Source organism: Cupressus sempervirens, chromosome 4, assembly GCF_028749045.1.
Source record: "Cupressus sempervirens isolate cs-2001-9-10 chromosome 4, ASM2874904v1, whole genome shotgun sequence".
NCBI classification, from domain to species: Eukaryota; Viridiplantae; Streptophyta; class Pinopsida; order Cupressales; family Cupressaceae; genus Cupressus; species Cupressus sempervirens.
Genome location: NC_143121.1, coordinates 674,392,450 through 674,513,042, shown reverse-complemented (window position 1 = coordinate 674,513,042; position 120,593 = coordinate 674,392,450). Strand labels below are relative to the sequence as shown.

The 120,593-nt window shown below is 34.4% G+C and overlaps 1 protein-coding gene across 3 annotated transcripts; it reads left to right on the top strand.

The window, feature by feature from the left end:
* Positions 1-33,044: 33,044 nt before the first annotated feature.
* LOC149563058 (cinnamoyl-CoA reductase 1-like) lies at positions 33,045-109,522 on the top strand. 3 transcript variants are annotated; one of them, XM_089826472.1, is made up of 6 exons: positions 33,053-33,319; positions 67,306-67,475; positions 70,293-70,475; positions 70,755-70,917; positions 108,901-109,090; positions 109,187-109,522. In XM_089826472.1, the coding sequence occupies exons 1-6, from the start codon at positions 33,199-33,201 to the stop codon at positions 109,332-109,334; spliced, it is 975 nt and encodes a 324-aa protein (XP_089682598.1). In that variant the 5' UTR covers positions 33,053-33,198; the 3' UTR covers positions 109,335-109,522. The 3 variants fall into 3 exon arrangements, with proteins under 3 accessions (XP_089682600.1, XP_089682599.1, XP_089682598.1); XM_089826474.1 differs by lacking the exons at positions 108,901-109,090; positions 109,187-109,522 and adding an exon at positions 94,736-94,806 and having other exon boundaries at positions 33,045-33,319; XM_089826473.1 differs by lacking the exon at positions 109,187-109,522 and having other exon boundaries at positions 33,046-33,319; positions 108,901-109,094.
* Positions 109,523-120,593: the final 11,071 nt, after the last annotated feature.

Sequence of the window (120,593 nt, the reverse complement as noted above, 5' to 3'; positions counted from 1 at the left end):
ATTTTTTGAAAGAGATCTCTAGTGTATTTTTGTAATTATTTTTAAAAAATAGAAATATTTCAATGAAATAAATTATAGAACAACCACAAAGAACATAGAATTATGAAAAAATAATTGTTAAACATTATTTATTTGAATAGTCCAAAAAATAATGTTTAAAGAGTATTTATTTGAATGGTCTAATAACTAATTTTTAAATAGTGTATTTATTTGAATAGACTATTTTATGATGGAGGATTTACATTGAGCTAAGGATAAAAATATACATAATTGTAAAAAAATTAATAAATCAATGATAATGATATGAAGAAACTTATGAGATTAAAAAATATATATTTAAAAAATAATAATAAAATAATTTCAATATAGTGTATTGCATTATGGAAAAAAATATTAAAATATTAAGGTTGACATTCAGTTTCTTGATTATCTCAATTTAGAATTGCAATATAATATAATATAATATTATAATTTTCTAAAAAATAAGTAATATCTCTATTAAAAAATAAATTAAATTACCCTTTATCACAATTATGATATTAGTTTTTTTCTATTAAAATTTTATGTGCAAACACAACTATAAACATTATTTTTTAATAAAAGAACATTTAATGTGTTATCTCTATAATGTCTTTAATTTAATTCATTTGAAATAATTATTTGAAGTTTTCTAATGTTCATAAAGATTTTGAATTAGAAAAATGTAATGATAAGTTCAAAAAAAAAGTAGGTTGAGTTTTGTTCTTTAAGAATTTATTTAAACACAATTATTTATATATATATATAGTATATTTTAGTTTTAAAAATTAATTAGTTGATAAAAACATTAATTTTTTTATTTTTTGTTTACATCTAACTTTTAAAAGAGGAATTGAACATTTGTATTTTTTAATAAAAATTACAACAAAACATAAACAAAAGTTTGGTATCAACCAAACATGCCAAGTTTTCTAGCACAACTACATCCAATTCTTAGTGCCAAGCTTGTGTCAATAATTAAATGACCTAGGTGACTACATCCAACTCTGGGTGCCTAGGAGAAATGCATCAAAATATGAGCCCTGACAGAGGGAACACCCAAATACATTGAGCATAACTATTGAAAATACAACCATTTATTTTTTACAAACTCATTAAATTGTTCATCCATTGACCCATAAATTGATTTCTATATTCAATACAAATTCCTACAGATAAATAACCCTCACTTACTATATAGTAAGAATTCTAAGAATGGAATTTGGAATATAGGAATTATCAATTAATCTACATATTATTTTCCCTACTTAGTATAAATGCAACTATCAGTTTTTCAAGCAACACAAGTTTTCTGAATGGTATGAAATCTACACTCAATTTACTACAAATATAACCCCTCATGTGTTGATATGAGATTGTTTTGAAGCGAAGAATCTATAATGGAACAATCATTGTTTTTCACTGATGTCAAACCTGCTACTTGTTGGTAAGACAACTACTTAGTTGATGTGAGTACTATCATTTGTTTCATTGATGAAAAGGATTTGATCAAATAAGATAGCAAGAGCACCTAGAGGAAAGGTTGAGTTATGGTATGAAAAAGGAGTACAAAGATCAATCAAGATAGTGATGAAATAGTGTATTGTTTATCTACTTAAGGCTGCAAAGGTTGGATACACTAATTAAGTCTACTGTAACGCCCCGCCAAGAGATTCAAAAGAATTAACCTAAATTTTTACTAAGTTTGCCAAACAATTTTTTTTTTTTAAATCATGAAAGATAAGCCATTCATATAAAAAACATAGTAGTGGAAGCAATAACATACATACAACTAAAATTATACATAACAGGTTACATTCCTTAAGGATCCCAAGATGTTGAGTCACATTTAATCTAACTGATACTAAGTCTAACAACTACCACATCCACATGAAAGAATAATTAAAGGTCCAATGTCCATAATATGCTTTTTTTTTTGAATGCCTCTTGGCAATTAAATTCAGAATGCTCAATCATCCACTGTACATGTCACAGGGTATGAAAAGCTTAAAAGATTAAACATATGTAAAAATAAAGATACATCATCCTCATTGAATCCATGATACAAGTATAATAAAGTAAATGAAACTATTAACATACATGATACATCCATCCATTAATAAAGATATAACAACCATCGTAAAAGATATCCATCCATCACAAAACACAACTAACTAAATGTGTGGTTCCTCCCAACTGTCAATAGCATCATTAGACCATCGTGGGCCCTACCCATCCCTCTGCGCGTAACATCCCAAGTCACCGAAGAGATCATCGATATTATCATAGCAAGAATGTCACTCCAAAAACATGCTACTACATATGCATAAAGAAATCTAACATGCATGAATAAAACATAAGATGATCCTACAAAGTAGATAACATCCTCTATCACATGCTAATCATCAATATAAGGATATGTGTCAGTAAATAAAATCCATCATAATGATCCAAGAATAGAATGAAGATAAATTCCAATAAGAATGCTCTAGCCACGGTGTCTCAGATGGATCTCAAATGGTAAGAGTGAAAAAACACTACCACCTGACCACGTGGAACCTAAATAGTCCACTCCCACTACGCTAAGGAGATAGTCTCAAGTCCCAAATAGGATATCAAATCACATAACACGAGTACTCTTTTAAATCTAGGAATCTTAAAAGTACACTAACTCAAAGGTTCCAACATAGGCTGACATCTAATTCCCAGAGGCACACGATGACATGTAGGAAACTTACTATGTAAGAAGGAAAGTGTCATCGCATGAATCATGCTAGAGTTACCCTGGTAGTCTCTCAATAGACCTCGGCCCCCTAGTGATCCCTATGCAGCCACTAGTATCCTCTCGTACTGATGAGGCATACTAAGGAATGCAAGGTCGCAACCAAGTGTTATCTCTACTCCCATCCTAGTCTGTACTAGCACTCGAGGCATGGGCGAGAACATACAATTATCTTATTAGGTTCATTTTAATCCCCATTTAGTGCAAATGTTTTCACTTATGAAATAACTTATAATGAGTCACCCTAGCAGCCACTTAGGGCCCCGGCCCCCATTGCAAGCTACTTCCTGACACTATAAGTAGATAACCTACCCTAGGCTCATGGAATCATAAATCACAAAATCACCTCAGTCCTATACAAGCAACTGGAAAAATACCAAAAGATAATCCACAATAAGAGCATCAAATCTCCATGATCAACTAAAAAGCATCCATTGATAATCATGACCACAACAGTTCTCTATTGGCAACTGAAGGTATCAATGATAATCACAATATCCATTGGTCCTCATTGAGCAACCATACAGTATTCCAAAATAAATCTCAATATCCATATCAATGATAAATCACAACATCCATCGGTTCTCATCAAGCAATCATAAGGAATCTCAAAATAAATCACAATATCCATTGGTTCTCAACAAGAAACCAAAAAGACATCTCAAAGAAAATAATACTGATCGAAGACTCCAAAATGCTCAAATCAAAACATGTCACAACATGACATCATCAAGATCAAAACAAACACTTCAATCCCATCAAGGCAACTGGAAATTATTCCAAGTGTAACTGATCGATGACTCAAAAATGGTTAAGTCAAGTATCTCAAATACATACACCTCAACTTCACACAAGAAGACTAGAAAGCAATAACAATTAGTAAATACAAACATCTCATAGAACATACCATCACATTACCATGGTTAGGTTTAGAAAGATCGAGATCAAATATCATCAACATGCCATCACATTCCCATAACTTCCAAGCCTTTGGTAGACGTCCTAACTGATCAACACTCTAGGACCACCCAAACCCAAAACATGGATAGCATAAAGAACAAGATACAAACACATAGTTTAGTTTGCTTTCGCAATCACATGGTTAAGCCAAATATGTGGTTTCAATTTTTGTTTCAAGTATACTTCAAGTGTATAAAATTCTCCATTTAATCTCCAAGTCAACCCATTTATCTTTTCAAATAAAATATAGAATTATCACTCCATTATTTTAAAACAATTTTCTAGAATAATTTGAAGATAATTACTTATCTAAATCATTTGCATTCTTTCTTAAAATCAATGTCATCAACAATCCCCAGAAGCATCTCCCAATATTTAAATTTTAAAATTAAGACTTATCACCTTTCAATTAAGTGACCTACAATTTCCCTGAAATTGTTATTATCGATTTAAAAATTAAAACTTCATTATCAATTAAATTTAATTAATTCTACAATTAATTAAATTAACTAATAATTACATAGCTATGTTAATAACTCCATGATTATTAGCTGATTAATAATTGACAATAATTTTGTAAATTAAGAATCAACTATATTTCAATCCATTAATGTTCAAATTAATAATTTAATAATAAATTGTTAATAACTAATAACAAGTTATATTAAAAATCTCATTAATAAATCTCCAATACCAAATTCATCATTACTTAAAATATTAATATCTCAAATAAATTCCACCTATGTATGTTGATTAATAAATCAATTAATTATTCTTCTTCAATTATTAACCAATTCAAATTGATTAATAACTTATTACAAAACTTCAATCATTAATTAACCTCAATTAAATTAACTTTAATCGGAGTAATTAATAACTATTTAAACCATTTAGACTATTATTTATTAATAATTTGTTAGATCCAACAAACATTAATAAATAATAAACTCATTAAAATTATTATTAATCGATCTAGAGAAACCTTTCATAAACTTTATTAGTTAGTATTTAACTAACTCTAACACAATTAAGGTATATCAATAATTTATTTAATAATACATAATGTATTAATAATAACATAATAATTCAAATTCCAATTACCAATAATCAACTTTTAAATACATAAACATAGCAATGTTATAATATAATAATGACTTTTATAATACATTAACTTTAATATATTTAACAATATATTTTCATTGGCATTGAATAATATTAACTCTCACTATATATTACCAAATATAATTTAAACTTATATAACTACCCATGAATTTTTCCTCCATTACACATCAATATAATCCCTTCAATGGATTTCATTCAATCGCCATCACCATATTACAAATCAATTTTAATATAAATGTAACCCAATTCAACAAGGTCTTTAAAACATTACATATATAATATAAGTTGTGCAGCCCAAATGGCTATCGTAGGCTTTAGTAGTAGGTCGTGCGGCCTTTTTGAACGCAGGTTCTGTGTACGCGGGCGGAACTCCATGCAGGCCACCGGTGGTTAAAAAAGAAAGTGGGTACGAAGGTTGGGGGGTGGTGGCCCTGCCTCCCCCCAACCATATTTTATTTAATTTATTTTTTGTTTAATTCAAAACTTCTAAATCGACCCCCACTTAATTTATTACACCACATCACAGGTACTCTGCAATCACAGGCTCGTGTGGGAGTAGTCGCCCATGACATAGTAAGAGGGATAGGGGTAAGTTTATTTTTATTTTTTATTTAATTTGTTTTATTAATAAATATATATGATATAAAACTAGTTTTATATCAAATTTTATATAACAAATTTCTTTAAAACACTTGAAAGACAATTATTTATTTAAAATAATCTTCATTGATTTTAAGTATAATCAATCTCATTAATAATTCAATTATTTAATCCCACTAAACACTTATTATTATCTCTTTTCTTTTAATTTGCCCTCATTTAAAAATTCATTTACTTAAATTGACTAATAATTAATTATACTTCATCTTCTATTAACTAATCTTAATTAAATTAAATTAAATTAGATTAGTTAATAAATCATATAAAACTAATGCATAATAATAAGATTCTATTTTAATTCGAACCCAAACCCGAATCAATTTCCAAATCTTGATTCTACTAAGGGAAGATTGCAATAATATTTTAATTCCCATAACTGGATGAAACAATATGCATGCTCGAATTCCAAATTACAAAATTGAAGATTCATTCATAGAGAATTATTCAAACACACATAACAAACACGATGAAGATAGGAAGAGAAAGAGCATAATAAAATATGTGAAATAATCATGAGTGCCCACCTAGACACTGATGCTAATTCGCTACGCCTCAAAAAATTGTAGAGAAGCTCCTCCTCTCAGAACCTTCTCCTTTCTGAAAAGTCCTTCCTTCTCCAACATTCGCAATTCCTCCAAGAACCGAAACCCCCAAATGACTAGATGTGCTTGTAGAAGCATATAAGGATGTCAAAGCATACCAGCTTGTAGAAGCCTATGAGTATGTCCATACAAACTAGGAGAGCTTGTATATAAAGGCCTCTAAGATGCATCTAGAATGTGTTTAGAAAGAACTAGGAGATAAGCATGACAACTAAGCACATAACTTCCATGATAAGAAGATAAAGATGATGAGGTGTCTAGAATGTTGTAGACACCATGTGCTCAAATAATATGCTAACTCCTAAGTATAGACAACACATGCATAATTAGAGTGCAAACTCCTGTGCTGTTAACATGACAACTTACAAGAGTTTGCATACTCCTATGTGAATAAATATTAAAATAATGCACATTAATTTATTTAATATTCACTTGACTATTTTTAAATTAATTTATTAATTCTAAATCTCATGCACTTATCATGTGATCATGAATTTTTTTATAAATTAATTTCTTTGCCACTTTTAAATTTATTTTCGAAACTTAATTGATAAAATATATAATATTATTATTTAGCATTTATTTAAAAATGAACTCTAAATATACTATTATTAAATTAAATAAATATTATCATGTTCCAAATTTAAACTTATAAATTTAATCTCCAAATTTAATTCTTTTATTTAATTAATTTCCCAATTAATTAATTAAATAAAATAAATATTAAAATATCATATTAATTTTCCATTAAATTAAACCATTAATTAAATCTTTTAATTAGACTTAATTAATAGAAAAATACACCAAAGACTCATAAAATAAAATACGAAAACCTATCATAGCAAAACACATACAAAATCAAACCAAAAGGGTTAATAATCACAAATTATGCCATCTAATGCATTCGAAAGGTACTCAACTTAGATACTTGTCCTAATTTTCAATTAGCACAAATGGCTTAAAGGGTTGGGATTTGGACTTGAGAATTTATCTCCCCTCTCTTACCATTGAGATAATGTGATAGGGTACACTCATCCTGAAAATTCAGGGAAGTTGATACCCAATACATGCAACCTGCATAAAATCTATGCACGTACAAGCACAATATATACTAAGCTAAATAGGCAATGGCAGGAATTGGTGCATCATGTAGATCCTAACTAGCAGGTGACTATGACTCCCTTCCTTAACCACATCAGAAATGCCATACATAAAGAAAACAAACACACACACCATACACATGAAAGTATGGGGTAAGTATCCATAAGAAAACACATATGATAATAAATCATTTAACTAATCATCATCAATAACTGAAATCACTGAATAATCATCATGCATACATGAAATATAAAGTACCAAGTAATTTCATCATGTAACAAACTGAATGTAAAAATAATATATGATAATCTCCAAACAATGCCACTAATCATTAAACATAAAATTGACCTAAAAGAGTTCAAAAATGATAACAAAATGCAAACTAGGGTAGGCACTACATCTAGAAGAACGAGTAAGAAGAGTTTTGTCTACCATGCTTGACCAAGTGCATAGTAGGTGCCAAGAAAAGTTAGTGCAAGCCAAGTAGAAAATTAGTTGGAGATGAGAAAAGTGAAGATTTAGTGTATGTCAAGTGAATATAGTGTATGTTGAGTAAATTTTAGTTGATGTCAAGCATCAATAAACTTTAGTGTTCACCAAGTACACTAGTGGAAGACGAGTGGAAGAACAATATGGAAGTTGAGTGACAACATATTGATGTCTAGTGCCAGTATTCATGTTAAATCATAGTTTTGACAAATTTGAGTTGATTATTTTATTTTCTTGACTTGTCTGAAGCGTGTGGAAGATAACTATGATGAGTTGGTGGCATAGAATTCAAGGTAAACCATTTTGTGGTGAATTCAAAGATGATTGAGGTAGAAGTTTCTAGAGGAACCAAATGAAAAAGTGGGTAGATTCATTGTATCTTACCTAATCCTAAAATGGATGATTGTGGTTAAACAAAAAAAAGTTTTTAAATCTCTATTTATAGAGAGAGTTGGTCAAAATAAAAGGTAGTCATGTGTGAGAACCTAATGAAGATAAGGAGTCTACGGTATTGCTTCATTCAATGGCCGAATAGAAGAGATTTCAATTGGCATGCAAAGAAAGAAGGCTTAAGAGTATGAATTCTTGAAGGGTGAATAAGCTATTAGAGTTGAAGTGTGTGAAAGCCAAGCAGAATGGAGGACTGAAATAGAGATCTGTAATTTGCAAGTGAGTTGTAATTTGTTATTAGATCAAGCCTTACTATTACTCTCTAATCATTTTATCAATCTAGGGTAAATATTTTGGATTAAGGTTGACCTAATAGTCATTTGTAAATCCTTTAACTGGGTGACATTCCAAGTGAATGATCTAAAGTCCTCTAACAAGGCTCACTCTTAACAGGGTGATTGAAATCCTCTAACTAGGTCACATTTAATAGTGTATATTGTAAACTTTAACAGGGTTGGCCTTTCACAGGGCATCGCTTTAGAAGAGTGAGAATTAGTAGCATGTTATTGGTGGTTTTTCTCAAATTATGTTTCCATGTAAGATCCTTGTGTCAAATGTGTTATTGAATCTATTATGTTTCATGTTTACATTTTTGCAAAGTTGTTTTGAGCTAGGACAGTAACCTACAAAGTTTAAGTATTGTATGATCTAATGAATGCATGCATAATATGGTTCTATAGATATGGGTCTACTAAACATTGAAAAGTTCTATTTGTACATCTGGACCTTAGATAATTGATTCACCCTCCTCTCAATTATTCTAAAGAATTTCAACATCACATTCTATAAGGCAATAATTCTGAGATTGGATTACAAAAAATTACTTTTTAAAGACCCATATACTATTTTCTCTGCTCAATACAAATGTGTCTATCGATTTTCTAGACAACACCATTATTATGAATGGTATTAAATTTTTTTAACTCAACTTCCTATAGTCGATACCCCTCACCTTCCATAATAGCAAGAATTCTAAGATTGGGATCCATAAATTACTCGTCAAATGACTCATAGATAATTTTCTCCAATTTGCCAAGCAACACCATTATTCTAAACATATAAAATTTACACTCAATTTCATGGAGATAAAACCCCTCACCTTCTATAATGGCAGGATTTTTTTAGATTGGAATACAATCTAACAAGAGCACACCAATATTCTTATATATTTATAAGATATAGTCATTTAGGTCATTTAGTTCATCAAATCTTGTTCCAAAATGACCTACTGCTCATAAATCAAATCTATAAAAAGGGTTGATTTTATTTTTCAATATATTTAGAAATAATTCATTTATGACACTCTTTACCAAGAGTTTATAATACTCGATATGCTTTCTTTATGAACTGAGTACACGCAGAGTTTATAATAGGTGTATGAATAGGAATAGGATCATCTACTTGACCCAAAAAAAAAACACCTTTTAACAGTGAATAACATAATTATATCATGAGTTCTTCAATATCATGGCCACTGTCTATTTCAATTTTACATAGGCTAAATAACATTTTTATTAAATCCATAACACATTTCTAAGTGTGGTTGAGGTAGTCCTCAAATGCATGACAAATGCTTGGAGCATTGCCTTGATGATAATGTTCATCAGTATGCATTTCCCTCATGTACGTATAAAATCCAACACAGTTAACATAATTGACATGAAAATTCTCAAGCATATCATGTATAGCAAAAACTTTGAATTCATTGACATCACATGTATACCCACTTATTACTTTCAGTTGTTCAACATTTAGTTCACAAGCAAGATTAAGTGAACTTTTGTAATGTTGAATCTCTATTTTTGGAAACCCTTGGCAGTTGATGGATGAGTTTGGGGCAGTTGATGAAAGAGGAAAACTTATTTCAGAAATGCTACTCGATATATCTATAATTTGGTCTTGATGCGGATGATGTGCCATGACCTAAAAAATAGGTGAAATGTGAATTATATGATGGAATACAAATTGCTTCACAAAATTCCTCCCATTACTGGTAAAAATTCTACCTAATTTCAACATTCAATACGGAGCTAGAGATTCAGAGGAGGGTGATAAATATCCTCATTTGTAATACTACCTCCCTTCTTGATACGTACCTTGGGCTACCTTTGACTATCAAAGAGGTAAGCAATCACTTTTGGAATACCATTCTAGAAAAGATGCAAAAAAAAATTGATTGGGTGAAAAGGTAAAGCCTTGAGTAGTGGGGGTAAGCTTCAATTCTTGACTTCTTCCCTTCAAGGGATCCTAGTCTACTTCCTCTCCACTTTCAAAATTACTCAGAACATGGTAGAGAAGTTGGAGAAAATCCAAAGAAACTTCCTTTGGTCAGGGGGGAGAGAGGAATAGATTAAGCTTGGTTAGTTGGGAAACTATGTGTAGACCAAAAAATAGAGGAGGTTTAGGTATCAAAAGGATTTTTTACTTGAACAATGCTCTTCTTACTAAGTTTGGTTGGAAACTATTGAAGGGGGAGGTTAACTAGTGTAAGATCTTAAAAGCTAAGTATCTAGGAAATTTGAATTTTATTCACTGCATCTAGAAAAATGACCTTCCTATGGGATCTAGGATTTGGGGTAACATATTAAAGAATAGAAATTCGCTTAGGGAAGGAGTGAGGTGGCTAGTGGGAGATGGAAATTAGGTTAATTTTTGGGAGGCAAGTTGGGAAACCCCTAGTCTAAACAAAGTATGGCAGTCTCAGAGACTAGCTCTAGTTGCAGGTGGGGAGCCAGGTGAGGAATTTCTTTGGACCAGGCAGGAGGTGGAAAAAGATACAATTACAATAGGGTTATTTAGATGGTGGAACCCTGGTGGAGGAACTAGAAGTGCTCCTTAAAGGCTACAAAGTACTAGGAGTGGCTTAGAATTACACCTTTATTTGGAAGGTGATTAGCCATATGATCCTAAAGGTCAATATTTTCTAGCGGGTTTCCATGCATGGGAAGATCCTTACCATTGATAACTTAACAAAAAGGGGATTCCAATTACCTAACAAATGCTACCTTTGTAAAGGTGGGGAAGAGAATATCCCCCATCTTTTCTTAGATTGTGGCTATGCTAATAACATATGGGGAAGGTTGTTACAAAAATTGGAAATGGTTTGGGTGTTTGATAAGGGGATTGACCAATTTCTCAAGAATTAGAAATGCCCATTCCTCCACCCCCTCCTCATCCAAATGTGGAAAGTGATCCCCCCATGTATGTTGGGGCATTTAGAAGTAGAGAAACAATAGGGCTTTCAGAAATGAAGAAAGAAGTGAGGATATTGTTACTAGTGTTATTTTTAAGTTAATTGTGGAGAATATGAGGAATTGAAAGTGGAGGACATTGATAGTTCCACCCAATATGACAAAACAAAGGATTGTCGAGAATTGGAACCTTGAAGAAGGTTTCATGGAGGTTGATAATTGCAAGCAACTTGCTTGAAAAAGGATGAGATGGAGACCCCCTAAGGAGAACTAGGTTAAAATTAATTTCAATGTGTTGTGAAAAAGGAGGGTTCAGCAAGAGGGGGTATGGTTAGAGATAGTGAGGGCATAATGCTTCTAGCCTATGTCAGTAATCTAGGGAAAGTCTCAAATAATGTTGTGAAAGCCATGTTGCACTTGTAGGGCTTAAAAATGGTTATCAATGGGGGATGGGGGAATGTAGAGATAGAAGGTGATTCAAAAATTATTATAGAAATAGTGAAAGGAAACATGAAAGAGGGATGAGAGATTAAAAGGGTGATAGAAGATATAAGGTATTTATTAATCAACTCGAAAAGATTTCAACTATAGCATATTTTTTGGGAGGGTAATAGGGTGGCAAGTGAGATGGCGACATTAGGTCTGAAAGTTCTTGACTTACATTGCTAGAGAGAATTTAGAGGGTTACCAAATTTGGTAAGACTTTTAGTGCATAAAGATATTATCCCATGATTAAGGATAACTGGAAAGATTTTTTGGATCTTAATGACAACTCGAAGATGAGTGGACTAAAAGGCCTTGGTCACTATGGACAAATGGAAAGGAATGATGATACATGTACTGACAATAATAAATTTTCATGGTTTGAAAGGAAAAGTATATCAAAATGTGATATGGGTGTATTTTTTATGATTTTCATGTTCATGTCTTCATACTTGGCACTGAGTAAAAAATCAAATTTTAAAAGGTTTTAGATTATTGGGAATGGTGAAAAAGGATGTATCTAGGGGAAAGGTAGTTGGCATATGATAACAGAGCCAATTTGTGACATGGGCATTCATGATGGTAAAGGCCTCTATGAGTACTTAGTGCAACCCTTTTTTTGCATAAGTATCACTGTATTTTTTGTATTTGCCTCTAGTTTGGAGTCTTGAAAGAAGAGAGAATTTTGGTGAAGGTTGTTGATATGGGGGGAGATTTTCTACGTATTGAACCTTCAATGATTGAAGAGAGTGCTTGTAAACCCCTAATTTGGTACATGCTTAAAGAAGGGGGTTTGGTCTTGTTCATGGAGGCATTGAACGACTTTGATGAGAGTTGTTCTCAGCAATTAGTTAACTCATGGGAGGATAGAAAGGTTACTATTATTGGCATCATGTCTAAAATTTCTAAGGAAATTATCTCCTTAGCGACGGGCTCGATGATGAAAGGAAAAAAGTGGCAGAAGGTGATTAGGGTGGCTAATGAAGCTAGCTTACGTCACTTCTTCTAGGAGGGCAAAAAACCCATTCACCATCATGGAGGGTTCTTGCAAGAGAAACTTCTTAAGCCCTGGAGTGAGGTTTTCTTGGTGCTAATGAAGTATTTGACTCTTAAAGGGAGTTATGGTGTTTGTTACTATTATCATTTTCCTCTCCTAAATCACTTCTATCATCGTGATTATATTTTTATTCCATTCTTCCTATTACATGAATTAGTTGATACGATTTTTGATGTTAAAGAGAAGATGAAAAAGGGCATTGATAATATTATTCTCCATTAGGGGTTGATGTTCTAACTTTACCAATTCCACTTGGCCTTGTTACCCCCAAGGATTGTGGAGGTTGATATCCCAGCTCTCCATAACCCCCGTCCCCACCAAATCCCACTTAGAATTATCAGCACTAGAGCCTCTACCCGCCAACCTTCACCAAGTGGGTCCCCAAAGGAGAGGAAGATTTCCCCCCTGGTAAAAAATTGAAATTGGAGAAAGGGAGAGAGAAGGAGCTTGAGGACTTAGAAGATGAGGAGAGAGGGGGTAGGCATAGATCTAGAAGAATTGCAAAGTCCAATGCTAAAAGGAAGTTAAGGTCCATTGCTTCACAAGAGGAGGATTTGAATTAAGAGGAGAGGTCCCACCCCATTCAAATAATTAAGTAGAAGAATTTGAACTATGGCTTGGGGAATGAGGAGGGGAAGGAGGTGGAAGTCTCAAACTCTTCAAGGTCTGGGTCAGGTGGTGCGAATAAGGGGAGTAAAGAAATGACCCATGTCTCAACTTCAATTACTATGGGGTGTGTGGACCTCACACAAGACCAATTCCCTGATATAATGGAAAGAGCCCCATCCCTTACGACATTGTCTTTGTCTGCTAGGGTTATTCCTAAAGTTACGATTATCTCTAGCCCCTCAATTTTGCAAGTAATTGATAAGGACATTATGGATGGTAATCTAAGTGGTAAGAAGGAGGTCCCCGAGGAGTTTCTTAAAGAGTAAGACTCTTGGAAAGTTCACCATCAAGGTGACACATGCAATGGCCACTACTCTGCACCTGCTAAAGGATAATCAGGAGGGAGACTTGACCCGTTAAGACTCTAGAATACTATTTGACTTCCTAGCTAAGAATTGGGCCAACATTCTCTTGAAGGGGAAGGATAATAAGAAGCTTAATTAGGGCTTACTCCCCTTGATTTTTGATGTTTAATGGTTTGTTGGTTCTAGAACTTTGTTTGGTTTAAGATGGTTATGCTTTTGTTTATACAAATTTTCACTTTAATGCTTTTGTTTAAGGTATTAGTTATAAGATTCCTTGTAATAATTTTTATAATGATCCATCGAGTGTTGTTTTTGTTTAGATTGACAGCAGTAGGGAGTAATTTTGTTTGGTGGTGATTGGCTAGTTGTTTGCCAGTTAATCTGTTGTAAGTGTTGGCCCCCTTGTTTTGGTTGCTTTTTAATTCAAAAACATTCAATAGTTCATGCCAACTTTGAAACTCAAGAACTGTACATTATTTTAGGTTTATGGAGTGTAATGGACATTAAAAAATCATCATTCTCAAGCCACAAAGCTCACATTGCGACAAATTCTAGTGGGAAAAATTTATAAGAATGTAGGTCATTTTTACATAGTCTTGGCCCGAAAGTCTGGCAAGCGGGCATGAGTATAGAGACATCAAAAGGGGTATCAATAAAAATACAACTTCATAGCAATAAAGTTTCTTTTTCACATAGCAATATAAAAATTTCATTTAAGAAAGTCAGAACATATACATCTGGTAAAAAGAAATTTGTGTTGATATGATTTACTTATAGCTTTCAAAAGAAATAAGAGCATGAAGCATACCATAAAAATATATTGGAAGCCATTTGGTTTGCATAAATGGGAATCAATTAATATGAATCACAATGAGTGGAAAAAATTGAACAGACTGTCCCAAATTTATTTTAAAAATTTGGGCAACTTTATGTTTTGAAAAACCAACTTGAAAATACATATGGCATGTTTTGAAAAAGAAAATTGCATCATAGTGTGGAAAATATAACTTGAAGAAACCTCTTAATTATTATTTTTTTGAAAGGTTAATGCTTTTGATCTCTACTGCAATTTGAAAACTAATTGGGACACTGTGAAACTTGTTATAATTGAAAAATGGAAGCATTTTTATACAGTTGAATGAGCAACCTACAAACCTAAAAGATTGAAAATAAGATTGACAACAAACTCATAAGAGTTTGAAAATATAGTAAGATGATTTGACACCACAACAAGAGTGATGGACAAGTGGACTAACATAGACAGCTAACTAGATCAAAGATAAAGATCTAAAGATAGTCATTTGTTCAAAATCGAACACTATAACAGAACTACAATGAAATTAAAGTCTTGCTTCCAAAAATAAAGCACTATTGTGTCCACATTAAAATCTTTTAGTGTCCTTGTTGGAGATTGATAGGCAAGATAGATCTGTTTATTTATGGAGGAGTAAACTAGATACTAGTGGGGGTGAATCAGGATCTATAACAATTTATACATTTTCTCCAATTCATCCACATCCAATAATAACTTATGCATGTAATACCATAATATAATTTTTTTGTAACATTTAAATCAATTCAATCACATGCATGAAAGTAATAACACATAACACAATATTTGTTACCTAAAAACCCTCCAATCTGAAGGTAAAAATGGGGTGGAGATGATAGCCACAAATCTTCACTACTACAGTAATAAAGTTAACCAATTAAGGTTACAATGTTTGACCATAATATATGATCTACTATGTGAGGATTCTATCATGTTAAAGACATAAGAACCTATTAGGTTTCACCTGGTTAGAGAATTTGACACTTACAACTAAGTAAGGACTATGTTAGGAGTTTTGCAAAGATATGTTAAGACCACTCTGTTAAGAGATTTACCCTAGTTCAAATATATTAAAATTGAATTAATACCCGACTCTTGGTTTTCTCTGCAAGTTGATTTCAAGTCTTCTCCTTACTAACTAATCCTCTCCTCTGATCTGATACTCTTTTATTTTCCTTCCACTTTCACTACTAATGAATAAGTCACTTGTTCTGTTAAATGATAACATAACCCTTGAATGAATTCTAATCTCCTTCTCTATTCTTCAAATTCACACATACAACCACTTTCTCAACTCTGACATTCTCTTGATACAGGTTAAGATCGTCACTTTATAAAGATTCCAAGAAGAGTCTTCTAGATGTTTCCATGTTTTGTCTCTTCATCTTGATCATTGAACATATAGACGGGGATACATGATCCGCACCATGTAAATATTTTGTAACAATCTCAACAAGTATTAATTATTCTTTAACAACCTCTTGAAAACTTAAATATACCTTCCAAGTTGGCCTAATAATCATTTTTCCTAAAACTCTATTCCATCCTGAATTTTATATAAATTCTACATTGCTCGACCTCTACTATTATTAGTGCTCAACATTTGTTGTTGCTTAACCTTTATTAACTTCTTGATGCTTGACATATACTGTGTTTGACACATATTATATCACTTGGTACTTATATACTTGGAACTATACTCGATCACTAATAACTTTCTTGCTCCCTGAATGAGCTTGGTCCATATACCATATTTTACTTGGCTTCTGTATGATTGCTTGATACATACTAGCTTATGTACATGACTCAACCTATGAAAAGTAGTTTGATTGTAGTGATGACCATCTAACTCTACCTTATAAATGACTAAGTCATTTTTTAGGATTAACCCACAAACAGAAATAACAACTACATGCAAATATAAACAATATCAAAAAATAATAGATCACATAGAAGAGAACACAAGACACCAAGATTTAACATGGTTCAACCAAACCCTAGGCAATGTCCACCAAATAGAAAGTCTAATATTATAATGATCTAGTGATTACAACTTGATTACAATTTGTAATCCCTTAAAGCTCAATACCATCGCAAGAAGCAATTTTTGTATCACACGTTACCAAAGATACCTAACCCTAAGCCCTTTTATACATGTAATTTTATGCCTCTTTAGGGTTACAACATGTCGACCACAATGTCAGCCATGACCCAAAATGTTTTTTTTTTTTTTTTTGCACATGTCGGCCATATGTCAACCATAATGTCAGCCATGACCCAATTTTTTTTTTGAATTTATGATGTATAGTACTTCCCTTATTAGTTACCACAAACTAACAATCTCCCACTTGAGGATTGATCAGACTCCACACTAGACAACAATCTCCCACTTGGAGACTAATCCTTTAGCTATGTTGCTACTCAATGAGGCTCCTACTGGATCAAACCACCCTGGACCATGTTATTCTTTTATTCTTTTTAGTCGAGAAGACCAATTGAAGTTAAAGAGGAATTCAGCTTCTCCCTTGTCACTACCTTTGTAAACATATCCACTAGATTGTCATTTGTATGTATCTTGTCCAACTTTAACTGTTCATCATCCAAAACTGACCGAATGAAATGGTATTGCAACTGGATGTGTTTTGTCTTTGAATGCAGAGTAGAATTCTTTGCAAGATGAATGGCACTCTAACTATCTATAAACAAATATTTATCCTTCTAATGGTGTCCCAATTATCTAGGAAGAACTAAAGCCATATCATCTACTTGGCTACCTTTGTAGCAAAAACATACTCTACCTCCATAGTGGATAAAGTGTTCACTTTTTGTAACCTAGAAACCTAGCTCACAGCTGCCCCACCAATAGTAAATACATAACCTATAGTACTTCACCTAGTATCAATATCCCCTACCAAATTTGAGTCAACATATCCCTATAAATCAATAGTAGAGCCTCCAAAGTGTAAACACTTACTGGATGTTCCTCTCAAGTATCTAAGAATCCATTTGACTCACATACCTACTAATGACTCCCACTGAATGTGTAATATCTGGCCTTGTACATACCATAGCATATATCAAGCTTCCTATAGCTAAATCATAAGGTACCTTGGACATCTTATCCTCCTCTTCTTTTGTCTTTGGACACATCTCCTTAGTCAACTTCAAATGACCAGGTAAAGGTATGCTGACAGCTTTAGCATTTTCCATAGAGAAACGTTGCAACACCTTTAAAATTTAATCAACTTGAGATAAAGTCAAATTGTTGTTCTTCTTATCTCTATAAATCTTCATACCAAGGATTTGTTTTGCTGGCCCCAAATCCTTTATAGAAAATGCATGTGCTAATTGGCATTTCAACCCCTTAATATGATCCATGTTAAACCAAGCTACAAGCATATCATCAACATATAAACATAAAATAATGTAGCTATCATTATCCAACCTATTAAAATCAACACAAATATTTGAATGACACCTACTATATCCACGCTCATGCATAAAACTATCAAATTTTAGATACCATTGCCGAGGTACTTGCTTCAAGCCATATAGACTTTTCTTCAATCTACACACTAATTTTTCCTTACCTTTGACCTCAAATCCCTATGGATGTGCCATATATATCTCTTCATCCAAATCACCGTGAAGAAAGGTTGTTTTAACATCATGCTGCTCCAAATGCAAATCTTTAGTAGCCACAATACTTATAACAGCACAGATAGAAGTCATTTTAACAACAGGAGAGAATATCTCATCAAAATCAATGCATTTTCTGTCCAAATCCTTTTATAACTAACCTGGTCTTAAATTGTTTCTTACCTCCATCCTCTTCTTTCAACCTGTAAACCCATTTATTCTATAAAGCTTGTTTACCTGTAGGCAACTTGTATAAATCCCAAGTCTTATTTTCCAGCAAGGAGTCCATTTCATCTACCATTGTAGACTCCCACTAAATCTTAGTATCCACCTATACAACTTCATCATAACATTCTAGTTCACCAACATCAGTAAGTAAAATAGTATACAAAGAGGGGGAAAATCTTTCTGGAGGTCTACCTAGCCTTTTTTACCGTCTAACATTCATTGGTATGTGTGGTATTTTTTGTTTCGGTTGTTGCACATCATGAGGAAGTGCTGAAACATCATCTTTTGGAGTATCATCCAACACTACATAATCATCTTCTTTCTTCTCATGTTGCTGCAATAAATCTTTAGACAACACTTTCTCACTGAATATGACATCCCTGCTTCTTACAATTTTATGATTTTAAAAATCCCAAAGCCTATAACCAAATTCATCAATGCCATATCCAACAAATATGCATTTCTTTGACTTAGCTTCTAGCTTGGTTCTATTTTCAAAATCTATATGAGCAAATGCTTCACAATCAAGGTCATGAGAAACAAATAACTCACCTTCTTACTAGTCCATGCTTCCTTTGGAATACCACAACCCAAAGGAGTAGAGGGACCTCAATTAATCAAATATACAACAGTATTGATAGCCTCCACCCACATGTTTAAGGGAAACCCAACATGTAACCTCATGCTCCTTGTACTCTCCATTATAGTCATGTTCATAAGTTCAACCACTCCATTTCTTGTGGAGTCCTTAGAATAGTTTTCTATCTATAAATACCATTAGTGGAGAAATAATTTTCAAATTCATGACTGCAATACTCACCACTATTATCAAATCTGAGACATTTTAATTTCTTACCAGTCTCATTTTCAACCAAACATTTCCATTTCTTAAAAGTTTGAAATACATCAGATTTTTGTCTAAGGAAATAAATCCATACTTTTATAGTTGCATCATCAATAAATGTAACATAATAATAAGAGTTACCAAGGGAAGATACCTGAGCTGGTCCCCATACATCTGAATGCACAAGCTCTAATTTTTCACTTTTATTTTTCTTCCTAGTCTTCACAAAACTCACTCTCTTTTATTTTCCATACACACAACTTTCACAAAAATCCATATTAACACATTTCACACTTGGTAAAACTTTCTTTGAATGAAGTAATTTCATACCTTTCTCACTCATGTGTCCAAGTCTATTGTGCCATATCACTATATTAGAATCTACAACAACTAATTATTCTCCCTGCTCAACTACAACAACTGTTTCTGAACATTTTTTTTTCCTAAAACAATCAAAGTAGAAGGAACAATATGACTAGTACAAAGATATAAGGTGCTTGTTTTCACACATTTTGCTACTACAAGGGAACCTTTTAAAAACCTTCCAATTTTTATCATTAAAAGTAACTACACAACCCTCATTACCGAGTTGCCCTACTAAAATTAATTTCCTACTCAGCCTTGGAACGTGTCTTACCTCATGTAGTAGCCAATGATTCCTATTCTACAACTTAATCTTAACTTTTCTCTTTCCAACAATTTGACAAGGTTCATTATCCCCCAAATAAACAAACCCAAAATCCCCTTAGACATAATCAATGAAATAACCTCTATGAGGTGTAGCATGAAATGAAGCACTAGAATCTAAAACCCATGAATCATCAATAATTTCTAAAGATAGAAGCAAAGAACCCTCTTCAATTTTGTTACTTACTATTAGGATTAAACCACAGATGAACTAACAATTACATGCAAATATAATGAATATCAAAAAATAATAGATCACATAGAAAATAACACAAGACACCAAGATTTAACATAGTTCACCCAATCCCTAGGCTACGTCCACCAAACAACAAGTCCAATATTATTATGATCCAGTGATTACAACCTTATTACAATTTGTAATCCCTTACAGCTCAATACCGCCGCAAGAACCAATTTTGCATCACTACAATGAAATAATCCCTAACCCTAAGCCCTTTTATACATGTATTTTTATGCCTCTTTAGGGTTACAACATGTCAACCATATGTCGGCCACAATGTCGACCATAGCCCAAAATTTTTTTTGGAGCACTGCCCCAAACCCCAAAGAATTTATGAAGTATATACAGTACTTCCCTGATCAGTCACCACAAACTAACACTTACCACATTTGCCTCCTTGTTCCCTTCTAGTTTATCTCCTTCATTTTTATTTTTATTCCAACAATCTTTCTACTTATGCTCTACTTTCCTACAATACCAACAGTCTTTCCTCTTGATTTATGATGGTTTCCAGAATTATTTCCTCTCTGTCATTCTGCCTCTTCTTTGTATGTTCAAAGCACTTCCTAATGTAGATCTACTTGAGGTTTTCCTATGAGTTTTCTCACTCAAAATGACACCAATCATATCATCATATTGTAGGGTATTAGATCTAGAGATATAGTTACTCACAAGCATTACCAAGTCATTCTAGCTCTCAGGAAAATAACACAAAATTAAGAGAGCCCTAATTTCTTCATCAAAATTAATACCCATACAAGATAACTGACTAGTAATAGTATTAAACTCATTTAATGATCCACAATAGATTCACCTTTTTCCATTTTCATATTAAATAAATGCTTCGTGAGAAATACCTTATTTGAAGCGGACGGCTTTTCATACAGTGTCACTAGGGTTTTCATCAACTCTTCCATCATCTTCGCTTTTGTAATGTTAAATGTCACTAATGGTGCCAAGCATAATCAAATACTTCCAAGTGCCTTTTTGTCTAAAAGATCCTAGTCCTCATTTGTCATAGATCCCTGATTCTTGGTTTTTACTTCCAACAACTTCCATAAATCCTTCTGATAAAGATATTCTTCCATTTGCATCTTCCATAACTAAAAGTTCTACCATTAAACTTCTCAACCTTCATCTTACCCTCGTCTTCCATTGCTCCCACTCAACTATGAGACTCCCACTCAATTGTGAGACTTTCCTACAGAGGATAATTACAAAACAACCTCGCTTTAATACCACTTTTTAGGATTAACCCAGAGATAGAAATAATAGTTACATGCAAATTTAAACAATATTAGAAAATAATAGATCACATAGAAGAGATCAGAAGACACCAAGATTTAATGTGGTTCACTCGAACCCTCGGCTACATCCACCAAATAGCAAGTCCAATATTATTATGATCCAATGATTACAAACTAATTACAATTCGTAATCCCTTAAAGCTCAATACTACTACAAGAAGCAATTTTTGCATCACACCTTATCAAAGATACCTAGCCCTAAGCCCTTTTATACAAGTAATTTTATGCTGCTTTAGGGTTACAACATGTCAGCCATATGTCGGCCATGCATTGGCCATGACCCAATTTTTTTTTTCACGTGTTGGCCATATGTCGGCCATGACCCAAATTTTTTTTAACCCCAAGGAATTTATGAAGTATGTACAGTACTTCTTTGATCAGTCACCACAAACTAACATGATTGACACTAATAGACAATAGAGATTAAAGATACCAACAATTTCCCCCTTTGACATTAATGGAAAAAACACTTTGTCATATCAATACAAAAATGATTAAGTTTTCCCAAAATGAGCTCCCTCACTAAGTCTTATGACTTGTGAAAAATGAATATAAAAATTCATTATAGCCTTTATTCATTACCTATACATGATGCTCCTTCTACATACTCTTCTCCCTTGTATACATTTCCCCCTTCTTTTTGAACACATGATGCCACTGCTACTGGAGTTGAAAGAGTCGAAGTAATCCATATGCTTCAATGAATTCCTTGTGAACTTTGGTAATCATGGCCATTGCATGATTCCATGTGGTCCTTGTTGACTCCAAAATTTGATTCTGTAGTTGTAATCTTGTAGTTAAATCAATCAAACTCTTTGCCACTGATAAGTTATGATATTCTGTAATAATATATTAGGCTATTTTCAGTTCTCTCTGCATTACCTCCAAATGAGGTATCAATATTTCCTAAATTGAGATCAACTTGGATCTCATGGTGTTGCCGGCTGCCTAAAGCTCAACCATTGTATCTTGAGCATTTAGTAGAACATTGTAGTGATCTATGCTAGATCCCACTAACTCTAAGATAACATTGTTGGATGCCTTCATCTCAACCTAAGTCTTATCTACTTGTGCCTAAATATCATATGTAAATCTTGGCACATTTGACAAAATTGTGTACACCTATTGTACCCTTTGTACAATATCCATCATTAACTATGCTTTTTCCTGTAATAGCACCTTATACTCTGCTATAGTTATGAAAACTTTATCCACAACCTTGGTCTCAAATCTTCTTGCTAACCAATCCATCAACTTATCATTGGTTTCAAAATTTTTTGCACTAACTTGATCAATGATATGTACAAGTTCATCAATAATATATGTCTCTTCATCTACATTCAGTATGTCAAGAGCTTCAAAAAAAATATGTTTTACATCTTGCAATTTTTGTTGTTGCTTTAGCTCTCTCCTGAGCTCTTCCTGTCTCTTTTTCTTTTTCAAAATTTTTTGTTGCAAGGTGAGATTTTCTAGATCAAATTGTGGCATCTCAAAATGTTCATCTAGACAAACTTCAATATCTAGTGACATGTCCTTTATTTCTCTTCTCTTCCTTTTCAATGAAGGAGTGTTGTTGTTCGAAAATGCCTCAGGAGTTGGTGAAGGAGTATTACCACTCGGTCTTATGTGTGCATCTATGCTCAAGAAAACAATAGTAGTACTTGATTCAACCTTATTTGATTCTATGTTTACCTCAATTTGAGGTGTTGAAACAATATTATCATTTTTATCATCTTCTTTATCTTCACCATCTTCTTCTTCATTTGTGAGCCTTGACTACTCAGCTTTTAGAGTGTTAGGGGTGTCGACATGTATAGGAGACATGCTATCTTGTGGACTCGGCACACCTGAGGTTTCTCCACTACTATGTTCATCATCAATATTCACAGTTTCTAGATTCTTTGTTGTAAGCCCAAAAATGATTTTCCACAATAATTCACTCTGTTTTGTACAAATTCCTCTTTATTTTGTAAAATCAATAACATTTTGTATTTAGGAACAAATCTTCTCCTAAGTTGTTTCATAAATTTATCCTTTTGTTCTTGAGACAGATTAGGCATAACTTTGACTAGTGTGTCAGTTCTTATCTATTTTTTTGTTACTTCAGCCTACTGTCATTTCCTCTCTAATCTATCAAATAGATCCTTGGGTATACTATTCTCTATTGCACTAGGAGTTAGCCTTTGATTTTCAATCATTTCTACCATAGCTTCCTCCACTTTATTGTTATCATTATTATCTAGTGTATCATATTTCACGTGTTAGAAACTAGTTAAACCTACAGATCTTCTTATGTTGCCACATACCTCTTCAATAATTTTGATATGTCTGATAGGTGGTCCTATGACCAATTTCCTTCTCCTAGTTTGAGGTTCACTTGACTCAATAGCCTCTTCTATTTTCATCTTTATAGACTGCTCAACAATAGCAGTTGCCCTAGTCCTTGGCTTAGTTGGTGGTGGATGTATTGTTGCCTTCTTCTTCTTTGATCTTTAAGCCTTATTGCTCGGTGGCATCAAAACAACTAGGGATTTACCCTTGTCAACTACTTCCTCTTCTCCTTCTCCTTCCTCTTCACCACTGTCATGTTTTTCATCTTCACCAAGACCTTGAGTTAATTGCAATGGTTCTTTACCCTTGCTTAGGGTGTCTAATTTAGCTTCTAGGTCTTTAATCATCTTTTTCCTTTTCTTTTCTTTGGAAGTTGTCTTGAAGCTTACTATATCCTTGCCTTTTCTTCTTCATATCTTCTAAATGGTTTTGCCTTGACCTCTATTTCTTCCTTCAATAATGCATCAATGTCTACACTCACATCATCACTCTTTATTTCATATCCAAAACTTTGTAGCCATGGCTTTATTTCTTGCACAAATGTGTTATCCGCATCAACAAGAAAACAAATTTCATTGTAATACTTTGTGACCAATTCCTCCATAATTTTCATTCTCCTTTTCATTCTCAACTTTAATTCATCAAAATATGTATTCATTTCATTATCAAAATTTGTTAGGAATAAGGGGTCTCAACCTTGGATAAATCCTATTCTTATTATTTGTTTTGTAAATGTATTTTTTGTAAATAATGTAATTAAGTGTGAGTGTACATGTCTGGTTGGCATGTTGATGTGTCACTCCACTTGTATGTGTCGACATCTTGAATTGTGTGTAAGGAGATCATGGTTGAAATGATTTTGATAGATTCCTATGATGCATAAGAGCTATCTCTAGAAGATTTGATGACGGGTGAAGACATGTGACAATTGATCATTGAGTATTGTACACTTGAGTCTCCAACTTACACAAAGTAAGAAAGCATTTTTCATGGCATTGCCCCAAAAAAATTTTGGGGTTCCTATTTTTTTGGGAAAATGATAAAACCCTAATATGGTTGTTCTTTAGAAGTTTCCCTAAAATGGGAAAGCACATGATATAAGCATTTTTAGGGTTACAAATTGGATAGTGAGAAAGTGTGTTGTTGGTATGGTATGTTGCTACTGGATTGGTCTCCTGTGTTGTTGTTCTCTTGAAAGAACTTGCATTGCAAGTGTGTTGTAACCTTCTATGTTGAAGATAATACATTGTGTAGGTTTTGGAGGGGTGGGGTTGTTTTACCGAAAGGTTTTTCCCCACCGACATATCTTTGTGTTTATGTGTTTTCTTTCTCTATCTATTTTTTGTATCCATGGTTGGCTGCAATATTATTGTTTACATAATATCGAATCTAAAATTTTAAATATTTAATAGGAATTTCTACAATACTTTCCTTAAAGGATTATTGTAGGAAGTTGTTTCTGCACCTGAGTTTCCTTACAAAATTGTCTCCCAATTGAGTAATAAACTCATTAATTTGCCTTGCTATTGGTTTTTCTTGATCCCATACATCATTTCTTGTTCTAGGAAAATACTTTTGAGTATAAAAGAATGTATAAACAATTAGGGAACCAAACTTACACATTGAATTCTTTGCCTTTCTTATTGATGGTAGGTTTTCTGCTAGTTGTATTATTTACAACTTGGCAAGATCATACTCATGATCTTTCATCACAACCTTCCATGCTTGGTCCACAACCATACTTGACACACTATTTAATTTGCTAGATTGATAGAATTTGTTAGCAATGACTCTCATTGAAAATTCTATAATTGGATCAGAAATTCTTGTAATGGACAAACCACGCCCATTCCACTCAGCTCCTATATTACCCTCAACTTCTCCTCGGCTCAAGCATCATATGGTTTTCTTCCTATCTAGGGTATGATAGCCAATAACCCTATGCATCATCATCTTTATGATTTCTATTGGTCCATCCTATAGCCAATACTTCATATCATGAATTTTTCTTAAGATGACTTTGATCCATTCTATTCAAAAATTTCTTGGAAATTCTAGGGCTCAAGTTAACCCTTTCCTTGAACAACAATTTTAAACTCATCCTTTAATGTTCCTTCATCAAACAACTTCTCATAAGCTTCTCTAATTTCATAGTCTCCAACTTCTCTGACTTTATACATGTAGGAACTTCTAACATCATGAATCATGATGACTTTAGGTGGTATCAAGGATAACACACTCATTGAGTCTCCTTTAACAACAATTTTTAGAATAGTGTGAAATTTAGGTGGAGGATAGGCATCACTCATCACCAATTGAATTTTACTAACCTTTTGGCTCATTCTAGTAGTCAATGAAGTTGCCATGATTATAACTAGGGTTTGATGTATTTCCTTCTCTGGATGCTTGACACTCAATCAATCTCCTATTCAACCTTTTTAATCAATTCGCTTCTTGAGATATTTGAAAGTTGCTTGAATTCGCTTGATCGCTTGTTCACTTAATCAATTTGAGCTCTTTAAAAATTTGTATGCAAGGTATGAAATAATGTATTTGAAATTTTCTATATACCTTGCCTTTTGATTGATTAGGTTTTCCATAAATGCTTGTGTACTTCGTTGAGTGGAAGCCAACTAACATAACAACTCAGTCTCTTCCATAGCCTTCAGTCTCTATTATAATGCTCGGTCTATGTTGCAACACTCAGTCAACAGATATATAATACTAATACTCAACAACCTTTTACAATCTTTGTTCAGATTACATCTAATATATGCAGATATGAACTTTTGGCACACATTTATTTAAGGAACTGATGTATAATGTGCCATTTAGGCATTCAATTCCAAAGGTACCTCTTTTTCTTAGTTAGAGATGATATGATCACCTTCTCCATTGGATTGGGTGACCTCAGATCCATTAACTCCACTATTTCTATCTTCTAGTTTATTTTTCCATTTTTGGTTCATTTCATTCCTCACTTGTTCAATATCTACTTTGCCTTTTCCTTTATCCTTTATCTAATTGTCTGGATGTACTTGAGTTATGCAATTCTTGCTTTGATGTCCAAACTTGTGATATTTGGAACATGCATTGTTAGGTGCATAATTCTTCTTTCTCTAATTTGACCAATAGGGTTTTGTCTTTGATCTGCATTCAAATGCTTTATGCCCATATTTTTGACAATTGTAGAGTACCCTTCAAATTTAGGTGCAGTAGGTGCATTCCACAATCTTGACCTACACTCATGCATTTGATGCCCTTATTTCTTGCAATAAAAATACTAACTGATAAACTTAGGTTTAGAGTTTTGCATACCATATTTTCTTCAATAGATATTGGAAATATGACCAATTTTTCCATAGTGATAGGAAGTTGGTTTGTCTTTTGGTTTTGTATTTCTCATTTCTCCATTCCTAGATGATTTTGCTTTCTTAGTACATGAATGTCCTAACCCGTTGGAACAACTTGATGACTTCATAAGTTCTTCAAAATATTTCATTGCTTGTTTTGGTTTGTTGAATTTCTCCATAGATTCCTTCTCATTCTTTAGTTCATTCTTTAGTATCTCATAGTGAGATTTTAGGTTGTGAATATCCATATCTTTGTTATGTAGTATCTAATTTGCAATCATTAGTTTATTCATCAGATCCATTTGTGTATTTGTGAGCTTCTACACATTTGATAATCTTTCTTCTAGTCTGTTGGCCATTACCCTCTTGTCATCTTCTACCATTGTTTTGTCTTCTTCAACTTTCTTTCTTTCTTCAGTCACTTTACACTATCTCACTGATTAGATTTCATGTTCTCTCTTTAGTGCTCTTATCTCTTCATTGAGGAGTTTGTTCTTTTGTAGTAGTTTAGTAGATGCTTTGTCATTAGGATTAATTAGGTCAAATAATCCTTTAGTTTCAACATCTTCATAAGAGAATTACTTTATTTGTATGGAAATTTCCTTTCTCCTTTTTAGGGAATCCTTCAGATCTTATCTTTCTTGTTCTAACTTCTGCAATGTGAGTTGGATGTTGATCACCTAACTATTAATAGTCTTATCTAGTTTGGAAGCCTCCATCTTCCAAGACCTAATCTCCAAGCCTTTAAGCTTCCTTTAGAGAACCAATGCTCTAACACCAATTGTTGATTTATGTAGGAGTAAACTAGATACTGAGAAAGGGGGGGGGGGGTGTTAGGATCTATAACAATTTATTAATTTTCTCCAATTCATCCACATCCAATAATAACTCATGCATGTAATACCATAAATGTAAACTTGTTGTAACATGTAAATCAATTCAATCACATGCATGAAAGCAATAACACATAACACAATATTTGTTACCCAGAAACCCTCCAAGGTGAAGGTAAAGTTGGGGTGGGGATGACACCCACAAATCTTTACTATTGTAGTAATAAAGTTAACTAGTTAAGGTTACAATGTTTGACCATAATATATGATCTACTCTATGAGGACTCTATCTTGTTAAAGACTTAATTAACTATTAGGTTTCACTCGGTTAGAGGATTTTACACTTACAAATAAGTAAGAAATCTATTAAGAGATTTACAAAGATTTGTTAAGACCACTCTATTAAGAGATTTACCTTGATTCAAATCTATTAAAACTGACTCAATACCTGACTTTTAGTTTTCTCTGCAAGTTGATTTTGAATCTTCTCCTTGCTAACTGATCCTCTCCTCTGATTTGATACTCTCATCTTTCCCTTCCACTTGTTCTGTTATATGATAACAATAACCCTTGAATGACTTTTGATCTCCTTCTTTGTTCTTCACATGCACACATATGACCACTTTCTTAGCTCTCACATTCTCTTAATCTAGGTTAAGATCATTGCTTCATAAAGATTCCAAGAAGAGTCTTCTAGATGTTTCCATGTTTTGCCTCTTTAACCTGATCATTGAACATACACATGGGGATATGTGATCCACGCCATGTAAATATTTTGTAACAACCTCAATAAGTATTAAATGTTCTATAACAATCTCTTCAAAAATTAAATATACCTTCCAAAAAGGCTTGATAATCATTTTGCCTAAAACTTTGTTCCATTCTCAACTTTTATATAAACCCTACATTGCTCGGCCTCTACTATTACTGGTGCTCAATATTTGTTGTTGCTTGGCCTTTATTAACTTCATGATGCTCGATATATATACTATGTTTGACACATACTATATCACTCTATACTTATATACTTGGAACTATACTTGGTTGCTAATAACTTGCTCGATTGTTGAATGAGCTCGATCCATATACCATACTTGACTTCTATATAATTGCTCAGTACATACTAGCTTATGTACATGACTTGACCTATGTAGAGTAGCTCGGTCGCAGTGATGACCGTTTGACTCTGCCTTGTAAATGACTGAGTGATTGATACTAATAGACAACAAAGATTAGAGATACCAACAAGATCAAAGAATGAGCAGTTGGGTTCTGTAGTATGTTGACCCAATGTTATGCCATGAGAGGACTACATACTGACTTTCCAAATGTCTAGGGAGTGTAAATGATAAAAAGAACATTGATGGGGAAGATATTTAAACATACAGATAAAGCAATAACAATAAAATTTGATGCTTCACTTCTTCTACTACAACTCATCCAATTGTAGTGATTTCTTGTAGCCTTAAACAACTGTTTCTAAATGATGGGGGAATGTGAGGCTAATAGTGTAGAAAGATGGGAAATGTGTTTCCATAAACATACACATTATAATTTTTGTGTGAGACAATTGATTGTGCATGAGACAATAAATGCATCTATTTTGGAGTGTTCGCTCCATAGGAGAAGCCTATCAACTTAAATATTATGTATGAAGAAATAAAATGACAAATGGTATTTGTTGTTCAATGCATTGATTGATCATCATAGTGAGATTGGAAAAGCAATTACAATTTTTTTTTAGCACTTATAATGGTGTGGAAGAGGTAAAAAAACTTTGTCCTGTTCTGGTAATAAAATTTTGAGTGCACTATTTAAAAAAATCTTTTTATATTATATTTTTCCTTAAATATTTTTTGTAGTCATAAACCATATCAAAATAACATGTGAATATCAAACCATTTTCAAATGGTTTAAAACAATGTTTAGAGAAAAGGTCACAAACAAAGAGCAAGATCAATTTTGTTGGCTATTAGAGAGCATAGGGCAAGCGAAACCAAGACAAGAATATTGGAAGGTCTTGTTGACACACAAATAAACAAAACACCAAAAGAAAGAGAACATTTTGATAATGCAATGCATTTATTTGCAACCGACGACTCAATCAAGGTACATAATATAAGTATGTTAAAACTATTGAATTTCCCAATAGCACTAAGCACGACAATAGGTACACATAGTACAATAAAGAAATTAATGAGCGATGATCAATTTATAAAACACATCCTACTTTGCAAGGCCAATGTACTGACAATAAACATATGGACAAAATCATGTCTTGTAAATAATGTTCTTGGTGAAATAATTGAGATTTTTTATGGCCCTTGTGCTAGGGCACCCAACTTCCCAATGTATGTTATAGTAAAAATTAAAAATCACTGTGGGCCACTATGGGATAAAGATGACCCTAAAGTTGTGCTAATCATTCCTTTGTCGCTAGGTAATAGATGACAAATATAACAAACAATGACATGCCCCATAACCATACACAAGGCTTGAAAGAAACCATCAACATTGGCAAGATAGAGATACTGTGATTGACATTTATGACCATGTCAAGAGTAAAGTCACTAAACAACATTCACATACAACTGATGTTTTCTTTTGAGAGATACTCAAAGATACATGTAACAATACATATGCAATGTTAAGAAAAAGAGAAGAGGGTCAATTGCAAAAGTTTTCTCTATGACAAGTCAAAGTTTGCAAATTCATAAAACTATCTACTCTGCATACTTGTCGATGTGAAGTATGACATATCATACCACAGGTGCAGAGTTGTTGTCCCCCACATGTACTTGATAATATAAATTGTAAACTTCAACGATAAAAAATAAAGATCTTGACTCCTACTTGTAATGATTTTGAAATGGTTTAATAGAATACCCATAGTACAAAGGATGCTCATGAATATAATTAAGTCAATATTTCTATCTTATAGGGTTTGTTGATGTTAGGATCTCCATTACGATGCTTGTGACAAGTAATTTTTGAATTAAAATCACGAGAGAGTACTAAGGAATTTGTTGTGTTTGCGAAATATTGAGAGACTTTTAAATTTTATAGTTAAAAGATGCAACTTAAAATCAAACTCTTGACAAAGCATGAAATATATAAGCTAAAATAAAATATAAAAAATAATGATAAAATCATAACCATATAGATATATAAATTCAATAAAAAAGACATATAATCACAATCAAAAGGAGTACTCATAGAAATTATAGGTTCATTAAGTCTTTTATGAGAAAATAAATAACTGTAATATACAAGATTATGTAAAATATCTACAAATTATATTTAATAAGTTGTAAATAATCATTTAATTTAAATACTTATTAATATTACAAATAAATAAAACTAAACAATGTAATTTTTAGAACATAGTAATTATTGAATAATAGATGTGACAATCTATTAAAATGTTAAAATTGTCAATTTACTAATAAATGACATGGACCACTAGTGTAAGATTAGTAGTATTATAATTCAGCCGAGAGGCTTACAATCTTCAATGTAAATATTTTTCATTTTGAAAAAAAATTGACGTTCATTTACATGTCAGAAAAATAAAATAGAAATAGATTAAATATAATTATAATTAAAATCATGAAAATTACAGAGAGGAAATGGAAGTAAAAATGAGGCAGATCAAGAGTCTAGAATCATTTTCTCACACCTCTTAGACTCAATAAATATGCGATGGCACCTCGAGAGGGATATCTCTCGGCTTATTTTATATATATGTAAAATATATATAAGCTAGTTATAAACTCAATTTTATAAATTTTAATTAAACAAAAATTAGAGCATCCATCAAGTCAAATTGATTCGACACCTTAGCCCAATATTTTTTTTCAAATTCTAATTTGTCGTGCGGTGATTCCCTAATAACAGCATTGAAGATGCCCATTTAACCATAAAATTTAAAATGCCGTTGTAATAAAGTACGACGGAATACGACGCATGAATCTATGGAGAAAGTTGCGCCACTTTATGCAATTATTGCGGGATATTCGTTGTCCGGACACCCGCTGAAATATCTAAGATTCCAATTTGAAAATCGCCTAAATCATTTTCAACCCAATTAAACTCATGGGTGGGCCGAACGGTATGTTTTTCATTGTACAATATAATTTAAAATAATAGAGGAAAATCTTTATCTAGTAATATTATAGGATTTCTAGAATTTATTTGAAATGAGTGAATTTATGTCTGGATTCAATTGTGTAAGTTTTTTTAACATCAACATAGTGTAAGTTTTTTTAACATCGACATATCACATTCCTGATCTAATTTAATAATTTTTTTATAGCATTAATGTTTCAGATCACATTCAGTGATAGTGATACGAATGTGATCTAATTTTCTAAATTTTTTATAGCATTAATGTTTCCGATCACATTCAGTGATAGTGATGTGATCTGAGAGTAGAAAATTAGATCCTAAGATGCTAATAAAAACTTGCACAATCCAATCCAGAAATAAATGCATGCAAATCTTTATGTCAGCTTACAGATTTGTACATTAAATTATGTATTAGATGGAAGATTTATTTTAAAGATATTCTTAAAATTTATAAATAATATAATATAATCTATGATTTAAACTACCATCTCTGATCTATCGTCAGAATATAAAAGAGTAACAGAAAATATAGTATATAATTTTTTAGATATATATTTAATGTATACAAGTTTTAAAATAAAATAAGAATAATGATATTTCTAAGTTCCATTCGGGCAACCAGTAATTCTTTTCCCATTAACATTTCATTTCAAATCTGATCCATCAGATTGATAAAATAAGATAGACCGGAGAGGGTCGACCATCAAATGGTATTGGGAGAAAAAGTCAAGCACTAAATGCCTCGGAAAACTCGATAAGAAGGAATAATTTTGTCTGTCAACTTCTTATTATTATTATTTATGAAAAATTCCCTTGCCACGATGAGCTTTGTAGCGCATAAATTTTTTCGAACAAGGGCAAGTATCGGAGAAAAACAGGGAAGGAAATGGAAGAGTCAAGGAAAGAAATCGTATGCGTTATAGGAGCGGGAGGGTTTTTAGGGTCATGGATCGTAAACATACTTCTCCAGCGCGGTTATAGTGTGCGGGGCACCGTGCGAGACGTCGGTGCGTATGGCTCTTTTAATAAATTTTTTGTGAACTTTTGATTGACTAGAGTCTCGAGTTCTAATCTCCTTGGGAATGAGTATGTGGCAGCTGCATACGCATAATGATCTGAAAATGTCGCAGCGCTTTGAATTTATTCGCTGGCAGTTTAGGTTGATTCGTGTTAATTTTCCCTTTTTCTTTGATTTGGAAACTTTTGGTTGGTGTTCAATTGAAGATCGGATAAATTTTACACGCGTCATGGTTTTTCAGTTTAAATGAAAGAAAGCTGGTGTCTTTTAAGGGAGTTATTTAAAAGTTGTAATCTGAGGATGTTGTAGGAATTGCTGTGATAACTCCAGAAATGCGTACGATTTGTTGCTTTTCACATAAATATGCAGACGAATTCCAGAATGATTGCAGATTTATACGGAAATCGTCATGTAGATTAATATCTCAGGTATAAGAAAATTGTTTTTTAGTTATCCTTCATAGTCTGCATAAATATGTAGAAACATAGGAGACTAGCGGTATATTTAGCTCAAGTTCGTGATGACTGGCATGGATTTTCAATTTTTAAGGATATCAAAATAGCTGTAAAGGAAAAGATAAACTGTTCTTTTAAATGAAGAATATCTTCATGGAAAAGTTTGACAGAAAATTAAGCTTAAAAATGATGAATAGCAGATTGAGAATGTTGGATTCCGTTCATGCGGTCAAGATGCATTTTGATTTACCTGGCCATATTTGCCTAGTAACTGTTTAAATAGAATAATTAAATTATGGGAAGTTGACTTTATTACTTGTTTGCCCTTGATGCCTGAGGATTGCTGGACGACTAAAATTGAATGATTCAATTTTGATCATTTTCGAATTTAAGAGTTAATTTTTCTATTCTGCCCGAAAGGAAAACAATGACCATAGTTATGAAACTTTATGTAGTTTGGTCTTGACTGGTTAAGATCCATATTCCACTAGCTTGGACTTTGTTGAAATCTAGTTCCAAAAGACAAGACTGTTCCGAATTGGGTTTTTGATCTCTAAAGAAGGGTTTTTTTATCTGGATTCAATCAAATCTAGTCGGTCTATTTCAATTCATTTTGTGGTCTTCTGTTATGTAGGTTCCAGTATTTTAAGACCAACTTGAAAAGTCTTACAACTATTATAACGAATTTGTTTGATTAATTATATGATAACATTTCCATTTTAGGAAGAAGCCTTGAGCACACAAGACTAGTGAGTTTCATTGATTCTGAAACTTCTAACATATTTCTTCATCAACAAGTCATCTTTGGTGCTGAAGATGCTTATGCTTATGCTTAGAGAGATTTCAGCTCTACCTTCTGGGATGGTTTACACTCGTCTAGCAAAACTTGAAGCTCCTTAAGGAATACATACAAATGCAACGAAATTGGAGGAAAATCATAGTAGAGATTACAAAGACTCCAACAACTGCTTGCAAAGTAGCTCTTCTATCGCAAAACTAATTGACTCTCGTGCTCTGCATAGGTTAATAGTGGCACCTAAGACTTGAATATTATTTTTCCCCTTACGAGAAAATACTTATAATGTTGGCCTATTTATATCGGCTAGAAGAGTCAAGACTTTGAATTTTGATACAATACAACAAAAAGGAAATTTGAATGTTGAATTGAACGGTCAGAAGAGGGGTTCAGGAACCGATAGCCCTAAATGAAATAGTGTTAGGGATGGCTAATAACAAGTGGGAGGAGGAAATATTTCTACATGAATTCCACTGACACCATGCAATTTAATGGCCGAGTAAGGATATATAAAACATAGCTATGTACTATCCAAACATAGTTATGTACTATCAAATTGGAGTATAGAAAATCAGAATGCAATGGGATAGTTGCAGCTAAACATCCTTACCCTGCATAGAAGAATGCCAATTTGAAATTGTAAATTTAGTTGACAAGGATAATCCTAAAAACTAATAACCATATTTCATTCTAAGGTTAATAGTATGATGAACACTAAAGAACCTTACTGATTAACACAACTAACAAATTTAACTGTTTTCGGATGGCATTTGAAACATTAAGAAAGAGGGTTTGAAACTTAATTTCATGCTCAAAAAATGAAAGATATAGAAAAACAAATGTCTATTTTCATCTTCGCCTTGGTTAAATCCAAGTGTTATGAAGCAAGTTAAATACATGGACCAGAATTACTATACATTAATTTGCTTCTCTAGAATTCTTCAATAAAGATATATTGATTGAGTTTCATAATTTTTATGTCTTACAATGTAGAGAATTTGATAGCGTTTTACAAAGGAATCAAGTGTTTTGGTGAGATTTTCTGCTCACTAACGCATAGCCAGATTTCGTATAAAATATCCAATGTCAAGTATGAAAGTAGTTCTGCAAATTTAGGTTCACTGCTATCCTGTACTTTTTACCATTTGACTTCCATTTTACATCTTTAATCTATTCAGGACCCTTTCATTTGAGTATGAGAAGTGGAAGGCCTGCCCAGCATGATCTTCTCCACATCTTGTCATCATGTATTAGAGAACTAGAAAACATGAACTAATACTTGAAGGAATACTTCTGATCCACTTCTAGACTTATTTCCCAAACATGCTTAAGGTAAAAAATTCTAATGAGATAATAAATGTTAATGCAATTCTGTGTTTAGGCTTGCTTAAGGTACACATAAATAATGTCTGGAATTATAGGCAAAACTGTAAACCTATTCTAATCTGTGATATGCTCTTACATAAGCTCCATATAAAATATTGAGATTTTCTTATGCACAAGCATAGCTACAAGCCTAGCATCATACATTATCATGCCAAGACCTGCATCCAATGGTGAAGTTGAAGGCTAGGAACTGAGTTCCTTTATGTAAACTTAAGAGAAGCGTAACTGACACTCTATTTTTATGCTGGGTGGGGATCATCACTAAGATAGGATAATCTTCTTGATGTTCATTAGGATAGGATACAAATTGGTGCCAATGAATTATTAAATTCACAAATTACAATTCACTCAAGTTTCATCCTTAAGTTATGTATGTCATCTGCTGAGGTGGGATAAACTAATTGAGTATCACTGATATTCTACATTTTATGGTCTATAATCATTGAATTATGTGTGCTAGATATCCAACTGGGTCCAAGCAGCAACAGTTTTTTGCTGATGCCAGAAAGAGAATCTAACTAATCCAAGTTTTCTACTTTTAGTTAGCTTGAAGCATCCAACTAGCATGGCTCTTATACTTATCAAAGAAAAGAGTGATCCAACTACTATGAATATGCTTCTTGCAGGTAGCATCCGTCATTTGTTTCGTGAATGAGTGCATACCAATAAAGTTTCAGTCAACCAAAAGTGCAAATTACATGAAAGGTCACAGCTAACTGATATCAAGCCAAATAAAGTGAGCAGGGTTATCACCACATTTGAAGAAGTAAAATGATCTTTAAAATACCTAAGTGAAAAAGTGATGCAGGCAAGGGATGAATAACTAGGCCAAAGGCACACCCAGCTATCCAAACCACCCTACAAGAGTTAACACAACGGAAGCAAACACGAGGAACAACACCAAGGAAAGAGAGAACAAGTATATATTTATTGATTCATCAAATATTCAGCATACATGCCCAGCTGTAAGGCCTTCTGGGTTACGGCCAATTACAAATATACAACTTCCAGATCTCCAAATCAGCTTTTTAAATCCACATATCTCTTTTCTTTTGAACTCTCCCACCAAAATTCTGCCCTAACCCTAAACCTAAACACCCTACTTATATTTGCCAAAATGGCTTACGGATAATTCTAGAACATAGAGAAACCACAAGTCGGCCCTCATGAAATATAATTAACTATACCAAAATTAAATGTGAGCAAAGTCATCCAAATTGGAACTAGGCAGAATGAACTAATGTGTAGGATTACAAAGAAACCCAGGATGCTCTTGCATCAGACAACCAGGGTTGGGAAAAAAATGATTCTCCTGAATCATGCAAGTGTCACACCCTGAGCTGAATCCAACTCAGACTGAGAAATCCATGTAGCATCTTCAACTGGTCTATTCTTCCACTTCACCAAATATTCATAGTAATCTTTTCCTCCTGTGCTCTTGCCAACTCTTTGATCCAATATCTGTTCAACCTCTTTGATTTGCTTCTTAGGATAATCATCAGGTACAACAATTTCATCCTCTGACTCATGATACTTATATAAATCAGCAATATTGAATATAGGAGATATATCCATGTCATCAGGTAACTCAACTTCATAAGCATTACCACTATCAAACTTCTTCAAGATCTTACAAGGTCCAAATTTTTTCATCTTCAGCTTACTGTATGTTCTAGCTGGGAATCTTCCTTTCTTTAGATGAACCATTACCTCATCACCAACCTGAAAATCATGGTGTCTTCTAGACTGATCAGCATTCGCTTTATACTTTTGATTACTTTGTTCCAATCTCAACTTCACTTCCTTATGCAAAGACTCCATAAAATCAGCAAATTCTTCTCTTGCAGCGCTTCTCTTTTCTTCACCAACAACATCTCTTAAATTTGATATGCCTCTAGGATGCATTCCAGTAATAATCTCAAAAGGTGTCTTCCTTGTACTCCTATTCACAGAATTGTTATATGCAAATTCAGCTTGTGCCAATACCATCTCTCAATTACTTGGCTTATTCCCAACCAAACATCTTAGCAAATTACCCAAGCTTCTATTCACAACCTCTGTCTGTCCATCTGTTTGTGGATGGAATGTAGAACTAAACTTCAACTCAGTACCCATCTTTTTCCACAAAGTCTTCCAAAAATATCCAACAAACTTACTGTCTCTGTTAGAAATAATACTTCTTGGTAATCCATGCAATCTCACAATTTCTTTAAAAAAAAGTTTAGCAACATGCTCAGCATCTGATGTCTTCTTACATGGTATAAAATGAGCCATTTTAGAAAATCTATCCACTACCACAAATATGGAATCATACCCTTTCATTGTCTTAGGCAATCCAAGAACAAAATCCATACTAATGTCAGTCCAAGGTTTCTCAGGAACAGTAATAAGTGTATACGAATCAGTATTTTGACTCACTCCTTTTGCAACTTGACAATCTCTGCAACTCTTTACAAATTTTTGAACATCCTTATACATTTGTGGCCAATAATATTTTTCTTTCAGCAAACCCAATGTCTTATCAATTCCAAAATGTCCAGCTAATCCACCACTATGCTTTTCTTTAATTAGATTCAACCTCATAGAACTTCTAGGAATACACAACTGAATGCCTTCTTGAATGAAATACTCATCATACTTATGTGATCTATCAGATTTGGTGCTCTGCACTCTCTCCATGCTTCAAAAAAATCAGAATCAGCATCATATAACTCTTTCATCTCATCAAAACCAAGAACTTCAACCTTCATTTCAGTCAACAAAGAACGTCTTCTACTTAATGCATCAGCAACTTTGTTAGTAACTCCACTCTTATGCTTAATCAAAAATGTAAAACTCTACAAATATTCAACTCACTTCATATGTCTTTGATTCAATTTATGTTGACTTCCCAAGTATTGTAAAGCTTTATGATCAGTATACAACACAAACTCCTTAGGGATCAAGTAATGTCTCCACTTCTTCAATGCTTGAACAATAGCATAAAACTCTTGATCATACACAGAATATTTCCTTCTAGCATCATTCAACTTTTCACTAAAGAAAGTAACATGCTTACCTTCTTGACTTAATACAGTTCCTATTGCATTACCACTTGCATCACATTCAACTTGAAATACTTTGTTGAAATTAGGCAAAGCCAATACCGTTAATTCTGCAACCTTTTGTTTCACAGTCTCAAAACTCTTATCAGCTCCATGTGTCCACTTGAATTCCTTTTTATCTCCCCTCATTGTCTCAGTCATAGCATTGCAAACAGCACTGAAATTCTTTATAAACTTTCTATAAAAACTAGCTAAACCATGAAATGATCTTACCTCACTCACATTCTCAGGTGTAGGCCATTCCAAAATTGCTTTAACCTTCTCAGGATCCATTTTCAAACCATCAGCTGAAATCACAAATCCCAGATACACAATCTCCTCTTGCATAAAAGAACACTTTTTCAGATTAATCAGCAACTTTTCCTCTTTCAACCCCTGCAATATTTGTCTAATATGCTCTAGATGTTCTTCCTTAGTCTTACTGAATATCAGAATATCATCCAAATAAACAATCACAAACTTACCCAAAAATCTTTTTAGAACTTCATTCATTAACCTCATGGAAGTACTAGGTGCATTAGTCAAACCAAAAGGCATAACCAACCATTCATACAAACCATCTTTTGTCTTGAAAGCAGTCTTCCATTCATCACCTTCTCTGATTCTGATCTGATGATAGCCACTCTTCAAATCAATCTTGGTAAAATACTTTGCTCCACTTAAACAATCCATTATGTCATCCATCCTTGGTATAGGAAACTTATATTTCACTGTTATCTTGTTAATGGCTCTGGAATCAGTACACATTCTCCATTCTCTATTCTTTTTAGGTGCTAATACAGCAGGTACAGCACATGGACTCAAGCTTTCTCTGATCAAACCTTTCTGCAACAACTCATGCACTTGTCTGCTAAGTTCTTCATTTTCTGTCGGTGTCAATCTATATGGTGCTTTTTTTGGCAAACTTGCTCCAGGAATCAAATCCATACAATGACTTATACTTCTTACTGGAGGTAATCCATCAGGAAGATCATCAGCAATAATGTCTTTATATTCATTGAGAAATTTTGCAATTTCTTCTGGCACTTGGTCAATACTACCATCTATCACTCGATCACCACTATCTGGCACTCGGTTAGCATTATTCTCTTGCACTTGGCCTTCATTGGAAAAACTTGGTTTTCTTGAAATTATGGCAAAACAAACTTGATTCTTCTTCACTTCCTTTTCAAATTGTTTCCCATTAACCATACAAATCTTTACAGTAGTACAATTAACCTCATTTGGAACTTCAATCAAAGGCAACAATGTTTGTTTCTTCCCATTCACCCAAAGAGTATATTGATTCAATCTTCCATCATGTACAACATGTTTATCATATTGCCAAGGTCTACCCAACTAAATATGACAACAATCCATGGGCATAATATCACACAAAACTTCATCAACATAATGTCCAATTTTAAATTTCACAAGGCATTGCTCACTTACCAATATCATATGCTCATCTTTGATCCATGAAACATGATAAGGTTTGGGATGTTTCAGCTTCTCTAACTGCAACTTGGTAACCAGCTCTTCTGATGCCAGATTTGTAGAACTCCCACTGTCAATGATCACTTTGCAGCATTTTCCAGCCATCTTACATCTTGTCTTGAAAAGACTTCTCCTTGAAACAGGTTCCTCATCACTTCTTTTATTACATAAGGTTCTTCTCACCATCAGATTTTCTCCAACTTCAGGTCCACTTGAACTTTCAATGTCTTCTTGAATCACAGCATGTCTATTATTCTGTCCACTTTCAGAGGATCTACATTCAAAAGATCTATGCCCTTCTTTGCCACATCTAAAACAATTACCATGAAATCCACTTCTAGAATAGGAATTACCTCTTCTTCGGTAAGAATTAGTGCATCCTTGGTAAGAATTACCACCTTTCCATTCGGTCTTGCCTTTATCATCACTTTTCCATTTAGATTTGCCTTTATCTTGCATAGAATTGTCAGATTTACTACTTTCTCCATAAGATCTACCTCTGCCTCTTTGGAATCTACCACCTCTACCTCTTTGTCTTTGTCATGCTTCTTTGTCAAGATCTCCTCCGCCTTCAAGGCATACTGGTATGCTTCTTCCACACTTTACAACTTCACAAAACTTATCTCATCTTGAATTCTAGATCTCAATCCATTAATATACCTTGCAATTTTCTTAACATCATCATCCACATGTCCAGATCTGATGTCCAATCTATAGAATTCCTCGGTATATTCTTTCACAGTCATGTCCCTTTGTTTCAAATTTTGCATCTTTCTCAATAAGCTAACTTGGTAATCAGCAGGAAGGAATTTGTTCTTTACCTTGTTCACCATCTTTGGCCAAGTTCTTATCTTCTCCTTTCCTCTCCTTTGTCTATCAGTTTGCAAGTGCTCCCACCATAATGATGCATGACCTTTTAGCCTAGTGACTGCAATCTTCACCTTTCTGTTATCAGGAGTGTTTTTATACTCAAAGAACTTTTCCATATCAGAGATCCAATCCATCATAGTATTTGTATCCAATTTCCCATCATAAGGAACAACTTCTACAGCTGGCTTTGAATTTTCCCTAGACAATAATCACAACAATCTTTCCTCATCTCGATCTTCTTCAGGTTCTGGATTATGGTTTGGTGCTGCTGCTTCATCATCACTTACATCTTCAAGATGCGCTCCTCTCCTCTGGGCTATCTCCACAGCATCTAATCTGGCTGCAATTTGTCTTAACTAATCCAATATAGCGTTATCAACATTATTTCCTCTACCACGAACCATCTTTACAAATCAGGTTCCTGCAAGATCGTAAGCCTCTGCAAGTTATAGGTCAAATCCACAGATCTGCCACCCTACAACCAGATCCAAATCAGGGTTCTACACGATCCAATCTCCATAAGGATGAACTTCAGGCTCTGATACCAACTGATGCAGGCAAGGGATGAATAACTAGGCCAAAGGCACACCCAGCTATCCAAACCACCCTACAAGAGTTAACACAACGGAAGCAAACACGAGAAACAACACCAAGGAAAGAGAGAACAAGTATATATTTATTGATTCATCAAATATTCAGCATACATGCCTAGTTGTAAGGCCTTCTGGGTTACGGCCAATTACAAATGTACAACTTCCAGATCTCCAAATCAGCTTTTTAAATCCACATATCTCTTTTCTTTTGAACTCTCCCACCAAAAATCTGCCCTAACCCTAAACCTAAACACCCTACTTGCCAAAATGGCTTACGGATAATTCTAGAACATAGAGAAACCACAAGTCGGCCCTCATGAAATATAATTAACTATACCAAAATTAAATGTGAGCAAAGTCGGCCAAATTGAAACTAGGCAGAATGATCTAATGTGCAGGATTACAAAGAAACCCAGGATGCTCCTCCATCAAAAAGCAATAGAGTTGTTGTGATTTTGTAATTCACCAATAAAACCATATTCTGTGGAAATTGAATATTGCTAGAGCCATTCAGTACTGTATATTCTGGTCAAAACTATTCCAATAAGTTAAGATATGGTAGATATCTTCTTCCTCTTGGTGATTGCATAAGAAGACAACAGTCAAAGTAGTCAATATTCAGCGCTATGTTAATGTAATAACTGGAAAACTCAAGCAAGTGTCTTGGAGAACTTCAGGCCATTAAGTGGAAGGAAAGTGAAGATATTTGACTAAAGTCTCTATGAATTTGATTTGTTGATGCCTTTACAATTAATAATTGTGAAAATAGTTGTGAATATAATGTCTCAAATCATCCTCTGGATGAATGTAATCATCCTCTGGATTAATCTAATCACAGCTGTATCTCTCGGATGATTATAATTATAAATCCACTTATGTCGCAGGCATTGTTAATAATCATTGTTATACATCATTGAATATTCTTATCTTTTCCTATTAAGAGTTAGCTCTTTTTTGGTTATCAGCCAGATTTTTTTGTTGTATTGCAATTAGTAATTTCTATGTAGATTCAAAATGCTTAAAGATAGTCAACTATCTTCAAGTGCTAGTGTTTTCAATGGATATTTATGTAGACAAAATGTATACTGATATCCAATTTGGACTATTGATGTTCTATATTTGGATGCACAACCAAAATGATCATATTGTTGACAAGATAGGAGCTAAAAGCAAGGCATCCCTATGTTCATGTTGAAGTGAATTTAAGGTCCTCAACATATTGCTTGAAAGGCATGTAGACATTGGAACAAAATTATGAATTTTTATCAGGTATAGGAAGTGTGTTGACAGCTCTCAGGCTTGTGTCCCTGGTCCCATTGACATGGGGATGGCCGGGTACATCTCCTGGTCATCCTTTCTCCTTTTGAACAATGCATCTTCAAAGATTGGGGAAACAACACGACTGCATACTGTTGTAAAGTGAAATCAATGAATCCATTTGTAATAAATGTATGTTGTAATTTTAATTTCATTTGTGATTTTGTATCCTTTTGTCCTTTTATCTTAAATTGATCAATGGAATCAGATAAGCTTCAACCAATGAACATATCACATCGAATATTGAATTCCATACATTTTACCCATATGTAAACTTGAATTTTGATGTCATGTATGTTGTATGTTGATATGTATATTCCACTATCCTTTGTTGTCTCCATCCGCAAAATGCTATGGAACATAGCTTTTTTACGTGTGTGAGTTTTTGTGTGTGCGTTTGTTTGTATCTGTGTGTATGCTTGTCTATGAGTGTGTGAGCATGCATGCATGTATTTGTGTTTGTGTTTTTTTTTGTGGGTGTGTGTGTGTATTTGCCAGTGTTTGCATGTCTGTATTATATTTTTTGTCTATGCATGTGTGGCGGAAACAATCTACATTATTTGTGGAATTTTTCCTTGTATGGGTGACAACATGGACTATAGAGCATAACTTTTTGTCGGAAAAGACAATATATAGTATATCTGTGGACCTTTTCCTTGTTTGTGTGTGGATATGTATATTCCAATGTCTTTGTTGTCCACATCCATAATTATTGTGAGTGTGTGTTTTGGTGAAGAATGTAATAACCCCTGCTTGGTCTGATCAGAAAATTTAAATTTGGACTAATGGAATTTTGTCAAACAATTGGCATATAATCCTTGTATTAAGCTATGATGCCACTGAAATATTCCGACTCTAATCATGCAACCAATATTACTAAGGAAGTTTTATATAATGTCGAGATCACTTACAATAACAGTGCTTAAAAACAATGATATCAGATTTAATATTATGTACGGGTTACTGTTTGAAAGCAAAGCAAAGAGAATAGAACAAGATCACATAGCATTACACATTATTCGAAGCATTTAAATAAAGTCTTTCAACCCCAAACAATAAAATTATGGAACCTGGAGTATATATTTCCGGACTTGTGATCTGTTCTTTCCACTGTGGTGACCCGATTGGGGAATGTCCTTGACTTGGTAATGCCTGCTGATAGAACTATGAAACCGTCTGCAACTGCTACTACTTCCAATGCAACTTGGGATGACCGGCAGCAGCTCACTTTCCAAATACGAGTAATAGACACTTCACAAATTCTTTAAAGATGAATCTCCAAGAAAGTAGCTGGGGCTACGTCCAGCTCTTCCACTTTGCTATTAAGGGTTTGTGTCCTTAAAACAATCAGTCACATTAAAGCAACGAATTCTCATAACAGTATGTTAATATCTTTTCATGGTGATAATCCCAAAGCAGATGCTTTCCTTAATAACCTCAAAGTGAGGGAAGATGCGAATAACTAAGCAATGTGGGATTAAAGGCCTATTTTGTCCTTCAGTCACTTAAGTCACTTTATAACTTTATAATAGTATTAAAATATTTAAATAAATCACTTAAGTCACTTAAACTTTAATATCTCTTGAAATACTTGTCTGATTGCCATGCCGTCTGAAATAGGAATCTCTCCTCATAATTCCCCATGTGGCCAAATACACTTTCTAAAAATAGAAAGGGTCCATCTCTATTACTCCTGACTTACTATACATAGTATGTATGGCAAATGTAGTCCAAATGATATCGAACGAAGGCCAAATCCATAAATCTCTGAATGTTGGAGATGAATCAATCCTCAGAAGACCCTCTAACCATCCTCATTAGCCTACGAGGATCCAATATTAGGCTAATCCCTGAAATTTTGATGTTGGCAACAAATGGGGACATTACAAAGACAGTATATGATACTTGTGAACCTTTTTCTTTCATGTGTGCAACCATAGAGCATATATTGTTATTGGGGAAGGCAATGTACGATATTTCTAGACTTTTCCTTTTTTGTGTATTTTGTGCTTGTGTTTGTGGTGAGGTGAAGAAAACAATTGATATTTATGGACCTCTTCCTTGTATGACACCATGGAATAAAGCTACAAAGCTTTTTATCAGCAAAGAAAATATATGATATCTGAGGACCTTTTTGCTGTCTGTGCGTGTGCGCGCGCGCATGTGTTGTTGAAGACAATACATGATATTTGTAGATCTTTTCTTGTTTGTTTGTGAGTGCTTTTTGGTGGAGACAATAAATCATTTATGTGGGCTTCCTTTTGTCTGTGACACTATGAAACATAGATTTATATTATTACTGTGGACTTATTCCTTTTGTGTGTGTGTGTGTGTTTGCATATGTATATTCTCACTTTCATTTAGATTATTGAAATATCCTTGCTAGTAGATTCAATCCAAAGGCTTGTAATTACATAACTTAAATCAAACTAAAGACTTAATACAACAAATTACTTGTTCAGATGATCTTGATTTTGAACATCTTATTTATGCAAAGTACTTAATGTAGACAACCAAAATAAGACTTAATAAGAGCCAGTATTACTGACAAAATTAAGCTAGTATAGGACAATACTTGAATGAATACTTCTAGTTCAGAACTTCTTTATAATGTTTGCTGGGAAATGTAACTATAATCCCAACTCAGTCGGTTACCTGGGGACAATCAACCATTGGAATCTCCCTCACCTGTAGCTGAAAATACCTGCAATAACTTCCATACATATTCAGTTACCCAAATCTGTTCTGCCACTTCTATTTACACTGATTCTCAGAGCTGTGAAATTACCACCACCATCGTCATATGTCTCTTCATAGTCAAAGCTTGAGTGGGCACCCAAGTTCCTCATTTACCAAGAGTTTTGTCTTGGTAAGGCTGTGATCTGGTGGCAGAAGGAAATATAAAATAACATATGTGTAAAAGATGATAGCTATCCTTCAACGCTGCCTTATGTAGATGCAACACATAAAAAAACATTGCAAAACCATAAAAGCCTAGGTTTTAGGCAATATTCACACAACCATAAAAGACTAGATTTTAGACTATTTTCGCAAGAAGATAAGCTCGCCTCAAACTGGAAAAATATAATTTCCTTTATTAAATAAAAATACCTTAGGACAAGGTAAAAAGCCAAGGCCCCAACAATGACTGAAAAATAGGATTCAATTATGTGATTCTGGCCCCACACACATCTCCTTTTATTTTATAAAACTGTCCAAGTCTGGGAGATACCAATCTGAAACAAACTTAGCAAAGTGATTATTGTAATTTGAAACTTCAATTGAGTGGGGACATTACAGTCCACCCTTCCCGAGATCGTTGGTCCACTAGCAAATAGAAATAGTAAATTAGGACGTTGCAGTATCTCCTCACCTTCCTGTGAAGCATCATCGATAGGCAGTACTTTCCACTTTATGAGATACGCATGAACAACCTTTTTTCTTAGCTTCTTTTCCCTTCAATCTGCAATACCTTTGATTCTAGAATTAGCTTTCCCTCTTCATCCAACGATAGCAACTTTGTAGAGGCAATTCTCTGTTGTCCCAATGGTTTCTTTAAGAAAAAAACATGGAAAATATTATGAATCCTATTTATTATTGATGGTTCAAGTTCATAAGCAAATTCTCCAATCTTTCTAAGCACCTTGTAAGGTCCATAATACCTTGGTTTTAGTTAATCTGCTCAACTGCTGAAAATTGCCTATAAAGCTGCAAACATAAAAAAAACCAATTCTCCCACTTGAAAGGTCCTCTCGACCCTATGTTTGTTTGCATACATTTTTTTTATTGGTTTTGTACCTGTTAGATATTGTCTTTTAATGCTTGGAGAATATGATGGTAACTCTATATATGGTTTCTTTGGCATAGGGAACCTTACTATCATCAAAGTCTAAGTCTATAAATTACCAAGCTTTGTATCTATACAATGCCTTAAATGGAGACATCCCAATAGTCATATGATAGGTAGTATTGTAAACGCAACCATTTGATCCAGGCACATTGCTGCTCTAAAACATAGTTTCTAAGGTAGCCTTCAACCTATTTGTTTACAATTTCAGTCTGGCCATCCGTTTGAGGATGGTAACTGGTATTGGGTGTCATTTTTTGTCCCTGCCAACTAAACAACTCTTGCCTAAACATGCTGATAAACCTTATGTTCCTATCACTTACAATGACCTTAGGCAGACTATGCAATTTGAATACTTCTTGGAGAAATAAATCAGCAACATGTGAAGCTGAATATTCTGTAGCAATGGCATAGAAATGGGAATATTTATTCAACTTGTCCACCACCACAAATATACAATCTTTTCCTTGTAGTCGTGGAACATCTGTGATGAAATCCATTGATATGTCTTCCCAATTTTGTTCTAGAATGGGTAGTGGTTGTAGAAGTCCTACAAGAAAGGTGTGTTCTGATTTGTTTTGCTGGCATATCAGATATTCACAAACATGTTGTAGCACATCATCCTTAAGTGACTTCCAAGAAAATCTCTCTCTTGTTTGTAAGTTTTGAAGAAGCTTGAATGTCTAACAAGAGGAGTGTTATGTAATGCTCTCATAATATTGTGCTTCAACTCAGATTTAGGCACCAATTAGATTTTGTCTTTGTAATATATGACATCTTCTATCACAAAATATTAATCATTTTGTATTCTTCCATCCACCAAATCAAAAGCATAGGAGTTCTTAGCATATTCGGACAACAATTGAGATTTCCAATCAGCTGAAATCTTCGTGAGTGAACAAAGAGTGGGTCTCTTGGAAAGCGCATTAGCAACCATGTTCCTTTTCCCTTGTTCTACATCAAAGTCAAATGCTTCCACTTTTGGTAACGTTCAGTGAGGTCCTTATGTTCCGAGAAGTACTTTAGTTTATTACGATTGATTTTGATGGTAAATTTTTCTCAAATATTGTCTGAACTTGGCAAAAGCATGCATGATAGCCAACCTTTGTCATAAGTAGAATACAACTTTTCTCTATCTTTGAGCTTTATGTTCTCAAATACAATGGGATACCTATCTTTCATTATCATTGCTCTAATACCTTGTCCAAAAGCATCTCTACGATAAATAGTTTTGTGAAATCACAAAGTGCTAATAATATTGGACTTGTGTTCATGATGCCTTTGAGCTTGGTAGATGTATTCTATGCCTTTGGAGACCATTGGAAAGCCCCTTTCTTAGTAATATTGGTCAATGGACAAGCCATCTGGGAAAAGAGCTCACACAAACCTTCCGTAATAGTAGCATAAACCCAAGAAGCCTCTCAAATTAGATATGTTTTTGGGAGGTGACCAATCCATTATTGCTTGTATTTTCTCCTGATGAACTTTTACCCCTTCAGTTCCAATTACATGTCCTAAGTAAAGAATCATGGACATCCCAAATTCACACTTTGAAGCTTTTGCAAACAAAGACTTCTTCTCCACAATACTTAGAACAACATCTAGGTGTTGTGAATATTCACCCCACATCCTATTGTAGATTAGTATATCATCAAACAATACTAACACAAACTTTCTCAACTGTTTACGAAATATTTGATTCGTACAAGACAAAAAAGGTGCTGGTGTGGTCGTTAGCCCAAAAGGCATATTAAGGAATTCAAAGTGTCCATAGTGACAAAAAAATGTTGATTTTTGAATAATCTTCTTCCCTTAGACTTATTTGATGATAGTTAGACTATAAATCAATCTTAGAAGCATGTAGCTCATCCAAAAGTTCATCTATCCTAGGTATGGGATATCTATTCTTTATAGTTCGGTTATTCAATGCCTTGTAATCAATATACATACGTAATGTACCATCTTTCTTCTTGACCAACACTACAAAAGAAGTAAAAGGGTTGGAACTTGGGGGTATGTGTCCCATTTCCAACAGTTCCTTGATTATCTTTTCAATTTCCTCTTTGAAATGACAAGGACGCATGTAAGGAGTGGTGATAAATGGTTTTGAAACTTCGTCAAGCTCAATCACATGCTCAAATCCCCTATCAGGAGGACACATGGAAGGAATATCCCCGAACAATGTACTATGTTCATCTAACAAAGATTGTAAATCAATATGGTGAGAGAGTTCATTATCTGTAGTAGATTTATTAGAAACAAAGCAATGGGCTGCCCATTCCACATCATTATGTCTGAAGAAAGCTTCCATCCTTCTAGCTAAAACTACCCTTTGACCATTGTCTGCCATAGCTTTATTGTTTTCTCACCTTCAACCATAAGCTCTAGCTGTATCAATTTGAAGTCTTGAACATATCTTTCTAATGACTCAAGCCACTGAAGTCCCAAAATAGCATCTACATCGCTGAGACCAAGAAAAAAAATCACCTAACAAAGTGTATTCCCCCTTTTGAATATTCAAATGTGGTATAATATGATTGCAAGTCAAAGGAAAACCATCTTCCACATCAATAGTAAATCTTGGAAACTCTTTAGTCTAAAGACCTTGTCTGTTGATCAATTCCTCATAAATAAAATTATGCATAGCTTCTCTATTCACTAAACGTAGTATTTTGTGCCCTTTCAGAATACCTTTCAACTATAAAGGTCAACCTTGAGGAATTTCACATAAAGTGGCAATGTGTGGGTTGTCTTTAATAGTAGCGTCATATAGTTCTTGAGGTTCCTCCTCACAACTGTCCTCTAGCTCAGCTTGATCTTCTTCTTCTAAATGTACTTCAATCAAGAGTAGCTTGCCTTTTCCAAGGCAGTGATGTCATGATTCCCATGGTTCTTTACACGAGAAGTACAATTTCTTCCTTCTAAGTTCAGTCCATGTTTCTTGATCATGTTTTGGAGTTGTATTTCTTGGTTGGTTGAATCTGGAGTTTCTTTGCTGATTTGGCTCCTCCTTGTCAAATTTCCAAGGGCTGAAATCTTTCTTTTGAAGCTGGTAGGCTGTTGTAATTTCAAAATCCATTGCTATTCCAATAGCATCATCTAAACAATTGGGCCTAGGGGCTTTAACCAATCCTTTTAACCCGTGAGTTAGACCTTCCACAAATAACATTGTGACTCTTTTCTGAGGCATATCAAGAACCATCACATCATTTTTTTTGGAATTCATTGAATATATGATTTGATCTGTCCTATTTGTTTCAATTGAGCTAATTCTCTGTAGTAGACCTCTATGCCCTTTTTGTCAAAACATGTAATCAGCCTATTGGCAAATTCTTCATAAGATTGAACCATGACATGATCCTAGGAAACAAGATTGTTACGCCACCAATCATATGCTACTCCTAGGTGCATGGCAGCAAACTGAATTGCCTTTTCCTCTTCCATGGGATTGAGTGCCAAAAAAGTGTCTAATTTACGAGCCTATGATCTAGCTGATAATTCTCTAGTCTCGTTGAGAGTTAGAATTGTAATTTTGTTGAAGGCATCCTTGTACTCCGCCAGATAGAAGCCCTATCTAGCTTGTTGTCTAGGCCTCCTATCATGTCCTATCAGATGATTCTTAACTTTGTCTTTATATTGGTTCATGAACTGATTTAAAATAATCAGCTGGAAGCTATGGATATTCATCCCGAGCCACCATAATATCATTTGTGATGTGCATATCTTCTACCTCAACCTCTGGAATTGGTTCTCTCTTCATAGGATGAGGTAAGTGTTATCTCTAAAAGTTGCACCCGAATTGAGTTCTAAAACCTAGTCACTTTGAGAAACATGGAAATACTCTTGGGTTTGTGGGTTACCCAAAATTGGAGTAAATCTTCGGGTTCTAGGCTAGCTCCGATGAGATGCTTTCACGTATTTTCTCTTCAAACATAACTTAAAACTTGGGAGGGAAAGAAATAGAAGGATAACATAATTAAATCTTAAGACTAAGGTGATGCATCAAACTTGAAATGAGATTAATATTCTTAACACAATGAAACTTTCCTGAAACAGTTCAAACATGACATAATTCTAATAACACATTACTCATTTTGTAGATGCCAGGACTTGAGATGAATCACAATAATGACAACAAAATCAGTACCTTTCATAAACAAGATGGAACTTAGAAAATGTCTTCAAACAACTCTTTCATTCAAAGTTTCAAAGGGTGAGACAATAGCATTCCTATAATTGTTAGAAAGCAATTTGTATGCAAACTATGAAGGATTCAAGAAAAAATCACAACAATAGCTCTCTTACAAAAAAATGGAACCCTTACAAATGAGCCTTCAACACATACTTATGCCTTTTTCTATCCAACTACATCATTAATGCCAACAACAACTCCTTGGTCGAATTCAGCTTTCAAGGCCAATTTTGAGCCCCTAAAAAGTCTTCAAAAAGGTGTAAATATGGCCCAAGAGTCATGCCTCGACAATATTAACATAAAGACCCCTCATTAATGCACTCTTATCTCTCAAAATATCCCACAAAAAAGTCTCTGAAAAGAACTTTCTGACCTTCAAATTCCATCAATATGACCTTAGATACCTTGCCATAACTCTCCAAAATATCTTTGTTTGACTTTTAGAGATAAAATTAAAAATAAATATCTTATCTCGCACTTTAAGTAATAATTATTAAATAACTATAATCCATTTATTTAATAAATATCAATTAAGTAATGAACTATTAAGTATTTAATACGTTTATTTAACAATTATTAGGAATTTTATAATTTATTATTTAAACAAAATTAATTATATTAATAATATTTATTGAGTGATAATTAAAACACTTAACAATATTATTAATATAATAATGTTCATTAAAAATAATAGATTATAAGTTATTTGATAATTTTTTATTAAATGATACAACATAAAATATTTATTTTTATTTTAAAAGCCAATTTCCATATTTTGTATTTTTAAAATAATATCAAATAAATGATTAATAAAATATCATTCATAAATATTATAAAAAAAATACAATACAAACTTACAGAAAAATAAAATTTGAAGCTTGTTATCATTTCCAAAAATCTGGAAGCTCTTTGTTGATTTCTCTTTAGCTCTGAAACCTTGGGATAAAGTTTGATATAGGAAAAACTTTGCTTCCTCTTACAGCTATTGTAGATTTACTTTTGCTGGAAGTATTTGAAACTTCTAAATGCTTCCTCTATTTCTCTGCCATTGATGGTAGAGTCTGTAGTTGTTGCTTCATTTTTATTCCCTTTTATGACCAAAATGATGTATTGCATAGGCATCCTTCTTGTTTTATAACCCTTCAATTTGCTGCAAATTTGACTCTTGTATTTGGTTCAAACCAAAAATATGCACCATTGATTGACATAACTATGACTCTCCTTGAAATGAGTTGGGGGTGATGACTCAATGGTCTATTTGACCGTGTATCTGTTGTTATCACAATGTTGGAATTTGATTTGTCTTCGTTCTAATGCCTTTCTTCACTCTTGTCGTGGCGACTACTGGACCTTCCTGACCTTGAATGCCCATGTAACAAACGAATTTTCTTATCTAAAGATTAGGGCTGATATCTGATTTCAAATAAATACGAAAGTAATACTTCAATTAAACAACTTAAATATAACATCTTTAATTCCATTTCATGGGATAATAACTGAGTTAACATTCAACTGAATTAACTACCAACTGAAATAACTGTTTCTTATCATCTTTATTGAAGCAAATTAAAACATTACCATTCATACTATGATATTTGATATTTGCAAAACAAAGTAAATGCATAGCTAAGGATAGAGGAAGAACTTACAAAGCTAATTGGAGAGTCTTGAACTGGTTGTGCAAGCCTCGGCTTTTAGATAAGAGGAGAAGCATTAGTTTAGGTTTAACCTCCCAACCGTGGACCATATCCATCCCCACACAATCTTTTGAAAAGAAAGGTCCTCCCTACTCCGAAGCTAGGCTTGGGGCACTACTAGTTCAACCATCCGAACAATACCCGTGTTTAGAATGTCTGCTCAGTTATGGAGGGACATGTCTGAATAATTGGCGCTATCAACATCATGTGATTTTTAGAAGGCAAGCATGCCTTTAACAACCTTGGGCAAGGTTTTTGGATGAGCTTCTAATACCTGATCACCACCACTCAACTTGACAACAGAATAAATTAAGTGGACATGCATGAACTATTTAATGATTTTTTAAAAGTAATAAACTTATTGTATCACATCTGATTCTATTTTCATGTTCTTTCAAATCTTTCTCTCACCTCTTGACCCTCTTTCTTGGCCAACTAGCCGAGTGAGTCCTAGGTGTCAAATCTTAAGGTAATTCAACTCTTTTGTTGAACCTTAGCTGGGGTAAAGAATAATATAAATTCAGTACTATCATAATACAATTCTTAAGACTTGAGAACTTCTCTTAAGGATTTACAAAGAAATCGCTTGAATCTGGAATCTGACTGCTGCAAGAGACGTCTTAGCATAACATATACAATTTGATTTAGACTTAACATGGAAAGATGGATTCATCGAATGTACAATTTGATATTCAATCAAACAATGATACATAGAAATCATTGACACAATTCTTGCATCTGTATTTTCGAATTCATACATATAACAAATATGAATTAAGAAAGTTGCCACATAACCTGATCAAGAAAGATATGGAGCTTGGGCTTGACTCTGTATAGTCGTCTCTTGAAGTGTGTATTCCAAAATGCAGAGCTCAAATCAGATATAACAATGACTCGGATTTTTTGTCCATCCAATCGCAACAATAAGGATGAGAAGAAAATGAGAGAGCAGAGGTAAAAATGTAGAACCCGGGTTTTGGTTCTTCAGATTTCTATCCGCAATAAGACATACAAAAAAGATATAAAGGCTTGGAAGAAGCTGCGGCTCTTGCAGAAGTTATATAAAAGAAAATTGGCTTCTTGATCCACTGATAAAAAGAGATGCCAATTGTACATTCTCGTCTCTTACAAAGACAAATAAGTATGAGGAATAATTCAAAGGTTACTAAATTAAAAAAGATAATTTATAAAATTTTACACACACACACATATATTGGCGCGCACACACACACACACACACACACATATATAATTTCAAATGGTGACATTATATTATTATCATTTTGTACAAGGTTATACCTACTAAGGTATGCATATCTAAATACGTGTATTATTTGGAAATTTATTTTATCTTCATATCTTCTCAAGGTATATGCATATTTAGGTATATGTATTTTAATAGATATGAGCTTGTACAAATTAATACTATGATGGCACCATATTCTTATACTTATGTGCACATACATATATACATATTGTTTGAAGTGATGAGAATGTCAATAGAAACCATTTAAGGTATGTACTTTGATTAAATTAAAATGTTTAATGTTTTAATGATTGTCCAATAGCTCATACATGTCCAATGATTGTACCCTGTTATGCAAGTCGCTAGGTCCTTACCAAGATAGTTAGAGGTCATATCTGTCGATTAGACAAATGGACTAAGGTAGCACCCCATTTTGTAGATCCTATTAAGCAATGCTCTTCCCCTTTGTTTGCTCCTGCAACCACTCGTGCAACATTTTGCATAATGATAACAAGTTCTCATGATAAATTTATATCAACTTATAACATAGATAGTAGTAAAGAAATTAGTTAATAACCATAATTCCGAAACCAAGCAACTGCTAACTACCATCATCAACATATGACAAGTAATAGTTAACGACCATCATCATTAAACAGTTATACATAATAATTGATAACAACAATTTCATATGAAACAACAACAGATAACTGCCCTTTTCACATGAACAGGAAAGAAAAATCCTATCAACTCAACGGCTATAATAATTTTAATTAAGTCAAAATTTTGGGATGTAACAAACCCTTCCCCTTATGTTTTCATTGTCCTCGATGAATACCACAACAAGACTTAAAAGTAATATCTTCCAAAACATTACAGCTGTAAAAGAACTGAAAAAAAAAATCAGGCTCTAGTCCTAGGAAAAAATTGGGGTATTTTTGGAAAATCTCATTGTAGTCTTCCCAAGTAGCCTTATCTTTTGCATATTGATCCCATTGGACCTTGCACTAAGTCACATCTCAATTTTGTAAGCGTATCTTATGTACCTCGAGTATTATGAGTGGTTCTATTACCACCACCCTTGGATCTCGTACAAGCAATAGGTTCCAATCAATTATATGATCATGATGAGTGATGTATTTCTTAAGATATGACACATTAAAAGCGTCATGCATCCTGGCAAGAGCTGGAGGTAGGGCAATTCTATAGGCTACCGGGTTCATGATTTCCAATATTTCAAAGGGTCCCACATGCCTTGGGGCTAACTTGGCATTCTTACCAAACCTGATGGTACTCTTTTGGGGTTTTACTTTTAATAGCACCTTTTCTCCTGCTAAGAATTCTCTAGGTGTCCTTTTAGCATCTGCATAACTTTTCTATCTATTTTTGGCTTCTTCCAATCTTTGACGAATTTGTATTACTTGTTCTTACATCTCTTTGAGCATTTCGGGTCCAACAATTATTCCGTCCTCTACTCAATTCTAGCTTACAGGAGTTCTACATTTGCGACCATATAAGGCCTCAAAGGGGGCCAATTTAATGGTGGATTGATAGGAATTATTATAAGAAAATTCCACCAAGGGTAGATACATTTCCCACTGGTATTGCCGGTCCATACAATAAACTCTTAAAAGATCTTCCAAACCTTGGTTTACTCTTTCTGTCTGACCTCTTAGGATGATAAGTCGAGCTAATATTTAACTTAGTTACTAATGTTGTAAATAATGTTTGTCAAAATTTGGAGGTTATCCTAGCATCCCTATTCGAGATAATTTTCTCTAGAATTCCATGAAGTCTAAAATCTCTTTCATGAACTTGTGAGCGATTTTTGGTGCTCCATCGGTTAGGTTCCCTAGTATGAAGTGGGCAACCTTAGTCAATCTATCCACCACTACTAGGATGGTGTTGTGTTTGTTTTATGTCATAGGTAATCCTTGTACAAAATCTATAGAAATTATCTGCCATTTCCACTCTGGTACTTAGTTTGGGTGTAAGAGGCCAGCTGGGTAACGGCATTTTACTTTTACTCTTTGGCATTCCAGGCATTCTGCCACAAAATTTGTTATCTCTCTTTTCATTCCTTTCCAAAAATCTAGTGGTTTTATATCTGACAACATTTTAGTCACTCTAGGATGTCCTAAATAAGGCGCTGAGTGGGATTCCTCTAGAATCACTCTTTGAAGTTTGGGTTTGTTGGGTATGTAAATCCTGTCATGATATCTTAACAGTCCATCTTCTATTCTAAATTCTAAGTACTTGGGATCTTGTGGGTCTCTGATGAGAGCTTGGCTGATCTTTGCATAAAAGTCATCATACTCTAGATGTTGTAGTACCTGGTCCCTTAATCTGAAATTTATGATGGCTACTGTGGAAATATGTATCCTTCTGCTTAAGACATCTGCTACGTTTTTTTCCTTAACCTTAATATAGTTAATATCAAATTTGTAATCGCTAGAAATTCTAACCATCTTTATCTAGCATTAAGGTTGGGTTGAGTAAAGATATATTTTAGACCACGGTGATCGGATCAAAGATCGAAAGGTTTCCCAATCAAATAGTGTCTCCACATTTGGAGGGCATGCACTATAGTTGCTAGCTCGAAATCTCGAGTAGCGTAATTTTGCTTGTAATTCTTTAACTTCCTTGACTCATATGCAATCACTTGCTCATCCTGCATTAGCACACCTCCTATTGCTTTCCTGGATGCATTAGTTATGACTACAAATTTCTTTTGTCGGTCAGGTACTCTTAGTATAGGTGCAGTAGTTACCTATTTTTTCAAATGCTCAAAAGTTGATTAACATTTTTTAGTCCATAGAAATTTCTTTCCCTTCCTTTGAAGTGAAGTGATCGGGTAAGCTATTTTGGAGAAATTTCTGACAAACTTCCTATAGAATCCTGCTAATCCCATGAAACTCCTGACTTCTATCACATTCTTAGGTATAGGCCATTCCCTAATTGCTTTGATTTTTGAAGGATCTATGACTATTCCATGGGCTGATATAGTATGTTGTAAATACTGGATTTCTTTCAGATAAAAAGCACATTTAGACAACTTTACATATAGTTTGTGTTATTTCAGTCTTTGTAGGACTTTGTCTAGATGCTCTTGATGTTCTTTTTCGTTTCTCAAATAGATTAGGATATCATCTATGAAGACCAGTACAAACTTATCCAAATAATCTTGAAATATGTTGTTCATCAAATTCATAAAAGTTACTGGAGCGTTGGTTAACCCAAAGGGTAATATCGTGAAGTCATAATGCCCATATCTAGTTTTGAATGTAGTTTTGTGAATGACTTCATCCTTGATGTGGACCTGGTGGTATCCCTACCTTAAATCAATATTTGAAAATACTATAGCGCCTTTCATTTGATCAAAGAGGTCATCTATTCTAGGAAGTTGGTATCGGTTCTTGATGGTGAGCTTATTGAGCATCCTATAATCTATGCAAAACCTCATAGTTCTGTCCTTCTTGACGAACAATACTGGGGCTCTCTAGGGTGAAACGTTAGGTCGAATAAGTTTCTTATTTAACATATCCTACGACTACAATTGTAACTTCATTAATTCAGTGGTGGTCATCCATTAAGGAGCTCGAGAAATTGGTTCTGCTCCGGGTACTAAATCTATGGTAAAATAAAAAACTTGGGATGGAGGTCTTCGGGAAACACATCTTGGAATTTCTTTAGATAAGGATACTTCTCTTCGAAAGATTCCTTCAATTTTCCTCTAACTTCTTCGTCTCCATGTGTGCCATCCATTAGTTTTCTTAAATCCTTAAACCTTACTGCAAAGATCTCACAACCTTTTATTCCACATTTCTTGAGTTGCATGGCGGATATCTGTCTTGATTTAATTTTATGTATAACTCCCTTAATGTTTACAGGTTTTCCTTGGTCATCAAAACAGTCTACAGTTTTAGCAAGACAATCAACCTTGGCCTTATGCTTACTGAGCCAGTTAATGCCTATAATAATGTTGTAAGACCCAAGAGGTGCTACATACAAGTTCAATTTAGTGGAGAAGTTTGGAAAATCAACTTGAGCCTCAGATAGACACTGCTCTACCTTAGCCCTTGACTGGTTTGCATACTTGACTGCCCGTGGTTTTGCCATAAAATTAGATCTCTTTGGAAATCTACTTAATAATTTAGGTGATATAAAGCATTCAAAAGCTCCAGTATCAGTTAATATAGAAACAGGGTTCCTATAGATCTTACCCGGAGTTTCGATTGGGTCTATCTGTTGTTCTGCTTGCTGATCGTCAAATGTAGCTTGAATCCTTTGTTGGTAAACATGCTATTGTGGTGGGAGGGGTGGCTGATTGGTGTTGGTCTTAACAGGGCATTTGTTAGCATAGTGATCTCCACTGCAAGTGTAGCATCCTGAAGGAGGCTCCTTTTCATTGCCTTTGCCATTCTTAATTGTATTGGGGTTAATTCCTTAATACCATTCCCTCTTGGTTCTGGCTTGTTAAATTTGTAATCCTTAAACTATTTCTTCTGGGACCCAGTATCTACACCTTCTATATTCCAATTCGTTTTCCTTTTGTTATCTCGGATAGAATCATCTCTCTTGATTTTATATTCTTGACGAACAACTTTTTCTAGAGCTTCTTCCATGGTTCAAGGAGTGAGAACATCAACTGCCCCTCCGATCCTATTATTCAACCCTATGATGAATTTCCTCACCTTCCGATTCCTATCTTGTTGGTATGGAGGTACATATTTCAGCAGTTGGGTGAATTTCTCCCAATACTTATGTATGGTCATATCTCCTTGTTTGAGATTTTGGAAATCCAACAACTTTTGGTTGTAGAAGGTTTGGGGTAACCAAAGGTTTTTAAAGATGGTTACAAACTTCTCCCAGGTAATTTGAGCTGTTTTAATGTTCAGCTTAACCTTTTTGTTTCTCCACCATGTAGCAGCTTCTCTTGTAAAATAGTATATTCCCCAACCACTTTTGAGGTCTCTGAAAAATTCCTAATTTCAAAATACTGTTCCATTTCTATTAACCAGGCCTCTACATCCTCTACGGATTCATAACCAGAAAACTTGGGTGGTTTGATCTTCTTAATGTCTGCAAATAGGTCGCTTACTATTTCAAGTTTCTTCTATTTTTCGGTTTGGGAAAGTGGGGCTTAAGGGGTTTTCTTGTTGTGTTCAGAGATTTCTGTTTCTGTCCTGGGGGGGGAAAGGATTGCATTTCCTCTTGGTTTTGCCCTATTTGGGCTGCCATTTCATTCATTCTTTTCTCCATATTATCTAACTTCATTTGCATTTCTTGCAAAATTTGAAGTAGCCAATTAGTACGGGGTTGTGGTTTATTCTCATGGACCATGTCGTGGCCTACAACGTTCTTGTCATTGCTCATATTTCTTAATTGTTTGACTTGAAAATTTGCAAGATTCTTATGTCAAATTTTCTTTTCTTCAGTTGTCTTTTTTTAAAAATTATTTTTTTACATGTTTACAACAAAATAAAAGAGATTGCAAGTAGATGAAACACATGAATAGACTAATTTATTTAATCAACTTTAATACTTCTATGCTGCATTTACAACGGCCTTTATTTACAAAAAATTCCTCTTCGGAGGATGTTTACATTATAGATTTAGTTATTCTGAAATTTTATTTTCAGCATTCCATTCAATTTCGGTTTTGTACATATCCCGCACCATCCAAGATCTATGGAAGTGCATAAGAGGGTTGGCCTAGTGGGCGTTCTAAGTTTGAATCAGTTTGTTTCTATAGGCTGCTTTCCTCGTAGGAGTCCACCTGACTCTTTCCTTCCTTATACGTTGCAGAACTTGTTTTAAGGTCTCATCATCCCGAGGCATGGAACATCAAGTGTAATCGTAGTTCAGCATGTTCTTAATCAAGTATGGAAAGATGGGATGTCATGCTTTCTTGCGAGTTGTCTTACATACTTGCATCCTATCACATTTAATCTAAGAAAATCTCAGGTTTACTAATACTACTAAGGTAGTGCGCCCAAGGTTCAGTGTCGAACCTGGCTCTGATACCATATGAAAGAAATGAATTTTCTTAGCTAAAGATTAGCACTAAAATCTGATTTCAAATAAATATGAAAGTAATACTTCAACTAAACAATTGAAATATAACATCTTTAATTCCATTTCATGGGATAGTAATTGAATTAACATTCAACTGAATTAACTACCAACTGAAATAACTGTTTCCTATCATCTTTATTGAAGCAAATTAAAACATTACCATTCATACTATGATATTCGATACTCACAAAACAAAGTAAATGCATAGCTAAGGATAGAGGAAGAACATACAAAGTTAATGGAAGATTCTTGAACTAGTTGTGCAAGCCTCGGCTTTCGGATAAGAGGAGAAGCATTAGCTTAGGCTTAACCTCCCAACCGCGGACCATATCCATCCCCACACATTCTTTTGAAAAGAAAGGTCCTCCCTACTCCAGGGCTAGGCTTGGGGCACTACTAGTTCAGCCATCCAAGCAATATTGGTGTTTAGAATGTCCGCTCAGTTATGGAGGGACATGTCTGAATGATTGGTGCTACCAACATCATGTGATTTTTAGAAGGGAAGCATGCTTTTAACGACCTTGGCCAAGGTTTTTGGATGGGTTACTTGACAACAGGATAAATTAAGTGGACATGCATGAACTAGTTAATGATTCTTTAAAAGTAATAAATTTATTGTATCACATCTGATTCTGTTTTCATGTTCTTGCAGATCTTTCTCTCACCTCTTCACCCTCTTTCTTAGCCATCTAGCCGGGTGAGGCTTAGGTGTCAAATCTCAGAGTAACTCAACTCTTTTGTTGAACCTCAGCTGGTGTAAAGAATAATATAAATTCAATACTGCCATAATAGAATTCTTAAGATCCGAGAACTTATCTTATGGATTTACAAAGAAATAGCTTGAATCTGGAATCTGACTGAAACAAGAGACATCTTAGCATAACATATACAATTTGATTGAGACTTAACATGGAGAGATGGATTCATCGAATGTACTATTCAATATTCAGTCAAACAATGATACATAGAAATCATTGACACAATTCTTGCATCTGTATTTTTGAATGCATAGATATAACAAATATGAATTGAGAAAGATGACCACATAACCTAATCAAGAAAGATATGGAGCTTGGGCTTGATTCCATACAATCGGCTCTTGAAGTGCATATTCCAAAATGCAGAGCTCAAATCAGATATAACAATGACTTGGATTTGTCCTCCATCCAATCACAGCAATAAGGATGAGAAGAAAATGAGGTAGAGGTAAAAATGCAGAACTCGGGTTTTGGTTCTTCAGACTTGTATCCGCAAGAAGACATACGAAAAGATATAAAGGCTTGGAAGAAGCCGCGACTCTTGCAATAGTTATATAAAAGAAAACTGGCTTCTTGATCCACCGATAAAAAGAGATGCCAAGTGTACATTCTTGTCTCTTATGAAGACAAATAATTATGAGAAATAATTCGAAGGTTACTAAATCAAAAAAGATAATTTATAAAATTATATATATATATATTTTTGCGCGCACACACACACGCACATATATATTATTTTGAATGATGACATTATATTATTTTCATTTTGTCTAAGGTTATACCTACTAAGGTATGTATATCTAAATACATGTATTACTTGGAAGATTATTTTATCTTCATATCTTCTCAAGGTATACACGTATTTAGGTATATGTATTTTAATAGATATGAGCTTGTACAAATTAATACTATGATTGCACCATACTTTTATACCTATGTGCACATACATATACACACACACACACACACACGTATGTACACATACATATATATACGTATTGTTGAAGTGATGAGAATGTCAATATAAACCATTAAAGGTATGTACTTTGATTAAATTAGAATGTTTAATGTTTTAATAATTGTCCTATAGCTCATGTCTGTCCAATGATTGTACCTTGCTATGCAAGTCACTAAGTCCTTACCAAGATAGTTAGAGGTCATACCTATCGATTAGACAAATGGACTAAGGTAGTACCCCATTCCGTAGATCTCGTTAAGGAATGCTTCTCCCCTTCGTCTGCTCCTGCAACCACATGTGCAATGTTTTCCACAATAATAAGTTCCCATGATAAATCCATATCAACATATAACACATAAAATAGTAAAGAAATTAGTTAATAACCATAATTCCAAAACCAAGCAACTGCTAACTACCATCATCAACATATGACAAGTAACAGTTAACAACCATCATCATTAAATGGTTATACATAATAATTGATATCAACAAATTTAATATGAAACAACGGTTACATATAATCAATGTTCTAGGACTCTGTGAGTTCGAGGCAGAGGCAGCCTTTCTGAGGTAAATGGCCTCTAGACTCGGACTCGGCCGAGTCCTAGCAGAGTCCATGTGGACTTGCTGAGTCTCGAGCTCAGGACTCTCCTGAAATTATTATTATTTAAAAAAAAAAAAAAGTTTTTTTTAATTATTATTTTTTTAATTAAATTTTTGGAAGGTGTTTTTTTTTTCAGGGTATATTAATTTTGAAAATGATGTTGTGGTATCTCAGGAATTTATTAAAGATTGAATCTTAAATCTTAAATCTTCAAATTTATGTCTAAAAATCTTGAATATTATAAGAAATTTAATGTTTAAATTTTCAAATCTTGTTAACTAAGTTATAGAAAATTATGCAACTGAATAGCCCCGCATCTCAAAATGCAGGATAGTTACCCAAATTGAAGACTCACTACCAATATTGGTTACTATTTGAGTTTCATTATGAAGAAGTTGCTTTTAGCATTGTAGAGTTCAGTAATGTTGTTCAGATATTTTTAGATTTACATATATTTGTGTTAGAATTCTATAATGATGTATATGAGTTTTTCGTTTTTTTTTAGACTTACATGTTCATGAATGTTAGAACTCTCTAGAATTGTACATAAAGTTATAAACTTTCAGACTTACGTATATATGTATTGATATCTATGTCCTTGATCATTTTCTTGGCAAAAATTTGTAAGACAACTATAATTGTTCTTAAAAGACTTTTACCTTTAAAGGTTGTGTTTCACCAAACAAATTGATAGACATACTTGAGAGCCCTGTTGTTGTCTACAATGCGCATATAAGCTGTAATAAACATATTTCTCAATATCTGAGTCTTCCATGACTTATCTTAGGCGTATTCGTAGGAGGGCATATGAACCTTAGTCTTTTACAATCTAGCTGATATTTTGATATATGTTTTCAACTTTTGATTCCATGGATTTCATATATTGTAGACATTTGACAATAACACTATGTTTAATTTTATATTATGTTATTCATTTTTTTTTGTTCAAAAATTCGTTGTTATACTTATGTGATCTATGCAAAATTGTGTATGAGTGTTAAGTAGCTTCTATTTATCTTAAATATTGTGTATTTGATGTTAATTGACTAAATGATGCATGAAATTTTTTTTGAATTTCATGGGTCTTTCGATTTTTCGAGTCCTTGCCGAGTCCTGGTCGAATCCGATCGTTGAGTCTGAGTCCAAGTCAGAATTTGACTTTCCGAGTTAGAGGTGAGTCTAAGTCCCATAACTATGCATATAACTACCTTTTTCACTATTGAAGTTGATGAATGCTCAACTCCACAGCTCTCAAAAATCACTTGCATGCAAACATTTGTCATAGAAAGGGAGAAGAAAAAGCTATGGAGGTTGGAATTCCTAGATTCATAGATGAGACATTCTTGATGAGCAAAAAAGAGATTGCTAATATCAAAAGTGAATGAATAAATTACAAAGAAATCAATCCTTATAAAAGGAGATCAAGACTCTAACAGGGTAAAACCTAGGTTGCATGATAATAATTAATAAAAGAATTAATTATTATATGCCTAAAGTTTAGCTTAAGTAAACTAGAGATAATAAGTGACTTAATAATTAAATTAAAATGATTTAATTAATAAGACAATATCTTATTACTCTAACACCCCCCCAAAAGATAAACTTAGGGAGTAGCTAAAAGCCTAGAAACTATTGTTGAAAGCAAATTGGGTATCGACAATAAGGCCTGATGAGGTACCCGAGCACAACCAAATCGCTGTAAAGAGGAGAAATAGAGAAAACCACATGGGAAAAACCCTACTCGAAAAAGAGATGGAAAGAATGTTCTAGAAGATAAGAACAAAAGATGATCATGAAGAACACCACTGAAGCATGAAGCTGCAAACAGTGCCAAATTGCTGATTTGAAGAACCTCCACTATATAGAACATGACCAGGTAGAGAAGACTAAGTATGAAGAGCTGATCAATCGAAGATGGAAGGTATCTTCATGGCCTCCAAAATAGGAATGAAAGAATATCTATATGGTAAATGATCCATCTCACCGAAATGTATAGGTATCTGGCCACTGTAATCACCTAGTACAAAGGATCAAATATTGAATACATAGCTCACTCCATTGAACCAAGAAAGCAATAGAAACAACATAACCCCCTTATAATGTTGAGAGGTACGACATGAACACTGAAACTAAATGTAATATCTCCTGCAAAAATAACCAGGAACATCGAGAGTGCAAAAGAAGTACAAACACCTATAATGGCATGTGTCATCGACACATCATGAGGCTAATGTCGTGGAAGGAACACTCACTTGACAAAGGAAGATGGTGAATATGGCCAACATGAAACCCCCCAAGGCACTTTATAATGTAGTGTGAGTACAACAAAACACAAAGATGTGCAAGATCCCAAAATGCAATAGAGTGACACTTTATCTCAATGCGTTTGCAAAAATACCACAAAAGGATGTCAACAAAGATCAAAAGAGATATAAGGCTGATACAATAGATAGTACAACTCATGAAAAATTATCTGAAACAACAAAATTGATCCCCAACTTTAATGCCATGTTGAAGTTGATGAAAGCTCAACCCCACAGCTCTCAAGAATCATTTGCATGCAAACACTTGTCATAGAAAGAGAGAAGAAAAAGCTACGGAGGTTGGAATTCCCAGATCAATAGATGAGACATTCTTGATGAGCAAAAAAGAGATTGTTAATATCAAAAGTGAATGAATAAATTACAAAGAGATCAATCCTTATAAAAGGAGATCAAAACCCTAATAGGGTAAAACCTAGGTTGCATGATAATAATTAATTAAAGAATTAATTATTATATGCCTAAAGTTTAGCTTAAGTAAACTAGAGATAATAAGTGACTTAATAATCAAATCAAAATGATTTAATTAATAAGGCAACATCTTATTACTCTAACATTCACATGAACAAGAAAGAAAAATCCAATCAACTCAATGGCTATAATAATTTTAATTAGGTCAAAATTTTGGGATGTAATAGCTCAACTCTCAATTGTCCCATTGTTGTGATCAAGTGTTCTTGAAATTGCTGCATCACTTGTTGTTATTGTGCAAACACCATCAAAAAGTCATTCAGTTGGTTATTCGATTCACAAGCAGGGTCTTCATTCCTTCTCTCTTCCATCTCTACTTCAGCTGGATTTATTTCCTCTACATGCTGCCCAGACCATTCCTTCTATTGTATCGGTGTGATTCAAACCCTTAGGAGTTCATAGAGACCTGTTACAAGGACATAAAATCATTTATTTAATGAAATAAACAACCTAAACCCCACAAGCTAGCAAGGTTTCTGTCTCTGATACCATTAAAATATCCTTGCCAGTAGATTAATGAAATATCCTTGCTAGTAGATTCAATCCAAAGGCAATCTTTTTTGCAACTTCTGCTTGTACCAATTCTCAAAGCTGTGGAAGTACCACAGTACCATTGACATATCTCTTCATAGTTGAAGCTTGGGTGAATATCCAAGTTTGTCATTTACCCAGTGTTTTGTCTTGGTAAGGCTGTGATCTGGTTGAAGAAGGAAATATAAAATAAAAGATGTGAAAAAGATGCCAGCTATCCTTCAGTGCTGCCTTATGTAGATGAAGAACTCGTAAAAAAAACATAGCACAGCGATAAAAGCCTAGATGTTAGGCAATATTCAGACAGCCAAAAAGCCTAGATTCTGGACGGTTTTCACAAGAAGATAAGCTCACCCCAAACTGGAAAAATACAATTTCCTTTTATTAAATAAAAATACCTTAAGACAAGGTAAAAAGCCAAGTTCCCAATTATGACTGAGAAATAGGAGTTAAGTGATTCTGGCACACACACATCTGCTTTCATTCTGTAAAATTGTCCGAGTCTGGGAAATGCCCATCTAAAACAGACTTAGCAAAGTGCTTATTGTAATTTGAAACTTCAATTGAGTGGGGACATTACACATTTATTGTCTCTATTCACAAAACACCATGAAACATAGCTATTTATTGGTCAAGGCAATATATGAGACCTGCATACCTCCACACAGACCAGAAATCTATTGACTGCATTTCATAATTGTCAATAAACACTGTTGTTTTCATTATTGTTTTAAGAAATGATATTTATTTCGCTTCATTACGTCTTTGTCAATAAACATTGCCAATCACATAATACTTTCCATCATCACTTTGGGACATCTTGAAGAGATTGTTTTTACAAGTGTATGCCTGACTGGCATACATTGCTGACAATGAAATAATTTTGAATCGAAATATTTTGTAGTATAAATGTTTGTGTTTCTTATCGCTCCATGCATAGCCACCATCTGTGAACTCAAATTACATAATTTATTGTGTTTTAAGATGATAACAATGCCCTTATTAAAGCTAAAGTAAGATAATTTGTTTTAGATAAAAATTATCTATGCAAGACACGATCCCATAAATAGGCACTATACTGACTCTATTAATAAACCAAAATAGAAAGCATTCAACATTCGATGCATTATATCAAATTGTCACTGATGTCAGTGTCCTATGTTTAGATTTTTGATGATGAGACTGTAGAAATCAAAGCATTGATACTAATATGACAATGAATTATTTTATTTCTACAGAAAAGTTTTATTTCATTACTGAGCTTTGTGAATGCAGGTGATGCAAAGAATGCACATTTGAAAAACCTAGAAGGGGCAAAGGAGCGGCTTGAACTTCTAAATGCAGATTTATTGGACTATGACTCACTTTTTTCTGCAATCAGTGGGTGTACTGGAGTTTTCCATACAGCATGCCCAGTTCCTTCTTATCGGGTGTCCAATCCAGAGGTGGGATTGTATCCATTAGTAAAGTAGATTAATATTTTTCTTTGTTTATAATTTCTCGTCTTTATGCCATTTCAAGTTGTCAATTACACCTTTCTCAGTGCGTTAGTCTATTTGCCTAGCTTGCATTGCATTCTACATTCTTCAATGTTGCACTTGAGTAGTCATTTTAAACTGGAGTATTTTCTTTAGATTTTGAACCAAAATGTCCAGACAAATCTTAAACTCAAAATGTTTTAACGATGATACATGAATATTTGATATTACATGCTAGATAGAAGCAGTGTTTGTTTATCTGGTATTATGTGGCTATTGCCAATTTCAGGTCATAATCTGATGGCAACCTCCTCTGACATCAATGCTCTTATACCACATGGTGGCACCCATCCTCATGTACATGCTATGACTAGAAATGATGACAGATTACTACAGACTTACTGTCAAACAGTGACACGGCTTGCCCAGCAAAATGACAGTCTTCAAATTACTAATACATAATAAGATGTATCCAACCAGGGATTATAGTGAATCACCCAAATGAGCAATAACCAGGCAATTGATGACCACTCTCACTTGGATAATAGAGAATGAAGAATAAACATTTATTTATTTATTCAGTCTTCCACAAGGATGGTACAACTTCATAACAAATTACTTCTGATGCAGTGCAAGGTAGGAGAATCCCCAAAGGAGATGTCATAGCCCCCAGCAAATAACCACACAACGGAATATAAACAATAACACAGAGATTTAGATCCAAAATAATGCCAACTCTCATAGTAGAATCATAAGCTTTACATCCAACATGTCTGGTTGTAAGGCCTTCTAGGTTACGACCAAATACATAAGCAATTACAATAGTAATTCTGCAAGATCCCTCAAGATCCAACTCAAATCCTAGCTAGCCCACATCTGTAACATAATAACAATCTAGTAGAAACCTCCAGCGAGATCTAAACTTGTGCTCGCAAGCCACCAAACAACCTCCTTGTTTCTAAACTGCAACCACTAGCCATTTATGATTAAGCCAATGAGACATTTTTCCAGTGATTTTTCATCCCTACAAAGGTTCTCCACCCACGAGAACAATGTGTTATTACTCTTTTGTGGGTTTGTAATTTCTCATGTTATCATTGACATTCATATTATGAGTTACCAGATTCTTTCCGGGACCTAGGAATTCTTCATTGACTTTTCTTAAAAGTCTGGTCCTTGTTAGATTTTGTCAAAAGTCTGCCACAAAGAGCAAATTTTGTTGGGAATTCTCTTGGATGAACCCTGGCAGAATACAAACGACTTTTGGGCAACTTTGGTTTCCAATATAGGACCCTGGACATAATTTTGAAGAATTTGGTCAAAAAGCACCCTTTTATTTATTTTTTAAAAAGGTTTTTAATGCCAAATTAGACTCAGAATTGGACTCAAGCACATGATTAGACTCAAAATACTAATCATATTTAATTTGAATTGAATGCTACTTGAGAAGAATCAGGATGTATAAAAGTGCCATCCATCTATTATGGAATGTATGTAGTACACCACAATTCGTGCATATAGGCTAACATGTTTAGAAAACTATGGATTGAACAAAACCTAAAGAGATCTTTACTGTGGTTAAATCCAGAGCCAAAGCCTTCTTTCTTGCCTTTATCCAGTCTGATCCAAAGCTGCTTTCATTGAATCATCTAGTATGATAATTAATGTGTAAAGCTTACAATATGGCAACAGTCACAACCTTGGCCTTAAATGGGCCTATAGCATTACTTCAAACAACAGAATGATGATGATTTGCTTGATAGTTTTTGATGACATTTGATCGTGATGGCTGATTATTAATGATGGCATTATTGTTTTTGAAATGAAAGTTGAAACATTTATATGGTGGTGTATTTTGCTATGTTGCTTTAATATTAGCATACTGGTGTATAACTTATTTAGTGCTGCATATATATCTTGACATATATTCTTGTACAGACAAACCCAAAATGAATCTGAACACAACCCAAAAAAAATGAATGAATTTCGAACCCGAACCCAAATCCAAATCAGAACCGGCAACTTAGTTCGTATTGTATGTTTCTGTTTCATAATTCTTTTGGGTAGTCATATGTATAATAAACCTGACAGTCAGGTTATAAATGTCGCCTTTGAATTAAATGGAAATTGTGTGAAGACACTGATTTACTCCTACCCCCAGTGTGATCCCCAATCCAACAATCTCCCCTCTACCTGGTTTTTCTCCTGTTCAGCCTCCCCTCTCTTTGATTCAGCCTGCCTTCTTTTATTGGTTCAACCTAATTGGAACCGACCTAACTCCTCCTTTCTCCCCCCCCAACCATCTTCCATTCCTCTTTTTGCCTTTTTAATTCTTCATTCGTTTCCTCTCAAACTGCTTAATCTCCTTGGATCGCTTCACAACCGTACAAAACTGGTTCTTTAAACTGTCATCGATCCTTAATCGTTCATCTTCTGCCAAAGATGCCTAGATCATTTTGTCCAACTTCCTGCCATGTGGCGACAGGAACTGTGTTGGCCCAAACCGGATCCTGGCTACACAAAGCTAACAATCTCTAAACAAATAACACAACATGATGCTCTTGCATCAAAGTCTCTGTTTCACAAAGCCTTTTTTTTGTTGCTTAAAATAGACTCAGTAATGCCATATGTGGCATACCAAATAAATTAATAATTATAAACATGGCCTCATCTATTTAAACATCATGCTTATGACACACTTTCATTTTATTTACATGTCCATGAAAATGATTGTTCATTTCTTCTGTTACTGTATGGGCATTAGTTTGGTTGTCTCCATTTCAGGAAGATCTGATTAGTCCTGCTGTGAAGGGAACTTCAAATGTATTGAAGGCATGTTCAGTGGCCAAAGTGAAGCGTGTAATTATGACATCGTCTGTGGCTGCTGTTATGATGAATCCAAATAGAACTATGGATATACTAGATGAGAGCTGTTGGTCAGATCCAGAATATTGTGAGGCGACTCAGGTAAACCATGTAAACAATTTTTAAATACTAGTCTTAAGTGCATAGTGGATATTTTATTGAAGTGGAACCACTATATAGTAAAAGTCATTTGCTTGCAATACAAATAAAGTCACCTTCAGCTTCTAATCAACTGATTGCAACCATGCACAGCTTAATGTACTTATTTATCTTTAGTGGAGTGGTTAAACTATGCATGCATGCTATTATAACAATGATAAAGGGATATTTAGCCTGTCAAAGCCCAATGTTCTTATTGTGTGTGCATGCTATGTTCTTCAGAATTGGTATTTTATGGCAAAAACGGTATCAGAAAAAAATGCCTGGAGCTTTTCAAAGGAGTTTGGCATTGACCTTATCATCATTTGTCCGTCTCTGATTTTGGGGCCAATGTTACAGCCAACTATCAATGCCAGTTGTCTGGTTATTGTCAAGTTTTTGACTGGTAAAGTGTAGCTGCCTAATACATTTTCTAATTCTTCTTTTGAAGCATAGATTGGTCCATGTTAATATTCATCTAACAGGGATGTGAATTATGTCCAATACCTAGCATAATGCTTATTTTTTCTTCTATTCTTGCTTTACATTTCAAACACTTATCATAAATCTCTTAGCTTAAGAAGGTGCAATCTTCCATTGGGAAAGGCTAAAACTAATCTGTAAGAATGTTCATTCCCGACAATTTCAGCAACACTCAAGAACATTTTTTTTTAGCTAATATCTTTGAAATAAGGCTATAAAGAAATAAAACTTCACAGTAATGTACAATACAAAATATTTGTTGGGACCAATCAGTTTTTCTCCTTGCCCCTTTGGCTTCTCAATGCAGCTTTGTGCTCACAATTGGAATTTTTTGGTTAAGAAATTTTATTCTGAGTTATAATAAATTTGAGATCTATTATTTAATATAAAATAGAAAACACAAACATCTATAGATTTTTCATTTGAACCAAATAATGTAAACAGCTAGAATGTGAATAGTAAATATAAAAGAGCAAGATGCATATCTGGATGTTTAAACTGACTAAATAAACAGACAGAAGAATACAGGAATTGGGACCTGGAAATTTCCAGACCTTCTGTAGCAATTGGGACACCAGCATTATGCTTAGACAGCAGTGCTGGATATGGGTGCTTCTGTTGGTCATTGATGTAATTAGGGTAATCCTGTTGGTCACCAGTGCTGAGTCTGGGCACTCTTGTAGGTGATCAGAGGGGTGTAGCCTCTGGATTTATTAGCACTTTCTTGTTTGTGTGTTCTGATCTCTCTTCTGCCAGTATTTTACACAAAAAGTTTGATATATTATTATTTCAAATTGAAGCTAGATAGAGAGGAAAAATGGACTTTGGCTGTTTTAAGTCAGTCGGCCCCTTACGAGCCATGGAAATCTGGTGTATGTGAAAGCCCTTGTGTGGTAAAGGATTTCTCTAGATTTATACCTAAAGGAATGAATCCATTATGGAAAATCTACCTATTGTGTTGGTGTTCAAGTGTTAAAGGGAACATAAGTGATCAAAGATGTTGGACTGATTTAGGGCATAATATTAGAGGGCTTGTGATCATATCAATAGGAAAACAAACGAAGATAGGAATGCCGAGGAATAGGGATTCTGGGGAGACCGAGACTATTGGAAAGGAAATTAGGAAGATAATGAATGGACAGTAAAGGACACAATGGAGATAGCACGATGAAGAGGATCTAGCTATGATGAAGTAGAAATTAGTAATGGAGGATCAGAGGAAATGCAAGTAGGGACTTTTCTGCAAATATCTTCAATGTAACAGCTTCAAATGCCCTATAGCATGAGAGGAAAAATGTAATATTAGGAGCAAACTAGTGAGTGGATATCTATAATATGAAACCTAATGCAATTTTACATCATGCCAAAGTCTAAATGACAATTTGAAAATATGTTAGGCAAACTTAGAAACTAGGATCATAGCTTTATGTAAAACTCAAGATGATGGAAGTGTTCAGAGTGCACGGGTGTCTTTACTGAGCTTAGGTCAAAACTTTTGGGCTAGTTTTTATGGGTTTGGAGAGGCCTAGAAATATTTTAAATCAGTCCAATGTCAGGTAAAAAGCCTAGAAAATGCACAGGCGAATTTTGGGATACATCTACCGAAGTGGACAATAAATTGAATGCAGAAATGTAAGATGGAGATTGCATAGAAGGCAATTTCCACTCTTACAAGAAACATCAACCCATCTTTTAGAGGAGCATAAAGTTCATTTACAACAATTTCAATCCTGGAACCATTCCCTTTTTGAGCCTGGGAAAAATAAATCTTGATTTTGGTGTGGCACTAAGTTCACCAAGAACACACGAACCCTTTTAGACTTTAGTTGATCAGTAAATCTATGGAAAACACTTAAAACTAGCCAACACTCACAAAATAGAATGGTGTAAAAATGGGGACAATACAATGTGTCAAAGAATATGGCAATGATGAAGTATTGTCATTGATGTCAAAGATGAGCATAATCATCATCGCTATGCAAGTCAATCCTGTGATCGCTATGCAACTCAAACCTATGACCCAAAAGAAAATGCCTCCAACAGACAAGGGCATGCACTATGGCCGTGAGTTCCAAATCATAAGTGGGTTAGTTAAGCTCATGGTCTTTGAGTTTCCTAGACTCATATAAGTAATCACTCAACCATCCTGCATCAACATTGCACCCACGCCTTCCAACGAAGCATCCGTTCAAACCATGAAATCACCTACAGGATTAGGCACTGCAAGGACTAGTGCACTGGTCAAACACTCCTTAAGAGCTTTAAATGCTGCCTCGCACTAGTCTGACCAAACATACGTCTTCCCTTTCCTTTTGAAGAGAAGTGATGGGGTGAGCTACTCGTGAGAAATCCTTCATGAAGCGATGGTAGTAACCCGCCAATCCCATGAAACTACAAACTTCTAAGACATTAGTGGGTACCGGCCAATCCATGATAGCACGAATCTTCTCCGGATCCACTGCAATTCCATCACCTGTAATGATGTGTCCTAGATACTTCAGCTTAGAATGGAAGAACCAACATTTACTCAACTTGCCATACAACTAATGGTCTCTCAAGCACTGCAATACTTGATGTAAATGGACTTCGTGCTCCTCCATAGTCTTCGAATAGATCAATATGTCATCTAGGAACACAATGACACATTGATCAAGGTAAGTGCGAAATACACCATTCATCAAACTCATAAATATTGATGGCGCATTGGTTAACCCAAAGGGTACAACCATGAACTCATAATGCCCATACCTTGTACGAAAAGCTGTTCGATGAATATCAGCCTCCTGGATACGAAGTTGATGGTATCTCGACTTAAGATCAATCTTCGAGAACACTCATCATCCCTTCATCTGATCGAACGAGTCATCTATCCTCGGCAAAGGATGATGGTTCTTAACCATCACCTTATTCAATTGTCGGTAGTCAATGCACAACTGCAAAGAACCATCACTCTCTTTTACGAAGATGATTGGTGCACCTCATGGGGATACACTAGGATGAATATGGCCCTTGGCCAACAATTCCTCCAATTGCAATCTGAACTCACTCAAGTCTCGAGTAGTCATGCGGTAAGGAGTTCGTGAAATTAGCTCTGCTCCTGGTACAAGATCAATTTGAAAATCAATGTCATGTTGCGATGGCATACCTAGAATCTCATCAGGAAACATATCTACATACTCACGAAGGAGTGGGTGATCATCAAGTGTCATTGTACGACTCTCGGCTTCTTCGAGATCACTGACAGACACAAGAAACAACTAACAACCTTTTCATACACTCCATTTCAGCTGATTAGTTGAGATCAATCGAAGTGAGACTGGTCTTGGGACTCCCAGTAGTTCCACCCACCCACTTGTGTCATCAACACACTGTACCGTCTTATGATGACAATCAATATTTGCTTGATGGGTGGCTAACCAATCCATGCCCAACACAATGTCATACAATCCTAGAGGTAGAATGCGTAGATCCACTGTGGTGGTGAAGGTTCCCAAATTCAAAACACAATTCCTAACCAATGAGTCAACAACCACCTTGGAACCTGTGGCTAACTTGACCTGCCACTAGCGCACATCGCTGAACAAGAGATGGTGATATGAAAGAATCAGAAGCACCTAAGTCGAATAAAACAAAAGACGAAATACCATGCAACGTACCTGTAGCCTCGACTACTATACCTTGATGATTTGCTTGACAGTTGTCAACCATCGCAAAGACTCTGTGATTCCTACCAACATCTCCTACAGTAGGCTCAGGCTGTGCCTTTACCAGGTCCTGAAGATGGTTTGATGGAGCACTCAAAAGATTTATGGCCAGGTTGGCCACAAGAATAACTGTTTCCTACAAAGTTGGAACTTGTTTTGCAACCACCTTGGATAGCACTAGGATAAGGTGCACTACCCCTGCTAGAATTCTGTTGACTGCTCTGAGGAAGACGATCATGCTGCGATTTCTGTCCTCGGTTTTGGTTATCTCCTTTCTTACCTGAGGTGCCAAAATCCTATCCACCCTTGGTCCAAAACCTCTTCTTATTCTTATGGTGCTGAACACCCTGAGAGGGTTTTGATTGGGCTTGGCCCTTCTAGAAAACTGAGTATCCTACCTTGAGTTCTAACCACTTTGGTTCTGAGAACCAGATCTACTACTGAAACCTCTAACCAGATTCTCCTCTACAATACGTGCTTTCTCAATAGCGAGAACAAGAGTCCTAGGCTGATGCATATGGACTTCTTCAATGAGGGCATCCTTAAGGCCTCGGATGAAATGGTGAGCTAGGAGTAAATCATCATTGTTGTAGCATGAATATTGCCTAATTTTAAAGAATCTGATTTTGTACTGATCCACTGACATGTTTCCTTGTCGGATTGCGTGGAACTCATTAGCATGGGCCTCTCTAAATTGAGGAGATAAGAATCTCTCTCAGAACCTCTCCTCAAAGATCTCCTAGGTAAGATCTGCAACACTAATATGAATTTTTTGACTCTCAATATTCCACCAAATGGATGTGTGGTCCCTCAACTGCATAATTGCACAACGGGCCCTCATGTTGGTTGAATATGGATACATGATGAAGCAGCACTCTATGTCCAACAACCAAGTCTTAGCCTTGAGGCCACTTCCCTTTCCATCATACAATGGCGGTTTGGATTGCTGAAGAGACTTCATGATATCCAACCTGATGGAATCTTCATTGTTGCGGTCCTGACCACCTTGCCGGTGCCCTCTGCCACCTAGTGGAGTAAGAGAACGTTCCCATTCACGTTCCTCCTCTCTATGCTTTGAATGATGGGAATCTCCATGATGAGATCCCTCTTCCCGATCATGATCCTATCGGCGCTTCTCAACACAAGGGCCCAACCGAGCAAGAATTTCCTAGAGCACTGGCAACAATGCCTCCACGTGATTCTGATTAACGTTATTACCCTGTTCTCCCCCTCCTTCCTGACATCCTTCTTCCTGGCGTTCATCTCCATGGTTACCATTACAGGTACCACCACGGCCACCAGGTTTACGTACACGAGGCATCTCATTGGAAACAACAAGATAATATTAGAACAATCGGATCACAAGCATAAGAGTCAAAAACATGAACTAACAAGATATCAAAATAACAACCATAATATAATAATACACAACAGAAAACAAAACCATAGTGGAAGCATAACACAGAGATCCCAATGTTGCAACATGGGCTCTGATACTAGATGTAATGCCCCGCCCGGAGATCCTTGGAACAAGGATAAAAATAAGGCAAGATAATTTGTTTTAAAAACAAGTATGGATGCACACAACAATCGACATACAAGGATCACAAATATTGCAACGAAAGACTAACAAACATCCAACCACCAATTCCAAACGCCACTACTAACCAAAACATAAATGAGAAAACAAAAGAGATCACCCAAGCTGAAAGACAAAAGCTAACTCCTAAAAATTGGCTAAGTCTGAAATCTTGAAGCCTTGAAATTTCTTAGAATTTTTATCTTAACTCGTAGAGGTCTGGAACCTATCGCAAAAGACTCGTCGCATATATTAAAATATATCTTAAGTATCAACTTATACTTAAACGATATATTTTAAACCCCTTAGGAAATTTGTTTTGAACTAGGAAGATGTAAAACCTAAAAGGGTGTCCAAAACCAACTTTTGAACTTTTCTTAGACAAGCTTAGATAGCCCCTGTTTTTTGCTCAAAGCCTACAAAGTGCCAGATTCTTGTGCGAAGATGTGTAACACACCCTGCAAGAAATTTCCATTCTCACAAGGAGGTGCATTGAATGGTGTGAGAAAGTACCTAGCCAACAATACAAATTGGTGTTGGGTTTTGCACGAAGAAGTGCAAAGCTACGCAAAGAAACCCAACACGCCATGCGAGGATTTGCAGTCTCATGTGAGAAAGTGCAATTTCGTGCGAGATCCCAAGTCAGCTCGCCAAGAAACGAAAACAGAAAACCAAGACGAATGCTAAGAAAACTAAGAAACAAAGTTCCTCCACATCGAGGAGTATCGGATCCACATTTCGAGGTGTAAACACTCGAATACAATAGTGAAAGACGAAAACACAACAAACCATCTAAACATACAACGAAGGAAAGGAACACAAGGGAAACATCGCAGAGTACTGAAAGCAACATCGTAGTAAACAGAAATAACATCGCAATGAACAGAAATAACATCGCAATGAGCAGTACAACAAACTAAATACGTAGTTCCTCCCAACTGTCAATAGCATCATAAGACCATCGTGGGCCCTAGCCATCCCCCGCGCGTAACATCCCAAGCCACCAATCAGATCATCGGTACTATCATAATAGGGACGTCACTACTAAAACATGCTACAATATAAGCAGAAGAAAATCTAACATGCTAGAAGTAAAGCATAAGATAATCCTACAAAGTAGATAACATCACCTATCAAATGCTAATCATCATAATAAGGAAATGTGACAGTAACTAACATCATCTGAACATGATATACAAGCATCCCAATGAAAGCATAAATCACAAGAAAGCATACTCCGGAACCTGAAGCACCAAGTGAAAACATCGAACAACAGCCGCACTAGGACAATAGACCGTCTCTGTACACCGATCCCTAGCAGTGGTGTAGGTAGCTATGCCTCCCAACCACGTGACACCCATAGGTACATATCCGCCGTGCTAATGGAGATAATGATCCATCCACAAACACACCAAACAAACGTCCATGGCTAACACACACGCCAGACAGTATGATGACTGAAACCAAGACGAAGACAATGCATAAACTATAGGTCCTGGTCAGACACTCAGTAGGCTACTAAGTAGGGGCTGACATCATGGAGAGTCGCTTGGCATTGACAAGCCCAAGCTCAAAACGTGCAAATTCAACTCCCTTAAGGAAAGGCTCTAGCACAGATCATTATCTTAAGTTTTATTACCACCCAGTGTTTTATTTAGTTATCACTTAATTAAAATTTCTTTTGCCAACCCTCTGGGCACAATGATCACCAGGCTGTGAGATAAAAGCCCCCTCCATATGCTACCCTACCCTACCCATGCTCATCCAATGATTAGTGCCTTTAGGCATGCAGATTCCCAACCCAACTCCAATGATCATAACTTCTAGAAGTACTATGAAAGATCGGGACTCGCAAGTCACCCGAAAAATGTACGTGCACATACTCGTGTGGCGCACCACCATCACGAAAATCATAACACAAGGATTGGATGAGAACACAAGCATAAAGTCACTCAACCGAAAAAAGACTTGGGAGGATAGATGCGACACGCAAAGTGCGGCAAAGATCCGATTGACATCCAAACAGATCATCCAGGTCCATGATCAAACTCATGCCAAGAAAACCTAAAAAAATAGGGCGACACACAAAACAAGGTAAAAACTGAAAAAATTCTAAAATTAAAACCCATTTGGCCTTTGGGTGTAAAAATCTTGAAAATCCAAAAATAAATGAGTTTGGACATCGTATGTAAAAACAGTCAGCATAGCGGCTCAAAACTCCAAACCCTCATTCCGAAAACAGGGAAAATGTTCATACTCGACCAACCGGGCAGAACCAACAAATAGAAACAAAGGGGAACACTAGTTCTTAGCTTCCTAACATACTGCTACAAGAAACAGAAACAGAAACAAAGCAAAAACAATAAAATGGGAAGGGACCTGACAGAAAAAGGGCAGAAATTGAAACCTGTAGAATAAAATAAATATCTCGCCAAAACTGTTGAAAATGACAGCAAAGTAAGAAGTCCCCGAGCCGAATCCAACGAGTATGATCTCGTGAAGAATCCATGCTCACAGCTTCCAGAATGAGCAGAAATCAAATCCTTCAGAAGAGTATTCTCAAAAGAGCTCTCAAATTTCTAGTTTGAAAAAGTGAGAAGTGAATAATAAAAACTCTTTTTCAATACTTATTCACTTTTTGAGTGAATAGTCAATTAGGGCACATAGCCAGTTAGACTAGCTAGACTCCGAATTGACCCAAACAAAAATAGGTTATTCTCTGTAACAGGAATTCACCTAAGGCAAAGCTGCCAGAAATCAAATCCGAAAAGATTTGAAGCCCAAAAATCCAAAATCACAAAAAATCACTAAACAACTTTCGCGACAATGGGAACCTCTAAATGCACAGACATGCTTACTGGTCTAATCACATAATGCAGATGAGTTCGGATTCAATAATCATTGAATGGTTTTAATTTAAACAATTCAAAATAAGGATACGTCGACCATATAGGGATGACATTGGTAAATATGAATAGCTAAATCACTAACTCCATGTGCCACTGCCAAGGATATAATTCTTGCACACTAAAATACACGATCAAGTGCAATTGCATATAATATCATAGCGGAAACAAAATACATTAAATACCTAATTAATCCATTTACATCACTCATGTTTGCATAAAGTATAAAGAATACAAGAATGAAGTAAAAAATCATAGCATGAAATCCATCACAAAATAATCAGAAATATGCCCAAATGCTAGATGATCAGATATCATCATAGATCTACTGTCATCTCAAAATGACATCAACATGCAAATATGATGAACTGAATAGCATAGCAATAAAGCATCTATGAAACTGAGTCAAAGTATAACATCCGACCCTCATGTCATCTCCAAATACAAATAACAATAAGAGTATCAAGTATCTCTTGAATCAAAATAGACAAGGTATAGACTGCAAACACGAGAGGCACTACAGAAAATCAATTTTAAATCTAAAAGTTAGGAAATTTAAGTAAACCCAACTGGAAAATTTGGGTATTCTTCATTAAATATTTGATGTATTTCAATGTAAACTTTTAGATGGAATATTGAGTGATGTGTTTAGATCTTAAGCAATTTTGTGGGATCTCCTGAACCGCTTATTCTCAAGGACACGTTGTTGTTAGTCAAGATGATCTAAACTATCCATATGTAGATCTGAACTTTCCAACTATGCATCCATCTCACATAGTTTGTGTTGTGGCAAATCTGCTACTATTTTGATTGTCCATGTTCGCAATGTTTTCTCTGCTCATTTTTGTATATTTGGATCCTCCACTCCATTGATTCTCTCTTGAACTTAGGATACCATTTTCCCACAATTGAAGATTGATGGTTATTGGTGTTGGGAGTCCTATAATGATACCTGTAGTTGAGGCCCTTTGTGAAGGTAGGGTTTGTCTCCTATAAGGGAGCACGTGGTTGGAGAAAAATACTTCCATGACACCTTTTGTATCATTTCTGATAATTACTATATGAAGAAGTAGAATTTTAAGTTATGATGGCATCTCATTTCATTATGTGATGGGTTATCACTTATCAGTGCTACGTTAGACCAGCATAATTGTATTGATTATAATTTATATATTAGTATGATACAATTTACTGTAAGAAAAGATGTTATTGAGGACATAGAACCACAAGTGTTATTAGTTCATATTTCTGCAGTAGGTTCAATTAACATAGATTCATTTTTTTCTCAGCTTCATTAGAACTTTATGAGTACGAGGTTGTTCCCATTGCCCATCTGATTCAAACCCAAAATCCTTTTTTAACCTTACAATCTCTTATATGCAACCCACCTAACTTTACATCTTGGGAGGAGTGTATGACCTAATCACTTGTATCATACCCACCATGAAGATCATGCCCTTGAACAAATGGTCTTCCTTGATAAATACCTTCCCATAATGATCTAATAAAGATTATAGCTGCGATAGAGATCTTTTGTTGCTAGAGAAGAGACTTATGATGATATTTTTGTATAACCAATTGAACATGATGTGGCAATCAAGGTGTGCTAGGTGTCTTGTATTAAAAATCTGTCATTTTATTAGATAAAGAGACATGCATTTAGAAATATGAAGAGGCTTGCATTTGGAAAATGAAGAAACTTTCATTATGATATAAAGAGTCTCTCAATTCTATATATATATATATATATCTATGATTGCTTTGTGTGATAAGAATTGTATCAAGTTGAAAGCATTGTACTTGAACATCAATTTTTTTTAATAAAAGAGAATTTTTCTGGTGTGGCTAGGATTTTCCCCCAAGTTGGAGGGTTTTCCCAGAAAAATCATTTTGTCTTTATGTTCTTTTGTTTATTGCTATTTTCCTTTATTTCTTGGCAAAACATTAACATGGTACATGAGTGGGTTATATAACAGCAAATAAGAGAAAGTTGAATATTTATGTATCAGTGCCAGAGATCTTTTAGCTAAGATGCTTATTGTGAATTCTTTTTCTTGAGTCTCTTCTGTCCTTGGTGCTTCAGTTCTACTTATTCTTCCTTCAGTCTTGTTTAGCCATGGCTCTATATGTCTATGGCCTTCAGCATTACTATGTATCAATTTAAAAGTTTTTGAATGATGCTCAGACTTTAGCGTTTCTCAGTTATGTTGTTCATGAAATCTTCTATGTTCATGTGGTTTTATTCAACTTTCTGATGATTTGGCATCATGTTTCTCTCATTCCTTATGGCCTGTACTCTATATGGGTAATTATCTTGCACTATTGCCACTACAAGAATTTACTATATCATATTTAATTGCACGTGTGTTCTTTGGTTATGTTTGTGAGATGACTCGACGACGGTTTAATGCTTGTCTCATTTCACTTCTCTAAGGCTGTTCATATTTTCTATGGCATCATTGGGTGCTATCTATTATTCATACGATGATTGTTCGTCTAAGTACTCATTTTTACTAGTGGCGGTGATTATTCTATTTTATATTATTTATGCTTATTGGAAGGATTCAAGGCTATCGTTATTATTGTTCTGCTTCAGATACATGCATTTTCTTAGATTGAAGACTTTGTATTAGTCTTGTTATTATCACTTGTGTGTGAGCAACATTTTATTCTATAGATTTCTTGCTTGAGCAGTTAAGTTCAGTTTCATTGTACTTTGCAATTTTACTCATTTTTGTTCATGTGGTAAATCCATCTTCCTGCTTATTCTTCAACCATCATGTGTCATAATGATTCATAGGAAAGGGTCTTGAATGGTATCGATTGCAAGATGTTGATGATTGTTTGAATGAATAGTAAGTGCATCTTCGAATAAGATGTTTTTCTTTTCTGGTGCCATTTGTAACATACGATTTTTCGCAATGTTAAAAATAGATTTTTTTTCTAAGATTAAGTCCCAAGTAATCACCCTTTACTATAAATATATAAAACATATTTCTGCCCTAGAATTTATAACCGTTAAATGATCACATAGAGGAAAAGAGAATGATTCTACATAAAGAAAAGATTATCATGATAATGGCTACAACTAAAAGTAACGTATTCCAACTCATGTATAATCATTTGAAAAGAACTGAAAATCATATTCTCAACATTTATCACATTTGAAAGAAAACAACACTTCTAATCTAAACCATTTATATTTTTCTTTTGAAAAGAAACTAGAAATGAAATCTATGCTGATAATTAACAGGGGCTAGATAAGAAATCAGATTTCATACATGTAATTGAAATATCTATTGCTGTGTTGTTCAAGCCTTGGCTTTCGGAGAAGAGGAGAAGCATTGACTTAGGCTTAACCTCCCAACCATGGACCTTATATTATCCCCACACAATCTTTAAGCAAGAAAGACCCTCCTTGTAATGCTCCGCCTAGAGATCCTTGGAACACGGATAACTATAAGCCAAGATAATTTTTTTTACAAGTATGAGTGCACAAAATGACGTCATACAAGGATCACAAAGATCGCAACAAAAGACTAACCAACTATCTAGACCTAATGGATCTCCAAACACCACTACCGAATTGACATGACCATCTGAAGAACAAAGAAAAACCAAGACTACATCAGAACCTAAAATCTCCAAACTGCACAGACAAGGATATCCTAGCAAACCCAAAGGGTACTAGAAACACCAAATTGTGTTTCCCGCCAACTAGTGGAGATATCCCTTGTTTTCCACGCGAGGACCAACAACAGATAGAGATCTTGCATGAGTAAGTACAAAATGCCACACAAGAAACTATCTTTTATGCGAGGAAATGCAATAAAGGGTGTGAGGAAGTACTTGGTCCAACAGCCAAAGTACCCCAACACTGGTATAGGATTTCGCATGAGAAAGTGCCAAAAGCCACACGAGAAAACCTAGCACACCATGTGAGATTTTGCATTCTCACGTGAGAATGTACAATTTCGTGTGAGAATCCAAAACAACATGCTAGAAAACAAAAAGGCTAGAAAATGAAATCCTCCACATCGGGGAGTACTGGATCCATATATCAAGGTAAGAAACTCAATCAAATAACTGAAAGACAGGAAGCCGGAATCTGAAACTAAACATGTAAACATAGCAATGAAGGGAAATAATTGAAAGCAACATCACAATGTACATAAGCAACATTGCAATGATCTGGAACAACAAACTAAGTGCGTGGTTCCTCCCAACCGTAATAGCATCATGAAACCTCGAAGATCCTAGCCATCCCCTGTGCGTAACATCCTAAACTGGCAACTAGATAGTCGGTGTTGTCTTATAAGGACGTCACTACTAAAGCATAATAACATCATAAGAACTCAAAATCTAATCATGTTAGGACAACAAACAATAGATACTCCAACTAATCAATTAACATCATCTAATCATATGCTAAACATCACAAACAAGGGAATGCATCGAATAACTAACATGATATACAAAAATTCCAATGAAAGCATAAATCACAAGAAAACATACTCTAGAACCCGAAGTACCAAGTGAAAACATCCAACAACAGTTGCACTAGGGTAAAAGATTGTCTTTGTACACCGGTCCTCAATATTGGTGAAGGTAGCTACGCCTCCCAATCACGTGAAACCCCTAGGTCCACTCTCGTCGTGCTTATGGAGATAATGATCCAACCACAAATGCACATAAAGAAAACGTCCATGGCTAACACTCATGCCAGATAGTATGATAATTGAAACCAAGATCAGAGACAATGCATAAAACTATAGGTCCTAATCAGACACTCAATGGGCCACTAAGTAGGGGCTGACATCTTGGAGAATCGCTTGGCATCGCCAAGCTCAAGCTTAGATCGTGCGGCTCAACTCCTTAACAGAAGGCTCTCGCACATACATTTTATTATCTTAAGTTTTATTACCACCCCATATTTTTTTTAGTTATCACTTAAAACTTCCTCTGCCAACCTCGGGAGTGATCATTGAGCTACGAGATAGAAGCCCCTCTATATGCTACCCTACCCTACCCATGCTCATCCAATGATGAGTGCTCGTAGGCATGCATGTTCCCAACCCAACCCCAATGATCATAACTCCTGGAAGATCGGGCCTCGCAAGTCACCTGACAAATGTACACGCACATACTTGTGTGTGGTGCACCACCATCATGAAGATCATAACACAAGGACTGGATGAGAACACAATGTAGAAAATCACTCGACCAAAAACAAACTCGAGAGGACGGATGCGACATGCATCCCAATGCAACACAAAAGTACACAATTGTCCGATTGACATCCAAACGGATGATCCAGGTCCACGACCAACATCATGTCAAGACAACTCGAGAAAGTAGGGTGGCATGCAAAATGAGGTAAAAACCCCCAAAACTGGAAAATTTAGAAATTAACACTTATTTGGTCTTCGGGCACAAAAGCCTCGAAAATCCAATAAAATTTGGGTTTACACATTGTATGCAAAAACGGTCAGCATAATGGTGCAAAACTCCAACCCTCATCCCAAAACAGGGAAAATGTTCATACCTGACCAACCGGGTAGAACCAACAAACATAAATGGAGGGGAACACTAGGTGTCAGTTTCCAAACTAACAACTACCAAAAATAGATATAGAGTCTGAGCTAAAACAAGAAAATGGAGAGCCCTACCTGACAGCAAAAGGGGCTGAACGGAAATCAACCTGATAAAATAATAATCTTGCGAAAGCTGCCGAAAATTGCGACAAATAAAGGTTTCCCCGTGTTGGATCCAATGAGACGTATCTCGCAAAGATTCCACACCCGAAGCTCTCACAATGAACAGAAACGTGATCCTTTAGAAGAGGATTCTCAAAAAAGCTCTCAATTTTGTGTTTTGCAAAAGTGAGAAGTGAGGAATTAAATTCCTCTTTCCATACTTATTCACTTTTTGAGTGAATAATCGATTAGGGAAAATAGCTAGTTAGACTAGCTAGGTGTCGAATCAACCCAAACGAAAACAGGTTATCCCTTGTAATAGGAATTCACCTAAGGCAAAGCTGCCAGAAATTTAAAAACAATAAAAATTAAAGCCCGAAAACTCAAAATCACAGAAATTTCCTTAACAACTTTCGTGACAATGTGACCCTTCAAATGCATAGACATGCTCATTGGTCTAATCACATAATGTAGATGAGTTCGGATTTACTAATCACTGAAAGATTTAATTTAAACAATTAATTAAGGATATGTCAACCATACAGGGACGACATTGGTAAAATATGAACAGTTGAATCACTAACTCCATGTGCCATTGTTGGGAACGTAATTCCTGCATACTAGAACACATGATCAAGTGCAATTGCATATAATAACATAGCCGAAGCAATAAATGCATTAAATGACTGATTTAACCATTTATTCAATTTATACCTAAATAATCCATTTATATCACTTACGTTCGCGTAAAGCATAATGAAACAAGAATGAAGTAAATCACCATAGTATAAAATCCATCGCATAACAGAATCAGAGATATGTTCAAATACTAGATAACCTGATATCATCATAGACCCACTGTTATCTCAAAATGGCATCAACATGCAAATATGATAAACTAAACAACATAGCAATAAAGCATCTATGATATTGAAATCAATATATAACATCCGACCCTCAGGTCATCTCAAAGTACATAAAATAAGAGTATCAAGTATCTCTCGAATCAAAATAAACAAGGTACAAATTGCAAACACGAGAGGCACTACACTCCTTACCTCGGGTTGGGCTTAGGGCACTACAGTATAGCCATCCGAGCTTACTGGTGTTTAGAGTGTCCGCTTAGCAATAGGCAAGCATGCCTATGTAGTTGGCACCGCTGACATCTTGTGATCAAAATAGGCAAGTGTGCCTCTAATAAACTTTGGCCAACGATTTAGATGGGCATTTATTACTTGATCACCACTGCTCGACTTGACAACAGAGTAAAATTGGACAATCATGAGCTGACTTGATTTTTAATAGCCTCTTAAAAATTTAAATGTACATGTATAGAAGTTCTGATCAATTGTTTCTTTCCTTTATAGGAATCTTCTTCTCTCCACCCACTATCATTGGCTTCACTAGCCTTGGGTGAGTCTTCAGAGACTATCTCATTGTACTGAGATCCTTATCACATGTTTTCTTTGAATAAATTTCATAACTGGTATACAATGAGTACTAGCATGTATCAGTATTTAATAATTTGAAATCAGATTCTGTATCTGAATTCTCATAAAGGAAATAATTCGAGTACATGAAAAGAAATGTATGAGATCCCTATGGTTATTGGACCTACATATCGAGCCTGGGATTCATAATCATATTTAATATCATGCTCAATAGACATGTTTCTAATGCAGCTGAAAACAGATTATAATAGCAGTGACGCCAAAATGGAAAATTTAGAATGGAGTGAATTCCATAACCTGAAGTGATATATGTCAATGATTGATTGAAATCGGCTTAGTAAGATATCACCACCGTGAGGTTCTAAAGGCCCAAGTTGCTGATGAGAATGTGAGAGAAGAGAATCGAAAAGAAGTAGAAGGTAATTTGTAGTGTCGTCTGGTTTGAAGTTATGCGCAAAATACAATACCATCTTTGTTCATGCACAACCGCAGAGTCTTATAGCTCTGACTCGGTACCATCATATCGGTTTCCAAGATCATCAATTTTCAAAAGATCATCATTACAAAAGATGGATGCCAACTTGAGATATTATATGTGTATATGTATAATTATCTAATTTAAATATAAGGTGTCATCATGTTATTTTGTTATATCTACAATTGTACCTATATGTATATGTACATCTATATATGTGTGTGATTTAGAGAATATATGGTTTATTTCTAACATCATATTCCCTTTGTATATGCATGCATATATACACACACACACACACACACACACATATATTAGTAAGTATGTTTATAGATATCATCTGAGAATCATGGTGCCATCATATATTTATCTATAAACATATGTATAATAACTCATAATGACAATATTGCCGGTGTCTCAGAACAATAGAGAGGTAATTGTTCTAAACAAGAAATGTAGATGTTTATTGATTTTAAATGTTTGACCAAGTAGCTCATGATTGTCCAATGGTGTACTCTATTGTGAAGTCGCTAAATCCTTATCAAGGTAGTTAGAGGTCATATCTATTGATCGGACGATGGACTAGGATAGTGCCCCATTCCTCGAATCCTATTTAGCAATGCTTTCTCCCCTTCGTCTACTCTTGCAACCACCAGTGCAACATTTCCACAATAATAATGAGTTCCTCCATTTAAATCAACATTACAATATATTAATTGATAAATGTAACAACGACTAACTACCATTATCAATAAATAAGTAAACACGATAAACAATTAACCGATTTCCAATACACAAGATTATAACAAATCAATTTCACATGAAATAAACGGTTAACTATAATTTCCCCATTTATATGATCATGACATTTGATAGTTTTTACTAATCATCACCACGGCTATAAACTTATTTTAATTAGGTCAAAAATTTGGGATTAACACCATCAATTATGATTGTATCATGTTTTGGAATCACAGACAAGATTCATTTTTTTATTAGTGTTTTTGTACGATTTTAGGTTGTAGTAGGTATTGCTTTGAGAATATTTTGGTGTGCCATGAATATATTTACAAGTTGTATTGAAGATCAATCAAGTCTATGACCATATTTAGTTATAAATGTGCATAATGATCAGCAGCATTGTAGTTTTAACAAAAGGGTAAATTCATTCTTAGGGTCTTTTGTATTCAGTTTTTCCAACAATACATAATATTTCAGCATGAGAATGTAGAGCTGAGTTCTTGTGCATCCAAATTACAAAGAGATAAGTATTCTATGAATATAACTTGAATATTGATTATGAATTTTTGTCATAGCACTTGGAATAGTGTTTTCTTTGAGCATGAGAATGTGGAGCATTGATTTCTGTCTATCTCTTCATGATAGGTTGATTTTATGAGTTGTTATTAATCCCTCATGGTTGTAGGACAAGAAGCAATGAGATGATGAGAGATTATTTGCCGAATCATATAGAGTAAATAAACAAACACGGGGACGTTGCTTGTAGTCATTGGTTTAAATTGGTGATACATATCTTCATTAAAAGAGTAAGATCATACACAAGAAATGATACTCAAAGGGAGTCTCTTCAACTTCAAAGGGAGTTTGCATGATAGAGGGAGATGTCTAATTCTTTGCAAGCTTATGTGGTAGTGTGACTACTCAAGCTCCCTGTTTGGTCAACTTAGTACCAACTCTCTCATTGCAGTAATCAAAATAGTAAGAATTTTGCTCTTGCAAAATGGGAGTCTCTATTAAGAGAGAATCTTGGTCATTCTTATACATATTGTTAATGATTTCTTCTCGAGGAGAAGTTTGAGGTGAAAGCCCATGTTCCACCCTCTGCGAGTAGGTGAGGTGGAATTGCATTCTTCTCTAGGAGAAGTCTGAGGTGAAAGCCCTTGTTCCACCCTCAGCAAGTAGGTTCAGTGGATCCACCCTTTGCGAGTAGGTATGGTGGAACTGCATTCTTCTCTAGGAGAAGTTTGAGGTGAAAGCCCTTGTTCCACCATCAACGAGTAGGTATGGTAGATCCATCCTTTACAAGTGGGCATGTTGGAAGTCATGTATGTGACTACATGACTTTAAATCTTATATTTTTATGGTACACCCTCTAGAAGTACCTATGGTGAAGAGTGTTATGCTGAGATAACAATGTTTTATTGAGAAAATATGGGATGAGATTTTTCTATTGACATTTTTGGTTGCAGCTATGTTTCTGCCATTCTAAAGATCTCCCTCTTGATAAGAGGGAGTGTTGAAGATTATAGCTGCAATATAGATCTTTTATTGTTAAAGAAGAGATTTATGATGATATTTTTGTATAACCAAGTGAGCACGATGTGCCATTCAACGTGTGTTTGGTGTCTTATCCTAAATATTTGACATTTTATTATATGAAGGCACATGTGACATGCATTTGGAAATACGAAGAGACTTTCATTTGGACAATGAAAAGACTTTCGACTATGATATGAAGAGTCAGAGATCAGCCAAACTCTCATCAGCCAAACTCTCATCAGAGACCCACAAGATCCCAGGTATTCAGAATTTAGAATAGAAGAGGATAGATTGTTAAGATATCATGACATGATTTATATACCGAACAAAACTGAACTTCAAAGAATGATTCTGGAGGAATCCCATTCAGCTCCATATTCAGGACATCTTGGAGTGACTAAAATGTTGTCAGATATTAAACAACTATATTTTTGGAAAGGAATGAACAGGAAATAACAGGTTTTGTGGCAGGATGCTTGGAATGCATGTTGTTCAATTTTCACATACGTTCAAATGAAGTAAAATACATGCTTATTACTTTCAAAGTAATTTTCAAAAAATACATCAAAGAAAAGTATTTTATTCATTTTGAAATAATGTTCAGCATTTGCATGATGAAGCAAACCATAACACAAATTAAATGCTGAAAGTAAATTTCTCCCACACATCTAACTGTGAGAGTAGTCTCTACATGCTAACATACATCTATATCCTACTGAAATCAATAACTGAATAGCGGAGTAAAAGGAGAAAGGTTCATGGGCACCAATCATTGCCTGTAATGACTGGTGATGTGGCATCCAACTGCATCCATCCTCTTGCTGCTCTAGACATCGCCCGTTCCGTGCTTCCAATCCCTGTATTTACAAAGAAGAGAATGGGTTAGATCCAATGGATCTAACCAATGCTGATGACTCACTCAAATCTCACATTTACCAACCTACAGGCTATTCATCTCAGTAAGATACAGACATACACCAGCAAATAGAGAGGTCGATCATGAAGTACAAAAGTATTAAAGGGATAATTCATTTTTGTTTGGAAACCTTTTTACTGATAAAACTGGTGAAAAGGAGAGAAGTATAGCAGGCGAGATTGGTTTGCATCTAAGTAACAGCAAAGGAAACATTAAAGCTACAGTAAGAGGCTACCTATTGCAATAAAAATAACCATTTTCAGCTAACAAGAAAAGCACAACATATGATCAATATGATACAATAGTGAGAAGCACAGGTAGAATATCAGTTTGGAGCCACAATAATAAGGTCAAAGTTTTGCCAAAATGGAAACGGGCAAACACAAATACAGTTTTCAGCAAGTTGAAAGTGTGCCAGTGACTCAACTTCCACTCTGTGGCTGTGAGGAACACAAACTACATATTTGAACAAAATGAAAATAATGAAATTGATGTAGACATGAATAAAGCTATGCTTGAAACACAAGGTGTAACTGAGAAAGAGCTAGATATCATGAAGAAGACAACGATGGCCAACCTGAAGTTCTTGAACTAAAAGAGAGCAAAAGTTTGAAAGTTGAAGATGGCGAGTGTAGTTCATTCCAGCACAGTGAGGCAAGGGGTAACTTAAGCATTGGCTTTGGAATAGAAATCAATGGTGATGCCAGTTCCAAAGGTCAACACAAAGGAACTATGACTAAAGCTGAAGATGGCAGTCATTCTAGGGTACGAAAGGCTTCTTGGAAGGATTTTGTTGACTGGCAGATTTTCTTTTTCACTTTCTAGCAATTTTCAAAGGTGCTGGTTCTTCACATTTGGTGAAAGATAGGGAGTGTAAAACTCTTGGAGCTCTGGAGGATTCTTCAAATCATTCTCGTAAAGAAATAAGCAAAGACCAGTAACAGTGCTGTAAATCCATTTTAAAACTGAACATGGTGTCTTTAAATGAAACGAAAAACTACTACAGTAGTCATGAAAGAAATCAAAGAAGTTCAAGAAGAAACCCAGAAATCTATATAACTACTTCCAGCAAAGCAACCCTCATCTACAAAAGTGTGATTATCTTTTTTGTTAAAATTTTTTTTATGAGAGGGTTACTTTCAGCCTTATCAAACATCAAGTATACAGTCAGATCAAAGAGGAAAAATTCATAAAGAAGAATCAAAGCAGTTTGTTATTGATTACTTACAACAGAAAACGAAAATGGAGAGGTGTCTTTCTCATTTTCAAATGCAAGAAAGGAGTGCCGTTTCGGTTTACTGTAGCCCGCGGCCAAGAACAAGAAGAAAACTGGGTTGAACATGCCAACATAGAACTCAACAAAGAACAGATGACAACTAACAGGAGGAGCAGATTTCGAAGCCAAATACCAGTCGGCTAAAGGAAAAAGCCTCCACATTGCATGTCATGAATACATAACCTCTAGACGTCCAAAACCCATAACAGAAGGAGCAGATTTCGGCCGTATATAACATAAAACTTCTCAGTCAAACCTTTAAGAATATACGTATACCTCATGCCGGCAGTCAAAACGAAAATGACGTCCAAGTAACAACAGATACCACTCTGCTCTCTTCAAAAAATCATGCATTTTCATGACACAGTCAGGGTTAGGCAATAAAAGAGACTAATTAGCAAGTATACCTGCAAAATGGCATCCGAACAGCAGAAGAAGTCGCAGAGGAGTGTAACAGTCGGCTAGGGTTTCGCCATAACCCTATGCAAGTCGCTTGCAAAGTTTCCCAACGCCAAATAACAACATAATACTCTCAAATCTGTCTTTTTATGAATTCCTTAATGCCATTTAAGAGAATTTCGGGTCCGTTGCATGCGTTTTGGGAATTAGAAATATTTATTTTTTGCATGGGCTTGTTATAATGCGATTGCATTATTTGTTATATTTTTGCACACATAATTTTATGTTATTATACTTTAGTTGATTCATTTGATCAACTCAAAGATAATGAATTTTAAAAATGCAATTTATAACAATAATGCAAGTAAAAAAGGGATAGAATCTTATTTAAGTCTTACCTTTATTCTATTTTTATTTTTTAATTGCATTAGTATTAAAAGATTGTAATTATTATTTTTATAATTGATAATCTATAAATCAATTATTAAAATAATAACATTCATGCAATTAAGGAAATAAATAATAAAGTCTAAAGGTCAAAGCGAGTTCAAGGAGGAGTCGGGACTTTGCAAATGCCAAAATTCAAGGGGATAGCTTCAGTTAATATTTTCATAGGCCCAGTTCAGATTGAAGACTTCAGAGTGCATTATGGAGTTATGGCAGTTTGGGAGACTTTTTTACACTTTTCTTATGCATGGTTGGTGGAACCTCAGTTAGAGATATTTTGAGCATGTTTTTGGGCTTTTTAGAGGTTCTTAATAATGAGTTAACTCATTATTTCGACCCAGCTCTCTTGTTTTGGGACAGTTGTATTGTTGATATATACTCCTCTTATTTTTGAGGAAGGGGTTCAGATTTTAAGGGAGGACGCTTATGTGATTGCATCCTTAAGTGTATTTTTCTATATGATTCTGATCCATTATGCAGATGTATGGTTTTGAGGGCCTTTAATGGAAATAAAGTTTTCATTGGAATCAGTTTTGGAGTTGACAAATTTAGTTGTGTGCGTTAAGGTGATTGATGTTATTCAAATTGTGTTTTAATAATAGGCCTTTTCTGAATGATGTCTTATCTTGTACCTTCTTTATCTAAATAGCTGTTCATAGGTTTTGAGTTGTGTTTTCAAGTTCATAAACCTTCTCTTAAATTATTAATATAAATTAGCGGATCTTCAAATAAGGTTTCTTGTGATTATCTTGTCAAAACTTTCATTGTGTCTCAGGTATAGCAGTAATCTATGTTATCAATCTTGGTGTATCACCTTATTTCTTTAAGTTTCCCGTGTTCTAAGTTATCTTTTTACCCTTTTCCATCTGAAAGTTTCACATTTTCATTAGTATAAGTAAGGTATAAGATATATCATACAGGAACCGGCCTAGAATCCGAAGGTTCAGCCAAGTTATAAGTTACCCACAACTTTTGGCTGATCCCATGTTTCTCCAAAATCGCTGCAAGTTTAGGACTTAAAGAAAATTTTCAGGGGTGCAGATTTTGGAGATAACAATGCCAAAGAGTAAAAGTAGAACATCCTTACCCAACTGATCTTTTGCACCCAAACGAAGTACCAGAATGGAAATGGTAGATAATTACTATGGATTTTAAACAAGGGTTACCTATGACATGGAATAGACACAACACCATTCTAGTAGTAGTGGATAGATTGACTAAAGTTGCTCATTTCATACTAAGAAACTTAACTGATGGAGCACTGGAAATCGCTCATAAATTCATAAAGGAGGTTTTTTGGAATACCAAAGAAAATTATCTCAGATAGGGATGCAAGGATAACTTCTAGATTTTGGCAAACATTATTTTTGGCATTAGGGACTAAGCTAAACATTAGCTCAACTTATCATTCCGAGATTGATGGTTATCTAGAAAGAGTAAACCAAGTTTTGGAGGATCTTTTAAGAGTTTACTGTATGGATCGGCAGTACCAATGGGAAATGTATCTACCCTTGGTAGAATTCGCTTATAACAATTCCAATCAATCCACCATTAAAATGACCCACTTTGAGGCTTTATATGGCCCCAAATGTAGAACTCTTGTGAGCTGGAATCAATTAGAGGACAAAATTATTGTTGGACCTGAAATGCTTACGGAAATGGAAGAACAGGTAATCCAAATACATCAAAGATCGAAAGAAGTCAACGATAGAAAGAAAAATTATGCAGATGCAGAAAGGACACCTAGTGAATTCTCAGTGGGAGAAAAGGTGCTATTAAAAGTAAAACCTCAAAAGAGTACCATTAAATTTGGTAAGAATGCAAAGTTGGCCCCAAGGTACGTAGGACCCTTTGAAATATTGGAAACCATGAACTTGGTAGCCTACAGAATTGCCCTACCACTAGCTCTTGCTAAGATGCATGATGTCTTCCATGTGTCATATCTTAAGATGTACATCACTCATCATGATCATATAATTGATTGGAACCTATTATAGCTGTGAGATCTAGGGGTGGTGGAAATAGAACCACTAAGAATACTTGAGGTGCATAAGCTACGCTTACGAAATCGAGATGTGACTCAATGCAAGGTCCGGTGGGATCATTATGTAGAGGATAATGCTACTTGGGAAGATTATCATGAAATTTTTCAAAAATATCCTCATCTTTTCTCTAGGGCTAGAGCCTGAACTTTTACTTTTCAGTTATTTTCATTGATGTAATGGTTTGGATAGATATTAATTTTGAGTTTTTGTTGTGACATTCATCGAGGACGATGAAAACTTAAGGGGGAGTGTATATTATATCCGAATTTTTGACCTAATTTAAATTTATTATAGCCGTTGAATCAAATGGATTATCTTTCATAATCATGTGAAAAGGGTAGTTAATATAACCGTTATATTATGAAAATGTTTGTTTTCAGTTATTTGTCAACTGTTTAATGATGATGGTCGTTATCCATTATTTATCATACAATGATGATAGTAGTTAACAATTGTTTGGTTTCAGAATTAGAGTTAAATCCCTTGTTAATATCTACGTTAAATGTTATTATGGATTTATCATGAAACTTGTTATTATTGTGGAAAATGTTGCACGGGTGATTGCAGGAGAAGACGAAGCGGAGAAGCATTGCTGAATGGGATCAACGGAATGGGGTACTATCTTAGTCCATTTATCTGGTCAATAGGTATGACCTGTAACTATCTTGGTAAGGACTTAGTGACTTGTATAGTAGGGTACAATCATTTGGACACACATGAGCTATTAGATAAACGTTAAAAACATTAATGATTTTAATTTAATTAAAGTACATACCTTTAACGGCTAATGGTTGATGTTTCCATCATTTCATTGTGACACATTTATGTACGTGCACATAGATATAGAAATAAAGCTGACACCATAATATCATTTTTGTACAAGATCCTATCTAATACGTACATTTAAATACATGTACAAGAAGATAAAACAATCTTCCAAATAAAGCATGTATTTAGATATACATAATAAGAGATACAACCTTGGATAAAACATATAATATGATGCCGTCTTATAAATACATGTACGTGCAAGTAGATAAATATATTCTAAATTATCTTTGATTTATAACCTTCAAATTATTTTTCTTATTTATTCAATTCTTTGTTAGAAACCGAAATGCACACTTGGCATATTATATCGGCATCCAAGAAGGCCAAACAATCTTTAAGAGTTACGGCTTTTTGGAAGCCTTGTTATATCAAATGCCTCTATATATTTGGGAGCTGTGAGAAACCTGTGATATGAATTGAATTCTCCTCCCTCACGATTTGATCTCTGAATTTCTTGCCATGTTATTTTCTCTCTTTACCTCTGTTGGAAGTCATGATTGTTCATCACACTGAGTTTGCATTCAGAATATCTTACGAGAAGGGACTGGTTGATAGTGTCCAGCAAAAGCTCATCTATTTCACAAGCTAATTAGGTTAATTAGGTTATGTGGTCGGCATACCATTTCCGGATGAAATATAGTTTTTTTTTTTTACAATGCTACTATGCGTGTATTTACAGCAGTAAGGATTCTTTCCATAGAATATCGTACATCATCTGTGTTTAATGTCATTGGATAGTTCCTTAGTGAGTCAGAACTTCCCAAGTTGAGTCAAGAACCATTGATCATGATATGTTTTTGCATCTTTATCTTACTGCTGTATGACAAAATTGAATGATATTCTTTTACAAGCCTTAAGTTTTCCCCGAGTCATATAAGCTGTGATGTATTGTAACATGAAATATTATTACATTAGTTGAGGAATCAGCAGAATGAGTTGGCTAAAGTTTGAGATTTAAACACTTGGGACTCACCTGGTTGTATGGCCATGGAAGAGGTGAGAAAGAAATCTGCAAATAACATGGGAGCAAAATCAGATGTGCCATAACAAATATATAACTAATATTTTTTAAAGAAAATAAGGAAATCACTTAATAACTCATGTTGTTCATATTTATTGTTTCCTATTGTCAAGTTGAGCGGTGGTGATCGAGTAATAGAACCCATCCAAAATTCTTGGCCAAGGTTGTTAAAGGGCATGTTTTCCTTCATAAGATCACTTGATGTTAGTAGTGCCAGTTAAGCAAACATGTCCGTCCATAGCTGTGCGGACACTCTAAACACTGGAAATGCTCGGGTGGCTAGACTAGTAGTACCCCAAGTCCAATTCCGGGGTAGGGAGGGCCTTTCTTTTCTAAAGATTGTGTGGGAATGGATATGGTCCGAGGTTGGGAGGTGAAGCCTAAGTCAATGCAAATCAACTTATCAAAAGCTGAGGCTTGCACAACTAGTTAAAGATTGCAAGTTACTTCTTGTATGTTTCTTCTTTCTATTCCTAATACGTATTTATTTTTCTCTCGTAATAGATTATGTATTTACTTTATGCAAGGAAAGATAGTCAATCGTTATTTCAGTTACTTCAGTAAATTGTTAATTCAGTTATTTCAGTTATCTCAGCTAATTGTTAGTAGTTAAATCACTTAAAAGTCTCATGAAAAGGATTTAAGATGTTTTTTTTCGAAAGTTAGTTGAAACTAGATATTAGTTCTTTATTTTGTTACGAAAATCCGTTTGTTACAAATGGTATCAGAGCATTGGGTTTGACACTAAACATAGGGCACACTACTTAAGTAAAGACTAGTAAACCTGAAAATTCTTAGATTAAGTGTACAGGATAAAAGTACATCAAACACCTCACAAGAAGGCACAACATCCCATCTTTTTATACCTAATTAGGAATACACCGAACTACAACTACACTTGTTCCATGCCTCAGGACAATTAGACCCTAAAATAGGTTTTGCAACGAATGAAGAAAGAAAGAGTCAGGTGGACTTCTGCTAGTAAAGTAACCTATAGAAACAAACTGATTCAAATTTGGAACGCTTGCCAGGCCAATCCTCTTATGCACTTCCATAGATCTTGGATGCTGCGGGATATGTACTAGTCAGAAATTGAACTGAATATTGAAAATAAAGAAAATTCAGAATGACTAAATCTATAATGTAAATATCCTCTAAAGAGGAAATTCTTGTGAATAAAGGTTGTCGTAAATATATCATAAAAATATTTAAATTGATTAAATAAATTGGTTTATTCCTTTGTTTTTAACTACTCACAATCTGTATATCTTGTTAAAAAAACGTTAAAAAAATATTTTATAACACAACAAATTGACATAAGATTCTTGATAATTTTTAGGTCAAACCAGTAAACAAGAAATATGAGCAGCGAAGAGAACATTGCAGGCCAAGACATGGTCCATGAAAATAACACACAATCTTCCACTGATTTGTTACTTTAGTTTTTGCAAGAAATGCAATTGAAGTTAAATAATATGGAAAAAGAATGAATGAAATGAGAGCTCAAATTGGGCATGACCAAGAGGAAATGCAATCCTCACCCCCTTCTAGAATAAAAACAAAAGTCTCTGAACATAGCAAGAAAACCCCTCATTCTTCACCTTTCGGAAACGAATAACAAAAAAAACTTGGAATAGTTTGTGACCTATCCACAGATATTAAGAAGATCAAACCACCCAAGTTTGTTGGTTCTGAATCCGGAGAGGATGCAAAGGCCTGGTTAACTGAAATAGAATAATACTTTGAAATTAGGAATTTTTTAGAAACTTCAAAAGTAGTTTGGGGAATATACCACTTTACTGAAAAAGTTGCTACATGGTGGGGAAACACCAAGGTTGACCTAAACATCAAAACCACTGAGATCACCTGGAAAACGTTTGTAATCATTTTTAAGAACCGTTGGTTACCGCGAACCTTTTATGACCAAAAGCTGTTGGATTTCCAAAATCTCAAGCAAGGAGATATGACTGTACATAAGTATTGGGAGAAGTTTACCTGACTACTAAAGTATTTACCACCTTAGCAATAGGATAGGAACTTGAAAGTGAGGAAATTTATCATGGGATTGAATAATAGGATCGGAGGGGCAGTTGATGTTCTCACTCCTCGAACTATGGAAGAAGCTCTAGAAAAACTGTTCAACAGGAATATAAAATCAAGAGAGATGATTCCATTCGAGATAATAAAAGAAAAACAAACTGAAATCCAGAAAGAATAGATATTGGATCTCAGAAGAAACAATTTAAGGATTATAAATTTAACAAGCCAGAAATAAAAGGGAATGGAATCAAGGATTTTAAAAGTAATTTCAATACAAATAAGAATAATAAGGGCAGTGAAAAGAAGGGACCACCTTCAGGATGCTTCACTTGTGGAGGAGATCATTATGCTAATAAATGCCTTGCTAAGATTAATACCAATCAGCCACCTCGACCAACCCTTCCACCTCAGCAATATGTTTATCAGCAAAGGATTCATGTAACACTTGACAATCGACAAGCTAAACAATAGATAGGCCCAATCGAAAATCCAGGTAAGATCTACGGGAACCCTGTTTCGATTTTAATTAATATTGGAGCTTCTGAATACTTTATATCGCTTAAACTATTAAGTAGATTTCCAAAGAGATCTAGTTTTATGGCAAAACCATGGATAGTCGAGTATGCAAACTAGTCAAGGGATAAGGTAGAGCAGTGTCTGTTTGAGGCTCGGGTTGATTTTTCAAATTTCTCCACTGTATTGAACTTGTATGTAGCACCTCTTGGGTCTTACAATATTATTATAGGCATTAATTAGCTCAGTGAGCATAAGGCCAAGGTTGATTATCTTGCTAAAATTGTAGATTGTTTGGGCGACCAAGGAAAACCTGTAAGCATTTAAGGGGTTATATATGAAATTAAATCCAAGTAGATATCCACCATGCAACTCAAGAAATGTGGAAGAAAAGGCTGCGAGATTTTTGCAGTAAGAGTTGAAGATACGAGAGATCCTATAAACACCACTTATGGAGATGATTACATTTTTGAAGATGGGGAAATTAGGAAAAAATTAAAGGAATCTTTCAAAGAAAAGTATCCCTACCTAAAGAAATATCAAGATGTGTTTCTTGAAGAACTCCCTGGATTACCTCCATCTCGAGTCTTTGATTTTACCACAGATTTGGTACTAGGATCAGAACCCATATCTCGAGCACCTTATCAAATGACCACCATAGAATTAATGGAGTTGCAAATGCGATTGCATGATATGTTAAATAAGAAACTTATCCAACCTAGTGTATCACCATGGGGAGCCCCAGTATTGTTTGTCAGGAAGGACGAAACTATGAGATTATGCATAGATTGTAGAATGCTCAATAAGGTCACCATCAAGAACCGATACCCACTTCCTAGATTAGATGATCTCTTTGATCAAATGAAAGGCGCTACAGTATTTTCAAAGATTGACTCAAGGTCGGGATATCACTAGCTCCGCATCAATGATGAAGACATTTACAAAATTGCACTTAGATCTAGATATGGGCATTACGAGTTCACAGTATTACCCTTCAGGTTAACCAATGCTCTAGAAACTTTCATGAATTTAATGAATATCATATTCCAAGATTGTCTAGATAAGTTTGTACTGGTCTTTATAGATGATATCCTAATCTATTCAAAGAACGAGAAAGAACATCAAGAGCATCTAGAAAAAGTCTTGCAAAGGTTGAAAGAACATAAACTATAGAGAAAATTGTCTAAATGCACATTTTACCAGAAAGAAATCCAATATTTAGGACATATCATATTAGCACAAGGAATAGTCATAGATCCTTCAAAAATCAAAGCAATTAAGGAATGGCCTATAGCTAAGAATGTGACAGCTGTCAGGAGATTCATGGGATTGGCAGGATTCTATAGGAAGTTTGTTAGGAATTTTCCCAAGATAGCTTACCCAATCACATCACTTCAGAAAAAGGGAAAGAGATTCGTATGTACTGAAAAATGTCAATCAGCTTTTGAGTATTTGAAAGAAAAGTTAACTATTGCACCCATACTAAGAATACTCGACCCACAAAAGAAATTCGTAGTCATAACTAATGCATCAGGGAAAGGAGTAGGAGGAGTGCTAGTGTAGGATGAACAGGTGATTGCATATGAGTCAAGGATATTGAAGAATTCTGCGTAGAATTATGCCCCCGTGATCTAGAATTGGCAGCTATAGTACATGCCCTCCAAATGTGGAGACACTACTTGATAGGAAACCTTTCGAATTTCGCTCTGATCACAATGGCCTAAAATACATTTTCACTCAACTCAACCTTAATGCTAGACATAGGAGATGGCTGGAATTTCTAGCAGATTATGAATTTGACATTATCAAGGGCAAGGAAAATAAGGTGGTAGATGCCTTAAGCAGAAGGAGACACATTTCCACGATGGCTGTCATAAATTTCAGATTAAAAGATCAAATACTACAACATCTAGAGCATGGTGAATTTTATGTAGAGATCAGCCAAACTCTCTTAGAGACCCACAGGATCCCAGGTATTCAGAATTTAGAATAGAAGAGGATGGATTGTTAAGATATCATGATAGGATTTATATGCCGAACAAAATTGAACTTCAAAGAATGATTCTAGAGGAATCCCATTCAGCGCCATATTCAGGACATCTTGGAGTGACTAAAATGTTGTCAGATATTAAACAACTATATTTTTGGAAAGGAATGAACAGGAAATAACAGATTTTGTGGCAGGATGCCTGGAATGCCAAAGAGTAAAAGTAGAACATTGTTACCTAACTGACCTTTTGCACCCAAACGAAGTACAAGAATGGAAATGACAGATTATTACTATGGATTTTATACAAGGGTTACCTATGACATGGAATAGACACAACACCATTCTAGTAGTAGTGGATAGATTGACTAAAGTTGCTCATTTCATACTAGGAAACTTAACTGATGGAGAATTGGAAATCGCTCATAAGTTCATAAAGGAGGTTTTTTGGAATACCAAAGAAAATTATCTCAGATAGGGATGCAAGGATAACCTCTAGATTTTGGCAAACATTATTTTCGGCATTAGGGACTAAGAATATTTATGCTTCTGGTGAGATTGTGTGAAAGTTTATAGTATCAACGTTTCAGATCATACTACATGATCCATCATCAGGATGAGAGAGCTAAGAAAAAACATAATATGTTGCAGACCCAGACTGAATAAAAAGAAAAAGAGAGGGGGGGGGAGGGGGCGGCTAAGGAGGACAGCACGCAGGTCAAGGAAACAAAAGAAAGAGGAGGAGGATACTAAAGAGGTCAAAAGAGAGTAGGAAAAAAGGAAGATAAGTTAATATGAAAAATTAAAGGAGAGCCGAAAAATTAAACACGATTAATAATAAAAATCAAAATAAAAACTAAAAACTGAAAAGAAGAAAATAATAATAATTAAGAAAAACAATAAGATAAATTAAAAACACAAACAAGAACTAGAAAGACTGAATTACACATAATACTAATACTAATATATAAGCAAATATGCAAAAAATCTGAATGTGTGTATATATATATATATACCTACTAGAACATATAAGAAAATGAAAAACGAACGATAGAAAATGAAAAAATTACAAAAAGAATAAAAATGAAAAAATGGAATTAAAACCATAAAAGAGAAGAAGTAAGAATAAAAGGAAGAGATAAAAATAAATTAAGGAAAACAAAGAAAAAATAAATGAAAAAGGGAAAAAGTAAAGAAAAACTAAATAAAAAATGATTTTTACCATGATTTTGGCAAACATTATTTTCGGCATTAGGGACTAAGAATATTTATGCTTTTGGTGAGAATATTTATTTAGTTTTTCTTTACTTTTTCCCTTTTTCATTTATTTTTTCTTTGTTCTCCTTAATTTATTTTTATCTCTTCTTTTTATCCTTCTTCTCTTTTATGGTTTTAATTCCATTTTTTCATTTTTATTCTTTTTGTAATTTTTTCATTTTCTTATATGTTCTAGTAGGTATATATATAATATGTGCATTCAGATTTTTTGCATATTTGCTTATATATTAGTATTAGTATTATGTGTAATTCAGTCTTTCTAGTTCTTGTTTGTGTTTTTGATTTATCTTATTGTTTTTCTTAATTATTATTATTTTCTTCTTTTCAGTTTTTAGTTTTTATTTTCATTTTTATTATTAATCGTGTTTAATTTTTAGGCTCTCCTTTAATTTTTCGTATTAACTTATCTTTTTTTTTCCTACTCTCTTTTGACCTCTTTATTATCCTCCTCGTTCTTTTGTTTCCTTGACCTGCGTGCTGTCCTCTTTAGCTCCCCCCCTCTTTCTTTTTATTTAGTCTGGGTCTGCAACATATTATGTTTTTTCTTCGCTCTCTCATCCTGATGATGGATCATGTAGTATGATCCGAAACGTTGATGCTATAAACTTTCACACAATCTCACCAGAAGCATAAATATTCATAGCATGGATTGTGGAAATCTGTTACAATTAATTAAGGACTAAGCTAAACATTAGCTCAGCTTATCATTCCGAGATTGATGGTTATCTAGAAAGAGTAAACCAGGTTTTGGAGGATCTTTTAAGAGTTTACTGTATGGATCGGCAGTACCAATGGGAAATGTATCTACCCTTGGTAGAATTTGCTTATAACAATTCCGATCAATCCACCATTAAAATGACCCCCTTTGAGGCTTTATATGGCCCCAAATGTAGAACTCCTGTGAGTTGGAATCAATTAGAGGACAAAATTATTGTTGGACCTGAAATGCTTGAGGAAATGGAAGAACAGGTAATCCAAATGCATCAAAGATTGAAATAAGTCAACGATAGACAGAAAAATTATGCAGATGCAAAAATGACACCTAGAGAATTCTCAGTGGGAGAAAAGGTGCTCTTAAAAGTAAAACCTCAAAAGAGTACTATTAAATTTGGTAAGAATGCAAAGTTGGCCCCAAGGTACGTAGGACCCTTTGAAATATTGGAAATTATGAACCTGGTAGCCTACAAAATTGCCCTACCACTAGCTCTTGCTAGGATGCATGACGTCTTCCACGTGTCATATCTTAAGAAGTACATCACTCATCATGATCATATAGTTGATTGGAACCTATTACAGTTGTGAGATCTAGGGGTGGTGGAAATAGAACCACTCAGAATACTTGAGGTGCATAAGCTACGCTTACGAAATCGAGATGTGACTCAATGCAAGGTCCAGTGGGATCATTATGTAGAGGATAATGCTACTTGGGAAGATTATCATAAAAAAATTCAAAAATACCCTCATCTTTTCTCTAGGGCTACAGCCTGAACTTTTACTTTTCAATTCTTTTCATTGATGTAATGGTTTGGATAGATATTAATTTTGAGTTTTTGTTGTGACATTCATTGGGGACAATGAAATCTTAAGGGGGAGTGTATATTATATCCCAATTTTTGACCTAATTTAAATTTATTATAGCCGTTGAATCAAATGGATTATCTTTCATAATCATGTGAAAAGGGTAGTTAATATAACCGTTATATTCTATGAAAATGTTTGTTGTCAGTTATTTGTCAACTATTTAATGACGATGGTCGTTATCCATTATTTATCATACGATGATGATAGTAGTTAACAATTGTTTGGTTTCGGAATTATAGTTAAATTCCTTGTTAATATCTATGTTAAATGTTATTATGGATTTATCATGAAACTTGTTATTATTGTGGAAAATGTTGCACGGGTGATTGCAAGAGAAGACGAAGGGGAGAAGCATTGCTGAATGGGATCAACGGAATGGGGTACTATCTTAGTCCATTTATCTGGTCAATAGGTATGACCTATAACTATCTTGGTAAGGACTTAGTGACTTGTATAGCAGGGTACAATCATTTGGACACGCATGAGCTATTAGATAAACATTAAAAATATTAATGATTTTAATTTAATGAAAGTACATACCTTTAACGGCTTATGGTTGATGTTTCCATCATTTCATTGTGACACATTTATGTACGTGCACATAGATATAGAAATAAAGCTGACACCATAATATCATTTTTATACAAGATCCTATTTAATACGTACATTTAAATACATGTACAAGAAGATAAAATAATCTTCCAAATAAAGTATGTATTTAGATATACATAATAAGAGAAACAACCTTGGATAAAATATATAGTATGATGCCATTTTATAAATACATCTACGTGCAAGTAGATAAATATATTATAAATTATCCTTGATTTATAACCTTCAAATTTTTTTCCTTATTTATTCAATTCTTTACTAGAAACCGAAATGCACACTTGGCATATTATATCAGCGTCCAAGAAGGCCAAACAATCTTTAAGAGTTACGGCTTTTTGGAAGCCTTGTTATATCAAATGCCTCTATATATTTGGGAGCCGTGAGAAACCCGAGATATGAATTGAATTCTCCTCCCTCATGATTTGGTCTTTGAATTTCTTGCCATGTTATTCTCTCTTTACCTCTGCTGGAAGTCGTGATTGTTGATCACACTAAGTTTGCATTCAGATTATCTTACGAGAAGGGACTGGTTGATAGTGTCCAACAAAAGCTCATCTATTTCACAAGCTAATCAAGTTATGTGGTTGGCATACCATATCCGAATGAAATATAGTATTACTTTTTTTACAATGCTACTATGGGTGTATTTACAGCAGCAAGGATTCTTTCCATAGAATGCCATATATCATCTATGTTTAATGTCACTAGATAGTTCCTGAGTGAGTCAGAACTTCCCAAGTTGAGTCAAGAACCATTGATCATGATATGTTTTTGCATCTTTATCTTATTGTTGTATGACATAATCGAATGATATTCTTTTACAAGCCTTAAGTTTTCCCCGAGTCATATAAGTTGTGATGTATTGAAACATGAAATATTATTACATCAGTTGAGGAATCAGCATAATGAGTTGGCTAAAGTTTGAGATTTAAACACCTGAGACTCACCCAGCTGTATGGCCATGAAAGAGGTGAAGAGGTGAGAAAGAAATCTGCAAATAACATGGGAGCAAAATCAGATGTGCCATAACAAATATATAACTAATACTTTTCAAAGAAAATAAGGAAATCACTTAATAGCTCATGCATGTTCGTATTTATTGTTTCTTGTTGTCAAGTGGAGCGGTGGTGATTAGGTAATAGAATCCATTAAAAATCCTTGGCCAAGGTCGTTAAAGGGCATGTTTGCCTTCATAAGACCACTTGATGTCAGTAGTGCCAGTTATTCAAACATGTCTGTCCATAACTGTGTGGACATTCTAAGCACTGGAAATACTCAGGTGGCTAGACTAGTAGTACCCCAAACTTGATCCTGGGGTAGGGAGGGCCTTTCTTTTCAAAAGATTGCATGGGGATGGATATGGTCCGAGGTTGGGAGTTTAAGCCTAAGTCAATGCTTCTCCTCTTACTGAAAGCCGAGGTTTGCACAACTAGTTAAAGACTGCCAGTTACTTCTTGTATGTTTCTTCTTTCCATTCTTGATACACATTTATTTTTCTCTCGTAATTGATTATGTATTTACTTTAATTTATGTAAGGAAAGAGAGTTAATCATTATTTCAGTTACTTCAATTAATCTTTAATTCAGTTATTTCAGTTATCTTAGTTAATCATTAGTAGTTAAATCAGTTAAAGTCTCATGAAAAAGATTTAAGATATTTTGTTTCGAAAGTTAGTTGAAGAAAACTCTTTCATTTCTATGTGAAACCAGATATTAGTTCTTCTTTATTTTGTTATGAAAATTTGTTTGTTACACTCTTGAACAAAGAAAAAACTTTCAATTAAGTTGAGATGAAGAGATGGGCGGACCATGAATATGAGATTTGAAGGTAGAAGTAGATTTGGGATCAGAATCACTGGACAAACACAATGATCACATTCTCATTTAATCCTAAAGGAGAAATGTTGAATTTGTGTCAACCGAAGTATTGTGAAATGATGTATCACTAAGGCCAAGGGCTCCTCCCTAGAATAGACTTTTATTTCTTATTAGTTTGAAATATATGGTTGGATGGATTGCGTGTAGGAGATTTGGAGGTAGAAACAGATAGGGGGTTAGAATCAGATGGTCTGAGTAACCATATATTTGTATAATTCCTAACATAGGAAAAGAAAAGACAAACTTGTGTTGATTGAAGCATTAGAAAAAGATGAACTAACTCTTTAGGTGGTTTAGGTCCCCATCACAATGTGCGTGTTAGTTTTGTTATGAAAAATACACACAATCAAATACACAACAATAAAAGAATCAGTGTGGATTGTGGAAAATTGTTATCTTTAACAATTTCTAAGCTTAGCAGAATTACACTCCCAGGAATGTACAAGGAACACAAACTCATTAATATGTATATATATCAAGGTTGCATGGGTACACGTACCCACACACCTAGGATGCCTACCCACATACCCAAATATCGGGTACTTGGAGAGCATCATAGCTAAGGACCTTAATTAAGATTTCTGATTTTAGTTTTAGTTTATTGTTTCTGTATCAGCTTCTTGTTTATGAAGGTTAATTCAATACACAATCTTCAATACATAATCGGTATGAAGCTTTGATATAGTACTGATTAACATTAAACTCTATTACTGTTCAAGTCAGAAGTTTATCATTTGTAATATGTCATTGGTATATGATTTATGATCTTCTTGTTCATGTTCAAAGTCTTCCTTCTCTTTTATGCATCTAAACATTTAGCATATATTACTATTACAAACATATTGCAAATCTTAAACTGAAAACAATACATTACATCTGCAAACTTTATCACTCTTATTGTTTTGAACAAAACCATTGCTATGACTCATATTTCTAGATTTTCTATAAATATTAAATTATATTAATTTTTTTTTTGATGTATCCAAGCACCCACATCCCCTATTTTGAAAAATACCTGAACCCATACACATATATGTACCCTAAGTACCCCCATCCGCGTGCTACCTTGATATATAGTCAGATAACCCATCACATAACTAAATGAGATGCCATCATAAATTTGGTCTTAATTTGGATCATTAGAAGTGTGGGGAAAGCTATTATGTTTTTCTCTAATTACTACGCTTAAGGTATTGCTCCCTGATGCTCCCTAATGGAAGAGGGTCCTTCCGTTCAGAAAATGTATGACTGACAACATTAATGATGCTAATTGAATTTCACATCTCATTTTATGAGCACAATATCCACATAAAGATTTGGCATTTCTTAGTTACAAATGCTTAAAATCTTAGTTACCTGGTTTGCGGGTTTACCCTACCAAACCAGACTGGGTCAAACTGACACCTGGTCGCGGTCCAGTTTACCTGCTGGTCCGGGCAGGGTTTGAAAAACACAAATCATGATGGTATAATTATAAGTTTTCAAGTTTATGGTGTTTTTGTTGTTTAATCATATGTTTATATGATATTATGTGACATCTAATTTTTTCTCATGCTTCTAGGCTTCATAAATATTTATATTTATAATTTTTACAGGTTTTTGTATGCATGAACCCAACAAACCCAAACCTCTTTTCAAAACTTTGCTTTACCAGAGTCCTTTGAACCCAAACTTAGAACTGAACTTGAACTAGTAACTTAGCTTAAAATTATTTCTGCGGTCCTGGTTGTTTCTGTTTCTTCAACAGTAAAATAAGCTCTACTATAAAGTTCTGCTAAATGTCTTTTCTAGAAATAAATTTTATGGTCAAACGGGAAACTTTTCCTAATTTTGTGAAGCATTTTTGCATAGAATGTTATATATTTCCTTTATATATCTAATATTACTCTCATAGTTGGTTTCTGTGTACTCCTTTTTCCTTTTGATCATTTCCGTAAATTTGAAAAATTTCCCCTCCAACTAACCAAAAAACAAAAATGACAAATATTAGCCTCAAAAGAAAAGTTATAATTAAACAACAGCAGCAAAGAGCACCCAGTAGGAACATTGGGCAAGACTGAGGCTCCAGATTGAAGCAACAGCAGGGATTCAGCAGTCAAGAGTAGCCAGCAGATTATCAATATTGCAAGAGACAGCCAGATTAAAGTTAGGGCAACTTGCTTTATTGTAGCCATTTATTATTTTAATGCTTTTCTTTTCCAGAATTTAATTTTTCCCGCTTCAGTTTCTATGTCAAATCATACAGTTTCCAGCCATTTTCCTATTTCGTATCGCTTTCCAAAGAAATTTATACGAGTTTCCAACTATGATGCTCTCACATCTGATAACTGTTGTTTCTGGTGTTTCCGAACACCAATTCTGGAAGGTTGGCTAATATAGAGTCTTTTGATCTTTATTGCTCAATGAAGCCCAGAAAGAAAAATTAGAGTACAATTTATCTCATGACCAGAAGTTCATGTAAAATTGATTGATGAATCTCCGTAGCTAATGTCATTTCTTTGAATTTTAATGCGCATATTTTCAGTCGGCAAACATCAGATGCATAATTGTTCTAAGCTTGTGACATACTTCGTCCTAGAAGAGGCAGTTACCTTGATATCAGGATTATTTCAACTTTCAGTGTCATTTTATCTTGACATACCGAAGACAAACTTGATCAAATTTCCAGATTTCAAACATTGCTTGCAATATATTATGTCAAGTATTCCTCAATGTTTTTAACAAAACGATTGTCATATTCCAGTTTCCATGCTTCGAATTGGTTTCATAGTTGGCTGATGCCTGTTTAAGCAGATCTGACATCTGAAATATTGACCATCAGTGGATGGATTAAAACGTTGCTTAGCTATGCTGTCATGAGTTCTCCCTCCGTTTAGAAAAATCTGTAGCGGCTGAAATAATCAAGTAAATAAAATCTGTTAATATCTGAGCAAATTGAAATTCAACAAGGATGAAATCTCTGATATTAATAAATGCACATCTGTTTTAGCAGGTGATTCAGATACACGCGATAACAAAACACACCATGTTGTCGATGTCAGAGATTGTGCAAATGCTCATTTAGTTGCTTATGAATCTCCTGCTGCAGCAGGGCGATATATATGTTCAGCTCATTCATTCACATCCAAGGAACTGTCTGGCATCCTTCAGAAGCAATATCCACAATATGCTTATCCCAAAAAGTGAGTTCACATTAACAATATGTATACTTCATCTATTAGTTTCAATTGTAAGTCATGCAATTTAATAGGAAATGTGACTAAGTTTAGACCCAACAGTTTTGTGGATGTAGGTTCAGCAACAACAGCAAATGTGCTATTTTCAAATAGAAAACTGCAGGAATTGGGGGTAGAGTTCAGGAAGTTGGAAGAGACGCTTGCTGACACTGTGGATTGTCTCCAGAAAAGGGGTGTTTTGGGAAAGTAGTCTGCATATTTATTTTTTAATTTTTAATTGAATTGAATTTTTATTTATTGAAAAAGATTTGAAGACAGCATCATGTAGATGCCTATAACATGTACTTCGTATTTAATGTGTCAAAATGTTTTGATGGAAAAGTGAACTCTATAAACATGTACTTTCTATTTAATCTCTTGAGATGTTTTGATGGGAAAGTGATCTCTATATCATGACGTGGGAATGTTTTGAAGTCAAAGTAATAGTGTCGGTGTGTATTATTCTGTTTGTTGAAATATAATAAAATAATGAAGCTTATAGTTTTCCTGAGCACTCTTGCTTTATCTGTTACAACTTAAGAGTCAACAATTAAAAAGGGAGATCGTACTAAACATTAGAAGGATTGAAGTAATGAAAAAAAGCATTAGGAAAAATGAAATGACAAAATGCAAGATTTGAAGATTAATTTAAGGAAGATTATTTCTAAATGCGAATGAAATTATTCTTAATAATTAAGTGGAGAGCCTTTCTAGAGTGACATCAACTTTGGTTTTCAATTTAGTGTTATGGTATTTGTCTTAGTCAATATACTATTCCATTCATTTTTTCTTATTATTCAATTAGTTTCTACTAATAATTATTTGTAAAGTTTTATTAATTTTTATCAATTTTATAATTTATAGAAAGTATTTTTTTCAAATTTAATTGGTTGATTTTGTTTGGTCTTATAGGACTCCATTTTGTGAGGCTTCCTCCATCTTTCTTTTCTTTAGGCAAAATTTTAGTTTATAGATTTATCTTTTCTACTTAAATATTTTGTATATAATTGATGAGTCCAAAATGAGGATAAAATCTATTGAAACAATTTTTTAGAATTTTGATAGAATTAGACGAGCAATAACAAGTTTACTATTATTAATTTTATTTATTTTTATTTTTTAAATTTTTTAACTTGAACCAATAAAACTCATAACATTAATGAAGTACAAGTACTCAAATTAAAAATCTATTCTATTTATAAATTGCAATTTTTATTTTTATTTATTAACTACAAGGATATCAATAATAAAAAAAGGAACAATAAGAGTTCAAGCGGGAGAGGCCTAGCCTTAGCCACACAAGATCACAAAGAGTTTGAAAGTTAATTACAAAGCATAAAAAGTAACATATTATGCTAGAACATCATTATTGTCATCAACCCAAGTGGTCCAACCCCTAGGGCCTTCCATCCAAACAATGTTTTTCTTGTCTTGGATTTGGTGCATCATCTCATTCTTGCTGATATTGACTTCTTTGGTGAGTTTTTTTAGAGTTTCTTCAAAGTTGGCGAAGTTATCAATGTGATTCCTCCAATCGTATCCGTCTTTAAGCTTGTACACAAACATGGCAGTGTGCCCATCTTGAAGCAGCCTTCTAAGTTTCTTCATTTCCAAGGTCATGTTCACATTCACTTGTGAGGAAATTTTAATGTTTGTGAGTTTTCGAAAAAGCTTAGTAAGGGATCTAGGGGAGTCTTGATACCTTTCTTCATTTCTAAATTTCCAAATCTATCAAAGAATGTTAGAGGAAAGCATATGCCAAAAAACATTCATATCATTCCTAACATTATCAATAAAATTAGTAACAATTTCAAAAGTAGTAACAAACATAGGGTAATAAATACCAAACATGCACCAGATGCTTTTGGCAAAAGCACAATAAAAAAATGTGTCCGCTAGTTTCTAGACTCCCAGAGAAATTGCAGACATAATTAATATTATGATCCTTTTTAATGAGAAGTCTGTCGAGAAGCAACAACCATTTAAAACACTTAATTTTAGGCTCAATGGTGGACTTCCAAAGTCTGTCAAGATGCTTTTTCCAAATGTTGTCATCAGGGTTAGAGTACCAGAGACTGTTGAGATGAGAAATAATATTATTGTTAGTAGCAATAATTTTATAAATGTTTTTAGCTTTAAGTTTTTCCATAATGGTACCATTCAACCATTTCGTTTTAAGAAATCTATGCGAGTCAACATGGCAGTTAGTAGGCAGGTCTTTGCTAGCTTTGACAAACATGTTATAAGTTTTCTTTTGAGAAGGAGGGATATTGTATTTAGAACTAATATCCTCCTAAATGACAAGTCTATCATTATCAAAGAGAGATGAATTGAGAAATTCCTAGATTGTTCTAGTGCTTGGCAGAGTAGCCTTGGGAGAGGGCGAGGGGTTTTCCAGCAAGATGCAAATTCCACCAAATGGATCGTTCACTATAGAGGAGATTTTGATCAAAGAAGGTTCTATTGGTTATGAATTTCTTAGTATGTTCCTAAGCTTTCCAGATAGTCTTAAAGATCGAGGATCCTTGAACAAGAATAGGGAAGTCACCCTCAATAATATCACAGAAGGGGATGTTCTTCCAGGTTCTAGCTTTTTTAGGGATCCCTCTTTCAATATTGCATCTAATAAGGACCTTCCAAGGTTCTTCACCCTCCAATGAGTGAAAGATCCATTTGGTGGCTAATGCAGTCCCTTGGGTTCTAAGATCTTTTAGTCCCAATCCCCCATGGAGCTTGTCGGTTTAGCACTAGTCCCACTTGACAGCATGATGTTTATTGTTACCTTTACCATCAAACCAAAAAAAGTTTCTAATGGTCTTTTGAATCTCAAAAACTTGATAATTATTAAACATCTAGGCAGAAGAGTAGTAAACATTATAGGAGGAAAGAATTTTTTGACAAACCTAGAGTTTGCCAGCAAGGGAGAGGGATTTTTTATGCCACTTAGCAAGCTTATTAAAGATCTTATTCTTAACCCAGAGCCACATATCCTTAAGGGAAGGGTCAATCAAAAAGGGGATACCTAGTTAACGCACAATTTTTCGAGGTCCTCCCCAAAGGAATCCAGATTAAGCAAATCAGTCAGGGGGTTGATCAGACCAGTTGAGGCAAATGGACTTAGTTTGAGAGATATGAGAGCCAAAGATGGAGTAGAAGGTGTTGAGCTTAGTTTGGAGGGCATCAAAATTAGCCTCATTGACTTCAAAGAATAAAGAAGTATCATTAGCAAACTAGTAGTTAATAAGATCAACATTATTCGGGAGGGTTATGCCTTTAATGGTAGGGGAGAGGGAATTACCCTTAAGAGTGTAAGATAAGGCATCAAAAGCTATGACACAAAGGGTAGGGCCAGGGGGTAGCCTTGTCTAATAGATCTACCAAGAGGAAAGGGGGCAGAAAGGGATCCATTGATCTCAACCCGAGCCAAGGCATCTTTGAGAAGGATTTTGACAAAATTGCATAGCAAGGGGGCGGGGGGAAGCCAAAAGCTTCAAGCATCATGTGGATGAAGTCTCATTCAATATGGTCAGAAGCCTTTTCAAAATCAAGGAGCAGCATAGCAGAGTTCTGATTTGAGTGTTTGGACCAATTCATGGCTTCCCAGCTAGTAATCAAATTTTCAAGAATATATCTACTTTTGATGAAGCCTTAACATTGACTTATATGACAATGTAAGCCTTGGAATTTAACAATCACCCCTAATTGTGAGATAAATTTTGTATAAGTTTGATCATTTTAATGTCTTTTTAATAGTATACACATTTTGGTCATTGTAAAAGTGCGATAAACTAATGATGGTTTTATGTTGTATAGCATGAAAGAAAAGTAAAAATAAAAACTAAAATAATCATTTTTAATAAGAAAGGAAATATTTTAGCAAATATTGTTTAATTATTTGTCTCTAACTAATTTAAAATAGAAATACTCAATGAGGTCACTATTATAAACAAGTAAAAATGTTGAAAATGAAAATTTATAATACAAATATAAAATATTATCATTAAAATAGATTCAAATGATTTTTACTTCTTATAAATGATTAAAATATAGTTAAATGTGTTGCATGATAAAAAAAATCTTTTATAATTTTTGGCAAATATTATAGTTCTCATGCCATCACTAACTTGACAATATTATATTTTGCATATTATTTTTTTGGTAGAATTAGGCGACTAAAAACAACTTTAATATTATTATAATTTTGTGGTGAACTGTCATTTTAAAAACATAAATCATGTCATAAATGACTTTGGTAACCTTCTTTTAATCTAATTTTTGCCTAGTATTTATCTTAATCAAATACTTAAACTGTTTTGTATAATACGTACTAAGATAGTTATTTTATCAAAATTTATTTCAAAACTTTTCTTTGACCAATATCTATTTAGTGTATTGTCCAATGAATTTTTTTCTACAAATTATTATAAAAATATAATATTGCAACAAGAGTACTGAATTTAATACACGTCATTATGTAACACTTATTAATGTTGTGTTGACAAAGTGAATTAGCATTGATGAAAAGGCAAATAGATACAAATAAATGGAATGACAATGGTAACACTAATTGTTTCATCTTTTAGATTAGGTCATGAAGTGTAAGTGACCTTTTCATAGAAGAGTTGGTTGATAGATTAATTTTCAAGCTGATTTATAAATAAAGACATCTCTATACGGTAGCTTGGTAGAAGAACTGAGATTTTGTTTGCAAAAAAATATATTGAATGATCTAAATTTGGATATTGTCATTTCTTGTTGTTTGTGGCGATCAAAGGTACAGACTAATCTCCCACAAATGAGTACCAAAGACAAAATAAAGTCAATTTAAAAAAAAAAAATTCCAGATTCATGAAAACATAGTGATTTTTTTTTTTGTTTTTTTGTTTTTGTTGTTGTTTTCAACTACAAACTATGCAGATCATGAAGATCAAACACTGAAATTTTCAAAAAAATCCATAATGTTTTCGATCTTTTGAAAATTAGTCAATTGTACATTTTTGTGGGAGGATAGCCGCGCCCGTGATCACATACCTTCATAAATTGAATTTCATTTACAACTTTGCACTAAAAAATAAAGTGAATCTTGTCTAAATTGGTGGTTGAGGCTTCTTAACCCTACAAAACATGATAAAAATTATGCATTTTACTTTCTTTCTTTAGTAATTTGTTTTCCTTGTTCCTATTACTTATCTCATAGGTTATTTTAAATTAGTTAAATCAATATATATTTGGAGACGACAACCACCAAAACAAGTGACACAAAGTGTCAAAGTTCGTATCAATAGTGCAATGCATTTAGATCTTTAAAAATGTATAGAGCTTTCTACTTTGAACAAGGGAAACTGTGAGTGCTTAGACTGCACCCTTACAGAGGGGGGTTTCCTAGAAAAATATTAATTAATAAACACATACATGCATTATTATTGAAATTATTCTCCCGTCTTCAAATTTTGTTGTTGTTGAGTTTGTCTTGAATAAGTGTGAGTTTATGTAATAATTTTGCATGCCAAATGCGTAAATATGTTAAGCTTGTTTTGAGTAAGTCTTTAACCATCTTATTGTTGCAATAACTCACATATCAATACTAAGATTATTAATTTGAAATCTTTTTAACAACTAAAAAAATTAAATAAATGTTAAAAATAATATGCAAGACCATTTAGTGCATATATATATATATATATATATATATATATATATATATATGTCATTGATTATTATTAATATAATTTATTTTCTATTAACAAAAATGGTCAAGTTAAATAATATGTCAATAAATGATATTTATTAATTTAATTACATTTAACTCTTATATTGTAAAAATGCATAAGAACAATATTTTAAAAAAAATAACTAACTCAATTATAAAAAGATAAAGTTGTCATTAATTGTAAAAAGATAAAATTGTCATAAATGGATGACATACATTGACATCAATGACATGACATATACTTGATATTTTTGTTGAAGGAAAATGTTTTTTATCCATACCAAAATTAGGATAGGCCAATAGAATTAGTGAAAAATGTGAATAAAATAATCTTGAAAAAAAATAAAAAATTGAAATTCTATTTATCTTTTTTAATGCTATCATCCAGTTGACCAATTTAATTGTAAAAATAGATTGAATAAATGAATAGTATCTTGCCTTTAGCAAGAACTAAAAATACCCAATAGGAAAAGAAATGGTTTTAGGTGTCTCATTATCTGAAAAAATATGTTCTCACCTTTATTGATTGTGAATCTATTGATTTGAATGTAGAGAATAAAACTAGCATGATCTACGATAGATGATAGGAGCTTTGTAAATATGGTGCATATGTGGAAGGTCATTTATATCTACAAAGCTCTTATTGAATGGAGAATAATTTTGTGAATTCTTGTGCAATAAATTTGAGCAAAACAATCCTCCATAGAATATAGGAATAGATAAGAATAAATGTGCATCTATTTTGTTTTAGTAAACTATGGGCATGTTGATGTCAATGTATCTTAATGTTATTATATTGTTTATAAAAAAATTAATCTAACACACTTTTTTATCCAATATGTATGTTTGTATAAACAAAAAAGAATGGACAATTATAATAGAACTTCAAGAGTCTCCCATTATAGTGATGGTGATGTTGGAAGCCATTTGTTTCATCCATAAATACAACTATGGTGAAAGACTATATGTTTAATCTCTATCATAAGGTTTTTTATATTAAAAAACAAAAATCAGTTAAGTTTAATAATAATTAAAGATATAATTTAAAATATTGTGTGTGTGTGTGTTTAATGACATCAACTTTGGTTGTAAACATTTAGACATATTGAACAAAATTATTGTTCATTGAAGAGTCTTATTATTTCATTGGCAAATATTAAAAAATAATTTATAGATCTATCTAAATTGTTGAAAATATTAAAAATAATATAAAATATGCATAATCGGTTAGAATTGAATATGAAATCTTTAAAAGAATTAACGGGACATTATTTGAAGCGGCTACAATATCATTCTTTTCACATAAGAATTGGTTGATAGATTCTAGCAAATTTGTTCATCTATCAAAATAATATTTTTGAGAGATGGAGAGAGGGAGTTGACTTAATGATTCTAATTTCAATTCTTCCATTTGTACCTCTGATTATATTATGGTCGATTTCTAGGTCCATGGTGTGGTCAGGTAGTGCCTCTCACCCTAGATAGATTATGTTGCTTTAGTGCTTTCTTGATGGTGACAAATAGATTGTGAGGTATCTAGTGCTTACAACATTTTTGATTTGTATAGATGATGAAATTTACATATAGAAAGAAAAAATACATTTTACTTAGAAATATTTTAGGTTTTATTTTCTCCACAAATGCTCTCTAAAATGATTAGAGTGTTGTCTATGATTCCACATTTTGGATGTAGATCTACAAAGGCTTATCCAACTATGTTATCACCACCATTATGCTTAGATCTATGTTAATGCCGATCCCCAAAACTCTCATTTTATCACAGTCAACAAGCTTGCTAGAAAAGTCCATTGAATTCATATTTTGACCTAACCATTTGCTTGAAAGTTTTCAAAGCCTTTTTATAACAAATTTATAGCCTACATATCTTATGTCAATGGTATTGAATGTGTTTTTCCTATAGTTGAAATCACATTTTCTTTCTTATTTGTAGTGTGAATAAACATTTGTAGATTAGTGAGTTATGGTAGATATACCTATAAAATGTTTAACCTTAGTTCTAACCCTAAAATTAAGTCCTATACTCTAATTATAAATATAATCTAACCTTAGGGATAATACTTACACTAACCCTAACCAAATCATAAATCTATTGTTAACCCTGTAAATTAATTATATTGTAATCTAAACTCTACCCTTGTTTGTGAAGTAGTCATTGTTTCTTTTGGTTTCATGTTATGCGTAGCTATCCTCATGTCGAGGACCTATCCTAGATCCTTTTCCTAAGCGTGTGAATTCTTATGTTAGATGATCCTCGAGTTCTATGTCATTCTTTGTGATTCTATTTTCTTGTTGTTTTCACCTTGTGTAATATGTTGATGCATTTGAGGAAGTTTCAATTTTTTACATGACATCTTGCATAGTTAGGAGCCGACTCCTAAATCACATGTGGACCTACCTTCAAGTGTGTGAGATTTTATATGATTGTTGGCATGGGTTTTGGTTTATTCTTCCAAGTATGGTCCTAAATTGTAATTAATGCTTGACTAGCTGACTTGTGGATTAGTTAGCTATATAATAAATTTTATTAGATGTAGAAGAAGGAAGGGATAGATAGAGATTGGAGATGCGAGATAAGACTATGGTTTTGTATACTTCTTGTTGTATTTAATGCTGCAACCCATAAGGCCTTATAATCGAGCATGTTGCAGTTATTCTTTATGCAAAGTTAAGTAATTACACCTAAAAGATGTTGCATCTAGCCTCATCTTCTTTGTGGATTCATTTGGGTGTGTAACTCTTGGCAAGGGTAGATGGTTGCAATTGAGTTTATTCTACATGTTGCATTTTTCTATATTCTTGCAACCTTCTAGTGTCAGATGATATCAGAGCTCAGTTCTTTCTTGTGGATTGGATCACAGAGAACCTTATTGGATTGGTTGTAGGACGATAGATATGGAGTCTAACCTATAACTTGCAGAAGGTTACGATCTTGTAGAAAGTATTATCAAGATGGTTCGTGGTAGAGGAAATGTAGACAATGCTATAATGAACATGTTGAGGTAGATTGCAACCATGCTTGAAGCTATGGAGGAAACCTGGAGAAGAGGCGTACATATTGAAGATGTTAGTGATGAAGAAGATAAGATAAGATAAGATAAGATAAAATTATTAATTTCCATGAAAAACCAAAATGGTTTATGGGATTGAGCATACAAATAGAAGAGCCAGCCAAGCAAAGGCACCAAACGGTGATAGAAAATGAAACAAAACAACAAGAAGAAAGAAAGACAAGGTAAGGACTAAGAGTCCTTCAATGTCACAAAGAAATCTATAATAGAGAGGTACATTAGTGGACAATCCATAATCTTCAGATGTCGTGAAGAACCCCTATAGGATTGATGTTTCCTGTAGAGACTAGTACAATGTCTGACAAATTTGGAATGTGAAGTAGTGGAAGGCCTTTTCAAAACCTGCGGAGGAGACAAGGGAGAGAAAAAGGTGGTAATGAGCTGATTAGAAGTCCATCTCTAATGAAAGGACTGCAGGGTATTCTCTTGAAGATGGGTGGCCTCCTAAAGATAAAGTGCTAAACACCGCTGATCAATATAATTGAAGAACATCGAGAGAGAAGAACATTCTCTGAAAAGGAAATAGAATCTCCCTCTGATCTCATAGTAATGAGGACAACGAAATATGAAGTGATTCTCGGTCTCAACCTCCATCAGAGTGCATAACTAGCATAATCGATTAGCCCGATCCATATGGTGATCAATCCAAGCCCTGAGACGATGAGAACCAACCCTAAAAGAGCCCAAAGAGAACTGTAATGCATGATTCCAATGCTGGTAAAGATAGGTAGGGCGAACAACAAGACCATCCTGAATAACAAGAAAATGCTCAGCATAGAAGGCCATCTTAGTTTGCAAACCACCCAGGGGATGACACCAAGTAGTGGTAATATACTGCCTATAGATATCCTGTCTGACATGCTCATTCAACTCCGAGAGGGAAGAAGATGAGCCAGGGCATCTAGTGAAAACTAATAGGGAGGAAGATGATCAATCTAAATCCTGATCAAACCCAACAAAGAGGTGGCCTGAGCGTACCAGCATTTTGATCTAGCAGAAGTGTCAGATCTCATAATCTCCACTGAAGAACAATATGCCAAAAAAGAGTATCTATGTCGGTCAACACCTGTCTCCATAAAACCACGAAGTCGATGAAGAAACCAAATCAAGTAAAAAATAACAACAAGTTTGAGAGGATGAGCACCAAACTTCTCTAAAACAATGCTGTGAGGGGTGAATCTGTGACACCTAATGATACAATGCAACAATAGTGTTTGGACCTGCTCAATAGAAGCCCAATCAGAAGCAATAAGAGAAGGTCCCCAAATCACAGAACCATAGAGGACTGTCAGACAAACCAAGGAGTCAAAAAGGGACAACTTGGATGAAATATCTTGAAAATGATGCCTGAAGCATTGTCTCTCCAGCAAAGCCAAGAAGCCCATACCCTTATTGACTCGGGACTGAATAGCAGGTCTCAAACTGAAACATGGTCCTGAGAACTTCACACCAAGATACATGTAAGAGGGAGTAATCTCAACCTCCTTCCCATGGAAGAAGAAATAGAGATGAGAGGTCTTTAAATAGTTAAAGACCATAACCCATGTCTTAGATAAATTGACCACAAGCTGTCTCTGAGTACAGAAAGAAGCAAGAGTATCGAGGAGTCTCTGTAAGCTATCAGGAGAAGAGGCCAAGAGAACGACATTATTAGCAAAGAGGAGAATAGAGATCAGAACTTGATGTAAATAAGACCCATCTCTTGGTTGAGAGGATTTCATAAGGAAATCCTCTAACTCATCAATATACAAGCCAAACAGTGTAGGGGAGAGAGGACAACCCTGCTTTTCGCCAATGGTGCTTTGAATCGGATCAGAAAAGCCCTTCGAAGTTCTGAGCCTACTAGTAACCTTCTCATAAAGTCTCAAAATAGCAGTCTGTAATATATCTGAAATCCCAATCTCTTGAAGCCGTTGAAATAAAGCCAAGCTAGGAACAGAATCAAAAGCCTTACGAAAGTCCACAAAACAACAATAAACCTTTTGAGAGCGGTGTCTAGCCTCCTCAATGATAGCCTGCAGTGTAAAAACATGATCCATAGTCTGGTAGTTTGCTCGAAAGCTAGCCCGATCTCTCGCCCTACATCTCTGTTTATCAAGCTGATTGGATAACATGGTGTTTAGAGCAGTGGCATAAAGTTTGGAAAAAGTATGACCAATCATAATAGTTCTATAATTTCCTGGATCAGAAATAGGCCCAGACTTGTGAATAGGGTAAATAACATGTCTAGACTAGGAATTAGGAAAGCCAGTACAAACCACTCTATTAAAGAGTATAGGAAGGTAAGATCCAAGAACTGAAGCGCTAAGTTTGAAAAGTTTTGCCTAAAAACCTTCTTCATCAGCTGCTTTGCTACATCTAAAAGATCTGATGGCCTCCATAATGCTAGAATAGGTGAACAAATGGCAGTGGGAAGGTGGAGTGGAGTAGAGAGGAGGCCGCTCAGGAATGTCATAAAGCATCATGATATGGGAGGTCAGAGAATGATAGTCGAGAGTGGAGGATGGGGGGGAGCAACAAGGGAAAAGGGTACGCCAAAAGATTTGGAGATTCTGGATAAGCGTGGAGCAAAGGGTTCTACACTGAAAAGAGGCAATGGAACATTTCTTATGACAAAGAAAATGCAGATAAGAAATGCGTAGATGGGTAAAGGTAGGAGATTGAGCCTCAA

What these genes read in the sequence shown, in the direction of transcription:
- LOC149563058 (XM_089826472.1), top strand. Translation starts at nt 33,199, where the DNA reads ATGGAAGAGTCAAGGAAAGAAATCGTATGCGTTATAGGAGCGGGAGGG. An exon ending in AATATTGTGAGGCGACTCAG is followed by an intron (nt 70,476 to 70,754) that starts GTAAACCATGTA and finishes TATGTTCTTCAG; the next exon opens with AATTGGTATTTTATGGCAAA. An exon ending in TATTGTCAAGTTTTTGACTG is followed by an intron (nt 70,918 to 108,900) that starts GTAAAGTGTAGC and finishes CTGTTTTAGCAG; the next exon opens with GTGATTCAGATACACGCGAT.